We start from the raw sequence: 144,179 nt of genomic DNA, 5'->3' as shown, positions 1-144,179 counted from the left end.
CACCTAGGGTACCCTCTCGGGGTATGAAAAACTTAGTTTCGGAGCACAGAGTTTAAGAGTTCTAGGGAGTTTATGAAGCTGTGTCTAGTAGAGTCTTGCTTATGGGTGTGTTGTGTACTACATTTATAATCCGTAAGCTATAGGACATTAGGAATTATTTCACTTCTTGATATTCTGAGTTCGTATGAAAGAGTTTAACTCTAAAAGTTACTTCCTAATTTGTACGTCACATATTTGCAGATAATGCCTCCTAAATGTACCATCAATCAGAAAAACACTGCCAGCACTAAGGTTCCACAATCTGAGATGCCTCCACTATCTGGAGTGAGAACTAGGGGATGACCTGTAAGGTCTACTGAGGCACCCTAAGATCCTACTATTCAGCTAACTCCTACTTTAGAAGCTGAGTTTAGAGGTTCCATCACTATGCTCACCCAACTAATAGCTGGCCAGAGAGGTAACCAGAGTTCACCGGCTTCCAGTTCTAGCTCTCAAGAGTCATCAGCTTCGGTAGGATCCATGACTTCTTGAGGATGAACCCATATATAATCACGGGTTCTGAGGTTGAGGAGGACCCCCAGAATTTCATTGATGAGATGTGGAAAATAATGAAAGCCATGCATGCCATTAAGATTAAGAGGGTTGCATGGTGTCTTATCAGTTCAAGGATGTGGAGAATGTGTGGTCCAACCAGTGGGAGGAAAGTAACAGTGAGGATGCTGATCCTTCTGTTTGGGATAAGTTTGAGGGGGCATTCCTTGATCACTTCTGTCTTAGAGAGTTGAGGGAAGAAAAATTGGAAGAGTTCATGAATTTGAAGCATGAGGGCTTGACAGTGAAAGAGTACAACCTTAAGTTCATCCAGCTGTACGATATTCTCCAGAGATGATCCCGGATATGAGATCAAGATGAGGAAGTTTGTCTCTGGCCTGGGAAAACATGTGAAGAAAGAGTGTAAGGCATCAATACGGATTTTTGACATGGATATTTCTCGATAGATGGTGTATGCTTAGCAGGTAGAGGATGATAATGTTATAACCCGTATTTTGCATATTTGGACATTTTAGGATAATTGTAACAAGTTAAGGATAATGATATGTTTTGATCTTTTTTGATATATAAGTTGGTTATGAAAATTTTGGATGTGGAAATACTAGAAAAGGTTAAGGGCAAAATTGGAATTTTAAAAAAAGGAGTTGGAGGACAAGTAATGAGTCGTAGGACTCGACTTACTTACGTAAGCTACCAACTTGAAATCTTACATACTTAAGCTACTTGAGTACGTACCAAACTTATGTAGCAAGGATTACATATATTCGTAAAAGAAGATGAGATTACGAACCCACGAGGGGGAAAAAAGTGCCATATGGCAGCATGAGAGAGTGCCAAGTGGCAGCACTTGGGAGTGCCACGTGGCAGAAGATAGAGCAAAGAGGGTGGGACCCACATGCCACGTGGCAGCCCATGATTGGATGAAGGGATGTGTTGGCCCAATGAGGGCTTGACATGTGTCACCACTTAGGGGTTGACATATGTCACCAATTAGGGGTTGACATATGTCATCCCTAAGGTGGCATATATATATATATATATATATGTGTGTGTGTGTGTGTATTTTATGATCATTCTTATCCAAACAACCATTCTTTCTACAAAGTTCTAGAGAAAGAAAGAAGAGAAGAAACTAGAGAGGTCGAGAGAGAAGGCCACAGTTTTGGAGAGAAAAAAAGGATAAGTCTCCAATTTTGTTCCATGAATCAATTATCTAGGGTATACCAAGATATTATGAAGGTGTTATTAATATAAATTTATGTCTTGCATCAGCACCAAAATGTTAGCAAGCAGCCACAAAGTTGTAGGCGCGCTAAAGAAACTTTCGAGGCAAGTTTCGACGGGTTTGACGAGTTTCGATCAAGGTAAGGGTTTACCTTTTAAATTGGATTTTATGATGTTTATATGAGGTATATTACATGTATTTAATAAGGTTGGAAGTGGAAAAATTGCATAAGGATGATTGACGTTAGAAACAAACTAAATTGAAGTGGTTATAGCTAAATCGAAGTCGAGTAGTGGGTTGTCGTTGTGGTGCTGCGGGTGAAGCTGGTTGAGTTACGTGTTTCAGGGATTAAAAGTGTTTTAAAAAGGGTGTGGGTGCTTTTGGTTTCAACCACATGACCCTTCTTTTGGTATGGTTAAAGATTTTTCGAAATAAAGGTTAAAAACTCTATTTTGGTATCATAAATTTTGAGCTAGTTGTTTGGAGTTGTATTATGTAATGTTGAAGTGGTTCAATTGTATATATTCTACTGGTTTTTGTTGTTTGTATGGTTGTATTATGTAGATGCTGCTCGATTTTTGGTAACTTAGGAATTAGTAGTGAACTAGTCGAGGGAAATGGCTAAGGAAATGACCTCTATGGAGACTTGGTTGTAGAGTTTGAATTGGAAAGTGAAAGGTCATTAACCATAGTATTACTTTCATGTTAAATAGGTTCAGGAGATGACGAGGCGAACGTACTAGGAGTAATCCGTAAGAGATATGTAAAGCTAACCGTTCCTTCTTTTGGTATGTTTTTGGCATAAATATGTAAAGCTTATTCTTTCTCTTGGCATGTTTTGACATAAGTATGAAAAGCTAGTCTTTCTTTTGGCATGAAAACAAATATATGAATTTTATATGATTCCCAGGAAGTTCCTATTCCTAGAGCCTAGATGGCCAATTTCTTGATTTCTAAAAGATATTTTATTACGCTTTGATACGAGTATATGATTCCAGAAGTTCTATTTTGATATAATCCATAGTGACTTTCAAAAGGTACTTGATATGACTCTTATCTTGATTTTGAATGATAACTCATTTTGATTATTCCATCGAGTCTCAAATATGATTTGAATTACATATAGTTTCTCACTACTCCACTCATGGATGTTTCAATGCTTTCTTCACTGAGACCGGGCCAGGTTTGTTATCATGCGTACCTCTCTGCATTGTTCACCGTGTCCTGACGTGAGGGGGCAGGTACGCCCTATACATGGGTTTGTGGAGTTATGATGTGCCATGTATACGTATGATATGATATGATGTGATATTGACATATGATGTGATATGATTTGTTATAGAGATATTTCCTGCTCTATATATATGCTGTACTGTCGTTCCAGTGATGGGGTGGCAACCACGTTTTGTTCACCGAGTCCCATAAAGGGGACGAATATGGCATATATTTTTCTGTTTGCATTATCACGAGTTGTGAAAAGCATTTTGATATTTCTGGATATTTTGCCTTTGTTTTGCACGTTCTGTTCTGGTGATGACTTTATTTATTACAGTCCTTGCTTTACATATTCGATACATTTTCCGTATTGACCCTCTTTCTTCGAGGGCTACGTTACATGCCCGTAGGTAGAGATGCTCGGTTTGCTGATCCGCTCGCTTAGGAAATCCACCCTGTTGGTTGGTAGTGCTCCTTTGTTCGGAGTCCTATTTTGGTACTAACTTTTCTGTTGTATAATTATATATCATGGTTAAGGGTACGATGGGACCCTGTCCCATTATATGATTATGCTATCCTTCTATAAAGGTCTGTAGACTTGTGTTGTGGGTTCTGTGTATGTGTTTTGGGTTTGTGTTCAGTGAAGGCCTTAACGGCCTTCGTGTGCTACATCTATTTTCATGTGCTCTCTAGCAATCTCTTTTGATTTCTGTATTTATGCATTCTGCTAATACGCTAAGTGGGGCTAAGGGTACGTACGGGTGCCCAACTAAGGCACCAGTCATGGCCTATGGTGTTGGGTCATGACAGATAAGAGGAAATACATAGAAGAGAACTTGAGAAGAAGGAAAAATTATCTAGGCATAAGAACAAGCAGAAGCAGAATAAGTGTAATAGGTCCTTCTTCTAAAAGAGGTCTTACAACTATGCACCATCAGCTGCAAGTGCGCCAATGCCACATAAGAGGTATGGTCAGTAGGGAAAGAGTCACCTGACTTCCAGTGCCAAGGATTCTCAATTCTAAGCTATTATGGCTCAAGGTTCAAAGGAAAATCCACCTTATGGCAAGTTCGATAAGCTCTATCTGGGAGAGTGTAGAAAGGGAAGAAATAGATGTTACAAATGTGTCTAAGTAGGCCATTTTTAGAGGGAGTGTTTGACATGGGGAAATAGAGCCCGGTCCTCTACCACAGTACCACCTACTTGAGGTAATCAGAGAGGCACTATATCAAGTACGGATGGAGGTTCAAATTATCTATCTGCCATGGGTAGTCGCCAAGATCAGGAGAAATCCCAGACGTAGTGATGAGTATGATTCGAGTCTTTATTTTTGATTTTTATGTTTTGATAAATCTAGGTGCCACGTATCATTTGTATCTCATTATGTGGCTAGTAGATTTGATAGAACTCCTATGTCGTCTTGAGCCTTTCAATGTATCTACTCATATTGGTGAATCTATCCTAGCTGAGAGGGTCTACAAAGATTGTGATATGTCTATTTATTATAAGGATACCATGGCTGACTTAGTTGAGTTGGACATAGTTGATTTTAATTTGATTCTTAGCATGGACCGGCTATATGCATGTTATGCCACTATTAATTATAGAACTCAGATTGTTAAGTTCAGTTTTTTCAAATGAGCCTATCTTAGAATTAAAGGGTAGTCTTATTGCTCCTAAGGGTAACTTTATCTCTTACCTTAGGTCTAGAAAGATGATCTCTAAAGGGTGTATTTATCACATTATTAGAGTCAAAGATGTTAGTGTTGAGTCCCCTACACTTGAGTTAGTCCTGATTGTAAATACGTTTCCTAAAGTGTTTCTGGAGGATCTGCCCGGAGTCCCTCATAATGGAGAGATCAACTTTGAGATTGATATTCTTCTGATATGCAACCTATTTTTATTCTGTCATATTGAATGGATCCTAATGAGTTAAAAAGTTAAAAGAAGAACTGAAATATCTCCTAGATAAGAGATTTATTAGGCCGAGTATCTCACCTTTGGGCGCTTCTGCCCTATTCGTGCGAAAGAAGGATGGGTTATTGAGAATGTGCGTTGGTTATCACCAACTAAACAAGGCCACCATAAAGAACAAGTACCCCCTTCCCAGAATAGATGATTATTTGACCAATTTCAGGGTGCCACTTATTTCTCAAAGATAGACCTTAGATTAGGCTACCATCAGTTGAAAGTGAGAGAATGTGACATCCCAAAGGCTTCTTTCCAAACCCGATATAGTCACTATGAGTTCCTTGTTATGTCTTTCGGTCTAACTAACTCTCTTGCAACATTTATGGACTTCATGAAAAGAGTGTTCAAACAATATTTGGATATGCTTGTGATTGTATTTATAGATGATATACTGATCTATTCGAGGAGTGAGGAGGAACATGCTAATCATCTCAGAATTGTCCTTCAAACTCTTAAGTAGACGGAGTTATATGCTAAATTTTTCAAACGTGAGTTCTAACTTGCGTCTGTGGCATTCTTAGGCCATATTATTTCTAGAGACGATATATAAGTTGATTTGAAAAAGATTGAAGCAGTTAGCAACTGGCCAAGGCCCACATCCTAAATTGATATAAGGAGTTTCTTAGATTTGGCCGGCTACTATCGTAGATTTTTGAAGGGTTCTCATCCATATCTTCCCCATTGACTAAGATAACCCACAAGAAGGCTAAGTTCTAATGCCAGATGCTTGGGATAAAAGTTTTTAAGAATTGAAAATAAGTTTGACTACTGCTCCAGTGCTATCCTTACCGGAGGGAACAAATGGTTTTATTAGCTATGGCGATGCATCTAGAGTTGCATTGAGTTGTGTATTAATGCAGAGGAGCAAAGTTATTGCTTATGCTTTTAGAAAACTTAAGATTCATGAAAGGAACTACCCAACTCACAACCTTAAGTTGGCAGCCGTAGTATTTTCTCTCAAGATTTGGCCTCACTATCTCTATGGCGTGCATGTCAATGTGTTCACAGGCCACAAGAGCCTACAATATGTGTTTACTCAGAAAGAGCTAAACCTGAGGCAGAAGATATGGCTTGAGTTGTTCAATGATTATGGTATGCCATTCTCTATTACCTAGGTAAAGCTAATTTTATTGCTAATGCACTTAGCATGTTATCTATGGAGAGCACTGCCCATGTAGAAAAGGGAAGGAAAGAATTAGCTAGAGAGGTGCATAGGTTTGTACGTTTGGGTGTTTAACTTATTGACTAGTGATGATGGTACTATTGGTCGAAATGGGCCTAAGTCATCTCTAGAGGTAAAATAAATATAAGATCTAGATTCCATTCTCCTCCAGCTGAAAGACGATGTTCACAAGCAGAAGGTAATGCTTTTTGCAAAAGACGGAGATAGAGTGTTGAGGTATCAAGAAAGATTGTATGATCCAACATTGATAGCATTCGAGAGAAGATCATGGCAGAGACCAGGTATTCTATCAGTCCAAGTGCTACAAAGATGTACCATAACTTGAGAGGAGTGTATTGGTGGAGAAGAATGAAGAGGAATACAACAGAGTTTGTGTCCAAGTGCCTGAACTGCTAACAAGTTAAAGTTGAGCACCAAAGGTCTTGTAGAGTAGCTTAGAATATAGAAATTCCAGAATAGAAGTGGGAGATGATCAACATGGAATTAATTATAGTGTTACCTCAGTTCCACTGACAACATGACTATATATGAGTGATTATGGATAGGATGACCAAATCGGCCTATTTCTTGCCGATTAAGACTATGGACACCATAGAGGATTATGCCAAACTATATCTACGAGAGATTGTTAGATTGCATGGGGTTCCTTTTTCTATCATCTCAGATAGGGAGCTCAGTTCACTACCCAGTTTTGGAAGTTATTCCATAGAGGTTTAGGTTTAGGAGTGAACCTTAACATTGCTTTCCATTTGCAAACAGACAGTCTGGCAAAGTGCATGATACAGACTTTGGAGAATATGTTGAGGGCCTGCGTCATTGAGTTCAAAGTTAATTGGGATGATTATTTACCTATTATCAAGTTTGCATATAATAATAGCTTCCATTCGAATATTCAAATGGCTCCCTATGAAGCTTTGTATAAAAAGAGATATAGATCGTCGATTGGTTAGTGAAGCTGAGTTAATTAGGTCAGGCTTGGTTCACTAAGCCATGTAGAAGGTGAATATCATCCAAGAGAGGTTAAAAACTACTCAGAGTTGCTAGAAATCCTACACTATTATTAGAAGGATAGATTTGGAGTTCAAAGGGCACGATTGGGTATACTTGAAAGTTTCACCCATGAAGGGTGTTATGAGATTTGGAAAGAAAGGGAAGCTTATACCCTACTACATTAGTCCTTATCAAATTATGTAGAGGGTTGGTAATGTAGCCTATGAATTAGAGTTTCCCTAGAGTTAATAACTATTCATCATGTGTTTCACATTTCTATGCTTAAGAAGTATTTGGGAAATCCTTCACTTATTAACCCGACTAAGAGCATTGGGGTTAAAGAGAGTTTGAGTTATGGAGAGATATAGTTCAGATTCTTGATCATCAGGTTTGCTGATTAGAGGTTCATTCCAAGTTTGAGTATTTTATGTATAATCTTGAGTTTGAGTAGTTTATTGTTCGAATGTCTAATTATTGAGTTCTTAATTGTATGTGCTCCTTGAGTAAACCATTAGCTTGGTCTTCATTTGACGATAAATTATCCTAAGGGGGAGATATTATAACACCATGTTTTATCCTAACCTAAACTAGGCTCAATGACTATAAGAAGGTTGATGAAAAGAACTGACCGTGAGGACCACGAATGTCCTCTATGATTCATAAAGGGTTATAGGAGTCGTAGGGACTATTTGTAGACCCTTCCTAACACTTAGTAAAACATGGAATTCTGAGAAGCCTCTATGCGTCCATGATTGTGATAAGTGATGGTTGTCGGATAAGAGAAACTCCCATATAGGTCTTGATAACACTCTAATCAGATTGGATTGTATATGATTAGCCATGAACCTGGTACATCTCTCCTTCTCACATCAACGTCTGAGGCTTACATTTTTTAGTATATGAGGTAACTGCTAATTGCTTTGGTAGGCATCACATGGCCGTTACTTTATATCCTTAATCTTTTTTAGATATGGAGACATTTAGACTTGTATTTTTTTGGATCTAGATTATTAATTAGTGGTTTGTACATGTGACATCAAATTTTGGGGATGGTTAATTTATATATCTGTAAGACTACAAAAGTTGGAAAATAAAAAAAAATGAGGATAAAAAGATAAAATTTTAGAAAAAATTAGATTTTGGCACTAGGTGAGAACCACGAAGGACATCACAGGCCGTGGTCCACACCATGCCTCGTGGTGTGCCACCGTGGTGGTTATTCTGCAACTCAGTCCTGTAGGTCAGGGGCCACAGGCCTTGGTGATCTCCACGGACCTAGTACCCTCTATGGTGACCCCTCCCCTAAGGCCCTCAGAAAATTTCCAAAGGCCAGGACTATGCCTCACCACCATGGGCCGTATATCCTTTTATGGACTATGGTGGGTCCCGTGGTTAGCACCCCTACAGACCTCCTTCATGTCCTGCATCACGCCCATTTTTCACGAATCGTGGTAGCCTTCGTAAAATGTCATGGTCTCCATGGAGGAAGTACTGAAACTATCCCTACGAACCCCAAGCATGTTAGTCTAAGGAAACCATCACGGACCGTGGTGCCCTTCGCGAGCCATGGTGGAAAGACTTCCAAATATTTTCTTCAGGATTTCAAAGTCCAGGTTTATGAAGTAGAGCACAGAACGTAGTTCCCTTCACGGTCTGTGGTGATGGCTCATTATAGGTTCCGAATTCAATTTTAATGAGGGTTATTTTAGTCTTTTCCATATGCCTCATTAATGTATGTGGGCATTTTTGGGACTAAATTCATTATGTAATTATCCTAAATACTCCTAAGTCTATTATTTTCCTTCATTAACTCCCAACCAACTTTAAGTCTTCTCTCTCAAGGTTCCTTCAAGAGTTTATCTTCTTCATCAAGGTATTTAGCTAGGGTTTCTTAAAGATTGTAAGACCTCGGAAGTCGAAAAGTTAGATCCAAGGAGAAATTTTCAAGTTTGGACTGGACTCTTGTTTATGAGTCACTCTACGACTTGTAGAGCTTCCTACCACTCATAAGAGTGAGTCGTGTAGTGACCTCTTGAGTATTGTACAGTGTCACCCTCAAGAGAGGTTCTACGACTCAACAGGATGAGTCGTCATTCTGTTGACGAGTCATAAGAATGACTCATTCCAAAACTTCAAAGACCCATGCTTCAGAGTATCTCAGGTTTGAGTCTACGACTCGACAGGATGAATTATAGAAGTTTCAATGACTCATAAAAGTGATTCATAACCAAACTTCATACCTCTAAACTTGTAGTTTCTCAAACCTGTAGGAGGAGTCAATATGATGACCCATAGACACAATGACGAGTCGTAATCACAACTCGTAGGGGCAATCTTTAGAGGCTTGATTTTTCCGAGTTTTCCCAAACTTGGAGGATGAGTTATGTTGAAGACTTATCATTTTCCTTTGAATTGTACAGTCATCTTGTCATCTTATAGGGTTAAAATCTGTGTTTTAATGAGGGGTATTTGTGTCATTTACCAAGTTTTTTTCACTAAATTTAGACATAACTATGGCTAAGTTCATGCCTACATTACCCAATCCTTTGAAATTTTCCTTATTCTAAATCACTCTTCAAAATTCTCCTATGGCAAGAACTCAATTCTCTCAGGGTTCCTCTCCAAGTTTCAGGCTTGGGTTTCAGATTTCATCAAGGTTTCTTGTTTAATTCTAAGTTAATTCAATCAAGGTATGCGATAACTGATCCATGGGTTCCTTTTACCCATGCAGTCCTAAAGTTTTCTCAAAGTTTCCTTCAATTTCCAATTGGTTTATGAACCCTATTTTTGATGAATTGCATTAGGCCATTTCAATTTCGCTTTGCATTGTTAGCAATGATTATTCTAAGAATCTATTTACATGAATTTCATGATTTTAAGTTGAATTATGATTGCCCATGCATAAAGCTATTTCAAGTATGATTACGAAGTTCAAAGATGATTTTTATGAATTGATTATGAGTTTAATGATGTTTAAAGGGAAGTTTTATGATTTAAAGTTGAGATTTATGATTTAATGATGAAAGTTATTTTGATGATCAATTTTGATCTAAGAAAAATATTATGGTGTGATAAGTACAATTGTTAAACAATCATGTTTAAAGATGGTGACAAGGACAATTCTCACCTATGGTATGGATTCTTATGAATCACAAAGCTAATGAGCTACTCCTAATATATTATATAAAGATGGATTGATAGATAGTTAATGTCTTTCCCTATTATGTTATGAACATGTTTTTATGAGTTTTTATTGGGATATTAACTAAACACCTAGAGGACTTGTAGGTGGAGTTTGGTCTGGTAACATAGTTAGCTACCCAAGGGAATCCTAGTAGCAATCTAAAGTCCCAAACTACGTTGCGCACATAGGTTGCCTTCATGTCCTAGCTAGTGGATCGACATATACCATAGTTGAGTTGAGTTGAGTTCCATAAAAGAGTGTAACTGGCAAGGTAGCCTCCCCATTTTCGATGAGGGTTACATCGGATTCCATGTTATAGATTGCATGGTCTTAAGTTGTTTGTTAAAGTCTTATACCACACAAGTTGAAGGTTAATCTATGAGTTTTACAATGAATTTTTATGATATGGATTGACAATGAGTTTTCATATGTTTTCAAATGTTTTTAAGCCTTAATCATGTTCATTATGATTGGTCATGCATCTTATGGCATATTGTTCATGTTCCTTTACTTGTTCATACATATCTCACATACTTAGTACCTTTTATGTACTCATGAATAGTTTTCCTACATTATGTTATAATGTAGGAGCGGGCATCGATCATCCGATTCGTGGCTAGAATGCTTAGTTTCCTTTAAAAAGTTGGCGAGTCCTCATATCATCGAGCACATGAATTTCTTTTCATATTATTTCATTGACTTTCTTCTATTGTTTCGTGTGGGCTAAGAGCTTTTCCTAAGCCCCTATCAAAGACTTGACTAAAGGTATATTTAGACACTATGTGATGTAGTCCAATTGGACATATTGAGTTTTCTATTACTTACAACCATTCCCTTGAGTTGTTACTTCTGCTTACATGCTAATTTGTTTACCTTATAAATTCAACAAATGCTAAGATAGCTTGTTTGGGATCTCTCGTAATCTTGATCGCCGTGTCACGGCTTGGCACTAGCTTAGGTCTTGACAAACTTGGTATCATAGCATAAGGTTTAGAAGTATCCTAGGGAGTCTAACATGCCGCGTTAAGTAGAGTCTTGTTCATTAGTATGAATCACGCCACATCCATAAATAGGAGGCTATAAAATGTCTTAAGAAAATCTTACTTCTTTCATAATCTATGTCGTGCGGTAGAGTGGCATCTAAGTCTTTCCTCTGATACTTTTTCTTTGTGATTTTAAAAAAATGCCTCCATGAAGATACCCCGCTAGAAGAAATGTGGTTGAAGAGGAGCAACAAGCTGCAAATAATCCCTTGTATAACCAAGTCTCCAATGCCAAGTTTTGAGTGGCCTTTCAAGTACTTTCTCAAGCTGTTACGACTCAAGACAATTGTGAGGTTGTTGCTATCATGAACCAAAATATGGGCACGATGGCAATAAGAGTTCGTGATTTCATGAGGATAAATCCTTCAGAGTTTTGGGATTCTATGGTGGAAGAGGATCCATAAGAGTTCATTGATAGCATTTAAAAGATTGTGGATACTATGGGGGTTTTCCCAGTTGAGAGAGCAGAGTTGGCTACTTACCAATTGAATGGTGTTGCTCAAAGTTGGTTTGATCAATAGAAAAGTGAGAGGCCTAGAGAGGCGGATCCCATGACTTAGGACGAGTTCAACAGAGTGTTTCTTGATCGCTTCTTCCCATTAGAGTTGAGGAAGACCAAAGTACAAGAGTTCATCAACCTTAAGCAAGGTGATATGATTATGAGGAAGTATGCCCTCAAGTTTACTGAATTGTCAAAATATGCTCCATTCATGGTTGCCAACTCAAGAGCTCGTATAAGTAAGTTTGTGACAAATGTGTCTAATGAAGTTTCTAAGGAATGTAAGACAGCTATGTTGATGTGGGAGATAGGCATCGCTATACTTATGACCTATGTGGAGAAAATAAAGAGTGAGAAGCTAAAGGAGAAAACTAGAGAGTCCAAGAGGCCAAGGACAGATAGTGGCGATTTCTCTCATGGTAAGTCTGGAGGTGGTGGACGTCCTCATTTATGCCAACGGTACTTTAGGCAAGGATCTTCAAATGTCACTACACCAAGGTTTGACAAATATAAGGTGCCCAACCCTAAGCCTCAAGAAGCTGCTCCTATTGGCCAAGTTACTCCCACATACAAGAAGTGTGGCAAGAATGACAAGGGTGAGTGTTTAGCAGGTTTGAATGTATGTTATCGATATGGTAAGCTGGGTCATCATGCTAAAGAGTGTAAGGTTAAGGATGTTCATCCTCAAGGTGCTCAAGTGAAACCAAAATATGGTCAATGAAATGATTGGTTTTATGCTCTTCATGGTAGGCAAGAGGTGGAGGAGACTCCAAATGTTGTTACCGGTATATTACGTGTCTTTCACTATGATGTTTATGCCTTACTTGATCCAGGTGAAAATTTGTTTTTTGTTACTCATTATGTATCCATGAGATTCGAATTTAGCCCCAAAATATTTCTAGAACCTTTTTCTGTTTATACTCCCATAGGTGAGTCGGTAATGGCTAAAAGAGTCTATAGAAGTTGTCTGGTTTCAGTTTTCCATAAAATTGCCCTATGTGATCTAGTTGAGCTTGAGATGATCGACTTTGATGTTATCCTTGGTATGGATTGTCTCTATGCATGTTATGCTTCTATTGATTGTAGAACCCGAGTGGTTAAGTTGCAATTTCCTAATGAGCCAGTCCTAGAATGGAAGGGTATTAATTCCGTGTTCAAAGATCAATTCATTTCATTCCTTAAAGCTCAAAAAATGATTTCCAAGGTTTTTTTTATCTATCATCTTATGAGGGTTAGGGAAACTTCTGAAGTCCTTACTCTAGAGTCAGTCCCTATTGTTAATGATTTTCTGGATATGTTTCCCAATGATCTACCCAGTGTTTCTCCTGAAAGGGAAATTAATTTTGGTATAGACCTTCTTTTGGGAACTCAACCCATTTTTATCCCTACTTACCGAATGCCTCCGATAGAATTAAAAGAGTTAAATGATCAATACAATGACTTGCTAGACAAACGTTCTATTAGACCAAGTATATCTCCAAGTGGCGCTCTTATTTTGTTTGTTAGAAAATAGGATAAGTCGCTATGTATGTGCATTGACTACCGGAAATTGAATAAAGTAACCATTAAGAATAAATACCCAATTCCGAGAATAGATGATTTGTTTGACCAACTGTAAAGGGCAAGTTACTTTTCTAAGATGGATCTCCATTTCGGTGATCACCAACTAAGGGTGAGGAGTGTGATATTCCCAAAACAACATTTTGAACAAGGTATGACCATTATGAGTTGTAAGTTATGTCGTTTGGTTTGACCAATGCCCCCGCGACATTCATGGATTTGATGAATAGGGTGTTCAAATGATATTTGGACATATTTGTAATTATATTTATTGATGACATTTTGTTTTACTCTCGGAATGAGGAAGAGTATGCTAATAACTTGAGAATTATGTTGCAAATACTAAGATAATAAATTATTTGCCAAGTTCAATAAGTGTGAGTTTTGTCTAAGGGAGATGGCTTTTCTTGGTTAGATAGTGTCCGGTAAAGAGTTTATAGTTGATCCTAAGATGACCGGGGTGGTTAAGAATTGACCTAGGCCGTTATCCCCTAGGATAGTGGAAGTTTCTTGGGCCTAGCTGGATACTATAGATAGTTTGTAGAAGGGTTCTCATATATATCTTCATCTTTGACTAAGTGACTCAAAAAAAAGGTAAAGTTTCAATGGTCGGAATCTTGTGCGAAGAGTTTTCAAGAGTTGAAAGATCGCCTTACTACAACCCCTACTTTGACCTTACCAGAAGGGTCTGATGGCTTTGTTATTTATTGTGATACTTCAAGGGTTGGTCTTGGTTGTGTTTTGATGCAACATGGTAAGGTGATATCGTATGCTTCTAGGAAACTTAAGGTGCATGAACGGAACTATCCAACTCATGACTTGGAGCTAGCGGCAGTTGTGCTTGCTTTGAATATTTGGATACATTATATTTATGGTGTCCAGATGGATGTTCTTACCGACCATAATAGTTTAAAATACGTATTTAAGCAAAAGGACTTGAACATTCAGCAAAAGAGATAGATTGAATTGTTGAAAAACTATGACATAAGTGTGTTGTACTACATGGGCAAAGCTAATATGGTTGCCGATACACTAAGTACATTGTCTATGAGAAGCATTGGACATGTTGAACAAGGTAAGAAAGAATTGGTTAGGGATGTGCATATAATGGCATATTTAGGGGAAATTTTGTTTGATTCTAATGATAGAGTGTTCTTGTGCATAATAGTTCAGAATCATCTCTTGTGGCGAATATTAAGTCCAAACAAGACCACAATCTGGTGTTAGTTGATCTAAAGAAGTAGGTTGCTAAAAAACCATAGAGGCTTTCTCCCAAGGGGGAGATGGTCTACTTCATTATCAAGGACAGTTGTGTGTGCCTAATGTTGATGGTTTAAGATAGTTGATATTGAATAAGGCTCATAGATCTCGATATTCAATTCATCCAAGTTCCACCAAGATGTATCGTGATTTGAGGGAAGTGTATTGGTGGAATGAAATGAAGAAGGAAATAGTGGAGTTTATGGCGAAGTGCCCAAATTATTAACAAGTTAAAGTCTTGCATCAAAGACTAAGAATTCTATCCCAAGATATTAAAATTCATACTTGGAAGTGGAAAGATGTGAATATAGACTTTGTAACGGGTTTGCCTCGTACTAAGAAGAAATATGATTTTATTTGGGTTGTTGTATAAAGGATGACAAAATCCGCTTATTTTCTATTGATTAAGAATTCGAAGATTATACTAAATTGTATGTTCGTGAGTTGGTAAGGCTTCATGGTATTTCCTTGTCTATTATATAGGATCGGGATACTCAATTCACTTTATACTTTTGGAAGTCATTTCAAAAGGGTATTGTTAAGAAGGTTCAGTTAAGTATCGCTTTCCTTTCTCAAACCGATGGTCAAGCCGAAACAATGATCCAAACTTTAGAAGATATGTTGAGGGCATGTGTTACTAATTTTAAAAGGGGTTTGGATGAACATTTACCGTTAATTGAGTTTTCCTACAATAATAGTTATCACTCTAGCATCCAAATGACTCCTTTTGAAGCATTATATGGGAGAAAATGTAAGCCTTTGGTAGAATGGTTTCAAGTAGGTGAGATGACCTTGATTGGTCCAGATTTGGTAATAGATGCTATGCAAAAGGTGAGACTCATAAGGGAGAGGTTGAAAACGGCTCAAAGTGATCAAAAATCCTATTCAAATGATAGGAAAAGAGATATTGAATTTGAGGTGGATGATTGGGTCTATTTGAAGGTATCAAACATGAAAGGGGTAATTTATTTTGGCAAGAATGGGAAACTAATCCTAGACCTTGTAAGATATTTATACGTGTGGGTAAGGTGGCTTATGATTTAGATTTTTTACTTGAGTTAGCCATGGTTCACCCGGTGTTTCATGTATCTATGTTGAGGAAGTTCATGGGTAATCTGAATTCCATTGTACTATTTAAGATGTGAGTGTTAGAGAGAATTTGACGTATGAGAAGGTTCCGACTTAAATCTCAGACCGACAAGTTAAGAAGTTAATAAACAAAGAGGTTGTGTCCATCAAAGTATTACGGAGGAATCAACAAGTAGAAATTACTACTTGGGAAGCGAGGCGGATATGATAAAGTGATACCCATACTTCTTTCCCTCTACTCAAGTCTAATGTAGTAAGTTGTTTGTATTTAAGTCAGTTGAAATCATATGTATTCAGTTCCTCCTATGTCATTCACATGCATGCATGTTCATGAAAGTTGATTTTAAGCCATGTTTTATATTAAAGTTTGAATTTTTCGTGTTCTATACATTTTAAGGTGTCATTATATTCATGTTGGGTTACTAGTCCTCTTCCGTGTCTTTCCTATGATAAGTTAATCTCAATTGAGGATGAATGTGCCCAAAGAGAGATATTATAAGACCCTGAAAGTCGAAAAGTTGGAACCAAGGAGAAATTTTCAATGTTTGGACTGGACTAATGTTTACGAGTCACTCCATGACTCGTAGAGCTTCCTACAACTCATAAAAGTGAGTCGTAGAGTGACCTATTGAGTATTGTATAGTTCCACCCTCAGGAGAGGTTCTACGACTCAACAAGATAAGTCATCATCCTATTGATGAGTCGTAAGAATGATTCATTCCAAAACTTCAAAGGCCCATACTTTAGAGTATCTCAGGGTCAAGTCTATGACTCGACAATATGAATCATAGATGCTTCGACAACTCTTAGAAGTAAGTCGTAGCCAAACTTTAGAGACCTCTAAACTTTTAGGTTCTCAAAACTGCAAGACGAGTCAATATGATGACTCGTAGACACAATGACGAGTCGTAATCATAACTCGTAGAGGCAATCTTCAGAGGCTTGATTTTTAAGAGTTTTCCCAAGCCTGCAGGATGAGTTATCTTGAAGACTCATCATTTTTCCTATGACTCATAGAGTCATCTCATAGGGTTAAAATCTGTGTTATAATGATGGGGCATTTATATCATTTTCCAAGTTTGGTTCAATGAACCTAGACATAACCATAGCTAAGTTCAAGCCTATATTTACCCAATCCTTTGAAATTTCTCTCATTCTAAATCACTCTTCAAAATTCTCCTAAGAAAAGAACTCAATTCTCTCAAGGTTCCCCTCCAAGTTTCAAGCTAGGGTTTCATATTTCTTCTAAGTTTTTTCTTCAATTCTAAGTGAATTCAATCAAGGTATGTGGAGATTAATCCATAGGTTCCTTGAAAACATGAAGTCCCAAAGTTTTCTCAAAGTTTCCTTTCATTTTCAATTGATTTATGATTCCTAGTTTTGATGAATTGCATTAGGATGTTTCAATTTCGCTTTGAATTATTATTAACGATTATTCTAAGCATGTATTTACATGAATTGCATGATTTTAAGTTGAATTATGAATGCCCATGCATAAAGCTATTTCAAGTATGATTATGAAGTTCAAAGATGATTTTCATGAATTGATTATGATTTCAATGATGTTTAAAAGGAAATTTTATGATTTAAATTTGATATTATGATTTAATGATAAAAGTTTTGATGTTGATAAATTAGGATATAAGAAAGATATTATGATCTAATAAGTACAATTCTCACATAATCATATTTAAAGATGGTGGTAACGACAATTCTCACTAAAGTTATGGATTGTTATGAATCACTAAAGTTAATGAGCTACTCATAATATGTTTTATAACGATGGATTGATGGGTAGTTACTATATTTCCCTATTATGTTATGATCATATTTTATGAGTTTTTATTATGATATTGACTAAGCATCGAGAGGACTTGTAAGTGGGGTTCAGTTTGATAACACAATTATTTACCCAAGGGAATCCTAGTAGCAACCTAAGGTCCCAAACTATGTTGCTCACGTAGGTTGCCTTCATGGCCTAGCTAGTGGATCCACATATAGCATAGTTGAGTTGAGTTGAGTACCATGATGGAGTATACCCTGGCAAGGTAGCCGAGGATTATATCAGATTCCATGTTATAGCTCGCATGGTCTTAAGATGTTGGTTAAAGCTCTTATTCCACACAAATTGAAGGTTACGCTATGAGTTTTATAATGAAGTTTTATGATATGCATTGGCAATGAGTTTTCATATATTTTCAAATATTTTTAAGCCTTACTCATGCTCATTATGATTGGTCATGCATTTTATGACATATTATTGATGTTCCTTTACTTTTTCATACATATCTCACATACTTAGTACCGTTTATGTACTAACACATATTTTGCTTATATTATCTCATAATGTAGGGGTGAACGTCGATCATTTGATTTGTTGCCAGAGTGCTTAGTTTCCTCCAAGAAGTTTGTGAGTCCTCATATCATCAAGGACATGACTTTCTTTCCATATTATTTCATTGACTTTATTCTATTGTTTAGGGTGTGCTAGGAGCTTGTCCTAAGCCCTCATCAAAGACTAAACTAGAGGCATGTTTACTTCTGGTTACTCGCTATGTTATTTATCTTATGAATGCAATGAATGCTAAGATGGCTTAGTTGGGATCCTTCGTAATCCTAATCGATGTGTAACGGCTTCACCCTAGTTTAGATCATGAGAAAGATCAGGTCTCCTTTCTCAATTACAAGTTCAAATTCATTCACGATTGGTGGGACTTCATCCATGGGTACCTTTGACCCATGGAATCCCAAAGATCTTTTCTCAATTCTCTCATAAATTCTTCAATTAAAAGCCCTAGTTGCATTATTTTCATTGGGTCTTTTCGAGTATGATATATTCCAATGTTATTAGTCTACCTATGCATAATTCACACCATATTTCATGATTTCAAGGACCCATGATATATGTTAGTTCAATTATGATTTTTGAGATATGATCATGATTTTTAAACCTTATCCAAAGAAGTTTATGAATGATGATTCTATGATGTTTCAAAAAAAGTTAAAGGTAGGTCAAGTTATGTCCCTAAAGACGTTTATGATCAAAGCTATGTAATATTGGAGGGCCTACACCCATATTGCATGAGTTATATGAAAGATGATCTAATCCTATGTTTTATTGTGATGGTGTTAGATGAGTTATTCTTATTATGTTTATAAAAATGGATTGATAGTCCCTATGATTTCTATGATCATATTTTATGAGTTCCGTTGGGATATTTACTAAGCACTGAGAGGACTTTTAGGTAGGGTTCAGTCTGGTAATGCAGTTAGTTACCCAAGGAAATCCTAGTAGCAACCTTTAGTCCCAAACTACATTGCCTACGTAGGCTAACATATGCCAATATTGAGAAGCTAGTGGATCCGCATAGCCTATTTAAACAGTTACTTAATAGAGTATACCCTAACAAAGGTAGCCTCCTCAGTCTTGATGCATGTAAAGCCTGTGTTATCCTACTGTAAACTAGGCTCATGACTAGGAGAAAGTTGAGGAAAAGAAATGAACTTGAGGACCATGAGTGTCCTCTATGTTTCTTATTGTCCTGACATGACTTGATTGGTTTAGGATCCAAGATTGGTTAATTCGTTCTTACCCTGACAAGGTATTGAATAGATGTGGCAACAATGTTAGCTTGGAATACTATTACTGGCTCATAAGTAATGGTTGTCGAATAAGAGAAACTCTCATATAGGTCTTGATAGTACTCTGATTGGATTGGATTAGATTGTATATGATTGGTCTCTTTCTAAATCTTACTCTTGATTTAGACTTTTGTCATCCTGATTGAGTTTTGTACTCCTGATTGGGTTACTTGAGTTGAGTTTATTCTACCTTATGCATGTTTCATTCTTCCATTTACATACTTGTACATTCCATGTACTGATGTCCATTTGGGCCTGCATCATTTTATAATGCAAAGACAGGTACTGGATATCATCAATATTCGCATCATTGAGGATCTACATGTATTCAACTAATTGGTGAGTCCTCCTTGCTTTCGGAGGATACCACATTTATCTTTCTAGCTTTTGAGTTTACGTGTCTTCATTTTATTTGAGGTAGCCATGAACCGCTCATTGGCACCACTTAAACAGTTGATAGAGGCTTCATAAATTAGATTGTTGACGTTGTTGATTGGTTTTGTTTCTGGCTAGTTTCATTCATACTAGTCTTGTTAATTTGATTGATTGGTGTTGGCCTTTAGCCTCATTTATAAGTAGTATTCTTAGTGATTTGAGTCTTTTGATGATAGAATATGATTGAATAAATGTGTGAATGAGCTAAATAGTTAGCTTGTGGACTAACAATGGTCTTTGAGTGCCTTTCACGCCTAGGGTACCCTCTCGGGGCGTAACAAACTTAGTATCAGAGCACAGAGTTTAAGAGTCATAGGGAGTATATGAAGTCATTTCTAGTATAGTCTTGCTTATGGGTGTGTTGTGCCCACATTTATAATTAGGAAGCTATAGGACATTAGAATTTATTTCACTTCTTCATATTTTGAGTTCGTGCGAAATAGTTTAACTCTAAAAGTTCCTTCTGAATTAGAGAAATGCACCGTGAGTTCCTTCCTTACACATTTGCAGATAATGCCTCCTAAACATACCGTCAGTTAGAGAAATGCAACCAGCCTTGAGATACCATAATCTGAGATACCCCCACCATCCAGAGTGAGAACTAGGGGCCGACCTTCAAGGTCTACTGAGGCACCCCAAGGGCCTACTATTCAGCCAATTCTTACCTCAGAAGCTGAGTTCAGAGGTGCCATCACTATGCTTACCCAACTGATAGCTGGCTAGAGAGGTAACTAGATTTCAATGACTCATATCTCTAGGTCTCAAGAGCTGTCAGCTTTAGTAAGGATTCGGGACTTCTTGAGGATGAACCCACCAGTCTTCATGGGTTCTGAGGTTAAGGAGGACCCCAAAATTTTATTGATGAGATATGGAAAATACTAAAAGCCATGTATGCCACTGACATTGAGGGGGTTACGTTGGTGTCTTATAATTTCAAGCATGTGGCGAACATGTGGTACAACCCATGAGAGGAAAGTAATGGTAAGGATTCTAATCTTGCTATTTGGGATGAGTTCGAGGAAGTATTCCTTGATCACTTATTTCTCAGAGAGTTGAGGGAAGCAAAAGTGAAAGATTTCATAAATTCGAAGAAAGAGGGCTTGATAGTAAAGAAATACAACCTTATGTTCATCCAGCTGTCCAGATATTTTTGGAGATGATATCAGATATGAGATCGAAGATAAGTTATTTTTTCTCTGGCTTGGGCAAACATGTGAAGAAAGAGTGTAAGGCATCACTGTTGATTTTTGATATGGATATTTTCTGGTTGATGGTATATGCTGAGCAGGTAGAGGATGATAAGATGAAAGACAAGGAAGAGCACTTGACCAAGAAGGAAAAATTAGTTGGGCATGAGAAAAAGCAGAGGCAGAATAAGGGCAACAGGTCCTTCTTCCATAAGAGGTCTTACAACTATGAACCTTGAGTGGAAAGTGCGCCAGTGTCACATAACAGGTATGATAAGCAAGGACATATTCACAAGATTTCTAGAGCCTAAGGTTCTCATTCCCAGGCTAGCGTGGCTCAAGGATCAAAGGGAAAGACACTTTGTGGCAAATGCAGTAAGCTCCATCTAGGAGAGTACAAAAAGGTAAATAATGGATGTTACAAATGTGTCCAAGTGGGCTAGTGCCCGACATGAGGCAACAAAGCCCAGTCTTCTACCATGGCACCACCAATTGGAGGTAATCAAAGAGGCACTACATCAGGTATGGGCGGATGTTCAAACCATCTATATGTCATGGGTAATCGCCAAGATGAGGAAAACTCCCCAGATGTTGTGACGGGTATGATTCGAGTCTTTACTTTTGATTATTATATTTTGATAGATCTAGGTGCCACATTATCATTTGTATCTCCTTATGTGTCTAATAGATTTGATCGAACTCATGAATGTTTTCTTGAGTCTTTCAGTGTATCTACTCCTATTGGTGAGTCTATCCTAGATGAGAGGGTCTATAATGATTGTTATATGTCTATCAATCACAAGGATACCATGGATGACTTAATTGAGTTGTACATGATTGATTTTGATGTGATTCTTGGCATAGACTGGCTATATGCATCTTACATCTCTGTTGATTATAGAACTCAAATTGTTAAGTTCAGTTTCCCAAATAAGCATGTCTTAGAATGAAAGGGTAGTCTTATTGCTCCTAAAGGTAAATTTATCTCCTACCTTAGGGCCAAAAAGTTGATCTCTAAATGATGTATTTATCAAATGTTAGAGTCAAAGATGATAGTGTTGAGTCCCCTACTTTTGAGTCAGTCCTGATTGTAAATGAGTTTCCTAAAGTGTTTTATGAGGATCTGCTCGGAGTCCCTTCTAATAGACAGATCAAATTTTGGATTGATGTTTTTTCAATACATAGCCTATTTATATTCCACCATATAGAATGTCTCCTGTCAGGTTGAAAGAATTAAAAGAAAAACTGAAATATCTCCTAGATACGGGATTTATTAGGCTGAGTATCTTACCTTTGGGCACTCATGTCCTATTTGTGTGAAATAAAGATAGGTCATTGAGAATGTGCATTGTCTAATGCCAATTAAACAAGGTCACCATAAAGAATAAGCATCCTCCTCCCAGAATAGATTATTATTTGACCAACTTTAGGAAGCCAATTATTTCTCAAAGATAGACCTCAGATCACGCTCCCAACAATTGAAATTAAGAGAATGCGACATCCCAAAGACTATTTGCTGAACCTGATATGGTCATTTTAAGTTCCTTGTTTTGTCTTTCAGTTTGACTAACACTCTTGCAATATTTATGGACCTGATGAATAGAGCGTTCAAGCTATATTTTGACATATTTGTGATTGTATTTATAGATGATATACTGTTCTATTCGTGGTGTGAGAAGGAGTATGCTAATCATCTCAGAATTGTCCTTCAAACTCTTAAGGAGAAGGAGTTATATGCTAAATTTTCCAAATGTGAGTTCTGGTTTGAGTCTGTGGCGTTCTTAGGCCATATTATTTATGGAGATGGTATATGAGTTGATCTGTAAAAGATTGAAGCAGTTAAGAACTGTCCAAGGCCCATATCCTCAATTGACAAAATGAGTTTCTTGGGTTTGGCCAGCTACTACTGTAGATTTGTTGAAGTGTTCTCATCCATATCTTCACCATTGACTAAGATAACTCAAAAGAAGGCTATGTTCCATTGGTGAGATGCTTGTAAGAAGAGTTTTCAAGAATTGAAAACAAGGTTGACTACTGCTCTAGTTCTATCCTTACTTGAGGGAACATATGGTTTTGTTATCTATTGTGATGCGTCCAGAGTTGGATTGGGTTTTATGTTAATATAGAAGGGAAAAATTATTGCTTATGCTTCCAAATAGCTTAAGATTCATGAGAGGATCTACCCGACTCACGACCTTGAGTTGACAGCTATAGTATTTTCTCTCAAGATTTGGCATCACTATTTTTATGACGTGCATGTCATTTTGTTCACGGACCACAAGAGCATACAATATGTATTTACTTAGAAAGAGCTGAACTTGAGGCAGAGGAGATGTCTTGAGCTGCTGAAAGATTATGGTATGAGGATTCTCTATCACTCAAGTAAAGCTAATATTGTTGTTAATGCTCTTAGCAGGTTATCTATGGGGAGCACATGCCTTGTATAAGAGAGAAGGAAAGAATTGTCAAGAAAGGTGCATAGTCTTGCATGTATGGGTTGTGTGTTAATGTAGAAGAAAAATTATTGCTTATGCTTTCAAACAACTTGAATTCAAGAGAGGAGCTACCTAATTCATGACCTTGAGTTAGCAGCTTTAGTATTTTCTCTCAAGATTTGGTGTCACTCTCTTTATGATGTCCATGTCGATGTGTTCACAGACTATAAGAGCCTATAATATGTGTTTACTCAGAAAGAGCTGAACCTGAGGTAGAGAAGATGGATTGAGTTGGTCAAAGATTATGATATGACTATCTCTATCACTTAGGTAAAGCTAATTTGTTGCTGATTCCCTACCATGTTATCTATGTGAAGCATTTCCCTTGTAGAAGAGAGAAGGAAATAATTGGCCAGAAAGGTGCATAGGCTTAAACATTTGGGTGTTCAACTTATTGACTCTAGTGAGGGTGGTACTATTATTCAAAATGGGGCTGAATCATCTTTAGTTGCAGAGGTAATAGAAAAGTAAGATCTAGATCCTATTCTCATCCAGCTGAAAGACGATATTCATAAGCAGAAGATAATGGCTTTTGCAAAAGTGGGATGGAGTATTGAGGTATCAAAAAAGATTGTATGTTCCAAGCATTGATGGCATTTGAGAGAAGATCATGGCAAAAGCCTATATCTCTAGGTACTTCATCCATCCAGGTACTATAAAGATGTACCATGACTTGAGAGAAGTGTATTGGTGGAGAGGAATGAAGAGGAATACAACAGAGTTTGTGTCCTAGCCAACATATTAAAGTTGAGCACCAAAGGCCTTGTGGAGTATCTCAGAATATAGAAATTCCAAAATGAAAGTGGGAGATGATCAACATGGACTTCATTAAAGGATTACCACAGTCCCATAGACAGCATGACTCTATATTTGTGATTGTGGATAGGATAACCAGATTGGCCAATTTCTTGCAAGTTAAGACTACAAACACTGCAAAGGATTATGCTAGACTATACCTTCAAGAGATTGGTAGATTTCATGGTATTTCTTTGTTTATCTTCTCAGATAGGGAGCTCAGTTCACTGCCCAGTTTTGGAAGTCATTCAAGAAAGGTTTAGGTTCAAGAGTGAACCTTAGCACTGTTTTCTATCCACAAACAAAGGTTAGGCAGAGTGCACAATATAAACTTTGGAGGATATGTTGATAGCCTACATCATTGACTTCTAAGGTAATTGGTATGATTATTTACCTCTTATTAAGTTTACATACAATAATAGCTTCTATTCGAGCATTCAAATGGCTCCCTATGAAGCTCTAGATAGAAGGAGATATAGATCGCCGATTGGTTGGTTTGAGGTTAGTGAAGATGAGTTGATTGGACCAAACTTAGTTCACCAAGCCATGTAAAAGGTGAAGATTATCTAAGAGAGGTTGAAAACTGCTCAGAGTCACCAAAAATCCTATATAGATGTTAGGAAGAGAGATTTAGAGTTCAAAGTGCATGATTGGGATACTTGAAAGTTTTACCGATGAAGGATATGATGAGATTTGGAAAAAAGGAAAGCTTAGTCCCTGCTACATTGGTCCTTATCTGATTGTGAGGAGGGTTGGTAATGTAGCCTATGAATTGGAGTTTCCCCTAGAGTTAGTAGCTATTCATTCTGTGTTTCATATTTTTATACTTAAGAAGTGTTTGGGAGATCCTTCACTTGTTATCGCGACCGTGAGCATTTGGGTGAAAGAGAGTTTTAGTTATAAAGAGATCCAGTTCAGATTCTTGATTGTCAGGTTTGCAAATTAAGAACCAAGGAGGCAGCATCCATCAAAGTTCTATGACAAAATTAGTTTGTTGAAGAGGCTACTTGGGAAGCTGAAGAGGATATGAGAGCTAGATACCCACATCTATTCATGCCTCCTAATGACGATGTTGGTGGTAATTTCCCTTTTTCATTTTGAGTTTGAATATTTGATATGTATTCTTGAGTTTGAGTAGTTGATTGTTATTACTAGGAGAAAGTTGAGAAAAAGAACTGACCCTGAGAACCACAAGTGTCCTCTATGATTCATAAAAGGTTCTATAAGTTATAGGGATGACTCCAATACCCTTCCCAACACTTAGTAAAATATAAAATTCTAAGAAGCCACCTACAACTGCCATTATGAGTCGTAATGATTTCTATGAGTCATAGAAATGACTTGTAGGAACACCTGACACTTAGCCAAATTTCAGAACTAGAAGGGCACATCTACAAAGGATGTTGATGAGTCGTCAAAGTTCATATGAGTAGTAGAAATGACCCATAGAGAAACTTCAGAGACTCATTATCTCTTGGAATTTCAAAACCTGCAGGGCAAGTAGTGTTTATGACTCATGGAGAAGTTTGCGACTCGTAGATTAGAGTAATATACCACATCTCTTTTTAGTCCAAGACTAGGAATGGGTTTCTGCGACCCGTAGAAGTTTTTACAAGTCATGGAATTGACCCGTACATGACCAAATTTCATATTGAAAGGAGGGGTATTTGTGTCTTTTCCCATCCTTTCCAAACTAAAACCGTGATGTTTAGGGAGTAAATTATGTCCTTTATCATTACCCTGAATTCTTAATACTTACTTAGACTGATTCAGAGTGAGGATTGGAGAAGAGGAGAAAGTATAGGGTTCAAGTTCTTCAATCAAGGTCTTCGAGTTCTCAATGGTTCTTCGGGACTAGGTATGTAAGGCTTAACTAAAACATGGATTTTGTTCTTCCATATGTCCATGATTGTGATAGGTTAATTGTGAATGGATTGAGTCCCCATTTATATGTTCTTGAGAATTTCTTTTCTATAATTTACACGTTTTATTATTATTAATAAGTTCATGATTTTCTAGAAATGAATTTCCTCGAACATATGATTTGAACTACTTGTTTTATAAACCCTAAAACCATGTTGATTGATTTTGAATTGTACATATCTAAAGATTGAGTCTAGAGCCTTGAACTTGTGAATGTATGATTATGATTAGGAGGTGAGCATGATGACAGTGTTTATGAATTGATAGTCCTGTATATTTTCATAACTGAACCCAAGTAAATAGTTTAGACTGATTGTTGTCATAAATGATTGTTTAAAACTTCTCTAAAATAAATGATTGGGAATGATTGAGAAATAGATTGGTTGAGATGATTCATTTGATAGAACTTGTGAATTGAAAGAGTCTGATAGAGACTTATTGATTTAGTTTGATTGTCTTATGAGCTTTGAGTCTTGGGAGAAGTATCGACCATCGAATTAGGTAAGAGTATGAAATAACTTGAACCCAATAACTACGTCGCCAAATATAGGAGAGGATTGAACTGTTAAGTCAGATCTTTCCTAAGTTATTGTCCTGACATGATATGACTTGATTGGTTTTGGATCCATGATTGATTGATTCGTTCTTACCCTGGAAAGGTATTGAATAGATGTGGCAACAACGTAGTCTTGTTATACTATTACTAGCACATAAGTGATGGTTGTCGAATAAGAAAAACTCTCATATAGGTCATTATAGTACTCTAATTGGATTGAATTAGATTGTATATGATTGGTCTTTGTCTAAATCTTACACTTGCTTTAGATTTTTGACATCTTGATTAACTTTTGTACTCCTGATTGGGTTACTTAAGTTGAGTTTATTCTACCTTATGCATGTTTCATTCTGTCATTTTACATACTCGTACATTCCATGTACTGACTTCCATTTGGATCTGCATAATTTTATGATGCAGAGACCGGTACTAGAGATCATCAATAGGCGCATCATTGAGGATCTACATGTATTCATCTAATTGGTGAGTCCTCTTTGCTTTCGGAGAATAACATAATTATCTTTCTAGCTTTTGAGTTTAGTTGTCTTCATTTGATTTGAGGTATCCATGAACCTGTCATTGGCACCACTTAGATAGTTAATAGAGGCTTCATAGATTTGATTGTTGATGTTGTTGATTAATTTTGTTTCTGGCTAGTTTCATTTATACTAGTCTTATTGATTTGACTGATTAGAAAGATTGTTGGCCTTTTTTTTCATTTATGAGTAGTATTCTTAGTGAGCTGAGTTCTTCCGCTGATAGAATGTGATTGAATGAATGTGTGATTGGACTAAGTAGTTCACTTGAGTACCAGCAATAGTCTTTGAGTGTCGTCCATGCCTAGGGTACCCTCCCAAGGAGTGACAATGCAGGAGTCATCAGATTCCATGTATTAGCTCGCATGGTCTTATATGTCGGTTAAAGTCCTATCCCATACAGTTTCAATTTAGTTATGAGTTCTTATGGATGATTATGGGATTGTTTTGATGCCTTGACCAACGAGATAAATGTTTTAATATTTTTATGAATTTACACATGTTTTAAAGATATTGGTCTTGCATCCCATGATTCATATTGATTATGTCCTATGTTTATTATTCATGCATATTCTCATATACTTAGTGCATTTTATGTACTAACGCATACTTTTTGCCTACATTGTATCATAATGTAGGGGGCGACGATCATGTTCATCCTTCACCCGCTCATGGCTAGAGTTTACTATTAGCTTCTCATTGGTGAATCCTCACAGTTTGAGGACATGAAATTTATTTCACCTTTGAAAGTTATACTTCATTAATCTATGTTGTCTATTGGGTGTGCTGGGAGATTGGCTCATGCCCCCATCTGGTATTAGAGGCATGCCAGATAGTATGAGTCTATGTTGTTGCTTTTTCATTTTGAGACTTATGTTCTACATGAGATTTTGCTTACGTATTTTGATTTAATTTTATTGCTTAATTTTCTTATGTATGCTCATGAATGATATGTTAAGAGACTTGGTTGTAGTCCTTCAGGATTCTAATCTCCGTGTTATGACTAGGTCCTAGATTGGGCCGTGATAATATCATTTCGGATTCTATGTTGTGTTTCTTAATTCCTTGTTTCCTTTTAGTAAATTAAGCATTTACCTTTGTTGAGGGTTGTTTAGGCTTAGCTGTCTAGGTTGGATAAGATAGATGCTATGACACTCGATTTTGGATCATGACAAATTAATATTAGAGCCCCAAATTCATAGGTGCCAGGCGTGTACAAGCCAAGTCTAGAAGAGGCTATGAAGGTTGTTAGGTAATATCCTTTTTTTCATTCATTCTCATCATGTGTGGTTACTTTTTCTAGAATTGAGTTGTCGCTTATTCTTTTGTAAGATAACTAGGATGAGAGTTGATGCTGCTGGTAGAGGTGAGGAGGTAGTCCCTAAGCATGGTGTTGAGACCCCATCTAGTGGTAGAGGTAGAGTTCGTTTGAGGGAGAGAGGTCCAGGGTTATTTTAATTACTCAATATCTATAGCTATAAGATTATGTGTCATGTAAAAACACAAGATATTACATGTAAGATAGACAGAAAACCTCCTTTTTTATTTAAACATTTGGTCCATTATCAAGTGAAACCTTGATATACACACAGGTACTCTATGTCCTTCAAATATGTAATTCACAGGCATATCGTAAATGGACAATCAATCCTTAAATAATTTAACATTTGCACTAAAAGTCTTTGGTACATACAATATATAAACGCCATGTATCTCATGAAATTGACAATTGAGGACATACGTAGCATATAAAAAAATAATTTCTTAGGGACCGCAACATATAACCCCTAAACCACAAATACGATCAATATATGAGGATATGTTTAAACACATATACTTATGTCTTACAAACTATCAAACGTATATTATACAAGCATTTTAAAATTTTGAGTTTTGAAAAGTATATAATATGTAAATGTATGAATGATTTCATGTATCACATAAATAAATATTTTGTAAGGTGCGTAACATGTGAGCAATTAGCATATGATATATGGCATAGTGAAATGCAGTCACATATTTCGTGAAGTAGGTACCATTTAGGCAAGAAATCTTTTTGTCATGCATGGAGTGTGATATTATTCATCAAAGTACATAGCATGTAGCCCATAAACATATTAATTATGAAGAACATAACATTTTATTTAAGACTCACCTAGCATGATACTTTTAGCATGGAAAACTTAATTACTTATATGTAAAAATATGATATATAATCTAATATTTTATGAGATAGCGTATACGCGAATAAGCCTTGAACCATATAGTATGTGTGCTAACTTTTCTTGATAATATATTATATAAACATATTTTCGTTGAGATTTAGAGTATAAGCAATTGATCTGGATAAAAGAAATCTAGGAACATAGGATCTATGAAGAGCATGTAAGTAGATAATCCTGAAGGAACACCTGATATGTAACCATTAGGCTTTATGCAACAAGAGACATATTCATACATAGATTGTAGTTTTTGAAACAAATTATCTACAGAACTTTAAAAATATGTATAATACTCAAACAAATTATCTACGAAGTATACGGAATATATACAAGTGGTCTACAATGTCTATAACATACAAGCTATAAATCATTGACTTGTTGATGTACATCATTTAATGTGTACACATGTAATATGTAATCTAGTATTCCATAAGGCACATACTGCATAAGCAAGAAGTCTATGAGACATGTAATATATGAGGCCTTATCTTACAAAATATATTACATGTAAATATATTTTTTATAAAAAAAAATAACTTCTTGATAATGAGTCATTCCACGCATAGCCTATAAGCAAAGAATCTAAAATAAAAATTACATAAAAACAATTATCAAAAAAATAGTACTCACGTGTCGATATATTTATGAAATATATAACATGTAAGCACATTATTTATAAAATAAGTGACATGTAACCAATGATTCATATAATGTATAATCTATATATGTGTCCTATATATAAATATTTTAAGCAATTTACGACATGCAGACAAATAAACTATGACATGAGGTATATGATCTATAGGGCGTATGCACACAATATTGTGATCAAGTCTTCTTGAAAAAAAGTAATATATAAGCAAATGACTCTTAAATTACGTAATCATGTAAGTCTTTATCTTAGAAGCATATAACCTATAAATAACTAGTTCATGTAACACATAGCACATAGATAAGCCTCATTGAACAAGTAAGTAAGCCCCTTGTGGGTAAACAATCAACTTTTGATAAACTTACAAATAAATTTATACTACCATCTTATTGATCAACAAATAAAAATACTCCTCACTTATCTTATTAGCTTCGAAAGATTCATGGGGTAGCGTAATTACTCAAATAATACTACCATATTATGACAACAATTCTAAAGAGTTCAAAATATAATAAAATACTTCCTTATGAGATAGTTCACACATAACATTTACGATACAAGTTCTTAGGAGAATAAATCAAATGATCGTTAGAGGACATAAGATACCTCATATGGATCTAGGGAGTTTCGTTACCTCTATACACATTATAACACAAAATAATAGACAGACATCAAATACATAACATGAATCCTATAAAATCTTTATATGGTGAACTCTTATTATCTCTCTTCATGTATGGACTCAGACTGAAGACATACCATAAATTAAGTCATAACAACAATATGAGATAAATAATACTTAACAACTTAGAAGATAATTTATCAAATACTTTCTATTACTAAATTAGGAGCTACAAGTACTTATTGATTGGAATTACTAAGAATAAAATGACATGATGATTTATTTATTTATTTTTTCAATATTTTTCTAGAGAAATTTTGCAGATAATCAAGAATGTTGTTCATGATTAACAACTTAAATATAAAACGTGAAGAAATATAACAAGATATATAATCAACAATGTGAATAAATTAATTATTAAAAGTACCCCCTTTTATTTTAAGTTTTCATAAAGAACATTTATGCAAAAACATTCATGTTGAGGAGAGTGTATGTAATATGTAGTATGGTCACAGATTCTTTATAAAACTAGTAGCATATACTTAATGAGTCACATAATATGTAACTGCAGACAAGAGGTTGGTGGTACAAATGATGTGTAAATTATTAACTCTAAAAGGGAACTTACCATGTAAGCTAGTGAACCTATGAAAACAGTGTCATGTACACCCTTATATCATGAAACATGTAGTGCATATAAACTTACAAACAAATATACTTTAACAAATTAATATATAGATTTTTTTGTTAACTTACTCTTATAGGAATTCAATACTATGACCAACTCTAAGCATCCAATAAGGTCATATAATCTGAAACATGACTGGCATGTAAGTCGATATAGCATGTAGGTCGGTATATAAAATATAGACTTCTGTCTAGAAATGGCGACATATAAGAAATTGGTCTGATATAGTTCATTTTGATGGACAAATTACTTATAATACAAACATCATAAAATATATAATCTCCAAAATAGAAAGAAAAAAATAGCATATAACTAACAGCTTATAAACCAAGAGACAAGTAATAGTTAACTTTTAAGATGCGTATCACACCTAATTCTATCAAGTAAACTATAAAATATGCACATATAAACTAATAACTTAATTCACTAGATAACTACCACTTATGTATTACTCCTTTAGACTTGAGAAGAGTCATAGCCTATCTAAGAACTTCATTTTACACATATATAACACATAATTCAACTGATTCAGATAATATTTTTTTATGTCTCAAAAGTAACCATTTTTTCATGATAAATAAGTGACACTATATCCCCTAATACTCTAAGTATTTAACTTATGCCTACTCTCTCTATTTTTTGACTCTAACATTTGATCGAATAGCAATCTCCTTTTTTTAAAAACATGATAAAATAAATCCTTACATAGACATCCTTATAAAATAATGAATATACTTACTCATGAACTGAGTGCTTATAAAAGGACTATCATAAGTTACTATCTAATCGAGGTATATGAAGACATGCATTTTATAGAAATTATCCATATGACTAGGTATTATAAGGTAGAAATTGACTCCTTGGAAAAACTAGCTTTTGTCCTAATATAATATTGCCTTCAGTAGATATAATTTAAATGACACTAAGAAGAATGTGAATTAGAAGTAACTTTCTATGGCTTACCTCTATCGATGATCAAAATAATGAAACAATTGCAACTACCTCTAAAAGTATGGTAGCCTCCTGATTATAAGTATGGTGCACAATAATCCCATAAGTAAGACTACACTAAACACGACTTTTGGACTCCCTGGAAGACAACCTATTTTGATACCAAGTTTATCACGCCCCAAACTAGAGGAGAGCAACGGGCAATTGGTACCTTATTTAGCCAATCATAGATCATAATCATAAAATAGTCATAATAGAATCATTGAAGATGAGTAAAATCATAATTGAATAAACTCAATGCTAAATCATCAAAACCTTAGAATAATTGAATTAAAATTGATAGAAAAATATAGAAAATTTTGGGACTCCATGGATGAAATTCCCACATATCTCAATGATCCTTAGCTATTAAATTGAAAATGAGACTTGATCTCTTGAAACCCTAGCTTGATAGAGAAGAAAACCTTGAGAGAGAAATCATTGTGATACTTAGAGAATTTTAGGTGAAAGAGAGGGAATGGGGGAAAATTTGGAGGGTTTGAGTTTGAGGGGGAATGCCTAAAAAGGTCAAGCATTAATATAAAAGAGGTGGGGAAAACTACGAAATGACCTTTTGAAAATCACTATTGTGCAAGCTCCGCAGACACATTTTACAGTTCGTGAAACATTCTATAGGTCGTAATAATTCTCATGGAAGGTGACCCAAAGGATCCTAAAGTCCACCTTTTTTACGGGTTGGTCTATGGCTTGTAGAACACTTAACGGGTCGTATGACCTCCCATAAAGGTTTCTTATGGTAAAATGTCTCCCAAGACCTGGTGGTGTGGTCTACGAACCCTTCTAGAGCCCGTAGAACCTACCACATTCTTTAAAAATAGCCCTTGAAGTCCTTGGTGGTATGGTCTACAAGATAGTCTACGGCTTGTGTACTTCTTTACGGTTTGTAGAGTCACTTTTGGGTCTAACTCCCAAGATTTCCAAAAAAATTAACATCTCAGGATTTCCATGGGCACTTGTCATGGGCCATAGAAGTCTACACATTCCATCAATAGACTCGTGGAATCTCAACAATAGCACTAATTGAGTTTTTCTGAGTTTTCCTTTATTGTTTCGACTTTCCAAATTATGGGGTCTTACGTAAGTGTACTAACCTTCTTATGAATCTAGAAAACAAATAATAATCAAACAGTAACCTACCCGATATCACATAAGCATGACACATACAAACAAAAAGCTACAATCTACTCAAGTCTCCATAATCTTGGTAGGTACAATTCAATATATATACACTTATTGGTAACAATCTCGATCCCCATAGACAATTATTACATCTCATGTAATATCCCAATTCTTGAGAAATTACTTTTCAGTGAAGAAAGACCATTTTGCCCTTCCCCGTAGTATTTTCATACTTTGTTTGTCATATGGGGATGGTTGGCATAGTTTCTGATGTGATTTGGTGGGATTTTGGAGATTTGAGGCCTTGAGTGAGAAATTTCATTAATAGGGTTGACTTTAGTCAACATATTGAGATCCAAGTGTTGGATGGGATTTTTGTCAATTTTATTGCGTCTGAAATGTTAAGTTTTGTCTAGTTGAGTATTAACTTAGAGCCTCGGAATCTTAGTTTTTGTTTTGGGAAAATACGCTAAAATTGAGTTTTAGGCATAAAAGGGTTCAGGAAAGGTAATTTAGTCATAGAGACTTTTTTTTCATAAATTTGATGATTTCATTAAGTCTAAAATATCGAATTCAGTGTAGTAGCATATCCAGTTTATTTTAATTGAACCCCGAATGATTTTCGAGGGTCTAATCAAAAGCATTTTTGACTTGGCAAATCTATTGTGATCTGGTTTTTGGTGCAGGGAATTTTTGTCATCGCGCTCGCGACCTTAGGTCATGCGATCGTGATGTAGTGGGTCTATGTTCTTCGCGATCGTGAGGGTGGGTTTCGCGATCACAATAAGTCTTTCCTGACTGTGTTCTTCACGATCGTGATGGTTGGCTCCGTGATCGTGATAGTCTATCATCAGGTTCTTCACAATCGCGAGGTTTAATGACTCGCAATTGCAATGTGTTAAAATTGCATAAACAATGTCTAAATTTGAGAAATAACCCATCTTTCCCATTTTTACTCATTTGGAGCTTTGGGGGAGGCGAGTTTGAGCCACATTTTGAGGAATCTTGAGAGGGTAAGTTCCATTTTTCATTCCTAATTCATTTCCTAACAATTTTAAATTCCTAAATCATTGAAAAATCAAGATTGTTACACCCCGCACTCTTTAGCTCGGAACGTCTACTTAAGTTCCTTAGACACTATCATGTGAGCCGGATAAGCCACGACACTATCAAACAACTCTAAGAAAAGAAGAATGTGATACCTCGCGAGAAGGGAGGTTGGAGATAGAGTCATAAGAATCCGGAAAGAGTTGGAGGCTAAGAAATGAGTCATAGGACTCGATTTACCTACGTAAGCCACTAAGTTAAGAGTCTTATACACTTAAATTACTTAAGGATATATCAAGCTTACGTAGTGCGGATTGCATCGGCTCTTAAAGTGAGACGAGATTACGAACCCGTGAGGAAGGGAAAAAGACGATACGTGGCAGCCAATGGAGGAACGACACGTGATGCACCTACTTAGGGTCAAGTAGGTGATGCATCTGCTTGGGGGAGGTAGACCCCGCTGCCACATGGCAGCCCCTAATTGGCAGCATGACATGGTGGCCAATCATGGCTTGACACGCGTCACCCTAAGGGGATGACATGTGTCACCTCCAAGGAAGACCTTATATACATGTAAATGAATCATAACTTCATTCCATATCCAAAACAATTTGCAGCAAGCAAAGAAAAGAAAGCAAACCCTAGCTTAGAGAGAAAGTAGCGACGGCTTGGAGAAAAAATAGGTAAGTCCCGATTTTGCTCCGTAAATTAATTATTTAGCATATACCATGGTGATATTGAAGTATTATTAGTATAAAATTAGAGTTTGGTGCAGCCAACAAATGGACATCAAGGTGCCACGACGATTCAGTACGTTAAAAAAATTCTGAGGCGCGATTTCGGCGAGTTCTAGCCAATTTCGGGAAAGGTAAGTTATTCTCCTCTAATTTGAAGTTTATGATGTTAAATTAGGTTGTATTACACACCTTAGGGTCTGCTGGAATATTGGGAAAAGGTTTGAAAAGTTCGGCGTTCGAAATAAACGAATTTGGAATCGCTATAGTTAAATTGTTGTCGAAATAAGGTGTTGTACGCGTGGGGGCTGCTGCTGGTTGTGTTGTGGCATGTTTCAGGGTCTAAAAGTTCTCTAAATGAGGTTGGGGAGATGCTTGTTGCATCCACACGACCCTCCACTTTGCAATTAATGGATTCGCGAAAGAAAGATTAAAAACTCTAGTTTTGGTATCTTAGTTTCGAGTGAATTGTTGGGGGTTTATATTGTGTAATGTTGTCTTAATATGTATATGTATGGGCTTCTGGTTGTATTTTTGGTTGGCTGCAGGTTCTAAGGACATGATTGGAAATTCGGATAGGGTACATTATAGGGGAGGTGCTGTCCGATTTCCGTTAATGCCTTAACTAGTTAAGGAACTAGTGGAGAAGGTGAGTGAAGGGATGAATGTTATGAATACTCTTGGGTAGTATAAGTTGCTGAAAAGTCCAAGGTTGTTAATACTTGTATTACTTCCATGTTAAATAGGTTTCGCGGACAGCGACGTGGACATGATTAAGAGAAGTCCATACGAGGTATGTGAAGCTTTCTTTTTGTGTGTTTTTGGAATAAATATGTAGAGCTATTTTTCTTTTCTTTTGGCATGTCTTAGATATAAGTTATAAATGATATGTATATGATATTTGGGATTCAATCCATTCGTAAAGCCCTGAGTATGAGTCGAGACTCTTGTTTACTTCTTGATATTAGAACTTCTACAATAGCTGAGTCATTGCCTTTTAGTGTTCTATGTGATGAAAACTAGTACATGTAAAGCCTATTTCTTCTTTCCATTGGAATGGCTTAACTTTAAGTGAAATGGTATATGATATAGGTTTAGAGGTAATTCCATTTATGAGCTTTGATTATAACTCGTGACTTGTAGTCACTCCTGAACATTACGAGTCTGAAAGTAGTCAAACTATTATTCTCGAGCCTACTATACAATTAATAGTAAGTAGAGGTACCAGCTCCTCTTTTTAGAGGCTCTGAAATGATAAATGCCATTGATTGCATGAGTTGAGTCTTTGACTAGATAAATTGTGTTTCTGATTGCATAGACTATATTTCTGATTGCATAAATTGTGTGGCATTATTTTGATGCATGTTTGTGATCCCTGAAGCCCCAACTGATGTAAGCCCTAATGACATCTAAAGGGATACCTCGGATAATTACTCCCCAGTATTCAGGTGAAGGTTCACTTGACTGTTTCATCGAGTCTCAGATAATGACTTAGTTGCATATGGTTTCTCACTACTCTACTCGTTCCTACTGTAACCCATCCTACCTCGAGTCCCACGATAGAGGGTCGGTTACGTATGTATATTATGATGGTACGCTATAGACGTACACCACTCCATTCACCGAGTCCCTCACTAAAGGGCCGGATACTTTATGTAGGCATGAATATGAGATTAAAGTGATACATTATGACCCCAAGCCCTGCAGTGAACCGGGTGTAATACGATGACATGCGTGATAAGGTTACACCGTGTACGAGGATATGATACCGTATATGATGATATGATACCGTATATAATGATATGATAAAATGAAATGCATGATGATACGATGATATGAGAATATGATTGATACGATGATATGTGAATATGAGAATATGATTATAGCACCGAGTTCACTAGAGGGCCGGGCATAATATATGATGATGTATAGAATTACGTGTCCTAAAATGCAGGTACAGTAATTTATTAATTGTTATACTTGTCCCCTGCATCCCTATTTCAGTTATGGTCTCAGTTACGATGTGCTATGCTTTACATACTCAGTACATATATCGTACTGACCCCCTCTTTTCTCGGGGGGGCTGCATTTCATGCCCGCAGGTACCGATGTTCTATCTGGAGATCCATCAGCTTAGGAGTTCCTCTCAGCTGTCTCGGAAGTTCTTCACTGTTCTGAAGCCTAAATTTTGATGATGGTCGCTTAATGTATATATTTGTACATTTAGGGGTACAGCGGGGGTCCTATCCCGCCATATGTTGCTATTACTATTCCTAGAAGTCTGTAGACATATGGATGTGAAATGTTTGTGAGTTCGTTTCAATTGTGCCTATACGGCATTTTGTGATTATTTTTATGTTACAGTAGCCTTGTTGGCTTGCATACCTTTATGTGTTATGAGACGAGTGAAGGAGGTCATACGTACACGAAAAAGTTTTAAATCATTGGGGTTTTTTTATGAGTAGTATCACCTTGTTCATAGTTCAATATGACTATAACTGATAGGTAGGTATACGAGGGGTACAGGTCGGACTCTAGTCGTGACCTACGGGGTTGGGTCGTGACAGAAGTGGTATCAGAGCAGTTCGTCCTTGGAGTGTCTACAGACCGTGTCTAGTAGAGTCTTGTTTATCAGTGTGTTGTGCACCACATCTATAGACAGAAGGCTACAGGACATTTAGGATGTTACTTTCTTTCATATATAATATCGTACGATAGAGACGAGCCATAGGAAATGAAATTCCTTATACTAACCTACGATTTTAGCAGGAGGACAACGTCGATAGAAGAAAGTAACTGACGATATTGAAAGTTACAAAGGACACAGGTAAGCAAAGGCACAAAGGACTTATGTCAGGTAAGGTGTTGCAATACAATTGATATATAAAGTTGGAAAATAAAAGGAAAATTATACAGAAAAGTGTAACAGGTGCATCTCGAGTGGACATAACAGATAAGTCCATTTCCATACTGTTAATTGTGGGCGCCCTATGCGGCTGCGATATAAGATGATATGACTATATATGTGTGCCTTGTGTGACTGAGATGTTATACAATATGAATATATATATATATATATATGTGTGTGTGTGTGTGTGTGCGCCCTGTGAGGCATTGTTGGTATTTTCTGTGTGCAGGTGTTGAGAAGTAAGAAATACAGAGGAAACTCTACCCAAATTTTCCTAGAAATAAGAGGAGAATGAGGTACAGGGCTATAGTATGTCTTGAAAGGTGGTTCTCACAACAATGATCCTCGAGAAATGAGTTAATTACTCAATTAATGGCAATAGAAACTAGGAGATCGATATTGATATAGTAGAATGAAGTTGGAAAAGAGCTATAAGCCAAGGAACATGACTTAGAGAAGACTGATAGATCGGGATAAAACGATATGGCGAGGCATCTCCTGAATTGATATATAGGGTAAACTATGACAAGTTATGGTTGAAGGAAGTAACGGTATGACTAAGACAAGAGTACGAGGGATAAAAAATTGTGACGGATATGAAGTGTTAAGAAGACAGCTATGAATTGAAAGTATAGTATGATGAAAAAGTAATAAGATAAGGCCCCTACTACAATGAAGTTAATATGGTTTTAAGCAGGATTAGAAGAGAGCCTGAAGCACATGACAAATATGAAAGCTCAGAAGGCATAACGAGGTTAATATACGTGACTCCACCTTGATGATTAGTGAGATCCTGCAAGGAGAGGGTATGCCGATTTGCAGAACAACTGCTGCATTACGAGGTTATTAGAAGAATAAGTTATATTCACGGGAATAAAGTTAGTGTAATGACGAAGCTTGAAACACGAGTCATTGAAGTATAAGTACACTCGAGTGGGGAATTTGCACCAATTATGAGCCCTCGCTAATTACTAATTGGGATGAATGGAATATGGCTTTGAATGTACTACTACATTATGGATATTACTAGAGTATCAATTGTTAGATGAGATTTTATACGATATATTGTGAATACTAAAGAACCCTACGGTTATGCTAGGGTTTCCTATAAAGGCAACCTAATGTATGGAAGATTTAATAGAACATGTAGATATGGTGTAGCACGTTAAATATGTTGGAGTAGAATCACTCGCGTGTGAGTAGCTGAAAATAAATGGAGGATGACATAGGTACACCCTAAAAGGGGGGAAGTGGATAGGAGAAGTACAAGCATAAGAGAAAATCAACTGACGCTATCGTATGTAAGTGGGAACGCTTAAACTTCAAATGAGACCCCATAAGGGATGGACGCGATCATACCCGCACTAAAGCACCGGATTTCGTCAAAACTCCGAAGTTAAGCGTGCTTGGGTAAGAGTAGCACTGGGATGGGTGACCCCCTGGTAAGTGAAAAAGGGAACGAAACAAGTATGACAAAAAGAGATTATAAAGGCGTATTAGTACAATGACACATATAGAACAGAGTAAGCCAAGAGCATAAAAGATTATGACTGAAATACAACGCACCTCGTGAAAATGGCACAATAATAGTTATGCAGCTTATGAATATTGGCATACTAAGAGCGAGGTCAAAGGATTACTCGATAAAAGAAAGTCAATAATAGCAATGTGATTTCCATATTTAGAATCTATTCAGGAAAAGTGTAAGATGGTTCGAGGCAGAACTATTCAGATATAATTGGTATTAAGGACAAGAGCCATAGTGGAGCTCTGACCTCGACTAAAAGAGGTAAGCCACTAGTATAGCGACGCTAAGGAATTTTCTGGACTGCTCTAAGTCTGTACACACGTTTATGTAAGGATTACAATATGATGTATGGTAAGAAAACTGAAGAGAAGATCTGAGTAAAAGAGAAAGATAGCATACCTAAGGTATTACAAGTTGGATTAAGAGGAGTTGTACAATAGCTTAAGTTAAAAGAAGCATCATTTGTCTGATAGCCTATCTCAGGGAATGGAAACCCCAACTCGGAGGTGGAAAGCAGTTAATATGTATTATAGTACGAGTTGACCTCGCATTCTAAGGAACTAGGAGTTCATACGGGCTATGGTAGATGGGCTGACAGAATCAACATGTTCCCCTCCAGTTAGGAAGGCATATTCAGCTGAGGGTTATGCGAAATGACATAGTAGGGAAACAATAAGATTTCACGGAGTTCCCACATCTATTATCTCAGACAGAAAAGTTTAATTTACAGCTAACCGCTGGAAATCATTCCGGAAGGGATTGAAGAACCCAGATGAATCATAGTATGATATTTTGCCCTTCGATTAAGGGATAGGCCCAGATGCGATTCACTAAATTATTGATAAATTAAAGCATATTCCGGGATAAGATATCGATTAGCAGCCTAAAGTCGGTAAGAAAGGGATACATTGATCCTTCGCAGGGCATTTTTAGAATAGATAAAGCTGCCTATGAATGGGACCTACAGTCCGATTTGAAATAATACATTCCATTTTCACAGATCAATGCTCCGCAAGAATGTGAACGACGCTCCCAGAATATTTCCCGTAGAGGTGGTCCACGTAATAGGGAGTTATCCTATGAGGGGAAACCTATCTCCATCCGAGATCAGCAGATTAAACGGGTTGCGAACTAAGGACATAGCTTCCGTCAAGGTACTGTGGTGGAATAAGAATCGTGAAGACATAAACTGGGAGGTTGAAATGGACATGAAACACAAGTGTCCGTACCTATTCCCGATGTCTACAGATAGCCCCAGTCCTGGAACTCGTATATTAATTACTTGGATGAAAATGTATGTTATTCCAGTAGAAAGGAATCTCCCTATGATCCGTATAATGTTTTAAGGGAAGTTTTATTCAACATTCGGGGACGAATGTTCTAAAGGGGGGAAGGATGTTACACCCCTCACTCTTGAGCTCGGAACATCTTCTTAAGTTCCTTAGACACTATCATGTGACGAATAAGCCACGACACTATCAAACAACTCTAAGGAAAGAAGATTATAATACCTCGCGAAAAGGGAGGTTGGAGATAGAGTCATAAGAATCCGGAAAGAGTTGGAGGCTAAGAAATGAGTCGTAGGACTTGATTTACCTACGTAAGCCACTAAGTTAAGAGTCTTATACACTTAAGTTGCTTAAGGATATATCAAGCTTACGTAGTGCATATTACATGGGCTCTTAAAGTGAGACGAGATTACGAACCCGCGAGGAAGGGAAAAAGACGACGCGTGGCAGCCAATTGAGGAGTGACACGTGGCAGCACCTCAATACAGCAGGTGATGCACCTACTTAGGTTCAAGTAGGTGATGCAGCTGCTTGGGGGAGGTGGACCCCGCTGCCACGTGGCAGCCCCTAATTGGCAGCATGACACAGTGGCCAATCATGGCTTGACACGTGTCACCCTAAGGGGATGACATGTGTCACCTCCAAGGAAGCCCTTATATACATGTAAATAACTTATAACTTCATTCCCTATCCAAAAATATCTGCAGCAAGCAAAGAAAAGAAAGCAAACCCTAGCTTAGAGAGAAAGTAGCGACGGCTTGGAGAAAAAATAGGTAAATCCCGATTTTGCTCCATAAATTAATTATTTAGCGTATACCACGGTTATATGGAAGTATTATTAGTATAAAATTAGAGTTTGTTGCAGCCAAAAAATGTACAGCAAGCTGCCACGATGATTCAGCACGTTAAAAAAATTCCGAGGCGCGATTTCGGCGAGTTCTAGCCAATTTTGGGAAAGGTAAGTTCTTCCCCTCTAATTTGAAGTTTATGATGTTAAATTAGGTTGTATTACACACCTTAGGGGCTGATTGAAGTTGGTTAAAAGGTTTGAAAAGTTCGGCGTTCGAAATAAATGAATTTGGAATCGCTATAGTTAAATTGTTGTCGAAATAAGGTGTTGTGCGCGTGGGGGCTGCTGCTGGTTGTGTTGTGGCATTTTTCAGGGTCTAAAAGTTCTCTAAATGAGGTTGGGTAGATGCTTGTTGCATCCACACGACCCTCCACTTTGCAATTAAAGGATTCGCGAAAGAAAGATTAAAAACTCTAGTTTTGGTATCTTAGTTTCGAGTGAATTGTTGGGGGTTTATATTGTGTAATGTTGTCTTAATATGTATATGTATGGGCTGATGGTTTTATTGTTGGTTGGCTGCAGATTCTAAGGACATGGTTGGGAATTCGGATAGGGCACATTATAGGGGAGGTGCTGTCCGATTTCCGTTAATGCCTTAACTAGTTAAGGAACTAGTGAAGAAGGCGAGCGAAGGGATGAATGTTGTGAATACTCTTGGGTAGTCTAAGTTGCTGAAAAGTCCAAGGTTGTTAATACTTGCATTACTTCCATGTTAAATAGGTTTCGAGAACAGCGACGTGGACGTGATTAAGAGAAGTCCATACGAGGTATGTGAAGCTTTCTTTTGGTGTGTTTTTGGAATAAATATGTAGAGCTATTCTTCTTTTCTTTTGGCATGTCTTATATATAAGTTATAAATGATATGTATATGATATTTGGGATTCAATCCATTCGTAAAGCCCTGAGTATGAGTCGAGACTCTTGTTTATTTCTTGATATTAGAACTTCTACAATAGCTGAGTCATTGCCTTTTAGTGTTCTATGTGATGAAAACTAGTACATGTAAAGTCTATTTCTTCTTTCCATTGGAATGGCTTAACTTTAAGTGAAATGGTATATGATATAGGTTTAGAGGTAATTCCATTTATGAGCTCTGATTGTAACTCGTGACTTGTAGTCACTCCTGAACATTACGAGTCTGAAAGTAGTCAAACTATTATTCTCGAGCCTGCTATACAATGAATAGTAAGTAGAGGTACCATCTCCTCTTTTTAGAGGCTCTGAAATGATAAATGCCATTGATTGCATGAGTTGAGTCTTTGACTAAATAAATTGTGTTTCTGATTGCATAGACTATATTTTTGATTGCATAAATTGTGTGGCATTATTCTGATGCATGTTTGTGATCCCTGAAGCCCCAACTGATGTAAGCCCTAATGACATCTAAAGGGATACCTCGGATAATTACTCCTCCAGTCTTCAGGTGATGGTTCACTTAACTGTTTTATCGAGTCTCAGATAATGACTTAGTTGCATATGGTTTCTCACTACTCTACTCGTGCATACTATAACCCATCCTTCCTCGAGTCCCACGATGGGCCGGGAATGTTATTGTGCACAGTGTTACTACTTCATTCACCGTGTCCCAAGCCAGATGTGTATAGTTCCATGCACGAGGAGACGATGCCTTACGTGAGGTGTGATATATGTTATATGTTATGACGATATGATTATTCATCGAGTCCCGGGATGGCTGTAATATGATAGTATATATGGTGAAATAAGGAAAGAACATCGAGTCCCTCCTTAGAGGGCCGGGTACATATATATATTATGATGGTACGCTATAGACGTACACCACTCCATTCACCGAGTCCCTCACTAAAGGGACGGATACTTTATGTAGGCATACATATGAGATTAAAGTGATATATTGTGACCCTGAGCCCCGCAGTAAACCAGGTGTAATACAATGACATGCGTGATAAGGTTATACCGTGTACGAGGATATGATACCGTATATGATGATATGATACCATATACGATGATATGATAAAATGAAATGCATGATGATACGATGATATGTGAATATGAGAATATGATTGATACGATGATATGTGAATATGAGAATATGATTATAGCACCGAGTTCACTAGAGGGCCGGGCATAATATATGATGATGTATAGAATTACGTGTCCTAGATTACAGGTACAGTAATTTGTTAATTATTATACTTGTCCTCTGCATCCCTATTTCAGTTATGGTCTCAGTTACGATGTGTTATGCTTTATATACTCAGTACATATATCGTACTGACCCCCCCTTTTCTCGGGGGGGCTGCATTTCATGCCCACAGGTACTGATGTTCATTCTGGAGATTCGTCAACTTAGGAGTTCCTCTCAGCTGTATCAGAAGTGCTTCACTGTTCTGGAGCCTAAATTTTGATGATGGTCACTTAATGTATATATTTGTACATTTAATGGTACGGCGGGGGCCCTATCCCGGCATATGTTGCTGTTACTATTCCTAAAGGTCTGTACACATATGGATGTGGGATGTTTGTGAGTTCGCTTTGATTATGCCTATACGGCATTTTATGAGTATTTTTATGTTATAGCAGCCTTGTCGGCTTGCATGCCGTTATGTGTTATGAGACGAGTGAAGGAGGTCATACGTACACGAAAAAGTTTTAACTCATTGGGATTTTTTATGAGTAGTATCACCTTGTTCATAGTTCAATATGACTATAACTGATAGGTAGGTATACGGGGGGTCCAGGTCGGACCTCAGTTGTGGCCTATAGGGTTGGGTCGTGACAAAGATTTTAAATGGGATTTGGGGTTTTTTCTTCCAAATTTTAAAATGAATGATTTCATTGATTTGTAACTCATTTCTTAACCAATTGTTATGAGTTTTTCATCCAAAAGCTTCCCTTGATGGGTAGAACATATTTATAAAATAAAATTCCATATTCGCCGTTTTTTGATTTTGAAGCAGTTTTTGGATGATTTTGTCTTCGATTCTAAAACCTAGAAATATGGGTATCATTAAAATCCTTTTGATAAAATATTTTCATTCTTGATATTGGGTAATTATTTCAAAGTCAGTATTCATGGGTTGAGCTCCAGTTAGAGCATTTGTGCGAAGTTTTAGCATTCGAGGTAGGTTTGGTTATCCTTCTTTGAGACTATGATTGAACAATTAGTCTTTTGTATGTTATAGACTTTAAGACGGGGTTGTCGCATGATTTAGGACTATTCATTTCATTGTGATGTCAGGTGGTGGCTAATTTATATTATGATTCCCGTATAGGGGCTTATTTGCGTCGTGTTACCCATGTGGGGGCCTTATATGGTATCTTATTTTCTTTGAGAGCATGTGATTCATGATCTTTCTATGAGAGAGGCGTGAGGAGACTATTTGACTTGTAATGCCCTCCTTAGGGGTTGAATTGGGGGTTTTGAGCATACTTGAGCACTGAAACGTACTCAAAAAGGGTGAGTATCTATTTCTATGCATTTTCTTTCCATTACTATCTATTGAGGGTGAATATCATGTTTAGATTGAGTTTTGAGAACTTTAAACATTGTGTTACATGTTGAGTTGAATATTGTCTCCATGCCATATGTGCTGTGATGCATTCATCCTTATTCATCATGTCATTGATCTTGAGAAGTTGAGAACTGTGGAAATTCTTTTTGAGAAAGAAAATGTGGCATATTTTTATATATTCTTGACCACGAACTAGGTGGCAAGTGGATGAGATATTGAGATTGTGATTTGATATATGGACTATGAGTCCCCCATGTATCCTTGTCTGAAAGTCTTAGCTCAATAAGTATATACGATAGGTTGTGTGATAGCCTTGATTCCACCGTACCATCATATTATTGCATCATCATATTGTATTTCTATTTGTACAACTTAATTTATCTATTTATTTATGATATTTAACTATCTTTACATGTTTACTTTAATCGTGTTATTCTACATAAATTGATGTCACCGATGTAGAAATAGGTCTTTTTTGTATGCAGGTGGAAGCATTCCTTAATTTATTTTGTAGGTTGGATTAATTCCTTATACTCAGTCGGTCAAAACTACTAAGTACATGTGGATTGTACTCACTCCTAATTATATGTCCTTTTTTTATACAGATACTAGTTAGGGTACCTTACGTGCCATTGGTCATTCTAGCAGATTCTGCACACTCAGATTAGTGGTGAGATCCTAGAATCCGGATCGTCACTAGTTCTATCCTTTATTTTTCAGTCTTTTGTAGAATTCAAAGACTTATGATATATTTCATATTCAGATTTTATATTAGATACTCTTTATACTTATAACACTAGGTTTTGGGATATCTTTGTTGTTGTCTTTCTTTTCCTTTATTTTTATTGCTTGACTACCTCTTTGGGAGTCTCATATGAGTTTTACTTTTAGGTTTACACATCAGGTTGGGTTTTAGGATGTGTTCCATCATGACCTCAATTTTTGAATTATGACAAATTGGTTTCAGAGTACTAGGTCACCGAGCTCATATATTAAAAACAAAGTGTCTAGTAAAGTCTTGCGGATCAGTACGTAGATCTTCATACTTATCTTAGAGAGACTACAAGATACTTAATAGGATAAATTTTTTCTTTTTATTCCTTTCATGCGATTTATTCAAATCAAGTGTTAGATACTTCTAATCTATTATTTATGCTCATATGGTAAGAATTAGAGCTAGAGTCACTGAGGGTGAGGATGCACCTTCTGCTTGATCCCCAGTTCGTGGGAGAGGCTGAGGACGTGGTGGAGTTAAGGGTCGAGGTTGAGTGAGGGGAGAAACACCTACTCATGGATGAGTAGATATCCATCACCTGACCCCGTGTATCAGCATAAGGATGACTTCGAGCAACAGACTGATGAGCAGAGGCTAGACCAGCCTCTTTTGGCTCCCGATAGTGCTCCAATACTTCAAGAGCTACTGGTTCGATTATTGGCTAGGTTGAGTGGTGCTCCTACTCCTGGTTTTCTTCTAGGTATTTCAAGATTTCATGTTACAGATGGTGCTACACCACCACTGTAGTGGCCTAGTATGGGATTTCAGACTCCTATTTCTTCTTCAGTACCTTTTATTACACCTCCGAGATTTATAGCTCCGCTAGTTTCTACTAGTGCTGCCATGTTAGTGTTGAAGCACAAGAGTTTTGTGAGGTTTGTTCAATTGGCACATCCTAAATTATATGGGAGAACATGAGTAGCTTACACTTCATATTAGTTTGTGGGAGTGTCCAAAGAGTGGTGAAGGTCGGTATTTCTCGTAGACTTGCGGGTTCTCTTATGATGAGTTGGGAGCAGTTTACTAAGGTGTTCCTCAAGAGGTTTATGCCTTATAGCCTCTGTGATCGGCGTCGAAAGGAGTTTGATAGATTGGAGCAGGGCTTCCTATCAGTATCTGAGTACGAGGCCTATTTTCATAAGTTTTCTCATTACGCTATTTCAAGTATTCCTATAGATTTAAGTGGATCAGTAAGTTGGTAAAGGGATTCATCAGCTATCTTCAGGATGCTACAACCTCTCTTGTGTTATTTAGTGGTACCTTTCAAAGTATTATTGATCATGCTAGAACAATAAAGAGTATCTGATATTCTAGACAAGGCGAGGCCAAGAGATTCCATCAGTAGGGTCAGTTTATTGTTTATTCCTCCAGAGGCAGGGAGTATTTGGGTCCAGGCACCCAAAGTTACCAAGGAAGGCCAATTAAGGCAGTGATTCAGGGAACAGATAATACAGGTGGATCCAAATTGGGTCAGGCTAGTTATGGTGGTTCTTCGGGCTCTAGAGGACATATTGACACTTCTGGTTATCTTCCACGGGGTTCAAGTACTCGAAGATGCTATGTGTGTGATGAGTTTAGGCATAAGGAAAATGATTGCCCCAAATGTGTTCTTTCTACTGCTCAGCTTGGGACAATAGTTATTCATTCTACACTAACCCAAGTTGTTCAAGGTGCTTTACAGAGTGCTAGAGGTGGCACCAGGGGTCCGAAGGGTGGAACTCAAGGTGGTGCTCGCGGTTGTTCACAGTATGGTGGTGATCGTCGATTATCCTATGTTATACTAAGTAGATCTGAGGCAGAGGGCTCTGATGCAGTTAGTATAAGTATTGTTCCAATTTGCTATTATTCTGCTTCAATATTATTTTTTCTAGGGTCTACTATTCTTATATGTCGATCTATTTGATGTGGGTAGTGATTATGTGTGTGAGCCCCTTGTTGTGCCTATTACTATTTCTACCCCGGTAGGTAAGTCTTTATTGGTTGAACGAGTATACTAGGGGTGTGTGGTGATAATTTTGAGTAGAGACCCAAGTAGACTTGATTTTATTAGATATTCTTGACTTTGATGTGATATTGGGTATGGACGGTTTAACCTCCCTATCATGCTATTTTAGATTATTATGCCAAGACCATGACCTTAGCCTATCTTGATTTGCCTTGGTATGGAAGGGTAATCCGATTTCGTATTCTAAAAGGGTGATATCTTATATTCATGCTCGTCGTATGCTGGATAAAAAGGTTGCTTGTCTTATTTAGCTCATATATGTGATATCACTAAGGAGTCATCCCCTTTAGAGACCATGAAGATGGTGAGAGAGTTTATGGATGTATTTCCTACAGACTTGCCGAGTGTTCCTCCTGACCGTGATATTAAGTTTTTTATTGATTTGGAGTCGGGCACAAAGCCCATCTATATTTCTCCTTATCAGATGGCTCTAGAAGAATTCAAGGAGTTGAAAGAACAATTGGAAGAGTTGTTGAAGATGGGATTTATTAAATATAGTGTATCATCGTGGGGTGCACTGGTCTTATTTGTGAAGAAGAAGGATGGTACTATGAGGATGTGTATTGACTAGCAGCAATTGAACAAATTCACCATCAAGAATAAGTATCTCTTTATCGCATTGATAATTTATTTGATCAACTTCAGGATACATCAGTTTTCTCTAAGATCGACTTGAGGTCGATTTACCATCAGTTGAGAGTTCAGGAATCTAATATCCCTAAGACTTCTTTCAGGACTTACTAAGAGCATTATTAGTTTATGGTTATGTCCTTTGGGTTGACTAATGCCCCGGCTTTTTTTATAGTTGATAAACGATATTTCGACCTTACTGAGCATATATGGATTGTACTCACCCCTACTTTTGTGTCCATTTTTTATGCAGATACTAGTTAGGGTACCTCACGTGGCAACTAATCATTCTAGCGAATTCTGCACACTCAAATTAATGGTGAGATCCTGGGATCCAGATTGCCACTAGTTCTATCCTTTAGTTTTTAGTCTTTTGTAGTATTCAGAGACTTATGATGTATTTCAGATTCAAACTTTGTATTAGATGCTCTTTATACTTATGACACCAGATTTTGAGATATGTTCGTTGTTGTCTTTTTTTTTCTTTTTTTTTTGTGGCCTGACTTGCACTTTGGAAATCTCGTATAAGTTTTACTTTTAGTCTTACACATCAAGTTGGGTTTTGATATGTGTGTCATAATGACCTCGATTTGAGTCGTGACATCTCAGTAGCCCCTTAAGCAATCTGCATTTAGCCCCATAGGAATTATGTGTATCGCACTACCCCTTAGGCAATTTGTATATCACATAGACCTTAGGAAATCTGTATTGACCCCAAAGGCAATCACTATCTTCCAATAGCCCTTTAGGCAATTTATATTGAGCCACAAATGCAACCATTATCTTCCTATAGGCATCACTATAGCCTTGTAGGCATCAATATAGCCCTGTAAGTGATAGGTTTAATCGTAGAAACATACATGCCTCAATAACCCCAAATGCAATCTGTATATCACCCCGAAGGCACAAGTCAAAGTGTTGCAGGTAACCACAATTTCCCCAAGAGCAACAACAATTTATCAAATATCTTGAAAACAAGCAATGTCGCTACAAGCGACATATATGAATAATTTTTACTCCTTAGCTAAATATGGATTTGATAATAATAAAGTATAGATCCCAATGAGGGATGTCTATATCAACCACACAATTAACACAATCGAATATGGCTACGAGTAACTTGGCAACAACAATTAGTCATATTTTTCCTAAGCTTTAAGTAAATTTGCCAAAAGAAGGGAATAGCCTTGACATACTTTTTCTTGATGAATTCACACCACCAATTTAATTCTTCCCAAACTTCCATCATGTACGTCAAGCGGGTACTTAATCAATCAACAAGAATAAAAAATACTACGACGATCCAAGAACTATAAAGATATTTTTCTGTAAAAATACTATTTGTGTCTTAATAAAGATCGAATCGCTTGAAGGAGAGTCTCACCTTGATCCGTAAGCCGGTATACTTCTTGGAAAGTCTCCCAATTAATGTTGCCGCAACACTAATGAAGGTACATCGCATAATTCAGGGAGAAAATAATAATGAGCTTGAGACATAGAACAATTTTCGTTAAAGACTCAAGCTAAGATTATCAAACTATATGGATGATTTAGGATATGAAAATCTAATTTTTCTTGTTTTTCACGAAGGAAATGAGATAAAATTGGAAGAGGATGATATTTATAACTTTGCCACTAATATAGGGGCCCAGTTTCTACCTCCGTTGTCTAGTCTCGCAAAAACGCAAATATCTCTCATACTGAAGTCATATGGACAAATGGTTTTATGCATTGAAAACAGGACTCACAGATCTTCTATTTGATAATTTATGGGCCCTCTAACTCTGTATATATTGAGAGAAATTTTTGAGATATTTGACCCAAAATTTTGAAATTTTATAAGTAACTTGCAATAATTTTTGCCGACTTTTATTTTAACAACTTGCTTGACGTCAAATCTTAACAGTGATCATTATGATTTGATCACCTCATAACATAGCCTTATTATGATATTAATCACTTTTAGCCATATCTTGAAAGTACAAGTTTATTGCTTAAATTGTACAGAGTGTTACAACATGGTTCCTGAGGTGTTTGGGTGGGAGTTATGTGAGTTTTTCATTTTGGAAGTGGGAAGGGTTAACTAATGTCAACATTTGATGTAGATGAGCTCAAAAAGGAATTTTGTTAGTTTCATTAGCCCCAGAATATGATTTTTGGATTTGTTGGACCTTTGGTTTGGGTTCCGAGGCTTTCACATGAGATTTGAGTCATTGAATGGAAATATGGAAATTTCGTAATTAAGAGTTGACATCGGACAATATTTTGTCAAGATAATATTGAATAGGTGTTTTGATAATTCCTACATGTCCGAAATGTATTTTATGATTGATTTGCATTATTAATTTGATATATTTATTTTTTTATTTGGAGGGGGGATGAACTCCGAGTGTTGAAACCAAGTTTTAAACCTGGATAAGTTTGTTGTCATATGGTGTGGTTCACAATTGCGAGTGTGGGCCAAAATTATGATACCTAAGAAATTATATTGATGTTCCAATTGCCATACTTTGGAGTTGCGATAATAATGATATTTGAGTTTTGATGGTTGTGGGGTGAGGAAATATCACAATTGCCATATTTTGAGGTTGATATTCTGTTATCTAAATTCTGAAAGATGTAGGGATGAGGGAATGTCGTAATTGCATACTTTGAGCTTGCAATTGCGACAGGGTATTTTTTGGGTAAGATTGAAGTACGCAATTGTTACATTTTTGGGTTGCAACTGTGATGTCACCTGGTTGTTTTAATGAACTTTCTTGACGTAAATTTATTTGTTGGAACTCAATTAGGGCTTTTTGGAGCTCGGCTTTTGGCGATTTTTGAGTACTTTTCAACGATTCTTTGTGGATTTAAATTTCTAACCTTCCTTTTGATTTTTTTCCCATCATTTATTTCATCAATTTACAACATACAAGAAAGGTATTTTTGGAGTTTCCTCCTAAAGTTTAAGGAAGTGTAAATTGAGGATTTGAGGTCCGATCTGAGTCAATTTTTAATGAAATTTCATACTTGATCTCCTTTAGTTATGGGTAACATAATTTTCAAGTAAAATTTTAATTTTTCCCCTTCGGTCTTGGGTTGACTTTTGGATTGAGTTTTTGGATTCGAAAAAAGTACAGCAATATGAACATCTACAATTTTGTATACTTATGTAGATTTAATTTGATTAGATTGGAATCGTTCGGAGGTTTTAAGAAAGGCTACAACCTCTATTTAACTTGTCGGGCTTCGTTTAAAACAAGTCGAGTTTTTGTTTTACTTTTTGAAGAGTTAGTGTATAATTGATTATGTTGATGAGATAAATTAGGAGTAAAAATCCCGTATAAGTGAGATGACAAGCATTTATGCGGGAATTGGTATGTTGTGCGTAAAAATTGATTATATATTTGACTGATTCATGACATTAGTATTTGTTGGGAGCAAGTTAAATGAGCTAAATTGTTGATACATGACAACTTAATTGGCTTAGTAATTATAATCCATGATTCTCAATATACTTGAAATGTGAATTTCAGAAGAAGACATTTATATTGGTTCATGACTTATTTTCTCGCGTATCTCAGGCATTGACTTACTTTTCATATGAATTCACTTGAATATCAGATTAGTAAATCATATGATTCTATCTGAAGGTCTACGAGCATGATTCAGATTCATTGAGATACAATTATGAGATATAATGGCCTTCTATTGTGTACTCTCCAATGGCCTAAGGGCAAAATCCAAATTGAGTAATTATATTATAATCTTTGATGGCCTACAGAGAGAATACTTAACCTTGTGATCTCTCATGGGTCACGACCAACCAACAAAGGTGGCGTGTGTGTACTGATGCATTGTCCAGCATACCATATTCATTTCATATGTATTGCATTGCTTATTCATATCATAGTCATATGTTTTGGTGAATTTTTATCGATGAAATTGATCTTATTTGTGCAAGTAAACTATGGTAAACTCTGAGACTAGCAGAATACTTCAGTAATGTTGGTACTTCTGATTAATGAATATTGTATTGAATTTTGATTCCAGTTGATTGAGCATGGATGTAATGACCCTGAAAGTCATTTTTGGTAAATTTCATACAATGGTTATTTTATCCTTCTCGGCAGTTTCCCTGAGTCATATTTGATTGATATCCGATGTTGGATTCATGGTTTTTCTTGAAAAGTTGAGATTTTTGGTAACTTTGACTTTTAGAGGTTTAAAATGACTCAAAAATGGTATTTGAGGTCATTTAGAGTTTTGGGTCTCAGAATGGAATTCCATCAATTTTGAAATGTTGAAATTGGTTTAGAAGAGTTGACGGAATCATATTCGGGGTTGTATCGTGGATTTGAGGTGTTGAATTGGAAATATTTGAGTTTTTGGCCATAGGGTTGACTTTGGTCAATGTTTGAAAATCATATGCTCGAAATTGATTTTCGATGAGTCTGTTGGATTTGGAGGGTGATTTTAGAGCTAGAGAGAGTTCCTGTGTATTTTTTGAAAGCTTGAGGGCTTTTTGATCTTTTTGAGGTTTGGAAATAATTTGGTCACGACTTATCGAATTTCGAGTTAAGGAGACCTGAAAATTAAATTCTGAAGATTCTATTGAGTTTGAAACATCGAATTTAGTAGCGTTGCATATATGGTTTATCTATACAGGATTCCAATCGAATACCCAGGGTCTATTCGGGGGTTTGAGAAAGAAAGAAAATTTGAATAGGTGTGTTCTGGTGCAGGCCTCGCTTTACCGAGGGGGTGTAAGCGACATTCGCTTTAGCGACAAGCCGGTCGCTTTTGTGACAGGGGTCACTTAGGCGGAGTTCGCTTAAGCGAACCTAGTCACTTAAGCGATGAGGTGGAGGTTGCTAAAGCGACCAGGTGTTCGCGATAGCGAGCCTCGTTTAAGCGAACCCAAGTCTCTTAAGCAACATCTGAGAGGGGTTTTGGTTGGGGTTTAAATCGTTTTCACCATTTTTGATCTATGGAGCTCTGTAGGAGTGATTTGGAGAGGGATTTCTGGTGGGATTCCATTGGTTAAGTTATTTTAACTCTACTTCATCATTTTGCGATGATTAATTATTGATTTTAACATGAATTTGAGAATTTCAATAAGTGAAAATGGCCTTTTTTCAACAGCTTTGAGAAATATTTAAATGTTGATTGTCACTTGATTCAGGCAAGGTTTTTGAAGCAATTTTCGCTATTGAGTTCCAAAGACTAAGAGGAATGATTTTACCCAAAAATTCCCAGATTTAAACACACACACACACACACACCATTTTCAAAGTTGGATTTTGAGCCTTTGACCCCTTTCTTGCCTTATTTCGCATTCTTAGTATCGTTGAATTTAGTTTCTGATTGCAAAACACTATTTGAATAGGTAGTGGTGATTCGGAGTATATTTGAAAGGACAAGGAATACGTGGATTGATTGATCGCTTCTTGGTTAAGGCAAGGGGACTCTTCAAACTCCATGAATCTATTAGAATTTCAAATTTTCCTTTTATATGTGTTGGGGAGTGATGGGGATGAGATATATGGGTTGAATTGTGACATGAATTAATCCAACTTAACCGATGGGTTTAATAAAAGGTGATGTGTGTTAATGTATAGATTTGAATATTGCATTCTGTGATTTAGATATCTATGTGTATTTGATGAGATACTTGATAGTCTGAATTGATTATTCCTCATTACTTGTGTGAGCATGCTGATTGTATTGGTTCTAAAACATTGTGATGAGAGGTATATGATTGTGAGGCCGAGGTCATTCCCGGTTAGAGATACTATATTGCTGAGGTAATTTCCAGCGAGGGACTAATAGGTCGAGGTCATTTTCGGTGGGATTATATTGCCGAGGTCATTTTTGATGGGATTATATTGCCGAGGTTATTTTCGGTAGGAGATTGTGGGACTGAGGTTAATTTTGGTCAGAGATTATCATGCCGAGGTCTTTACCAGCGATTACACACATGCATGATCATTGAGTGTGCTTATACATTTTTGGCATATCTATGTGTGACAGACTTGATGCTTATATGTAACTTGTGATTACTTGTACGTTATATCTTGTGATATTGAGTTGTGATCTCAACCTTATTAAACTGTTTAGTATGAATTGTTAGGTTGGACTGATTTCTGTGTAAGTTGTAGTTATAGAGGTGAGTTGGGTTGGAAAGGAGTTCGTGTATCCTATTAGATTTACTTAGTTTTGCTAGTTAGCTTACTAGGTACCATGTTGTTTAATTTGGTACTCACCCTCTCTTCTATACTAGTGTAGGTTCTGAGCCTAGACTTTGATCAGTTGTTTCTCATAATTATCTGAGGCTTTCAGGGGATTATGAGAGGCAGCTATTGTCATCCAACGGACTCTCAGATTTTCTGTAATTTTATGCTTCACTATATTTGAGAATTGAAGATATATTGAGACTTGTATTTTATTTCAGTCTTGTTTTGTTTAGTGGCTTGTACATGTGGCAACCAATCTTTGGGGGTATTTGAATTGAAAGACTTCCGCTTTTGTTTATTACTTACTTATTTAGACTATTTTTTCTTTATTTTCCGTAAATATTGAATTTTAGTCTGACTTGTCTGGTGGGAAAGGACTGGTGTCATCACACCCGAATTCGGGTCGTGATAATAGATGTTGACATGATAACACCAACTCTCGCCTTCGCTTTATATAGGATCGAGCGATGATGTTGTTGAGTATACATATTTTCTGTATGCACCCTTGCTTTCTACACCTTTGTTGTGAAGGATCTGTCACTAGTATGAGTAATAGGTGATCTAGGTTCGAGTTTGGAGCTTATCGGAGTCTTTGGAGGTAGTTTTTCGGCTGTTTCGCAACATTTAGATAGTTTTGTAGTGTTTGAATCTCGTATAGTTATTGTAGAAGCTTTGTACTCGTGTCATTGGATTTTGGGATTGTAGTCCATACTTTTTGCATTTCTATTATATTTTATGAAAGCTTGACTTCAAAACTTTACTTTTGTTGTTTTCTTTTATTATTATTTTTGCGTTTTGATGAATGTTCGATTATGATGAATGATTGACTTACCTACCATTGGAATATGTAGGTGCCATTACGACCTTGAATTTTGGATCAAGACAGTTTTTTCTCTAGATCTTATTTATTAATTAGTAGAGGTTTGATATTTCATTAGGTATTATAAAGTAAATTCTAGCCCCACCTTCCTTATACTTGTCTTTGTTGAGGATTTTTGTTTATCATTAATAAAAGGCTGCTAGACAGTCCTGTCGCTAAAGCGACTGGTCTCTAAAGAGATGCCCTCTTTATAGATGGGTGTCGCTTAAGTGATCGGCGGGTGGTCTATAAAGAGACACCTGAGGGTTGTTCTTAAAACTAGTTTCCGAATTTCATTTCAAATTTCAAACCTTGTTTCCTTCTTCAACTCTTAGGCAATTTGGATGATTCAAAAGGCTAACTTGCGTAGATTTTGAGGAGAATCTTGTGGTGTGTTCAGAATTAGGCATTAATGCTTCCTTTGAGGTACATTCTCCTTTTTACTGCATTTCTAGTGTCTTGAGCTTAGTAGTTGATCACTTATGCATGTTAAGTTTGGGTCTAATTTTATGTGTGAATTGTATTCCCTCATGGAACATAATCTGAGGGTAGTAGTTAGAGACTAGACTTGGGGTCAATTCTATCTTTTTGAATGCAGGTCCCACATTTTCCATTTTAGACTTCAAAATTGGTCCATCTCTGAATTCGATAATTTTATGTCATAATGACCGTATTAACATTGTGATTCTATTGTTAATAGCATGGCAGCATTTGAAGGCCGCTTGAAATGGAAAAGCTCTGGTTTTGTACGTTGGAGTGCGAGTAGTCGGCTTAAAGGTAGGCTACGGTTTTCCCCTCATTATACTCAGCATGTTTAGGCAATTGTAAATTGTATTGCATAAGTTTGTAGGGGTTTGAGTGTCGAGCATGCTAAATTCCTAGATTTCATGCCCTAGGTATTATTTCGAGTAATTGTTGAACTATTTAAGCATGACTCCTATGGTTGTTGGTTGTTCATATCCTGTGATGAATACTGTGCCTGTGGTTATATCTTTGGAAGCATGTTTGGCCTTAGTGTAGGCTTAGACTAGTGTTTCCATAAACTTGCGTGATTTTTGTGTACTTGGGCCTAATAACTTCTCCGACGTCATTTTGGACGGTTAGTTTCCTGCAGACTTGAGTCTCATAGTCTGAGCCTTAGCTAGGCAGTAAATTAGCATGTGACCTTACCTACATAATGCCCTATTCTCCTACTGGTCCTGTATCGCTCGATTCTTGATTTTGGAGGTTTTCTCAATAATTTGAGTTATATTTGGTTCTGGCTGGAGCGGTGCATTGATGACACTCAGTTTAGGGTACCTCCAATGATGCATGTTTGGTCGCTGATTATAATTTGTCTGATTCCTTAGCTATGGATACTAGATCAAAGTCCATGGTCCAGCGTACTTGTGTTCAGGCTCCCTAGCTAAAGTTAATCAGTTAAAGTTTGCGGTCTTGCGTACCCGTGCTCGACCTTTGGCTACAGTTACCCAGTTAAAATCCGTGGTGTAGCCTCCTCATGTCGACTTATTGTTCATTAGATACACGATTAAAGTTCGTGAACTAGCTTGTAAGTGGTTAATTTCTTATTCCCTGATAAATCTTCAGTTTAAGTCTTCATGTACTCTCAGCTTTAGGTTGAGGTATTAAAGATTGGAAATGGTTCGGTTCAAGTCTGGGAGATGGTGGTATTATGGTAATCCTTTCTTCTCCATACATTTTCCTTCAACTATTCTTGCATCTATCGGGCTTATGGGAGTCCATACATGTGTTTACTCTTTACTTGTGCATGAGCATACCCATCGGGTTTATGGGAGGCCAGTGGATTTAGTTAGATTCCTTTTCTTTGTTTGATAGTCCACTCGTGTACATACCAATATTTTCTTCTTGTCCTGTCTTTGGTTATGATCTTTTACTCGCATTTCAATTTACTTTTGCTTATCTTGCTTAGTCGGCCTATGATGCCTACTGGGTACCTATTACTTTGGTACTCATACTACACTCTACATCTATTTTCATGATGCAGGTCTGAGTACTAGCTACTGGTGTTGATTTGAGCCAGTTGTGATCGTAATCGGAGGCGAGGGTGAGCACACTACGTTTTGGATTTACTCATCTCCTTCTGTACATATATTTTGGCTGTCTTTTTCTTTTTGAGATAGCTCTGTTTCTGTGGTCCATTTTTTGTACTTGTACTCTTTTATTTGTAGCTCTGTACATGTGACTTGCAGGTTCTAGGAGGGATCCTTTTTGTTTGTTTATATATATTTAGTTACTTCCGCCCGTTCATTGTATGCTCCTATTAACACTTTACTATTTTAGATTAGATTGCTGGTCTTCTACCCTGACATCCTATTACTTGCAATTCAGGGATATGGGTCAGCTTGCCTACTGGTGGGTCATAGTATGTGTCATCATGAACCGAGAAATCGGGTCGTGACTTTTATAACTACTCAATTTAGAAAACCTAGCCTACTTGGACGTCAAAAAGTTGTAGAAAGATTATAGAATGGTCCCTGACTTTCGAAATGAGAACATATGGACACGGGCCTAAAATTTTTGGATTGTAACCTTTCTTGCACTAGGAATCTCTTCTTCCCTGCTCTCCAATCCTAGAACAACCTCTTGGGGGTTAGTAGGGTAAACCTCATCTAATTTGGCACTTAGAAGAAAAATGATATAATAAAAATATGCCATTTTCACTTTTTTCCCATCAAATCTCGTTCGGGTGGCTAAATCCCGCTTCGGCGGCTCAGCATAAATAGTGCTCAGTAAAATAGGCATAATTTTTTACTCTGAACTTCGAATGAAGCAAATTCAGTGGTGTTGGGAAAAAGATTCACAGACCTTTAATTTGATAGTTAATGGGCAACCTAATTTATTATAGACTGAGAGATATGGTTGCTTGAAGTTTACCCTAGTTTGAACTCAAGTCCAAAACTAAATCGGAAAGACAATCTCAACTCAACTTTGAGATAGTAGCATAGTATGAACTTAATTCATAACTAATGCACTCGCATACCAACGAATTGATCCTAGTCTTATAATGAAAGAGATTCGTATACGTTTACCGCAAATATTTTTAGTAACCATGTGCTAGATCGTTATAATAGATACTAATTTCCCCTCGTTCGTCCCCGAATGACAACAAGAAGAAGAGGGCACAAGCCAATCTAAGAGTTTTTCAGAACTAATGATGAGACATCATTAAAACTTAGCGAAAAATCACATCCCAGACTAACCCCTTTTATGTCAAACGCTATATTCAAAGTTCTACTAACCCAAAATCTATTTTGAAAGTTTCTATGGGATACTGTGTCCTACACATATTATGATACCACTTAATTTTTTCTCAAACACTATACCTTGCGACACCAAATATCTCTAAAGGACACAATTCATAAAGTTCATTGGGATCTATTCTAACTGAAATCTTGTCAACTCTCATACTAGGGGGAACTTTACTCGGGCACTTACACCCTAAAAAATGCTATAACAAGAACATCATCCCCAATCAAAGAGCAGTAACCACAAAGTATCTCACAAATCAAACACAAGAATCAAAATACCCCAAATAAGTATGCAAGGATGCTCATTCAAAATCAACAATCGAGCATCAATCACCTTCGCCGGCAATGACCTCAATATCATACTCTCATCAGAAATGATCTCGAAAAAACACTTTTTATCTCATCACAATGTCCAGGAACAAAATACAATTCGGAATGTTCATACAATAAAGAGAAAATGACAAGTTCAAGCAATTCACAATCACAATTGGACTATCAAGGCATATCATAAGATTCACATCAATGTCAATATCAAGCATTTTCACACAAGGGTCCTCTCATGCGACCTACAAGCACTTAGTATGTGTCGAAATGCGACACTCAATCCAATATATGCGTCAAAAAGTGACATTCGATCTAATATATGTGTTGGAACATGATACCCATCCAATATCACAATCACAATGCACAATCAGAGTCCACAACAAATAGTTCACATACTTTCCCAATCAAGTAATCAGGCTCATTACATTTAATTATTCACAAGTAGTCATTTCATTAGCTTCATTCTATTTTATCCTTCAATAACAATATTTCATCAAGCCTTATTTATTTAAGCCATCACTTTTGGGTAAAGCAAGTTCAACATTATGAATTTCACAGTCATGGGATTTTAGACCCATCACAACAGTATATCAATCATCTAACCACAATAATTAAATGCATGGTAAACATCACAACATGACTCAGTCATGATTAAGGGTCTCTCTATGATATATATTAGACCATAACCTACAACCATAGTCAATCAAAGGAGTTCATGGCATGAGATCTATCAATACTAAGTCATTCACATTCACCCTTTTATTTCATGATTCGCATTACTCGAGTAATTCACAAGGAATAATTAGAATAAATACACACAATTTTTGGTATAATAACATCTATTTATATACATCAATAACTCATAACCCACAGGTCTCAATATCTCCTAACAACCCAACAATAGTCTACATTTAATCCCGCAAGGGGCATTGGTCTTCTAAATAGTTTTCACCATGGTTAACATTCATATTGCACCTTTATCACTAGTCACATAATAATCATGATCCACAACATATATTTCCACTCCAAACATGAATTGACAATCATTTAACCATTCAAACTCTGTGCCCGAAGGCCTAGGCATGAAATCTCCTATTAATCTATATTATATTAAGCAGTGGGAATAAATTTATTTAAATGATTGTCAATTCATGTTTGGAGTGGGAATGAATTTATAACTACTCAATTGAGAAAACTTAGCCTACTTGGACACCAAGAAGTTATACAAGTATTATAGCATAATCCCTAACTTTCGAAAGGAAAATCTATGGAGATGGGCCTGAAATCTATAACAGCCTCTTGGGGGTTTCTATCATGACCCAAGCCTAGGGTTTAGATGTGACATAGCGAATGACAAATCCGGAGTACCTTACCCAAGCCTCTTTGCATTCATTAAGCATTTCATTAGTAATGATAAATAAATCAAGTGGAAAACAAAAAGGATGTAGGGGCTAAGGGGCTTCACATTTAATAAAAGTCAAAGACAACATAACATCTTTTTCTATGTCCAACCATACTTTCTACATTAAAGTCTTCGCGGGGTCTAAGACATGTCCCTAGCTCACCCTCAAAATAAGTGTCACAAAATTTCTTAATAAAAGTTTTAATGTTTTACATAACATAAGCTTAGAATAAAGGGGATGTTGTCCCTAAACCATGGGAACTCACTACAAGCAATCTTCAAAACTAATCCGAGCTAGCCACGTGGAGGAGGTCGAGGAGCGCGCCGATTCCTACATGGTGATATCATGTGGGCAAAAGTATGTGTTAGTACTTTGAATGTACTAAGTATGTGAGCATGCAATGCCATAGATCATTATACAATAAGGTGATATAATGGACCATGCTAGAACCTTGTATTCATTTGAAATACCATTTGGAGTTATGAATCTTAGTCAATGAAATATTGAAACCATCATGAATCATAAAAGAAATTTAAACATTATAGAGGTAATCATGAGTCATTATAAGAAACCATATACTTGCAAAATACCATGAATCATAAATAAATATATCATAAATCTTTTAAAAGAAATCTTTAGCTTGTGAGAGCATATACTTTACTTTGTGATAGACATAATAGACATCATATGATATATCTTAAACATTGGAAGAGGTACCTTGTACCATTGAGAGAGAGACCATTAACCTACATAAATCATGTAAGCTATAACATGGAGTTCTGATGTTACCCCTACATCAAAGAAAAGGGGGAGACTACTTTCCAAGGTAGACTCCGTCATGCCTAAGTGAATCCACTAAGCTATTGTGTGAACTGGATACTCACCCCTAATTCTCAGACTTGGGTACTCACCTCCAATCCTTGAAATTTCGGGTACTCACCTCTTAGAGATTTGAGTATTTGCCTCTATCTCCTTTATACCTATGGTGGCACATAGTTTTGGGAAATAGGTATTCACCCCTAGTCCAGCTCGGTGCTAGGTAAGCTCTCAGCAGAATAATATTTAAATATCATAATAACATAAGCATTTATATAACTTTAGACATCAAATCATCATCGGTGCAATAGTTCATTAAAACCTTGGTTTCTAATATCATCATGGCTGTCATATCATATTTACCGTTCTACTAATGAACCTTGATTTATAAGAAAATTAGGTCTATAATCAGTGATGGTATTCTGGGTACCATGCTAATCGGACCTTCCTTTTTGGAAAAATATTCAAAAGCATTGACGTCCTATAGGGATGTCATACATGTCATATGATAATCTTAAATATTTGATTTGATTCAATGTTAGAATTGTCCTTTCACATTAAAATTTTACTTTGACTAAAAAACCCTTTCATCAATCAATCATTTCATAAAGACTCCCCTTCATAAGCATTTACTTCATAACATTCATTGGAGTCAAACTTCATTTCAACTTTACTTTATCATAGGAAACTAGATGGGTTCATATCAATCAACTTTCAAGTCATTTAAATCAATGCTAGCATGCATGAGAGTGAAGGAATTTATCATTTAAACATCTTAAAGCAATCCACCATATATGTCTTAAAACTCTTTTCAAGCCTTCATATAGGCAGTTCAATAACATCATAACTTCATGAAACCAAGACTCAATATCCATCAATATATATAAAGAAACTTCAAATATATCATAATCTATGCATTTAAAGTCATCATGTAAAAGGCCATAAGATTTCATAATTTTGAATGGAAATACTAGATTGAGAAAACTTTTGGGCTCCATGGGTGGAAGGACCCATGGATGAAAACCCACATAACTTAGAGAAGAACTTGAAGAAAGCTTGATTCTTGGTCATCAATGAGGAACCTTGAATACTTTGAGTTTGAGAGAAAAATTGGAGGGGATGATTTGAGAGAGAGGAAGATAAAGTTTAGTGTTTGGGGAAGGTCAAAGACTAAAAAATGACCCTTAAACACGTCTAAATTCGTATATATTTATTTAGGTAATTGTCCAAAATTTCCTTCATAAGAAAATTCTGGAAAGCGGGCTCAAAACCCTGCAAGCGCGATAGTGGCGCGCCGCGCCACAGGCCAAACTACTGCAGCTAGTTTTGTGCGCTCTGTTAGCATGCCGCACCAAGCCCAATACTGTTGCAGCAGTAGTCTTTGGTAAAATGATCATAACTTTTTACTCCAAACTCGGAATGAGTCACACTCGGTAGAGTTGAAAAGAGGACTCAAAGACCTTTAATTTATAGTTTATACAAACCTAAATCCCTATAGAATAGATGATATATGTGTTTGAAGTTGACCCTATTTCGGACTCATACGAAAAGTTAGCCGATGGAAATTCTTTGGACTTGGCTTGGTGTTAGAGATGATCTCTTGTGACCCTAAGACACATCTAATGCACTTAAAATACTCAGAAATTGATCCTAACTCCTATATATAACTAGAAGTCATCAAGTTCGAGTCTATACACATATGAAGAATGGTTAAGGTCTTGGTGTAGAAATATTTGGGGTGTTAAAGTTTTTAGGGTAACTCTTATCTATTTTGGCACTTAGGATAAGAATGAGATAATAAAAATATGCCATTTTAATTTTTCCCCATCGAATCTCGCACTGACAGCCAAATCCCGCTCCGGCAGCTCAACACTGACTATTCTCAGTAAAATGGGCATAACTCTTTATTCGAAACTCTGGATGAAAAATATTAAGTGGAGTTAAAAAGAAGACTCATAGACCTTTAATTTGATAAATCATGAGCCACCTGATTCATTACAGGCTGAGAGAAATGGTCATTTGAAGTTGACCCTAGTTTAACTCAAGTCCAAAACTAAATTGGAAAGACACTTTCAACTCAACTTCGAGATAGGAGCATAATACAACCTTAATTCACAACTATGCACTCGCATACCAAGGAATTGATCCTAGTCTTATGATGAAAGAGATTCGTATATGTTTAGCACGAATATTTTAGTAAAGATGGGCTAGGTCATTACAACACTCCGATTAAATGTTTAAGATCAAAAAATATGGCAACAAGGTTTTACATTCTTGACTTCTTGGTTATGAATTGAAGTTCTTCGAACATACTTCTTAAAGAACTATTTTAATAATAGTATATTTTGATGTGATAATTTAAAATCAAAAATTAACTGAACCATATCGATAACGAAGAAAAATTGATATGATTAAAATGGTTTTAAAAGATCTAATTTTGATTATACATTATAAGATACCTGAAAAAATGAGACAATATAATTTTATAAAAATAACTATCCGAGCATTACCATTAACACCCCAGTCCCAAGTTAAAATTTGAATCATTAAAATATCTCTTAAAATTGAATGACTATTTTATCTTTGATCAAAAAGAAACAATTATGTTAATATCACTACAAAAAATACCGATGGACAAAATTCCTAGCTAAATAGAGAGATTCCATGCTAATCTCATTTATCTACGGAATATCGATGAATTATATGAAAATTCAATTAGTTAGCTAAGAGTTATTTAGCAATGAATCAGCTAGAAATTATCAATAAATTTCATAGTTAATTTTATTATTTTTATTAATGTTCTTATCAGATGAATAATTTTAACTACACTCAATAAAAAGAGTGTTTCATCTACTTATTGAATTGTATAGGTTTTCCAAAATTTAATTGCAACATTAATCTCACATCTCATCTTTACTTCTAGATCTTTAAGATTTCACCCGTTTGATTTTTTATTCTTTTCATAGTAGTTTGCACCTTCTATAAAATAAAGAGAAAAGTGTAAGTGTATCTTTCTTAGAGTCCAGAACATAACGGACAAACTATTTTACGAAGAAGGGCCTAAAAATACCTTTAAACTATTAAAATTGATACAAAAACTCCTAAATTAACATATTGTCCACGACATGCCCTTGGGGTTAACCTTTGTGGTCCTTATCACAAACGACCCTTTTAGATAAATTAATTAGCCTTTTCATTTAATATGTGGCATGATTTGATTCATTAGAAAAATTAATTAACTAAAACAAATTTAATCCAATCGAAACCCGAATCCATACAAAAAAAATCCAATCCAACTAAAAACTCAATTATTCTAAAGGGGGAAGAACCAATTAACCTAAAACAATTCCTCTCTTCCTTATTGTTGTGGATTTCTTCCTCTATTCTTATTAGGGTTTTTCAAAAATCCTCATTATCTTCAACTATTTTTCTAGTCTTTATCCCTCAATTAGGTTAACTATTATTTTTGTTTAAATATCACATTATCTTCTATTTTTTCTCCTCAACAAGTTGAGTCTCGTACATGTAAGTGGAAATTGATAGCAAAATATATACTGCTACGATCAATGAGAATGGTGGACATTGATTCTTTAAATGTCGTCATCCTGACTCATTATCTTTTATTATTGGAATTGGATCGATAGAAAACTTTCAAATCATTTTTCATTGATGATTCACAATCAAAAACTGAATTGAATTCAATTCAAAATTAAAAACAAATTGAAAAATATCTTGAAGAATATGGGTAGCTTTGAAATTGACAAATCAATAATGGTGCAAAATTGAATGATAAGATTATTTTTCAAAGTTCAAATTTGGAGGATAAAGTGTTGAACTTGGAGTTAAAGCATCATATTGAAAGGTTTATTTGAAGAACTTGGATGATAATGTACCAAAGTGGGAATTGAAAATACATCAATTGATAAGCTTGCTTCTAATCTCTTGGAATGGTATTGTTGATTTTGTAGCTGCCAAGTTGATGTAGTTGGAATGGTATTGTTGATTTTGTAGCTGCCAAGTTGATGTAGTGTGGTGTAACTTGCTTCTAATTTCTTAGGTTGTTAGTATTATTAGTTGGATAGGTTATTTATATGAGTATTTTGTAATGTAATGGTTGTAATGTTAGCAATCTGTAGGTTAATTGTAATGTAATGTTGGTAGTATTCTCCTTGTTGGTGTTTTGCTTACTAATGTAATGTTATCAAGAGTTCTGCACGTTGCTCTTCTTTTTACAATTTTCTTTTTTTGGCTCTTACTTTACTTAAAATTGTATTCTACGTTGTAAAAGTTTTGCAACTCACAAGAAATATAAAGCAACATACAAGACATCTTCATAAATAACTGGTAATTACATTGTCATATATTTTGCAACCGATAAAATATTACAGTCACTTGTTCCCTAATATAGACACTTTCAAGACAGATTAACATCCAAAAAAGTAAAATACTAAGTTTCATTATAACATTACATAACATTGAAAAATAAAAACAACAACTGCATAACAACATGGAATCTCATTTAGTGATGTAGTCTCCATCTCCATGGTACTTTTTCAGCATTGACACATGGAACACCGGACGTACCCCAGACAAGATAGTTGGTAAGGACAACTTGTACGCCACTGGCCCTACACAGTCAAGAATTTCAAAATGACCAATATAGCGAGGACTGAGCTTGCCCTTTTTACCAAATCTCATTACCCCTTTAATGGGTGACACATTTAGAAGAACTTTCTCATCATCCTCGAATGTCATATCCCTTACCTTGCAGTCAGTATATTCTTTCTAATGACTTTGAGCTACTAAAAGCTTTGCTTGGATTCTCTTTACCTTATCCTGAGCACCCCTCACTAAGTCTACCCTCAATGGCTCCACTTCTCCTTCTTCAAACCACCCTATGGGAGACCTGCATCCCTTCCCGTCAAGGGCTTTGAATAGTGCCATCTCAATGCTGGAGTGGTATCTATTGTTGTAGGAGAATTCACACAAAGGCAAAAACTTGTCCCAATGTCCCCCAAAATCGATCATACATGCCCTCAACATATCTTCCAGCACTTGGATAGTCCTCTCTTATTGTCCATCTATCTATGGATGGAATGTTGTGCTGAAAGTGAGTTAAGTGTCAAAATCTTCATGTAATTTACCCAAAATTTAGAGGTAAGTTGCGTACTGCGGTCAAAACAAATGGAGAGGGGCACCCCGTGCAGCCTTACTATCTCTTTCACATAAATCCTTGACAACTGTTGTGCATTATACTCCACTCTAACCAGAATGAAGTGTGCTGGCTTTGTCAACCTCTTAACCACCACCCAAATAGAGTCATACTTTTCCAAAGTCTTGGGAAGTCCCACCACGAAGTCCATGGCTATTCTCTCACACTTTCATTCTGGAATAGGCATTCTTTAAAATAAACCAGCAGGCCTTTGATGTTCATATTTCACCTATTGGCAGTTCTGGCACTTGACTACATATTCATCTCTATTTTTCTTCATACCCGACCACCAATATAAACGTTTGAAGTCTTGATACATCATAGTTACTACAGGATGAATAGAGTATCGCGACCATGATATTCAGATAGAATTTTCTGGATTATGTCATCCACCCGAAGAACACAAATCCTTTGCCTAAATTGGAGCACTCCACCTGCATCAAGTATTGAATCTTGGGCCTTGCCCATCAACACATTTTCTCTAATTTTATTCAAAGTTATATCTTCAAACTATTTTCTCATAATCTCCTCTATAAAAGTGGGTCTTAGATCAACACTGACCATCACCCTACCCTTCTTTGAGATGCTTAGCCTCATAAACCTGGCCTCTAAGGCCTGAATTTCTATCACGATCCAGATTCAAGTGTAATGGCACATATCTAACCCATTAAGATAAGTCAGCCTAAGAGTTTGAACGATTCAAAATAAACAAAAATGAAAGAGAAAATGTAAAGTCTAATATGATATAGATAAAGATAAGTGAAAAACAGATTCTAAAGTACCCAAGACTTGGTGTCACATTTACAAGCCACTATTCCAACAAAAATAAAAAAGATACAAGTATATATGCCACAATTCTCAAGTAGTACAAAACATAAAGTAAACGGATGATGATAGTCTGTCGAAGGGGACATGTTGCTACTCTTGAAGCATCCAGAAGCTCAAACCGATCAAGGGGTACTAAGAGCAGGAGCTGTCGGGCTCAAATCCTATATAAATATAGAAACAAGGGGTGAGTACCAATGACACGGTACTCAGTAAAATAGAAACCAAACCCTATGTAAATCAATGCAAAACAAAGGTACTCCTGACATCCCAACTACAATCCGATACAACTACACACCTACACTCAGATAGCCCAATCCATACAGTTTACGTCATGATTATACCAGAATACTAAATATTTCTCAAATAGAAACTATAATTGCATTCTCACCACTACACTCAGGCAAACACATGTAATCTCATATCATAATCAATCACAGGAAGAAATAGATGCAAATGCAATATCAAATATCGTGATGCATATTTGTCTTACGATACACATCTGCTAATCACCTCAAACCAAAATCCATGGGGGACTCGCATATACCATATATCCGCCGAAAAAAACCTTAACTTATATCTGACGGAAGAGACCTCGGCCATAATATTCATCAGATGAGACCTCAGCCATCGGAAGAAACCTCGACTGGTAGAAACATCGGTCCTAATATCCAGTACCTCACTCATATCATTTTTCAGCTATCACATATATAACATATGCACAATTAATGAGTGAAACCAGATATATATTTAGATAAGATGTCATATATTCCATAATCACACAATAGATTAATGCCTCATAATTCACAATACTTTGATATTTGCCCCTATTCAGATTCCACTATCACACTTCAACTCATATAATTCAATTTACTTTAATGATCCAACACACCCTAATCCCCTCATATACGAAAATACAAGGTTCAACATACTTAACAAAGGTTAGAATTCCACTTACCTTAGCCAAACATCACGAACAATCCGAACTCAAAGTTTTTCCCCTTTGAAGATCTCCAAATCACCACAATCTATTAAAATATAGACTCGCAATCAAATTTTAAAACTATTGACACTAAAATTAAGTAATTTGGGTAAAAATGGTAAAATGGTCAAAAATTTTATATCAGAAATCAAACTCAAAATCTGATTATTTTTTTATGAGAATGTTCCTCAAGTAATCAGGAATCTACTGGTGAAATTTTTTTTAAAAACGAATCTAAAATGAGTTCAAAATCCTCATTTCTCTTTTAAAATTATGAAATTATTCAATGGAAATTAAGGGAAAGTGTTAGAAATACATTACCCAATAGTTTGGTCCTGAAAAAACTTAAAGAAATCGCCTAAAACGAGCTTGGAAATGTTTAAAATGGTGAAACTACCTTAAACCTCGTCTAAACATCTTTTTGATGTCGCTAAAGCGGACCATCTTTTTAGCGATCCGAGGCTCACTTAAGAGAACCCTGCGTAAATGGCCTACCTCGCTAAAGGGACGAGGCTGTCGCTAAAGCATGTGTTGCTAATGCGATGAGATCTCGCTTAACTGATTTCCGCTAAAGCAATCGCACCAGAGATCAGCAACTCAAATCCTCTAAGTCTCAAAATTTTCGAGACAACCCTCAGGATTCGTTCGAAATCATATATGCACAAATCATATATGAAACCCTACTAAATTCGATATTCCGAACTCAATAGAATCATTGAATTTAAATTCGAGGCCTCTTTCACTCAAAATCCGATAAGTCGCAACTAAGCTAATATCGGCACTTTAAATACACAACATATCCCCAGGACCGCTAAAAATTATAACGAATCCATTTCTAGCATTAAAATCATCTCTCGAAACCATTGGAACCCTCAGAAATCCAACTTGAGCACCCAAACTTCAAATGTTGACTAAAGTCAAATTTGGATCAAACGTTAACTCAATTTCCAACTTCGAAACTTAATTCCATGTTTTAACTCCAAAAATGATTCCAAAAACTATCCTTGACCAATTTCCATATTTCACAACTGATGAAAATGACGGAATTCCATTTTGAAACTCAAAATTCCAAGTGACTTCGAAACTCAAAATTTGACAACTTAAGCCTTTAAAACTCATTTCTCAAGCAAAACCTCAAATTTTTAAAAGATTTCCAAAAATTAACTTTTAGACTCAATCAAAAGTGACTCGGAGAAACTAACAGGAAGGTAAAGTGGTGATTTTATCAAAAATGAACTACATATCATCCACTACTAAAAACAATGTTCATCCTTGGGACATACCTGGAGTCTCAAAAAGGTGGGGGTAACGGGCTCGCATGTTTGACTCTAGCTCCCAGGTAGCCTCCCCTATGGACTGATGCCGCCACTGGACCTTCACCGAAGCTATCTCCTTAGTCCTCAATTTCCTGACCAACCTGCCTAAAATAGCCACAGGCTCCTCCTCATATGCCAAATTTGGGCTCAACTCCACTGAATCATGGGAAATGACATGAGACTCATCTGGAATGTAGCGTTATAACATCGAAACATAAAATACTGGATGTATAAAGGATAGACTAGGTGGCAAGGCAAGTCTGTAGGGCACCTCTCCCACTCGATCTAAGATCTCAAAAGGGCCAATAAACATATGTCTAAGCCTTTCCTTCTTCCCGGACCTCATGACACTATTCAAGGGCGAGACCCTTAACCATACCTGAATCCCGATCATGAATACCGAAGGTCGAACCCACCTATCAATATAGCTTTTCTGGCGACTCTGAGTTGTCAACAACCTACACTAAATCAGCCAAACCTGTTCCATGGAATCTCGAAGAAAATCGGTGTCTAGGCTATCACCTGCCACAGAATCAAACCATCCAATGGGCGATCTACATCTCCGTCCATACAAGGCCTCAAAAGGAGGCAATTGGATGTTGGAATGATAACTGTTGTTGTAAGCGAACTCCGCCAAGGGCAAATGCTGATCCCACCAAGCACCAAAATCAATCACACATGCCCGTAGCATATATTTAAGCACCTGAATAGTCATCTCAGACTGTCCATCCATCTGAGAGTGGAATGTGGTACTCAAATCTAATTGGGTACCCAATCCACGCTGCACGGCCTCCCACAAGTGAGATGTGAATAATGATCCCCGATCTAATCTGATGGAAATGGGAACCCCATGAATCTTGACAATATGACTAATATAGAGTTAATCCAACCTATCCACCATGAAATTAACCTTAATCGAAATGAAATAAGTCGATTTGGTCAATTGGTCAACCACAACCCAAATGGAATCAAAACCTCCTATGGTAGTAGGAAAACCTACCACAAAATCCATTGTGATCCTCTCCCACTTCCAAGTGGGAATGGACATCCTCTAAAACTCACCCCCGGACCTCTGGTTCTCGCAATTAACCTACTAGAATGTCAAACACTTGGACATAAACTCGGTGATGTCCTTCTTCATACCACACCACTAATAATGTTGACTCAAGTCATGGTACATCTATAATATCCCCGAATGAATAGAATATCGAGTGCACTGAGCCTCCTCAAGTATCAATCTGACCAACTCATCTACCTTGGGCACACAAATGCGACTCTTGATCCTCAAAACACCCTCTGAATCAAGCATTTCTTCCTTAGCCTCGCCTCTCGCCACCTTGTTGAGAATGAGGCACAACTTCTCATCCTTAAACTGCCTCTCTCGGATCTGATCCATCAAAGAAAAGCGGGCCTCTATAAAAGTAAGCACTCAGCCCTCATCAAAAAGCTGAAATCTCACCAACCCATTGGCCAATCTCTGAACATCTCTAGCCAAGGGTCGTTCTTTATCTCGATTAGCTGTAAGACTTCCCAAACTAGAAGTTTTCCTACTCAATGCATCGGCCACCACATTGGCCTTCCCGAGGTGATATAGGAGAGTCAAATCATAATCCTTCAGAAGCTCAACCCACCTCCTTTGCCTCAAATTCAAGTTCCGCTGGCTGAAGATGCATTGTAGACTTCAGTAATCGATGAATATCTCACAATGAACTCTATATAAATAATGTCGCCATAACTTTAAAACAAAGATAACCACCGCCAACTCTAAATCATGGGTGGGATAGTGTTTATCATGAGTCTTTAATTGCCTTGAAGCATAGGCAACCACCTTCCCCTTTTGCATCAACACTCCACCTAAGACTACTCCTGATGCATCACCATACACGGTGAAGTCAACACCCTCCTCAGGAAAGGTCAACACATGCGCAGTAGTCAATAATACCTTCAACTTTTTGAATCTCTCATCACACTTATCTGACCAATGAAATACCATATTATTTTGAGTGAGCCTACTTAGTGGAGCTACTATCACAGAGAAGCCTTGAACAAAACGGCGATAATACCCTGCCAAACCCACAAAACTGTGAATCTCTATACCTGAAGTGGGCCTAGTCCATCCTCGGACCACCTCGATCTTAGCTGGATCGACTTTAATGCCCTCCTTGGATACCACATACCTTAAGAACACCACTGAACTCAACCAAAACTCGCACTTGGAGAACTTGGCACAAAGCTTCTTATCTCTAAGCCTCTAGATCACAATCCTCAAGTGTTGCACATGATCGGCCTTAATCTTGGAGTAAACCAAGATATAATTAATGAAGACAATCACAAATGAATCCAGATATGGATGAAACCCCTATTCATCAACTCCATAAATGTTGTTGGGGCGTTAGTCAGCCCGAAAGACATAACAAGAAACTTATAGTATCCATATCTAGTACGGAGGGCTATTTTGGAAATATAATAAGGCTGAATCCTCAACTAATGATAACCAGATCTCGAATCGATCTTAGAGAATAAGGCCGCTCCTTGGAGCTGATCAAATAAATCATCGATATGTGGAAGAGAATATTTGTTCTTGACAGTCACATTGTTCAACTGTTTATAGTCGATACACATCTCATAGACCCGTTCTTATACTTCATAAATAACACCGGGACACCCCAAGGTGAAACACTAGAGAGAATAAACCCCTTACTCAATAGATCTTGAAGTTTCTCCTTTATTTCCTTCAACTCGGCTAGAGCCATATAATAAGGAGACATAGAAATGGCCTTGGTGCTCAGCTCGAGGGTAATAGCAAAGTCAATATCCCTGTGAAGTGGAACCCCTAGAAGATCGGTAGGAAATAAATCCATAAACGCTCAAACCACACGAATAGACTCCATAGAAAGTAGCTCAACATCAGTATCATGAATAAATACCAAATACACCAAACAAGCCCTATTGATCAATCGTTGACCCCAAATACAAGAAATAACCTTGCTAGGATAGGAACCACTCTAACTCTTCCACTTTATCTGCGGCCTACCAGGCATAGCTAATGTCACCATCTTGGCATAACAATCAAGAATGGAACGATATGGAGATAACCAATCCACACCTAAAATGACGTCAAAGTCTACCATATCAAGGATAATTATGTCCACCCATGTCTCATAACCCACCAAAGAAACAAGATAGGATCGGTACACCCGATCCACTACTAAGGGCTCTCCTACTGGGTAGAAATATGCATGGGCACGGGCATACAATTACATAGCAAGTCAAATCCAAAAAAGAAGTATGCTGAAACATACAAATAAATGGAGTCAGGATCAAATAACACAGATACAGGGTGATAAAGAATCGAAACAATACTTGTGATGACTACATCGGAGGCCTCAGCCTCGGGTCTACCTAAAAAAATAAAACAATGAGCTCCCAGTCCACCATCTGTCTTGGCAATCCTCTACCACCCTGATGTGATAAGGCATCACCCATTCCCTTACATCCAATACGACCACTTCTATCGAGCTGACCCCTACCATGACCCTAGGTCTGTGGGGTTGAACCTCTGGTTGGTGTCATCGGATCCCTTACTGGCACTGTTGTGTAAGTACGGTGTGGACCAACATGAATCTTCATGGGGAACTATCAAACCATGTGGTCCATGGATCCACACCGAAAACACGATCTTGGAACAGATGGCTGATGCAAAGAAATAGCTGCTCATCAATCTTCCGACCCTGGAACTAATGGTCAAGAACTCATATGCATCATCGATCTTCGGACCCTGGAACTAAGGTGGGTCAATCTTCCTAAACTTTTCATAACTAGCTTCTCACCGTCAGTTAATGCAGCTATTGGTGTGTCCTGAAACTCGACTACTAGGGTTGGAGAAACCTCATCTATAGGGACTATTAGCGGCTGTCCCGCCTATCCTTATGCCTCAAGAGCTTGCTGCTCGTTTGGAACCTCAACCCTCACTTGGGTCTATGATGTACCGGGTGTGCCCGCTGCACTTCCAGTCTATGCCATAGTCTCGAGCACGCCCAACACCCTTAATAAAATGTCCTGTAGTAATGGTGTTGTCGCATACTCAGGAGGAACCTGCTCTCCTCTAGCCTCTGTCGCCGACTCAGGGGAAATGCTCCTCTCTTAATCCTTGGCTGGTACCGCTCCTCGGCCTCTGGCTTTGCCTCTACCTCTACCCCAAGCTGGGGTCTCAAAAGCAAAGTCGCGGGATGGCTCCCCTCGTCCAATAAAAGATGATGCTCGAGTCCTAGCCATCTATCGAAAGAACATGTGATAACTTATCACTTATACAAAATCCCACGCACAAAAGAATTGAAAGAAGTAAAAAGACAATTTCCTAACAGTATTCATAGCCCCTCGAAGATAAGTAACGGACGTCTCCACACCAATCCTCAAGGTTATACTTGACTGGGCTTGTACACATGTGAGTATGAACCTAGAGCTCTGATATCAATTTATCGCGACCCGGATTCGGGTATGATGGCACTCGCCTAATCTATCAAGATGAGTCAGCCTAAGAGTCTAAACGATTAAAAATAAGCGAAAATGAAAGGAAAAATGTAAATTTTACTATGATATAGATAAGGATAAGTGGAAACAGAATCTAAACTACAAGAGACATGGTGTCGGAACGTGACACCCAATCTAAATATGTGTCGGAACGTGACACCCGATTCAAATGTGTGTCGGAACGTGACACCCGATCTAAATGTGTGTCGGAATGTGCCACCCGATCCAATTATGTGTCAGATCGTGACACTCGATCCAAACATACAAGTAATCACAATTCACCACCATAGTCAACATTAAATCACCAAGAACAGGTTCATCACAAAACAAACCAGTAAGTGACTATTCCGCACAATTTCTAGCATGCTTCCCTATTCATATACACATATGCATATTATGAAGTAATTTAGCAAGTATATGAAACTCATACAGGAAACAAAGTCATCACCTACCTCGAATTTGAGCTTCAACCACTCTAAGATGCAAGAATTTTCCCTTTTCAGATTCGTTTCGCTTGTTCTTGGTTTAAAAATAATAAATGCATACAAATGATCAATACAATTGTCTACCTTAGTCAAATTATAGTATAATTTCCCTCTTAGACCAACTCATGACCTTAAACTCCATCTAGGTCTAATTCTCACAATTAGTCAAAGGCCAAAAACCTCCTACAATGACCACCCATCCTAGTTTATAGGTCTTAGGAATCAAATAATGAGTTTAGGGAGTAGAAATCTTACCTTAAGCATGGAAATCCGTAAAAAATGATAAAAATTGCCCTGGGTCGCCTCCTAACGTCTTAAGAATAGTTTTTTGCAGAATAATATCGTTCAGGGGTTTTTCTCCGGTCTTTAAGTCGCGGCTGTCTCTCCATAGAGGGACCATCCTGTTCTGGCGGCCTCGCTTTGGTGAAAATAATCTCACTCTGACGGGATAGGCAAAAACATTGAGCTCGGGACTTAAGCTCTAAATCTCCATTTTACAACACACTCCCATCCCATGGCATCTTAAATCGTATCTTTCACGCTAAGTCCAATTCTGTGAGTTTTACTCACCCGAATGCGATTCTGCAAAATTGCAAATACTCTATATCGTCTTGGTTATCAGCTAACTAAATCAGATTACCGATTTGATCCTCCACCTATCACAAGGTTACCCCAGACCTCGTCTGACTCAAATCTCATCCAAGTCTGGCTTAGGCTCAAATTTTCCAAAGTTACTATCTGAAATTTTCTGATCCAAATTCCTTCTTCATTGACCTATTCATAACGACGGAGACAGGTTGTTACAATAACAGGTGGCCTATATACCTGATAGGGAATGTACTCATAGAAAATCATGCATGTCCTATCTAACAGAATTTTCTTAGTAGCACATCATCCACACCAGCTATGAATAAGTTGGATTTATCAATATTAGTCATCAAGCCAGTGGCATGGCAAAAAATGGTCCAGGGCTTCCTTTTGGAATTTTTAATTAAAAAAAAAAGTTATCCCTAAGACTTTGGACTCTTTCTTTTTTTAAAAAAAAGTTATCCCTTAGACTTTGGACTCTTTCTTTTTTATGTACAGTTGAAGTTTTCAATCTTCTTCTTACCACTCTCATTTGTGATCCTTTTTATTATTGTTATAGGAGATTATATTAAAACATAAGGAAAAGGGTTAAAAATATCCTTAAATTATTTGAAATAAATAAAATGTCCTTCGTTTATAATTTGGTTCCAAAATGTCTGTTCCGTCAATATTTTGGTTCAGTAGTGTCCTTATTGTTATTTAATGGGTCAAAAATGTCCTTTTTCAAATAAACTAGCAAATGTTTATCCAACTTCAAATAGAAAAAAATTAAAAATTAAAAATATTTCTTATTTTATTATAATTATTTTTTATCTTTTTTTGAATAAAAATTAATGATGGATTTATTATAATCTTATATATGTGACATATATTATCCGTTAAAACTTACAATACATGAAATTATTCTTTTTTTAATAGATAAAATGAGATTATGAAGAATACAATAATTTCCTACATGTTTATTAGTTAAAGTGATTTAAAAAGAAAGAAAACAAGAATAGAGTTCCTTAAAAGTAATATTTTTATAAGGAACAAGACTTGTTTTTTTAAATATATATTTATTTAGAAAAAGATATTTTTGGACCAAACTATAAACAAATGACATTTTTATTCATTTCAAATAATTTAGGGACATTTTTGAACCTTTTCCCTAAAATATATAGATACTGATGCTCATTATTTCTAATATTTTACGTCCATGCTGATCATCTTCTTCTTTTTTTGTTTTGACTTTTTATTCTATAACTCCATAGCGAAGTTAGCTCGATTTCTTATCCATGTTTTTCTTACTTTTGTTGGCAATCTAATGGGTCAGGTATAACTTTATGAATCATTTAAAATTCTGAGAATCTTTTGCTTATGATGTGGTACTCTAATCAAGTTAGATAATGTCCAGAAATCGTCCATTACGAGATTTGGTTATATTTATCATATAGGCAAACTTTTCAGAAGTATGAAATTTGTATTTACCAGAAAATATATTGATAAGTAGTGGTATAATTGCACAAGGACCTTGATCTATGTTTTTAGGCTTAATAATTCACTTGGGTGTTTTTTTAGCTTTGTTATGTTATGGTAGTTTATTTTACCAGATTTGAACAGTTTTTTTTAATCTTTCTATTACTGTAGGTGATATGAAGGTATGCCAACGTAGTTTGAAAATTCAACAGGCAGAAGAATTGAGGCATAAAGTTAGTTAGCACTGATTTATCGATTGCAATGTTACTGTGCAAATACCAAAGGAAAAGAAAGTTCTCTTTCCAATGAATTTTGTTTCAGTACTTTCTTCTCTTTATTATTATTATTATTATTGTCTTTTTAAATTTAATTAAAGTCTTAACCGTTTTTAGCAGAAATGAAGATACGGCTGCGTACAATACATCCATGTGATCGGACTCTTTCTTGAATCCTGCACATAGCAGAAGCTTTAGTGCACCGCATTTTATTGTTGTTTTGTATAAGGTATTATTTTATTCAGTATCTTATCTCCTCGTGATCTAATTTACTTAAATCTAGATCCATCCGATTGTGCGAAAATGTAATGCATTCTTCAGCTTCCAGATATTCTATTTTCGGTACTATAAAATCCGTTGACCTCTTTGCTTAATAATGTCTAAAATGTAAGGAAAACAGAGAGGATAAAAATAAAAAAAAAAGAAAAAAGAAAACTAATTCCTACCCTTTTTTATTTGGAATTGAAAAATAATGAAAGCTGAAAATGTGAAATGATATTAAAATCCATCAAATAACTAAGTTACATAGGTAATTAAGATTACTAATGTGCAAAGCTTGAACTTGAGACCTCTTATTAAAGACGAAACAGTTTCATTATTGTATCACAAGCCATGTTGATCACTAATAATAGATATTACTTTCTATATTTTTGATTTATTTGATGTAGTTTAAATTGACACAGTTTAAATTTAAAAAAATAATTTTAAAATATGAACTTTTAATCACTATTTGAATAACTCCAATTGATGTCATTATTTATTTTCTAAGGTGGAAGGAGAACGAGATGGGTATTCGAACCCTGTTCTAGAAAAGTGTAGAACACGGACAATGTCTAAACAGAAGCTCCCTAAAACATGCCCCCTTCTTCTTCTATTTCCCTCCAGAAGTTTCCGTATTTCCACTATATAATCAACCCATCTTCAATGAACATCTGCAATCAATCAAAAGCTAAAAATCGCAAACACAAACCACATATATCCAAATATATTTCTTTAATAAATCGAAACCAAGTGATCAATTAAGAAGAGGAAAATGGATTCAGGTTGTTGGGTATCGATAACACACCACTCTCCAGCATATGATGGAAGCTACCGGTGACGATTCCGACAAGTCCTTCAATGCCCCCCCATCAAGGAACTATGTTCAGAACGCTAAGGCCATGGCTGCGACGCCAGCGGATGTGAAGGAATTTGATGTAATGTTTCTCCAATATGACAAAATGACAAAATGCTGGCATTTTGGACAAGTCAAAAGAATTGTATAAGTTTTTACTATGGAAAACGATGGGAATGGAAAACGAATTTTAATTTTTATTTGAAAAATCAAAAAAGTCAAAATCGATGGAAATAGAAGATAATTTTGACAAAAAAAGTAAAAAACGAGGTGAATGAAAGACAACTTTGATTTTTCATTTGAAAAAATTAAAGTTCGCCTAACTCATTTTATTTAGTTATAAATAAGTTATTTTTTCTTCGGCTTTAATACATAACAACACAATAACAAGAGTAAGTGAAATGTTCTTCGCTTAGAAAGATCGATGACATTTTTTGATAAAAGAGAGTTATTTTCTAAATTTTTTTAGAGGTTCTTAAAAGAGTGATTAGTAATTAAAGAAGTTCTTTGATTAGAGTAAATTGTTGTGGGGCTCTTTTTGTACGCCTACTATTTGTAATAGTGAAAAATTATTTGGAATTGATTTGTAGACATAATTCAAAAAATTTGTGTGAACCACAATCACGCTAAATTTTTGGTGTATACTTTGCTCTATTTATTTCTCTTAATTTTTTATCACTTATTTTGCTGCGTGCCCCAATAAGTGGTATCAGAGCCTGATTTAGATTCATGGCAATGGAGATAAAGACGAGCAAAATGATCATCCTGAACAGTATAAGCTACCGTATCTGGAGAAGCAAGATGAAAGATCTTTTTATGATTACAAAGATGCATTTGTCAGTGTTTTCTATTATCAAATTCGAAATGTGGGATTTATTTATGATTACAGTCATATTTGTAATGAAACTCATGCTAGAACTCCATGGAATAAGTTGGAGCAGTTGTATGCTTCAAAGACCGGCAATAACAAAATATTTTACTTGATCCAGTTGATAAAAGTAAAATATCAAAAAAAACACTTCTGTAGTCGATCATCTAAACAACGTAGAAGGAATCATGGATCAGTTGTCGACGATGGACATAAAGTTTGATGATGAGATAATTACTCTTACGATTTTAGCTTCTTTACCGGAGTCATGGGAGACTCTGAAGGTGTCTCTGACAAATACTACACCAAATGGTGTAGTAAGCATGAAAGTTGTTAAGAGCAGAATATTAAATGAGGAGATGAAACATAGATCTCAAGGTTCAACTCTTCCTCACAGTCAGAAATTCTGATTATTGAAAAGAGGGGGAGAAGCCAATTTAAGGGTTCAAGCTCCAAAGACAAAAGTAGTGGAAAATCAAACAAATATGCAAACGTTAAGTGCCATTACTAAAAGAAGAAAGGACACCTCAAGCGATTTTGTCAAAAACTCAAGAATAACGGGTAAAATAACAAAGACAAAAAGGGAGAGGTAAGCAGCGATGATGAATGAGAAAATCCTATCGAAGATTTCAACATCAATTGTGGCAGTGAGATTGTTAGTCAATTAACCCAAGAGACAAATTAGGTAATTGATAGAGGTGCAACAATCCATGCCACGCCATACAAACAAATCTTCTCATCTTACACACACGAAGACTATGGTATTGTAAAGATGGAAAATGGAAACTTGTCAAAAATTATTGGTAAAGGAGATGTATGTTTGAAAATGGAGAAAGGTACGAAGTTTCTTCTGAAAGATGTTAGGTACATTCCTGACATGTGCCTAAATTTAATTTCTACGGGCAAGCTAGACGATGAAGGTTTCCAAAATAGTTTTGGAAATGGAAAATGGAAGTGCATCAAAGTCTCCCTTATCATTTCGAGAGGACACAAACTCTCAAAATTGTATGGGATGCAAGCAAAGGTCCCCGATGTATCTATAAACGTGATAAAAAATAAAAATATCGAACATTTATGGCATAAGAAACTTTGCCACGCTGGTGAAAAAGGGATGTCTAAGTTGGTGAAAGATAATGTTCTGCCTAATTTAGATCAGTTACTCTTGAAGAAATGCAAAGATTGTCTAGCTGGAAAACAAAACAGAGTTTTCTTTCATAATTCTCCACCTTCCAGAATGGAGAATGTTTTGGATCTGATTCACTCTGACGTGTGTGGTCCACTATCAAAGTCACTTGGTAGAGACAGATACTTTGTAACCTTCATCGATGAAAATCTTAGGAAGACGTGTGCTTATACCATTAAGTCCAAAGATCAAGTGTTAGAAATCTTCAAGCAATTTCATGCCTCAATTGAGAGAGAATCTGGGAAAAAGATCAAATGTATCAGCACAGATAACGGTAGAGAGTATACTGGACCATTTCATGCTTATTGCTAAAAGCATGGTATTCGACATCAAAGGACGCCTCCAAAAATGCCACAGTTGAATGATTTGGCAGAGAGGATGAATCGAACTTTGATAGAAAGAAAAGATATTTACTCTTTCATTCAAAGTTGGATAAATCTTTTTAGGGTGAAGCTTTACTTACAGTAGTGTCTATGTTAGATCTCTCACTGTATCCCTCTTCAGTATGAATTTCAAAAGAAGGTTTGGTCATTATAACCATTTGCGAGTATTTTGGTGCAAAGTTTTTGTTCATGTTTCGAATGAGGAAAGGCAAAAGCTTGATATCAAAACACGACAGTGCGTGTTTATTAGCTATGATCAAGATAAATTTGGCTATAGGTTCTATGATTTAGTACACAAGAAGCTGATTAGGAGTTAAAATGCTATCTTTGTTGAACATCAAATCATCAAACATGAAGAACACGGAGTCCATCCACGTTTTAAAGCGATACTGGTCGACAAATATTTCAGTCAAAAGAAGGGCATCGACTTTGATGAGATATTTTCACCTGTCATGAAAATGACATTCATTCGTACTGTGCTAGGGCTAACGGCAAGGCTCAACAGGAGATTGAGAAAATGAATGTGAAGACTGCCTTTTTACATGGAGATCTAGAAGAAGGAATTTATACGGAACAATCAGAGGGTTTCAAAGTAAAGGGAAAAGAGAATTATGTCTGCAAATTGAAGAAAAGCTTATATGGCTTAAAACAGGCACCGAGATAAGGGTATAAGAAGTTTGAGTCTATTGTACGAGAGAAAGGCTTCAAGAAAACTATTGCAGATTGATGTATGTTTATCAAGAAATTCTCTGAAGATGATTTTGTTATCCTTCTACTCTATGTAGATGATATGATGATCATTGAAACAAATCTTTAAAAAATCAACAGCCTTAAGGAGCAATTGAGTAAGTCTTTTGCGATAAAAGACTTGGGATCAGCAAAGTAGATTATTGGCATGAGAATTACAAGAGATAGAGGCACGAAGAAGTTATGGGTATCTCAAGAGAAGTATATTGAAAAAATACTTCAGAGATTCAATATGGACAAGGCTAAAGCAGTTAGTTGTCCTCTTACTAATCACTTTAGATCAAGTTTCGGTATGTGCCCTTCTACTGACAAAGAGAAGGAAAGAAATTCTTAGAATACCATATGCCTCAGCAGTTAGATGTTTGATGTATGTACACAGCCAGATATTGCTCACTCGATCGGAGTAGTAAGTCAATTTCTTTCAAATCCTGGAAAGGAATATTAGACAGCTGTCAAATGGATTCTTAGGTATCTTCGAGGTACATCCAAAATATATTTATGTTTTGGAGAGGCAGAACCTGTGTTAGTTGAATACGCAGATGTAGATTTATCTGGCGATGTTGACTCGAGGAAGTTTACATCGGGATACTTGATCACTTTTGCAAGGGTAGATGTGTCATGGCAATCAAGATTACAGAAATGCTTGATACTTTCTACAATAGAGGCAGAATTTACAGCAGCAACAGAAGCTTGCAAGGAGTTGCTATGGATGAAGAAGTTCTTGAATGAACTTGGCTTCCAACTGGCAAAGTATGTGTTGTACTGTGACAGTCAAAGTGTAATTCACCTCAAAAAGAATTCTTCTTTTCAGTCGAGATCGAAACACATTGATGTGCGCTATCACTGAATTCAAGATGTATTGGAGATGAAGCTGTTGCAGCTGAAGAAGATCCATACCGATGAGAATGAATCAGATATGCTGACAAAGTCTCTTACGAGAAAGAAGTTTGAATACTGTCAACAAGCAGCGGGAATGACTGAGCTTTCATGTAGTCAAAAAGGAGAGGATTGATGTAATGTTTCTCCTACATGAAAAAATGCAAGTTGACGTTGTGGACAAGTTAAAAAGATTGCATAATTTTTTACTATGGAAAATCAAATAAGTCAAAAACGGCGTGAAGGGAAGGCAAATTTTATTTTTCATTTGAAAAATCAAAGCTCACATAACTCGTTTCATCTGCCTATAAATAAGTCATTCTCTCTTCGGCTTTAATACATCACAATACAACAACAAGAGTAAGTGAAGCATTCTTCGCTTAGAGAGATCGAAGACGTTCTTGGATAAAAGAGAATTATGTTGTATTTCTTTTGAGAGGTTCTTAAAAGAGTGGGTTAGTAATCAAAGGAGTTCTTTGATTAGAGTAAGTTGTCGTGAGACTTTCTTTGTACGCCTACTATTTATAATAGTGAAAGATTGTTCGGAGTTGGTTTGTGGACATAGCCCAAAAGTTTTGGGTGAACCACAACCATGTTAAATTTCTGGTGTCTACTTTGTTTTATTTATTCCTCCTAATTTTTTTATCGCTTATTCCGCTGCGTGCCCCAACACGAGTACCCTAATTCTTATGTTTTCGTTGTGGATATGCCAGGGTTGAAATCTGGAGATATCAAAGTGCAGGTGGAAGAAGACAATGTGTTGCTGATTATTGGAGAAAGGAAGAGGGAAGAAGAGAAAGAAGGTGCAAAGTATATTAGAATGGAGAGAAGGGTTGGGAAATTCATGAGGAAGTTTACCCTGCCGGAGAATGCGAATACTGATGCAATTTCTGCTGTTCGTCAAGATGGGGTTCTGACTGTTACTTTTCAGAAGTTGCCTCCTCCTGAGACAAAGAAATCCAAAACTATTGAGGTCAAAGTTGCTTGAAATATTGGACAAGTTATGACTATATTTTCTGGACATTATGGTAGTAATGGAGGTTCTCTGTTTTGATGATGTAATAAAGTGATATAGATCAAGGATTTCTGCTCTATTTTCTTCTAAATTAACTATACTTTATCAATTTTGGTGGATCGAAAGTGAGAACAATTAACAAATTTGTTAGTGCATGTGTTATCTCTTGTTTAAAGCAAATGAGGTACAATATTCTGTTTTATTATATAGAGTGCACCTCCTTCTTTTTTTAAATTTGACAAATACAAAAAAAAAAATTATTTATGTTTAACCGTGTTGGAGAATTTTAATTATGGTTTTGGTACTATATTGGATTTAGAGACATTAATATCTAGAAAATTTTAGAAAAGTGAAGTCATCGCGATTAAGGGTATTTTAGTAATTTAATTATTTATTTAAGGGTAAATTTGTCATATAAGTAGGGGTAAGCTTTTTTCGTTTTTTGTATTTCTATTCAGAGTAGTTAGTAGTTGATGTTTATATTTTCTTTAAGTTTAAAACACAACGGTCTCAAATTAATGAAACAATTGTTTAGTATTTAATATATTTTAAAAAAATGATGAACTATTTAAATACTATATAAATATAAGCACTATTATTACGATGGCATCCAATGAGCTGTTATATTTTGAAACCAATCAATTAGTTATTTTCTATAATTTTCAATATTATTTTAAGTGAAACTAAAAATTTACAATAAATATTTTTTTGGGCCAAAACCAAATATTTTACTATATTTACCTTTGCACTATTCTTGCCTGTACAAAGTTGAAATTTGGAGAAGCAAACAATAATGTAATCAATTATCAAAATATGGGATATGCCTAAAAATAAATATTAAAAAATAATTTTTGAACAAATTTTTACACAATATAAAGGAAATAAATAATAGTAAAAAAGGGCAGTATATAACGGAGGGCAGGAGTCCTGACTCCTACAATAACAGGCGGTATCAATATATAAGACCCCGAAAATTGAAAAGAAGGAACAAAAAAATATTGTAAAAAATGGTCTGATGTCAATTTTCACAAGCTGACCTACGGGTCATAGGAAGGGAACTGAGGGTTTGAAAATTGACTAAGTGTCGAGTCACTCTATGAGGAGGTCCTACGGACCGTGAAAAATTCTATGATTTGTAGGGTTGATTCGTAGAAAAGGATCAGAGATTTGATGTTTGGGTTTTGAAAAAGTTGACAGGACAAACAAGGTTGACGATCCGTAAAAAATTCTACGATCCATGAACCCAAGTCATAGGGGCACAGTGCAATTTTAGTAACTACTGTTTCGATGTACATTTCCTACGGACGGGTCCTACAATCCGTAGGATTTTCGACGACTCGTAGAACATGGTCCGTAGAAGTTGGGCCAACTATTGAGCATGGGTTCTATGAATGAAGGTTGATGGGTCGTACAAGGATCTATGACCCGTAGTCCCAATTGTATGTCCCTTCGACAGTTTTTAAGAAAGGATTATTTGAACTTTCCTCCTTCGTTTAACTCCTAAACTATGTAATTTCAAAAAAAAAATGGACGAACTGTAACTATTTAAATCCTTCAAACACTCCTCATTCCCTCAAAATCATCTAAGACATCAAGGTTTGCTCTCAAAAGAGTCTTCTTCTCCAATCAAACAAGGGTTTCAAGCTTCAAGTCTCATATTCAAGTTTCAAAGGTAGAATTTATTGAGATATGTGAGAATTTACCAATAGATTCCTTTTATCCATTAAGTCCCAAAAGAACTCAATTCTCCAAGTTCAAGTTCACCCAATTCAATGAGCGTTTGATGTCAATACTTTATGGGTCTTTCTTAATTGATTTCTATTAATGTTATTCTACTATATTATGTATGAATTTATTATGATACATGACTTCAAATTGATTTCACATTATGTTAATGATTTTTATTATGCACTATGGAATTATTATCATGATTTTATGAAGGATTTATGAATGTTTTATGAAAGTTATGAATGATGTTTCTAGTGTGTTTTCAAGTACGAATGAATGAATTGTGAGAGTGTTTCTCACAATATGAATCAAATCATGGTTTAGATGCTTAGAAAGATAAGTATTTATATGAACAATGTTATGGAATCATGATTTAAGGAGCTACTCTCAGATATTTTATGGATGTGGATTGGTATATGATTATTGTCTTTCCTTATGATTATTTTATTTATTCCGTTGAAATTTTGACTAAGCACCGAGAGTACTTTAATTTGTTGTGAAGTCTTGGTAAGGGAGTCTTTAGTAGCAATCTCTAGTCCCGAACTACATTACCCCCGTAGGTTGTCTTAAATGAATTAGCTAGTGGATCCACATAGAGCACATGATATGAATGATATGGAGTCTACTTTGGCACGTAGCCTCTCCTTTTTTGGTGTAGGAGTTACACCAGACTCCATATTATAACTCACATAATTTTAGTGTCGGTTACGATCCATATCCCACAAAATGACTATGTTTTTCTTATAAGCTCTTAAATGATGTTTTATGATGCATTGACCTTATTATATGTTTTCATGATTTACTGAATGTTTCTCAAGATACCTTGGCCATGCATGTCGTGTTTATGCTTATTATGTCTGTTATTCATCACATGCATATTTTTTACATACTAAGTACATTTTATGTACTAACACATATTTTTGCCTATATATATGAATGATATAGAGTTTATTTTGGCATGTAGCCTCTTCTTTTTTGGTGTAGGAGTTACACTAGATTCCATGTTATAACTCACATGATTTTAGTGTCGGTTACATATAACACCCCCCAAAATTTTTTCCTAAGATTCGAACCCTTCTTGTTTTCGGGTAGGGTCGAACTCGAGTATTGTGGAGCATTTGCATGAGTTAAGATGAGTCCTTGAGAAATTGAGAAGTGTTAGAGGTGATGTGGGGTCACAAAGGACCCCTAGGACCAAGCCAAGTCCAAAAGATTCGTCGTGACTAAGTTTGAGGAGGAGTTCGCATGAGGGGTTGACTTCTAACGACCCTATCTTTTGATATATGACGATCTGGGTGGCCCATGACCTATTAAATTAATGGTCGTCGAGTCTTTTTTCCAACGCCATCAAAAATGCACATTTTGGAGTTTGGAGTCAAAAGATATGACGATCCTAAGTTGAGCTAGCACAGCAGAGATTTCCAGGCCTAGGTTGCAATTGCTGGAAAACTGGGCTTGGCACCGCAGTGGCGCGATGCGCCACTATCGCGCCAGAAACAGGCCTCAGTAGTTTGGTCTCTGGCGCGGCGCGCCACTAAAAGGTGTACAGGGTTTTTCAAGCCAATTTCCAGAACCCAGGAAATATTGGCCTTGGCGCTGTAAGGGAGCGACGCGCCACTATCGCGCCAAGAATGTACCCCAGTAGTTTGGTCCTTGGCGCGGCGCGCCACTACGAGGTGTGTAGGTTTTAGGCGTAATCAGCCTGGCGCTGCAATGGCGCGATGCGCCACTATCGCGCCAGGTGCATTTTTGCCTATTTTTTAGAACTTTTAAGAAGGGGAAATTTGGGAATTCACCCAAATTATATATGTATCATCTTTGGGCATTTTGGGATCACAAATTGCAGCCTCACTCTCTCTCTAGAAAAGCCCTAGGAAACTCTCTCCTCTTCATCTTCTTCTTCTTCTCCATTTCCAACAAGAGATTGTTCCAAGAGCTTCAAGACTTCAAGCTTTCCATTGAAGACCTAACCACAAGGTTTTCTTCAAGTCTTCACTAAGGTATGTAAGGCTATCCAAAACATGGGTTGAGTCCATCCATGTGCCCTACTCTTGTATGGTTATGTTTATATGAGCTTTGTCCCCTATTTATTTGACTCTATATGTGTTGATGTTGTTGAGCTAAAAAGTTCTTAAAATGGGCCTTTATGTGAGTATGAGTTGATGAAGACGAGTTGTTAATATATTTTATTGATCTTCTTGATTATGTAGATTATGATAAAAGATGCTATCTTCTTAAGAATGTTGCCTATTATAAAGTGTCGATTTAAAGTCTTGAAGTTGTGATGAGTCTCAAAGATTTCTCAATGGATGGAGGAAATGATTGGTTATGTCTATATGTTGCTATAAACGTGCATTTAAATTTCTTTAAAGGATATGATTGAGATTGATTGGATAGTATGATTGAGAGAGATTTGATCATGATAGAGTTGATGAGTTGACAAGATTGAAATGAGACTTGTCGATGTGATTCGATTGAGTTGATTGGATGGAGTTTTATGAGCATTGAGTCTTGGGAGGAGTATCGAGCACCGAATTGGGCAAGAGTATAGTCCATACTCGAACCCAATAACTATGTCGCCAAACGTAGGGGGATTGAACCGTTAAAGTCGGATGTTTCCCCGAGATGTTTGTCCAAATATTATAGGACTTGGTTGGATTGGATCCATGATTAGTTGATTCGTTCATACCCTGGCAAAGTATGAACGGATACGGCAACAACGTCGGTTTGTTGTACTTTCACTAGCCCATAAGTGATGGTTATCGGGTAAGAGAAACTCCCAAATAGGTCTTGATAGTACTCTAAGTCAGATTGAGTTGAATTGTATGTGATTGGTCTCGTCTAAATCATATCCTTGTTTAGACTTAGGGACATTTGATTAAGTTATTATCCCTTTTGAGTTGAGATTCCGAGTTGATTGATTCTTCCTTGATGTTCGTTGCATTCGGCCATTTTACATACTCGTACATTCCATATACTGACGCCATTTGGCCTGTATCATTTCATGATGCAGATACAGGTACTAGAGATCATCAACCAGCGTTCCGTTGAAGATCCACATACACTCCCAACTAGTTGGTGAGTCCTCCTAGTTTCCGGAGGATGTTGAGCTTTCTTGTATAGTGTGTTGTCGTTTCCTTTATTTTGATTATTGATAGCCATGGACTTGTCATTGGCACCTCTTAGACTTTGATAGAGGCTTCATAGACTAGAGTGTGGGGAGGTTGAACTGTTATTTTGAGGAATCTTATTATATTGTTTTGTTGGGTTGAAAATGCTTGGCCCTCGCCCCCCACATATATATGAACAGTATTTCATTATTTGAGTTTCCGCTAAGAGAATATGATTGAATGAATGTGTGACGGGATCAGGTGGTTCGCTCGGAGGTCAGAAATGGCCTTCGAGTGACGGTCACGCCTAGGGTACTCTCTCGGGGCGTGACATTACAATTCATATCCCAAAAAATGACTATGTTTTTCTTATAAGCTCTTAAATGATGTTTTATGATGCATTGGCCTTATTATATGTTTTCATGATTTACTTCACGTTTCTCAAGATATCTTGGCCATGCATCTCATGTTCATGCTTATTATGTTTGTTATTCATGCCATGCATATTTTTCACATACTTAGTACATTCCATGTACTAACACATATATTTGCCTATATATTGTCTCATAATATAGATCATGACGCTCACGTCCATCAACATGGCTAGTTGGACATCTACTCATAGTTAGCTTTGGTGAGTCCTTATGATTCTAGGGCAAATTCGTCTTTTTTTTTTTTACAGTTCAGACTTATGCAATCCTTATGGTTTAGGTGATATAGGACTTGTCCTATGTCCTCGTCTAATTTAGTAGAAGCTTGTCAGACTATAGAAGTATGTTCATTTCATGTTGATGTTGATGTGTATGTTTGAATTCTCTCTAATTTGAGATTTCTATATTGAGACTATTTTTGAATTTAAAGTTTGTTTTTGAATTCATGCTTCACATGTCATGTTGTATATGCTAAGAAACTTGGTTGAAGTCCTTTGGAATTTTAATCATCGTGTCACACCTAGATATTAGCTTGGATCGTGACATACTTAGTATGAGAGTACAAGGTTTCTAGTGTCCTAGAGTGTCTGATATGCCGCGTCAAGGAGAGTCTTATTCATGGGTGTGAAGTGTGCCACAATTATGAATAGGAGGCTATAAGACGTTTACCAAACTTCACTTCTTTCATCATTCTTAGATGAGGGAAGCCGCGCTCTGCATGGACCAACATGTTCAATTAAAGTTTATTTTAATAATAATTTATTTATTTATTGCAAAAGCAATGTTTGTATTTTAGCGCAAGATTTTGTTGATTTTTTTACTTATATAGAGGTCATATAGATACAAATAATTCAAATATTACCTTTAAAGTAATCAATTAAATTATTTTGAACTCAGTATTTCTTAGATAAGGAATTTTCATAAATTGGCAACTCCTATGATAAAAATGATCCAAGATATACAACATTATTCTTATAACTAAATAATTCAATTTGATAAATTTAAAAAATAGGCAAGAGACAATACTTAAGAAGCAATGATGACTTGCACCTATGCTATCAATACATGTATTTGATTGAACATGTGCATTTGGGCACACACCAACAATTTCACCTCTTGAATTAAATAATAGAAAAGATGTGTCTCCAGTACAAATAAAAAAATCGTTAAGTTCCGCCAGACTCTTCGAAAGATGAAGCCATAGGAAGCAAAAAATTGTATTATATTTATGGAAGCATGAGTTTCATACCAAAGGGCATCTCTTGAGGCCTATACATTTATAGTTGCTAGTGGCTTTAAAATTATGTAAAATGGAATAGGCTAGCATTATCTTAATGCAACTCAAATGACCCCCACAACATAATTTGTCACTACAAAGTTGAATGTAGTTGGTTGTTATACTTGCTATGTTATTGTAAAGATGAGGCCATGTTAGTTGAGGATCAAATTCAAACAATTGTATCATCTAACAAAGGTAAGAAAATAATGAGCGCTGAATAACTAATAATATCAATTTTTGGATTCACTTGAAAAAAATGTCTCACTAAAGCAAAAGGTGTTTTGGAGGGAGTAAATTGTTAAGTATTTTGAAAGAGCAAAATAACAACAATCATTTTTTAATGCAGTACTTGACAAAATACAGCTGGATTTAAGAACTTCAAGTACTTGTTCACATTCAAATAAGGACCCAAAGAATTACCTTAATCTAGGAAACAACAATAACACGTTCTTAGCTTATTGTTTAGTTTTTGACAAAATGTATAACATTTAGAAAAAAATAACAAAACTTGTATTTTAGTCTATTAAGTATATAGAACAGGAAGTAATAACAAGATTAACCATGCATGAGATGTTGAAGTTATTTGTTTTTGTAAGAAGACGATTATTGCCTCTCAATTTTGGAGATGTCGTTGCTACAAAAATGCTTTATTTTCTTGCTCATTGTCACATGATAATAGATTTTATTGTATTTGGCATTTTTATCATAAAATTTTTTTTGTTTGAGAAAATTTATTTTATTTTTTTGAAACTATAGATGGACAAGGTAGAAAAAGAAACTTACCTTATAAGAATGAGAAAGGAGAAAACTGAGAACTGATGAATGAGAAGTGAGATAACGTCTTTTTATATTGATAGAATATCTAATTTTAGAAAATTGTAGAAAAGTCTATAGTGGTATATGGAGAAGAGATAGTCACATGTTAGATTCTCTCTCCGTCTCATATTAATTGTTATGTATATTAAAAATAGTTGTTAATTTAAATAATCAAGAGAGAATTAATTATATTTTTTCAACTTTACCCTTAACATTAATTATTCTAGAATTAAGAGACACATAAATAGATAATGATCAAATAATTAATAAAGGGTATATTAGTTAAATAACGCTCCTAATTAATGTTTTCTTAAGAATTGTGTCAAAATCTTATCATGACAACTAAAATAGGACAGATGAAGTATTATTTAGATGTAAAAGACATTTTTATCCTTGATCATTCATTCTTCATGCTTTCATATAATAGAAAAATATAATTTTTAAATTTTTTTTATTAGGACATAACTGCAAGGATTGTGGTAATAATGGATGAAAATAAAAGATGAAAAAGAAAACAAAGGTCGGGGAGCAGACAAGGGCCGGAGAGATTTCTTTGAAATCCTCACTCTTGTGCACATAGCTTGTTAAATTCAAATTAATTTTGAAAAATTCTAGTAAAATTTAATAAAAATTGAGACAAGAATAAAATAATCAACGAAGAACTTATCCTAATTTTTTTTAAAAAATCATGTAGGTGAACATTGAAGTAAAAATTTAATATGCAATCATTTTGGAAGGACTATGAAGATGGAGGGGTTTGGGAGAAGAAATTAGGAGAACTTTTTTTTTTTTTTTTTTTTTATGGGAACAGACCCTACACGAGGCTCTCACCTCTCGTGCACAGTCAGGGGTTGAGCATCACCCCCAAGCCTTAACATAAAATAAAACAGAAAAATACAAGGAGGGGGACATAAACCTTACCTCCGATCCTATGTTGGTTCATAAATCGGCTAACCTATTAAGGTCGGCTAACTCATCCCCGTAGCAAAAGGAGCTATCTATAACTAGAAAGCAGTAAACCTATGAGAGGACTCCTCCCGATACAAGTCGACTAAGAAAGCATAAATGAGGGAGACTCTCCCCTTCCATGAGAAGACAAGAAAGTAACCTACACTAGTCCTATTCAACTATGCTACGTACCATACATAGCTAAATTGAGGAAGAACAAGTATATGAACCTTCTATCTCGCATGGGGTGAAGAAGCTCTTTTCATCTTTGCCCTTTTTCGTCTTGTCGTACCAAGTAAGTCCAAGGAAAGTATGCAACAGCATCGCAATCATGATTATCCGCTAAGGAGGATGAAACGAGAGGAAGTATATAGAGTTATAATAACCAGCAACGTTGGAGTTGTATTAGGAGAACTTTCTAGAAAAAGCTTGTAGGGTGTAGTGTTTTGATATTTAGCCATGTGGAGATAAATTAATGGGCAAATTCAATAACATAATATATAAAAACTAAATTAACTATAATGTAGAATGACAATTATACCCTTGGTCGTTCTCCTTTATAATAGAAATTTATAGTCATACGGTAGAGTTGAACTTTCTAACTGTTCCTTCTAACTCTTGTTCTTTTCGATTACAAAATCATGCCTCCACGAAGAGCTCCTGTAAGAAGGAATGTTGAAGGCGAGCAACAAACTCCAAATGATCCTCTAGCTGAAGAAGCTTCACATGTCGAATTTCGAGCGACTTTCTAAGTGTTTGCCCAAGATATGATGGCACAAACTAATCGAGAAGTGGTTGCTTTCGTGAACCCAAATATGATCATGTTGGCTAGTAGAATTCGTGAGTTCAACCTTGACGTAAATTCAACCTTGATTAGAGTCCTCGGCTTATTCTTCGCCTTGGTTAAAGTCCTTGGCCCCTATTATGGTTAAAGTCCATGGTGTCCGATTAGCTTTATAACGGGGAATATATCAGCTCTAAATGACAAAATTTAGAGACATATCAGACCCTTTTTCCCAATAAAAAATCTAAACAACAATATTTATCTTTTTTTTTAAAAAAAAACATTGAATAAATATGTAAAATCTTTTTATGTTTTTTCTATTTTTTATTTTAATTTATCATTTAATAATTATATTTATTAAACTTAGTTATTATAGAGTTAGACATGTAGCGGAGAGATAAAAACTAGCATCTGTGTATATAATTCTCGCTGATCTTTCTCCCCTCTTGATGGACAAATCAACTTTAGGTCTGGATTCGTTCTTATACTTTATAAGACGTCTAAATATAGAATATATATAATATAAGTAGAACAAGTATGTTTAATTTTAAAATGTAAATAATGTATTCGCAACTATATTATTATATTATAAAGGGAAAAGGATTAAAAATGTTATTAAATTATTTGAAATAAATAAAAATGTCATTTGTTTATAGTTTGATCTAAAAATGTCTTTACTAATAAAATAAACATTTATTAATAAAAAAAATATTATTAAGAAAAAAATGTGCTCAAAAAGAAAATAAATAATATATTTAATTTAAAAAATATATATTTTTGACCCATTAAATAACAATAGGGGTATTTTTGGATTAAAATATTAATGACAAGAATATTTTTTAATCAAACTATAAACGAATGATATTTTTATGTTTAAGAATATTTTGACCCTTTTCCCTATTATAAATATATTTAGTGTATTTAATTAGATATCAAAAATCAAAATAGTGACTTTTCAAACTAGCACTAAGTAATTTTTGTTAATAAATAAATATATCGACCCCTCAAAAATAGTAAAACGATGTACCCGGAAAATAAAAGAAAGAGTAACAATCGTAAAGTTTCTAGACAAGTGTAGAAACAACGTGATGAAGAGTAGAAGCTCCTAGAAACTTTCCTCATTCTTCTTCTATTTTGCTCCAGAACTTTCCAAAATTTCCACTATATAACCCTAATCCCTTCATCCAAAAACTCACTCAAAATTAGAAATTAAACCAGTTCGAACAAATCCAAGCACAAAATCACCCTATCCAAAAATTTCTCAAAATTGAAAATGGATTTCAGGTTGGTGGATATCGATAACATACCACTCTTCCACACTCTTCAGCATATGATGGAAGTTGCCGGTGACGATTCCGAAAAGTCTGTCAATGCCCCATCAAGGATCTATGTTCGTGACGCCAAGGCCATGGCTGCGACGCCAGCGGATGTGAAGGAGTATCCTAATTCGTATGTTTTCGTTGTGGATATGCCAGGGTTGAAATCTGGAGATATCAAAGTGCAGGTGGAAGAAGACAATGTGCTGTTGATTAGTGGAGAAAGGAAGAGGGAAGAAGAGAAAGAAGGTGCAAAGTATATCAGAATGGAGAGAAGGATTGGGAAATTCATGAGGAAGTTTACCCTGCCGGAGAATGCGAATACTGATGCAATTTCTGCTGTTTGTCAAGATGGGGTTTTGACCGTCACTGTTCAAAAGTTGCCTCCTCCTGAGCCAAAGAAACCCATAACAATAGAGGTTAAAGTTGCCTGAAATGTTGGAGATGCTTATTTTGGACATGGTAGTAACTAGTAATGGAGGTCCTCTGTTTTGATGATTTGAATAAAGTGATATTAGATCTAGGACTGCTGCTCTGTTTTCCTTTAGATTTACCATATTTTATCAAGTTTGTATAAAGGAAATAAGGTTGGTGAGGATAGTAAGTATATATATATATATATATATATATATATATATATATATATATATATATATATTAAACAAATAGATATAAGCTTTTTACATGATATTCGTATTTCTCAAAATTCGATCCACTCTTCGATACTTCTCTCGCTCTCATATGCTATGTATTGCTCTACCAATTAGCTTTGGTGTGTTTATGCGTAAAATGTAAATATTACTAATTTTGATTACATATGTCTCTTAACTTTTACTTTGTTGCTGTCGAGTTCTTCCCTTGTTGAGATTTAAAGAAGGTAGTTAAAGGAGTTAGGAAATTAGTTAGAAGTAAGGGAAGTATAGTCATTTTGCCTAATACACAGTTAGAACTAACTAACCAATTAGTTAGTTAGTTAAGATAGGATAATGCTCTATATATGTATAGAGCAACTATGTACAGATACACACAATTAGGGCATTTCATAGTTGAGCCCTAAAATAAAATCTTCTCTCTTCTCTTCTTCATTTCTTCTTCATCTCTGTTGTTTCTCCATTTCTGGTTTGTGAGAAGAGCTCAAATAAGCTCATGGTATCAGAGCATGGTCTCTGTAACGAGTGCACATAGCTGATTCAAAGACTCGAAGGTCAGAGTCAAAGAATCGATCAAAGCTGTTAGCTCGTAGGTTGTAGATCTAAGCTCCGTCGAAGCTAAATCTGCAACAAACACTGACTTCCGCAACAAAGAGCTCAAAAAGGTTGAAGAAATGACAGGTGAAGCTGTAGATTCAGCGCAACGAATGGGTATACCAAGTTCAGCAAACTCAGCAGGTAACAATGGACAAGGTATCGACTATAATCATCCTCTATTCCTTAGTCCCACAGATGTGAGTGGTATAAGCATCATCTCGTTTCAGTTACAAGGTGTTGAAAACTACACCCTGTGGAATCGATCGATCAAATTAGCACTGTTAGGTAGAAACAAATTAGGGCTTGTAGATGGAACGTGTAGAAAAGAAATGTATGTTGAAGAACTGTGGGGCCAATGAGAAATAGCAAATGCAATTGTGTTGTCATGGCTTATGAATTCAGTCTCGAAGAGTTTGTTGAGTGGAATCGCATTTGCGTCAAATGCTTTGAATGTGTGGACTGATCTGCAAGAGAGGTTCGACAGAGTTGATGGATCAAGAACTTATAGCCTACACAAAGAAATAGCTACATTGCAACAAGGAACAACTTCTGTATCAGCATATTATACAAGGCTGAAAGCATTGTGGGATGAGTTTGAAGTGTTAGTGCCCTCGCCTTGCTGCAATTGTGAGAAATCCAGAGGCTTTGTAGCTCATATAAATAGATAAAAGTTGTATCAGTTTTTAATGGGGCTGAATGACACATATTATCAAGCTAGGAGTCAGATTCTTATGATAGATCCCTTACCTACTGTCAATCAAGCGTATGCTATGATAGTAGGAGATGAGAGTCAAAAGGCTGTAGTTACAGGAATCAACAATTTGGGGCTGTATGCATCATCTTCTGATTCAGTAGCTATGTACTCCAGAGTTAGCAACAGTTCAGGTATTAACAATAGGTTCAAGAAAAATACATCATTAATCTGTGATTTTTGTAAGTGTAGGGGCCACACCAAAGAGACCTGCTACAAGGTGGTGGGGTACCCCCCAGATTTCAAGTCCAAAAGGAAGGTTCAGAGTGCAAACATGGTTCATGTAGATATCAATTGCCATACGAATCACCAGTCAAGTCAGGCTAACTTCTCTTATGTGGCTTGAACACAAATGTGACTGATGAAGCATTGTGGGGCAGAAATAGCACAGTGCAGAAAACTGCAGACAAATCACCAATTTCTACTTCAAACAAGGCAGCTGAGAGAGAGGTCAAACAACTACTCCAAGGCTGTACATTCACAAAAGATCAATATGAACAAATTCTTATGATGATGAATCAACAGTCTGGTTCAAGGGCCAATGCACCTGATTGCAATAAGGCAAATAATGCAGGTAAGGCCCTATTTGTAACTGAAAAAAGTGAAGTGTGGATTGTGGATACAGGTGCAACAAACCATATGGTGTCTAAACTGGAGATGCTACTAAAGGAGTCTGTACTTCAACTTAACACTCCTAAGGATGTGTGTCTACCAAATGGTGGTACCACTAAAGTAACTCATATTGGTTCTTGTAGTCTACCATCTAGAAGTATGATTACTAATGTGTTTCATATTCCAGAGTTAAAGTATAACTTGATGTCTGTGAGCAAAATAACCAAGGAATTAGGCTGCTCTGTCTCCTTCTTCCCTGATTTCTGTGTTTTCCAGGAACTCTACACTAGAAAGGTGAAGGAAGTTGGTAAAGAAGAAGGGGGCCTATATCTGCTATGGAGCCAATTAACTCAAGGTGATGCAAGTAATCCCAAGGAGTCTGCATACTCTGTTGATGCTGCATATCCAACAGACAAGGAAACAGATATGGAACTATGGCATAAAAGGCTAGGACATGTGTCTTCAGCTGTTCTAGCTAAGATGTTCACTATGAATAAAGTTAGTATGTGTAAGGTGTCTGAATGCTTAGTGTGTCCATTTGCAAAACAAACTAGACCTGTATTTTCTTCTAGTATCATCAAAAGCAGTAGTTGCTTTGATTTGGTACATGTTGATGTTTGGGGACCTTATAATACTGCTACATTTGATGGCAACAAGTATTTCCTTACAATAGTTGAAGATTTTTCAAGAATGACTTGGATATTCTTACTTAAACACAAATCAGATGTGTGTGTGTCTCTTAAACTTTTCCTGCAGTATACTCAAAATCAGTTTGGCAGGGTGATCAAGGTATTAAGTTCTGATAATGGTACTGAGTTTGTGAACTCAGTATGTGATAATATGTTCAAATCCCTGGGCATCATAAATCAAAGTTCCTGTCCATACACTCCTCAACAAAATGGGGTGGCTGAGAGGAAACATGGACACCTACTAGAAGTGACCAGAGCCATCAGATTTCAAGCAAAAATACCTATCAAGTTTTGGGGTCATTGTGTACTAGCTGTTGTTTACCTGATCAATAGACTTCCTAGTAGTGTTCTTGAGTTCCAATCTCCATATGAAAGAGTATATGGCAGAAAACCTGGTTTGACTCATTTGAGAACCATTGGCTGTCTAGCCCTAGCCAAGAATCTCATTGAACATGATAAACTTATGCCAAGATCAAAGTCAGCTGTGCACATGGGCTATTCTGAAGTACAGAAAGGCTATATTTTATTTGACTTGCAAAATAACACATTCTTTGTCAGCAGGGATGTTCACTTTAGAGAAGCCATATTTCCTTTTGCCAAGGATGATCACTCTACAACACAACAGTTGTTTGTAGATAATCTACAAGGTCTAGCTGAGACAGCTCCACAGCTTCAACTATCCCCATCCATAAGCTCAGGTCCTGCTCCATCTATAATATCAGATGAGGCTGCATATGGCCATCCAGAGGCTGGTGAGCAAGACTGTGTGTCAACTCAACCTCACACTGATGCAAGTGGTCCTAGTATGTCTGGGCAACCTCTTACCAGAAGATCTGCCAGGTCTAAACATCCTCTCATATGGCTGAAGGATTTTGTCTCTCTGAATGCTAACCAGGATGTTCCATATCCACTATCCAACTATGTAAGCTACTCTCATCTATCTCCTTCTCATCAGTGTTTTATTGCTGCCACATCCACTGTGATAGAACCTACCAGCTATGCTGAAGCAGTCAAAGACCCAAGATGGGTTGATGCTATGCAGACAGAGATCCAAGCCTTAGAAAGCAACAACACATGGGAGGTCACTTCTTTACCTGCAGGGAAGAAACCTATTGGTTGCAGATGGATCTACAAGGTAAAATACAAATCCACAGGTGAAATAGAAAGGTTCAAAGCCAGGCTAGTAGCTAAAGGATACAGCCAACAAGAAGGGATTGATTACACAGAAACCTTCTCTCCTATTGTGAAGATGGTGACTGTCAGGGCTGTCCTTGCCATTGCAGCTTCAAAGCAGTGGCACATACATCAAATGGATGTCTTCAATGCATTTCTACATGGAGACCTAGAGGATGAAATATATATGCAGCTACCTCAGGGCTTTGTAAGTCAAGGGGAGAAGGTATGTAGACTAACAAAGTCCCTTTATGGACTCAAACAAGCTCCAAGGCAGTGGAATCACAAACTTACTGAGGCCCTGACTTCTCTCAAGTTCAAACAAAGCCAACATGATTACTCCCTATTCATCAACAAGTCAGCAGAAGGTATTGTCATTGTGCTTGTATATGTTGATGACATGTTAGTCACTGGCAGCAGCTTAAAGTTGATAGAAGAGACAAAGAAAGCTCTACAAAGTGCATTCAAGATGAAGGACTTAGGGGAGCTCAAATACTTCCTGGGGATTGAATTTTCAAGGTCCACAACAGGAATACTCATGCATCAGAGGAAGTACACCCTTGATCTGATAGCAGAAGTAGGGATGACTGCAGTTAAGCCAGTAGCAACACAAATAGATGCCAACATCAAGCTCACATCAAAACTCTATGATGACCATGTGAACCAAAAACAAGAAGAGCCACATGATCCTCTAATAGATCAGGCAGCTTATCAAAAACTCATAGGTAAACTGCTGTACCTCAATATGACAAGGCCAGATATAGCCTTCAGTACTCAAACATTAAGCCAGTTCTTGAACCAGCCAAAGAAGTCCCACATGGAGGCAGCCCTAAGAGTAGTCAAGTATTTGAAGAGACAACCTGGACAAGGCATTCTGCTATCCAGTAAATCAGACAACCAAATTACAGCCTTTTGTGATGCAGATTGGGCAGCATGTGCACTCACCAGAAAATCAGTCACAGGCTACTTAATCAAAATGGGAAAATCACTAATATCTTGGAAAGCCAAGAAACAAACCACAGTGTCTAGAAGTTCAGCTGAGGCTGAATATAGAAGCATGGCTTCTACTGTTGCAGAACTTGTGTGGCTGCTGGGAATGTTGAAGAAAGTTGAGGCTGATATGAAAGTTCCAGCCCAGATTTATAGTGATAGCAAAGCTGCCATTCAAATTGCAGCCAATCCAGTTTATCACGAAAGAACAAAACACATAGAGATAGATTGTCATTTCATTAGAGAAAGATTACAACAAGGCATGATCAAAGTTGACTACTTATCAACCCAAGAACAACCAGCTGATATACTGACAAAGGGACTGCCTAGAGCTCAACATGAGCACCTTCTATCCAAGCTAGGAGTCTTGAATATTTTTACACCTCCTAGCTTGAAGGGGAGTGTTGAGATGTAAAGAAGGTAGTTAAAGGAGTTAGGAAATTAGTTAGAAGTAAGGGCAGTATAGTCATTTTGCCTAATACACAGTTAGAACTAACTAACCAATTAGTTAGTTAGTTAAGATAGGATAATGCTCTATATATGTATAGAGCAACTATGTACAGATACACACAATTAGGGCCTTTCACAGTTGAGCCCTAAAATAAAATCTTCTCTCTTCTCTTCTTCATCTCTTCTTCATCTCCGTTGTTTCTCCATTTCTGGTTTGTGAGAAGAGCTCAAATAAGCTCATCCCTTGATCCGTATTTCTTTTGTCAATCAAAATTAATATTGAATTAGATTTTCATTATATTTTGTCTCATTTCCTTACTTGGAAGTTACAACTGTTTCACAAAAGTTATTAGCTTTTCACATTATTAATAAAAAAAATTACTATATTATATTTCTTTAGAGTATTGTGTTATCTGTATTCTCAGAAAAATTATTTTACTAAAAGTTAATATTTCGTGGCAGAAAATGAAGGAGAAAAATTAACTCAAAATTAATCGCAAGAATAAAAAATAATTCCCTGTAGATCTTTGCTCAGAAGCGAATCAATATTTTTTTTTGTCCTCTTCATGTATGCACTCATGAATACTGACCTTAATATAAATGACATTTTTATATATACTTTGTGATAAAGGCTGCTAATTTTGATGATGAATTCTTCTACATGAGACATAATAATGTACTATTTACAATTGTTGCTATTTGATAGGGGTGTATATCGGTTGGTTCGATTTGATTTTAAGTATTATTGATTTGATTTATTGATTTTTTATTTTCAAATATGCTAAATCGATAATCAAATTAATAAGATATTTATTATCGATTTTTTGGTTTATCGATTTTTGGTCTTTAACTAATAAGAAAATGCTTTTAAAATTAATATACGACTTCTTCAACAATTTAATGCAATAAAGGCATACAACAAAACAAGCAAATTAGACGTTTTTTGTTGTGAATACTCACAATTTACGATCCTATACATCGCCTAACTCTTGTTATTGTCATTGCAAATAGTAGCCATCACCATTCTTATTTATTTAGATTTTGGCATTGTGAATCTAAAGTAATACTAATGCCTAAAGATAAATACAGTGATAATTCAATATTGTGATTATATTAATATCTTTTGTTTGATACTTTGATATTTATGTATGAGTAAAAATTAAAATAAGAAATTATTATAGTCTTAATGGGCTATCGGTTTATCCAATAATTTAATATTAAAAAATCAATATCGAATCGATAAGCAAAGAGAAAAGAAAGATAAAAAATAGAAAAAAGATAGAATTGAACAATCGTACAGACATTTTTTGTGCATACGGCTCTACAAGAAAATTGACCCCCCCTCCTTTCTATTGTAGAAAGAGAAAAATAGAATCTATCAGATTCAGATGGGTAAATAATTAAATTGCCATGAGCACCGATAAAATCGGAAGCACCCCTTCGTTCAAAGAGAGGAGGACGGGTTATTCACATTTCATTTGATGGTAAGAGAAGAATTGAAAGTTAAGCAGTGAAAATTCTAAAGATTCACCAGGGAAAAATAGAGATGTCTCCTACGTTACCCATAATATATGGAAGTATCGATGTAATTTCATAGAGTCATTCGGTGTGAATGCTACATGGTGCACCCCCTGAGAACGATAAACCTGTTGGATTTTATTAACCAAAGAGATTCGGCTTTGCGCTATAGTTAGCTCAGCACCAATCAAGAATTCCCAAGGAATTTCAAGAATTCTTGGTATACATTTGTTTCGACCCTCAACCCTCAACCCTCTTTTCTAGATTCATGGATGTTGAATCAATCGAACGCACTTCTTAACTAATAATCCTGTTATACAGAAAAAAGTAATTAATTATGCCCTTTTCTGACGAATCGTATGATTTTACAATTTGATCAACTAAAAATGATAATCAAATGAATTGTAATTAGAAATTGATAGAAAAGCAAGGATATGGGATCGTATAAGTAGGAAACAAAAAATATCTATTCTAGTTCTATCATCATCTATGGGTTTGAATCTAAGAGAAATTCTAGAGAATGTTTGTTATCCTGATTTTTTTTTGTCTTTTCTGAATGACAAGGAGAGAGAAAAAATTGTCTCAAAAGAAAATTCGAAGGGCTTCTGCTTCCTCGGTAAATGTCTCGGTAGAAGATATGATTTCTTGGAACTGAGGTCCGTCGTAAAAATAAATTAGTCTTTTTTGGAAATTCTTGCTTTTACTGTTATATCAGGAGTTACTCCACGTATTTCTTGACGTAAAATAGATAGTGGATTTATTTTTGTCTTTTGTTGAATGTTTTTCACAGCTCGATAGATAATTTGATAAGCCAATGATTTTTTTTTCGTGTTTCAAAATACGGTTAACCAATATGTTAACTAATCGATTACGATAAATTGGATTAGATTTTGTTGTTTTTTTTCTGCAGTAACTCGACGTGAAATGAGCGTGAAAGGAATTCAAGAATTAGTTTTCTTTTTATAAGGGCTAAAATCATTTATTTTGGCTTTTTTACCCCATATTGTAGGGTGGATCGCGAAAGATATGAAAGATTTCCCTCCAAGCCGTACATATGACTTTCATCGAATACGACTTTCCTGCTAGGCCGACACTGACATTGAGAGACGAAAGCTAGGGGAGCGAATGAGATTAGATACCCCAGTAGTCCTAGACGTAAACGATGAATACTAGGCGTTGTGTGTATCGACCCGTTTAGTGCTATAGCTAACGAGTTAAGTATCCCACCTGGGGAGTACATTCGTAAGAATGAAACTCAAAGAAATTGATGGGGGCCCACACAAGCGGTGGATCATTTGATTTAATTCGATGCAAAGCAAAGAACCTTACCAGGGCTTGACATGCTGCAAATCCTCTTGAAAGAGAGGGGTGCCTTCGGGAATGCGGACATAGGTAGTGCATGGCTGTCGTCAGATCGTGTCGTAAGATGTTGGGTTAAGTCCCACAATGAGTGCAACCCCCGTGTTTAGTTGTCATCGTTGAGTTTGGAATCCTGAATAGACTGTCGGTGATAAGGCGGAGAAAGGTGAGGCTGACGTCAAGTCATCATGCTCCTTATGTCCTGGGCAACACATGTGCTACAATGGTCGAGAAAAAGGGTCGCGATACCGCGAGGGTGAGCTAACCCCCAAAACCCAGTCCTTAGTTTGGATTGCAGGCTGTAACTCGCCTGCATAAAGCCAAAATTGCTAGTAATCATCGGTCAGCCATACGACGGTGAATTCATTTCCGGGGCTTGTACACACCGCTTGTCACACTATGGGAGCTGGTCATGCCCGAAGTCGTTACCTTAACCGTAAGAAGGGGGATGCCGAAGGCAGGGCTAATGACTGGAGTGAAGTCGTAACAAGGTAGTCATACTGGAAGGTGCGATTGGATCACCTCCTTTTTAGGGAGAGCTAATGCTTGTTGGGTATTTTGGTTTGACACTGCTCTACACCCCCTCAAAAAAGAAGGGAGTTATGTCTGAGTTAAACTTGGAGATGGAAGTCTTCTTTCCTTTCTTGATGGTGAAGTAAGACCAAGCTCATGAGCTTATTATCCTAGGTCGGAACAAGTTGATAGGACCACTTTTTTTACGTCCCTATGTTCCCCCCGTGTGGTGACATGGGAGCTAAAAAAAGGAAAGAGAGGGATGGAGTTTCTCTTGCTTTTGGCATAGCGGGCCCAGTGGGAGGCTCTCACAATGGGCTATTAGCTCAGTGGTATAGCATTCCCCTAATAATTACATCATTGTGCCTGGGTTGTGAGGGCTCTCAGCCACTTGGATAGTTCAATGTGCTCATCGGTGCCTGACCCTGGATTCGAATCCCAATATTATTATTAAATAATAATAAAAGGAATATACCAACACAAGATTAAATAAAAGAATTTGCAAATAAAAGTGTTAATGCTACAACCAGTCCATAGATTGCTAAAGCTTCCATAAAAGTTAGACTAAGCATTTCCAATACTCAGCGGCTTTATCGAACCAAGCCTCTGCAATTTCAGAATCTCCTTGTTGAATGGCCTGTTCTCTCTGGCCGAAATAGGTAGTTCAATTCCTTTCTCCAAAAATATAATTTCAATTTTCTATTCAATTCAAAATTCATATTGAAGTATGATACTTTTCTGATATCTGATAATTCTATATCGAGAACATATATAAATAATATATATCCGTCTAACAATTTATCTTGGGTGGGGGGGTTTACATATACTCATTTTTTCTCTTAGTGATTTAGAATAGAACAAGTAATCAAATAGAAGAGAATGTATAGGAATAAGATTTAGAAGATCTTAGCTTAGAAATATGAAAAATAAATACATTTTTCATATTTTGTTGCCTTCGACTTGTCGTTTGCTTTTTCAAATTCTATCAAGATTTTTCTACTCCCATTCTTTATTCTTTGAGAAAAGAACCTATGGCAAGGGCTGATTTGCGGATGAGGAATTAGCATACTGACTCGCTTTCATCCTTCCCGTTCATAGACCAAGGAAAACTCTTTTTAGTAAGTGGTAGTGTTCTAATAACCAATATAAAGAAGCAAAAACTGAACTTAATTTGGACTTGTTTGGCTTTGTGCCTAGACAACTCGCATTTCGTAAAAATAAAAATGACTAGGACACCCCCTTCTTTTGATTTATGTTGCATCAGTCCAATAAAATGGGGTAAATAGGAGTTAATCAATAATGATAAAGCGTTCATTTCAATATCTATAAACGGTGATAATTGCTCAGTCTATTTGATCGAATTGATAGATACGAAACCCTCCCCATTCTTTGAATTTTATCAATCATATGAAAATAAAAGACTTATCATTTTTACTAAAATGATCAAAATTATTTTTAACTATCAAAATTTGTTGGAATAATGATGTCGAAAGGGGAACTTTCTAAATTTATTCAAACTTTCGAAAGAGAAATAGTTTTAATCATTCCTTAGAAGCTAAATCTTTCTCTTCTATTAAGTCACGTGAATGAAAAATTATTTCACCCCTATAGTTGTTTTTAGTTGGAACTTTAGGCGTTTCTCGAAAAAATATAGTGAAAAAAATTATCCCTAGAGTCAAGACTAAGAGGAATGTATAAACCAATGCTTCCATAGATTCGATCGTGGTTTACAATTATAGCTTTTATACCTGTTTTTTTATTTCTTTTTTTTATCATCTTCCAGATAAAAAATGAACAAGAGTAAAAACGAAGTTGATTCAAATAAAGATTTCTCTAGTACCCTATGCCAATAAAAGTAAAAGACAGAAAATAGGGGCGAAAGAAAGATACCACGAATGCTTGTATTTTTGAGTTACCTCGAGATCATTAGAACTTTGTCTTATAGTTAAATCACTGGATTTTGTGTGAGTTCGTCTATCGGAACTCTTGTTTTCACTACTATTTCGACTTTCATCACTACAAATGGCCCTATAAATGTATCTGTCACCATAATTCGCACTACCACTTATAATGGAAGTATCTATACAGATTTGAGATTGAAGATAATTCTCAATGTAACTATTAATGTGATTATTCCAACTATATTGAGTATCATATATTTAAGAATTATAGTAGGGATCTGCGCCCCTAAATCCATTATTCAGATAACTTGAGTTTCGATAACTATAAAAAGAATTTTCTAGTTCATTCTGAAAAGAATGATCGTTGTCAATCTCAAAAATCTGATTTTCAATATCAAAATAGATGGAATAACTGTCTCCATTCCTCTCACTAACTAAAGAGGTTTCATCAGAGATGAAATTCCGAATGTCTTTAACGCCGAATAAATAATCAACATTACTGCAACTATGAATGTTTTTCTCTTTTAGGTTTGGATGTTTATTGATATTTTCAATGGGACCAAGACTGCCCATTTATTTATTTAGCCCACACCTACGTTCGAACTCCTTCTTAAACAACATCGAATTAAACTACCATCTTTCCATAGAGTTTTCTAGCCCCCTATTTGCATGAAAATACAATAAATGAATAGTCATTCGCTATAAAATTATTTATTTGAATATCTTATTTCCTATCAGACTAAGCATAGAAATCCAATCACTAGGATTATTAACTAATACAGATTGTGAGTATTGAAAAAAAGTTCTGAATCTGGTGGAACACTTCACTATATATTAATATCTTGGAACTCCTTTTTATTATTAAAAATAATAAATTTTTTGATAAAGGACAGCTTCTCCTATGTCGTGTCAAATTTGCATCGAAAATAGAGATTTGTCCTCTCCTATAAAGAAATAAAAAAAAATCATAAAATCTTGTCTAATACTAATATCTAATCACTAACTAATCTAACAATCTAAAATATAATAATAAATAATAAATTAAGGTTCTATTTCAACATGGAACAAAGGGGACCATATACAGGATGGGTAGAAAGAGTTGTAATACTTGGCTTGATTCAGGGAAACTACAAACTACAGGATAGAAAAGTATATACCAATCCTAAGGATCCGTAGGATTAATTGTGGTGCTTACATAGATGATTTTTATACAAGATTCTTAGTTGGTGGGATAAGAAGATTAGCTAAATTTACTCATTTTTTTGATCGACGAGTAATAGCTATCTGGCTATAAATATCTATGGATTTCTTCCATTTGAAATTAGCTTCGATACAATTAAAACAAAGTATTGTAGTAAGAATAGATAACTTGGATACAGGTAAACTTCTCAACGGATTCTCTATCATCTCTTTTTTTTGTTTCATTTAATTGGTCAATCTTATAGTGTTATAGGATAATAAGATGGTTAGAAATTCTTTATTTTTTCAACCTAGTCTCTCTTTTAACTTTAGAAAAAACTTTATTTCTCAATATGCTTGGATTACATCTCGACAAATAGAAGTAGGCTGATGGGCGATGACACGAAATGCACGTTGTGATGTGGCTCATGTAGCCCATGCTGGATTAATTATATTTTGGGCCGGAGCAATGAACCTATTTAAAGTGGCCCATTTCATATCCGAGAAGCCTATGTATGATCAAGGATTGATTTTACTTCCTCACCTAGCTACTCTAGGTTGGGGGTAGGCCCTAGGGAGAGGTTATAGACACCTTTCCATACTTTGTATCTGGAGTACTTCATTTAATTTCTTCTGCAGTATTGGACTTTGACAACATTTATCATGCACTTTTGGGACCTGAGACACTTGAAGAATCTTTTCTCTTCTTTGGTTATGTCCGGCAAGATCGAAATATAATGACCACAATTTTAGGTATTCACTTAATCTTGTTAGGTATAGGAGCTTTTCTGCTAGTATTCAAGACTCTTTATTTTGGGGGCGTATATGATACCTGGGCTCTAGGAGGGGAGATGTAAGAAAAATTACCAACTTGACCCTTAGGCCGAGTATCATATTTGATTATTTACTAAAATCCCCTATTCAAACAAGATATACAAATTACTAATAGATTTAATGAAATCTTAAAGAAGCTCACGTTCAAGGTATTACTCAGTAAATACACACACACATACATATACATATACATATATATATATATATATATCTTAACTTAAGATTGACTATTCTAGCTTAACTCAAATTGATTTTTTTGAATTCTTTTATTTGCGAGGAGCTGGATGAGAAGAAACTCTCATGTACGGGAAAAAATCATCACATAGTCCTTCGATTCCTTATTAAATAAAGAGTCTTGAAACTTTAGAAAAAACTTTATTTCTCAATATGCTTGGATTACATCTCGACAAATAGAAGTAGGCTGATGGGCGATGACACGAAATGCACGTTGTGATGTGGCTCATGTAGCCCATGCTGGATTAATTATATTTTGGGCCGGAGCAATGAACCTATTTAAAGTGGCCCATTTCATATCCGAGAAGCCTATGTATGAACAAGGATTGATTTTACTTCCTCACCTAGCTACTCTAGGTTGGGGGTAGGCCCTAGGGAGAGGTTATAGACACCTTTCCATACTTTGTATCTGGAGTACTTCATTTAATTTCTTCTGCAGTATTGGACTTTGACAACATTTATCATGCACTTTTGGGACCTGAGACACTTGAAGAATCTTTTCTCTTCTTTGGTTATGTCCGGCAAGATCGAAATATAATGACCACAATTTTAGGTATTCACTTAATCTTGTTAGGTATAAGAGCTTTTCTGCTAGTATTCAAGACTCTTTATTTTGGGGGCGTATATGATACCTGGGCTCTAGGAGGGGAGATGTAAGAAAAATTACCAACTTGACCCTTAGGCCGAGTATCATATTTGATTATTTACTAAAATCCCCTATTCAAACAAGATATACAAATTACTAATAGATTTAATGAAATCTTAAAGAAGCTCACGTTCAAGGTATTACTCAGTAAATACACACACACACATACATATATATATATATATATATATATATATATCTTAACTTAAGATTGACTATTCTAGCTTAACTCAAATTGATTTTTTTGAATTCTTTTATTTGCGAGGAGCTGGATGAGAAGAAACTCTCATGTACGGGAAAAAATCATCACATAGTCCTTCGATTCCTTATTAAATATATTCAATATGTTAGAATAGAAGTTAAAGAGGGTATTTATGCTCGTCGTGTTCTTTATATGGACATCCGAGGCCAAGGGTCGAATCCCTTGACCCGTACTGATGAGAATTTGACTCTACGAGAAATTGAACAAAAGGTTGCTGAATTAACCTATTTCTTGCGTGTACCAATTGAAGAATTTTGAGACATTGAGAATCAGAATGTTCATTCAATTAAAGAAAACGTATATGAAAGAACCATAAAATAAAACTCTTTTTATGGTCTTTATGCGTTTTATGGTCTTTATGCGCACGCAATTCAATAACAAATAATAAATTGAATGTTATATTCCGTATTTTTATACGTTGAGTTATTCGTAAGAGAATCGACTCAAGTTAAAGACAGGATTATTTTCGGACACGAAGTAGAAATCTTTAATTTCCAATTCTAATTAGAACATAAATTGTTTATAAATTTTAATTAGTGTAAAAAATATATATCTATTATTGGAGATTAGAAATTAATTAATTGTGATTAGATTATTAAGTAAGAATTAGTGATTAATTAAATTAATTAGCCTAATTACTTGTGTGGGCCCCACTCAAATTAAAAATAAATAAATTAATGAATAGATGCCACTTAGGAGGGGACGTGGGAGGGCTATAGGGCTGCATATAAAGCTATGCTTTGATGAATAATGCATTAAACACAATTCTATTTCTTCTTAAGCAAATCAATTTAGAGAGAGAAGTGAGAGGTGTAGTGAGAGAGGCTCTCGGCCAAGCTTGGAGTTGAGGAAGAAATTAAGGGATCAAGTGTGGTAGTTATACAAGATGATGGCAACAAGAATTGAGTCATTGGGAAAGCAAAAATATTGTTGAATCAAGTCCTCAAGTTTCCAAGCAAATTGTGTCATTATAGCTTAAGGTGAGATTCAATCCTTTTTTACACATTTTGGAAGTAATTTAAACTTGTATAAGTTCGTAAATGTGTGATGAATGCAAGAAGTTGTATATGTTGATGTTGAAATATAAATTGAGCCATGTAGGGGGATGTTTTAATTAAGCATGGTAATTGATTTTAAGTGACAATACGATTAATATTATCATGAATTATATGGTAAAGAAATAAAGGGATTAAATATAAGGTTAAAGTTGTGTTGATATGAACATGTTGATATTCTTATTGAATGGAAAGAGTTGATCATTTTCTATATATTTTAGGATAAAATTGAACGTGTTGTGAATGTGTAAATGTGAATTGGATGTATGAAATTATGTATGTTGGTGTTGGAATATTGTTAAAACTATAGGGGTTGTTTTATTTGAAGTTGGTGGACTAATGTAAATTAATATTTTGGTTGTTGTTGTCATAGATTATGTGATGAGAATGAAGGAATTAAATGGTTAAAGTTGAAGTAGTAATTGTTTTGTGGGCTGTTGTAGGAGTTAATATGATGTTAATGTAATTTTCTTGCACATAAGAAGGTGATGTTGTTAACGTGTGGTTGCTGGTACAGTTCATGAACTTGGATGGAAAGAATGTATTAAGTAATATATAATGAACGTATATAGTTCGTTTGGCATGTTCATAGGTGTTCGTGAGATTATCGGGTATCTCTTTACATTGTTAGTTGGGATCTGTTTAGATATGTTGTTGTTTTTCTTGTTGAGCTTGGAAGATTAATGATAGTTAAGATTATACATTGTGCTGTGTGTTGGTTGAGCTGTTGTAGGGTTATTTTGATGAAAACGTTAAGACTATGGATCATTAAAGATAACTTGAATAAGTAGTAGTCGTATGTGGATGGTTATCGAATGTTGTGAATGCGGGTTGTTCGGAGTGTTCTAGAGTCTTGTCTTGAATAACTTTAGATTATAATGATTTTTGAATCTTCCCGTAGTTTAACCATAGTTTTTGACGTCTTAATATAGGTTGAGACACTATTGGATAGCATATACGTGTTGTGTTGCGAATAAACGCTAAAGGTATGTAAAACTATCTCTTCTTTCTTTTGGCATGTCTTATATACAAGTGATATATGATATGAGCTTTGGGGCAATTCCACTCATAGGTTCCGAGTATGATTCATGGTTCTTATTCACTTCTTGACGTTAAAACTCTTAAAGTAGTTGAGCTACTGCCCTTGAGTCTTCTATACGTTGGACAATTTGATTCCTATCAAGTATGTCCCTCAAGAGAATAAAGAAAGAACCTTCCTCTACTGGAGAAAAATAAAAAGAGAGAAGGTTGCGGATTTCTGACCTCCGAGCCAGAACTCTCTGGGGGGGAAGCCATCCCGTATGTGAAAGTCCCTATTCTTAAAGACTAATGATTAATATCCTTAACTTTCATAAGCTGTCTCATATTATCTTGATACATGTCTATGATCCCTGAAGCTTTATTTAACGTAGTTCATAATGACATTCAAAGAGTACTGAACATGACTATCGCCCTGATATTTCAGTATTAATTAGCCTACTTATCTATTGAGTCTCAAATGATGATCTAATTGCATATGGTTACTCACTACTCTACTCGTCTATATTGTTATTACATCTTTCACTGAGTCCTGGGCCGGATATGTTATCATGCACAGTTTTACTACATCATTCACTGAGTCCCATGATGGGCCGGATACGGTATATATGTACACGACTTTATTTATCGAGTCCCTTACCAGAGGGCCGAGTATGGTATATGTATATGATGATACGATAATATGGTGATGCGATTATGGCACCGAGTCCTATAATGAGCCGGGTACGGTATATGATAATGATATGCATGATTTGTTTCGTAAGGCATAGGTACAGTGAGTTCTTGATTATCATACTCATCTCCTGGACTCTCTACTTCAGTTGTGATCTTTCTTACTGTATTTTATGTTTTATATACTCAGTATATTTCTTGTACTGACCCCCTTCCTTTGGAGGGGAGGGACTGCATTTTATGCCCGCAGGTACAAATACTCATTTTGGGGATCTGCCAACTTAGAATTTCCATTCAGTTGTTTTGGAGTACTCCATTGTCCCGGAGCTTAGACTCTTGGTACAGATCTTTTTGATGTATATATTTATTTATACAGGGGTATGACGGGGCCCTGCTTCATCATATGCTACTGTTAATACTCTTAGAGGTCTGTAGACATATGTGCGGGTTGTATATAGATGTTGTCCAGCTGTGCTAGTATGACTTATGTTATGAGACGTTCCCATTCGTAGTGGCAGCCTTGTCGGCTTGTGTATATGCATATATATTTTGGGATGTGGTGTGTAGTGGCAACCTTGTCGGCTTGCGTATATATATATGTAGTGGGATGTTCCCACATGCTATGACAGCCTCGCCGGCATATGTATTGTGTTATCTGTTGATAGTTGTGACTCCTCAGGAGACATATTGCCTGTAATATATATATATATATATATGCGACAGTTCTGAGACTAGGTTTTGGGTCTTTATAGGTTCCATATTATGTTTAGTTGTGGATTGATCATATAGCTAATAGGTATATATACGAGTGTCCAGTTCGGGCACTGGTCAAGGTCTACGGGGTTGAATTGTGACATCGAAATAATAGATTCATCTCAGATGGCAAACTATTTCGAAAGCAAGAATTCTTTTAGTTCAATATTTGTTGGAATTGACACTTTAGATCCAGATAGATCGTATGTTGTAAATTTAAAATTCTTTCTTTTGTAGTCTTTAATGACCAACAATTGGTTTATAATATATGTACATATTAATTTTATCCACATAGTGAATAATTTCAGAATTAAATAAAAAGGCCCTTTTAACTCAGTGATAGAGTAACGCCATGGTAAGGCGTACGTCATCGGTTCAAATACGATAAGGGGCTTTGTAAAATCCCAATCTAGTATTCATATTTGATGGGAGAATTGTATTTTTATTTATAATAACAAAAGTAACTAACTTGATAATACATTATCATTATACTTAGTTATAAAGTTTAACATTTTCATTAGTATGAATTTAGGAATAATGAAAAGTCACTTCTTGAATCACTGTATATTCCTATTTTTCATTATACCAACCAAATCGATTCGAAAGCTTAGAAATCAACAAAAGAAAAAGTAAGTGGACCTGAGCTATTGAATTATGACTATGAGCCCGTTTGGATTGGCTTTAAGTTGGTCAAAACCAACTTAAAGCCCCTTTTTAACTTTTGGACGTGTTTGCCTAATGCTGACTTTAAGCCATAAAGTTCTTAAAGTCAGTCAAAAATGAAAAGTTAGGATTCCTAACTTTTTTTTTCCAAAGTGCTTAAAGTCATTTTCTTTGACCATGAAAATTACTTTTATATCCCTTATATTTTAACTAAATTTTCAAACTACCATTTTTTATTCTTTTAATCCTAAAATTCACATCATAAGCATTTTTATCCAAACACTCAACTGCTTATTTATAAAAATAACTTTAAGCACTTCAAAGTTCTAAAAGCACTTCATACATAAAAGTTACTTTTTTTAAGTCAATCCAAACGGGCTCTATATCCGCTATTTTGATATTAAAATTCGATAGAGATGAAATTGGAGCAGTTGATTTTTTTTGGACTCCGCAAGAATTTGTCGATATTTTCGATTAAATCTTCTTGTTACTAGATTTTCTATAGGAAAAATTATCGGAATAATTTGTTATACCTTTCCTCCATAGAGAAATCTTTCTTCCAAGGCACATCATAAGAGCCATTTATTATTTTTCTTTGGTTCTACATCAAAGGTTAATTTCATCTATATTATATATTAATTATATTAAGTATATTGTAGATTTTGATGTATATCTATCAGATCGTAGCTTCATGTATCAAATATTTCAATATCATTGCATTCAGTGTTTTTATTTTGTTCCACCAGTGTGATGAAGAATAGATCCGAGAAAGAGACTTTCATTTTCAGTCTCCTATTTATTTATTTTATTGAATTTTTGAGTTTCTAAGAGTAAAAAAGGAAAAATAGTAGATTATCTCTTTTTCTAACAGATAAAAGAATTTAAAAATAAATATTCGATCGAACTGTCTTTTTTCCTTCGATACGTGGAAAGATATACTCTGGGGTTTTAGATATATTTATATGAAGTATGAAGGAAAGAGACTGTTTGGTCCTTGACGAGTTCTTTCAAAATAAGGGATTGATTGAATTATCTTATTAAGACAATTCATGGTTCATATGCTTAGTCAGAAGGAATAATACAATGGAGTTCATGGATTTACCTAGGTCAGTTTATGGGATAATCAATAAATAATTTTTATCTTCGAAACCCATTGAAAAGGGCAATAGGAAAGCCTTATATCTTGAAATTAATTCATCAAGTTGATGATAAAATCCATGAGCATTCCAATGGACATTATACGTGTAGCGACCCTCCAGGGAGGATGCTACTACAAAAAAAACGTATATTAAATTCGTGACACACAAAATATATATATATATATATATATATATAACTTTCTGTAAGGCCCATTTATATGATCAAAAAATGAAAGGTGTAAGTTGTTAGCCAACTTATTTTTTTTTCCATCTCAATTAAATCAAATAAAAATTTTAATTTAGGACGGGCGACTTCTCAAAATAGTTTTATTTTAAAAAAATATCTTCCGAGACAATCATGTATTACGATAATCTATGTTTCATTCAAATGTTCTAACTCCAAAGGGTAATTTAGTACTTCATAAAATTTAGAAATGTACATACCCCAAAATTTACAAAACAAGCAACAATCTTTAAGTTACAACTCTCAAAAATACGTACATAAATACAAATACACAAGCAAACCATAAATCGTATACACGTCCCAAAATACTACAAAATATAGGTGCCTATATGCAAATGTGATCTTCCTTAAAGCTCCCAAAACTTCAACTCCAATGGCCAACCTCAAGCATCTTCTCGGACATTTCCTACGATAGAAACAACTATCGCTAAGCATAAAGCTTAGTGATGCAAAACTACAAGTTTAAAGCCTTTGGGTTCTTCAACTTATTTCTCAAGTCATGGCAGCACAAATGTACACATAACAAATAAATCAAGACAAAAAATATATCATGACTATCAAGTTCGATATGAAAAAGGCTAAGTGCCAATAATTCATGAAAACACGTTAATAAGCTTTAACATTAAGTTTTGCCCAATGTGTACGTCATGCCTTCACACCAAATATGATCAAGTCTCAAGAAGGACCGGATCCCTGTATCAAGAAGAGTAAACACCCAATAATCAAGAGAACCAAGAACCATATTAAAAATGGCTTCCTAATTCGTACTTAAAATGGACAACTTCCATACTTAAGACGAACTAAAATTCCATAATCAAGATGGCAAAGGGTCCGAAACAAGAGGCATGCCAATGGTGACAAAGTCACAGCCACAAGAAGGACAAAGTCCACAAGAATGTCAAGTGATCAAACAATCCGTACAAGTGGGCGAGTTAAACAAGTGTCTTGCAATTTCCAAAGATACCAACATGACAAGAAATATTTCAAGAAAATAACAAATATACCAAGATAGGCTTTTAATATATTAGTAGGTAACAAGAGTTTATACACAAACCTCAGCCCTTTTAGCATACAACAATTCAACAGTCCCACACGACTTCAAAAGTTCAAACCGTAGGCCATCAAATGTCTCAAGTTCTTCAACTTGCACACGATATAAACAACCTTAAAAATACCATTAAATATCTTATTTAAATTTCCAGAATATCCATAATATTTATATAAAACAAGATTTATTATTGAAATTAAGCCTAGAATGTTTCAACCCGAATTATGTTACCAACACAGAAAATTTGGAAAGTCAAGTATCGCAGCTTGAATCTAAATTTCGAAACTCAAAAATGCAAAATTGGATTTTATACCCTTCATGAAACATTTATATATATGTCTTAAGTTTGCAACCCAAAAAGAATCAACTCAAAATTCATTTTGTACGAAAAGATATCCTCAAAACACTAACAGGTACACATGACAGATTTTGTAAATCAAGAATCTGGAAAGACATACTTGTCCAGTTGAATCTAAGTTTGGAATCTGAAAACGGCAAAACTGGACTTTCTACCTTTCACCAAACTTGTAGATATGTGTCGCTAGTTTCCAACCCAACAGAAATCAACTCAAAAAGAATTTTATACAAAAAGATATCCCCAAAATACTAACAGGTACACATGATAAATTTTGAAAATCAAAAATCTGGACAGACATACTTGTCCAGTTGTATCTAAGTTTGGGAACTGAAAACGGCAAAAATGGACTTTATACCCTTCACCAAACTTGTAGATCTATTTCTTTAGTTTCCAACCCAATAGAAATCAACTCAAAAAGAATTTTATATAAAACGATATCCCCAAAATACTAACAGGTACACATGATAAATTTTGAAAATCAAAAATCTGGACAGACATACTTGTCAAGTTGTATCTAAGTTTGGGAACTGAAAACGGCAACAATGGACTTTATACCCTTCACCAAACTTGTAGATCTATGTCTTTAGTTTCCAACGCAACAGAAATTAACTCAAAATTCATTTTGTACAAAACGATATCGTCAAAACACTAACAGCAGTACAAGTAGAGTTTGCACAAACAGAATTCTGGGCAGCACCTGCCATGTACTTCCTCGCCCAGTTTCAAGTAAATACATGAAGATTTGAGTTTTGAGAGCTGAACGAAAGTTGTAAACAGATGAAATATCTTTCAAGAACATCTTGAATCACTTAAAACAAAGCTTTATATAAGAGATTATGCTAAAAACACTAACAACAGTCAATTCCAAAAACGGGTTTATAGCTTACCTCAATCGTGTGAAGTTTGTTTGGGGATCAACCAAGGAAAGTCTTGATGATCGATTTGGTGGATGAATATGTGAGAGAAGGGAGGTTTTGGTTTCTGTATTTCTTGAAGGAAAACGAAATTGGAGGGTTGGTGGAGAGGATAAGGGGAAAGGATAGGAACTTAAAGAAATGAGAAAATAAATGATAACAAAAAGGAAGTTTCCCCACTTTTGTAAATATCTAGTCCATTTAATAAATTGAAAAGATAATCATAGTAGGAGTAGTTTATATAACTACACCATAACAACTTTTGGGGTGTTACAATTCTCTCCCCCGTAAGAAATTTCGTCTCGAAATTTACCTTGTTTTAGTCATGAAACAAGTATAGATATTGAGTCCTCATGTCTTCCTCTCTCTCCCAGGTGGCTTCTTTTCCAGAATGGTTCCTCCAAAGTACCTTTACTAAGGGAATTCTCTTGTTTCTAAGCTGCTTCATTTCACGAGCTTGAATTAGGATAGGTTCTTAGTTATATGTCAAATCTGGATTAACCTCAATAGATTCTACTGGAAGAACATGAGATGGATCAGAACGATATCTTCTGAGCATCGAAACGTGGAATACATTGTGGATTTTCTCCAACTCAGGCGGCAAAGCTAATTTATATGCAACTGGTCCTACTCTTTCTAGTATCTCGTAAGGCCCGATAAATCGAGGACTAAGTTTTCCTTTTTGGCCAAATCTCATAATCTTTTTCCATGGAGAAACCTTTAAAAATACTTTATCGCCAACTTGATGCTCAATTTCACGCCTTTTCAGATCAGCATATGACTTTTGTCTATCCGAAGCTATTTTTAGACGATCCTTGATGACTTTTACCTTATCTTCAGTTTGTTGGACAATCTCAGGACCAACGATATTTCGTTCACCAACTTCACTCCAGCAAAGAGGAGTTCTACACTTCCTCCCATATAAGGCTTCGTAGGGTGGCATGTCAATGCTTGATTGGTAGCTATTGTTATAAGCGAATTCTATCAAGGCTAGGTGTCTATCCCAACTACCTTCAAATTCCATAATGCAAGCTCGAAGCATATCTTCCAAAATTTGAATCACCCTCTCGGATTGGCCATCTGTCTGAGGATGGAAAGATGTACTAAAGTTCACCCTAGTGCCCAAAGCTTCTTGCAAGCTAGTCCAGAATCTAGATGTAAACCTTGGGTCTCGATCAGATACAATAGAAACAGGAACTCCATGTAGTCTCACAATCTCATTAACATACAATTCTGCTAGACGTTCAAGTGGGTAGTCCATTCTGACGGCCAAGAAGTGAGCACTTTTAGTGAGCCTATCAACTATAACCCAAATTGCATCATGATTTCTTTGGGTACGTGGAAGCCCAGAAACAAAGTCCATGGTTATTCTTTCCCATTTCCACTCAGGTATTGATAAGGGTTGTAATAATCCCGTTGGGACTTGATGCTCGGCCTTTATCTGTTGACAAGCTAAGCATTTAGAAACATATACCGCAATATCCTTCTTCATACCATTCCACCAGTAGTGTTCTTTGATGGTTTGGTACATTTTTGTGCCTCCAGGATGCATTGCATATGGTGACGTATGTGCTTCATTCAAAATTTCTTTCCTCAAGTTTTCATCCTTTGGAACACATAACCTATTATGATAAAATAGAGCACCATCCTCCCCAAAAGTAAAATTAAGCTTTCCTCCAGTTTGAACTTCTTTGATCAATTTCACAAGCTTCTCATCTAACTGTTGTACTTTTTTCACCTGTTCAAGTAGAACTGGCTTGACTTGCAACCTAGCAACAATAGACCCATCAGAATTAATTGCAAGACAAGCATTCATGGCTCGTAAGTCAAGGAATGAAGTCAAAGGATTAATAGATAAGCTAGCAAAGGCTTTGTGACTTAGAGCATCCGCAACTACATTGGCTTTACCAGGATGATAGTCAATGGTACAATCATAATCTTTAATGAGTTCAAGCCATCTACGCTGCCTCAAATTCAATTCTTTCTGTGTGCCCAAGTACTTCAAACTCTTGTGATCGGTAAATATGTGACACTTTTCTCCATATAAGTAATGCCTCCAAATTTTCAATGCAAACACTATGGCAGCGAGCTCAAGGTCATGAGTAGGATAGTTCAATTCATGTGGTTTCAATTTTCGGGAAGCATACGCAACAACTTTCCCTTCTTGCATCAGGACACAACCCAAACCATGATGAGAAGCATCACTATATATCACATATTCTTTACCTTCAGTTGGTAGAGTAAGTATAGGAGCTTGTGTCAATAAGGATTTGAGCTTTTTAAAACTTTCCTTGCATTTGTCATCCCATGCAAACTTGACATTCTTCCTCAAGAGTTTAGTCAAAGGGGAGGCGATAATGGAGAAGCCTTTAACAAACCTTCTATAGTATCCCGCTAAACCCAAGAAACTCCTTACTTCAGTTGGACTTTTAGGTGGTTTCCATTCAACAATTGCTTCAATTTTATTAGGATCCACCTTCACCCCTTCGGCTAACACAACATGTCCCAGAAAGGCCACTTCACCGAGCCAGAATTCACATTTAGAAAGCTTAGCATAAAGCTTCTTCTCTTGCAGAATTTGCAAAACAATTCAATGATGTTTATCATGCTCTTCTTCATTCTTGGAATATATCAAAATATCATCTATAAAGACCACTACAAATTGATCAAGATAAGGCCTAAATACTCGATTCATCAAATCCATGAATATTGCAGGAGCATTAGTTAATCCGAATGGCATCACTAAGAATTCATAGTGACCGTATCGAGTTCTAAAAGTAGTTTTAGGAACATCTTCCTTTCTAACACGCAGTTGGTGATATCCAGACCTTAAATCAATCTTTGAGAATAAATTTGCACCCTTCAACTGGTCAAACAAATCATCAATCCTTGGTAGTGGATATCTGTTCTTGATTGTTATTTTGTTCAATTGTCTATAGTCAATACAAAGTCTAAGAGTACCATCTTTCTTCTTCACAAATAGCACAGGGGCTCCCCAAGGAGAAACACTTGGACGAATAAAACCTTTCTCAAGAAGTTCTTGCAACTGAGTTTTCAATTCCCTTAATTCTGCTGGTGCCATTCTATAAGGAGTGATAGAAATAGGAGTAGATCCAGGATTGAGCTCAATTGGAAATTCAACTTCTCTTTCTGGTGGTAACCCAGGAAGATTTTCTGGAAACACTTCAGGAAAGTCACACACAGTAGGTATATCTTTAAGGCTAGGACTCTCCACACGTGTATCAATTATGTGAGCAAGATATGCACTACAACCTTGATGAATCATTTTTCTTGCTAAGGCCGCAGAAATAATATTAGATGACAATGATCTTTCACCGTGTACAATAATGTGTGAAAATGTAGGGTCCTTAAAAGTCACCTGCTTAGACCTACAATCCACTACTGCATGATATTTATAAAGCCAATCCATACCGATAATAATATTAAAATTGTGGAAAGGCATTTCAATCAAATCAACAGGAAAGATCAAGTTTTGAATCATGCAAGGACAAGCTTGGTAAATTCGATTACAGACAACTTGGTAACCTAAAGGACTTTCAACCAGAACATCAAAGTTAAGCCTCATAGATTTCACATTTTCAGGAAGAACCAGTGATGAACAAATATAGGAATGTGTAGAGCCAGGATCAAATAGTGTAAACACAGATAAGCCATATAAGTCAAATTTACCGACAACCACGTCCTGTCCCTCTTGATCATCTCTCTGCCTCATAGCATAAGCTCGTGCAGTAGCTCTGGACCCGCTAGCTTGATTTGCTCCACTTGCCCCTGCTGCTTGGTTGGTTTTAGGCCTTGCACCTCTATTGGTTTGTGGAGGATTATTAGAAGACTTCTGCATTGAGCCCTCAGTGTACACGGGAGGAACGTTTTTAGGATTTGGACAGTCCTTCACTTTATGATCAAAGATGCCACAATTAAAACAAGCACCAGAAGCTCTCCTACAAGCACCATAATGATTCTTTCCACATTCTGCACAAGTGGGAACGCGAGTCTTGCCTTGGCTATAACTCGGGGTACTAGCTGTAGAAAAATCTAGTCTGCTTTATTTCGGTTGATTTGACTTGTTGACACTACCAGCCTTAGAATCATCAAACCTTCCCTTCTTGGATGGACCTCCAAAATCTGACCTAGGCTTCCGGAATCTATTTTCATGTCTACTAGCTTCTTCCTTATCAAGTCTTTCCAAAGTAAAAACAGAAGAAACTAATTTATAAAAGTTCTCATATTGCAGGATTGCCACATTCTTTCTGATGGAATCGTTTAGGCCATCTTCAAACCTCCTGCATTTATCTTTTTCATCGGTAATAATGCCTCCAGCATAACGAGAGAGTCTAAGAAACTTTTATTGATACTCAGCAATAGACATGCCTCGTTGCCTTAGATTCAAAAACTCTTTTTTCTTAGCATCACAATAAGCAGGCGGGACATATTTCATACGAAACTCTTTAACAAAATCATCCCAAGTAAGAACTGGAGGTTTTGCTTTTGCATTTGGCACACCTACCCACCAGTCATAAGCATCCTTCTGCAATAATGAGATGGCATACTTGAATTTGGCAACATCAGAACACTCCAGCTGCTCAAACACTCTCTCCATGCGCTCAAGCCATTGTTCAGCATCTGTGGGATCAACAGTACCTTCAAATTCAACTCCACCCATTTTCCTCATTTTTTCAAAGTTTAACCCACGGGGGTCATGGGTCGTTTCAGCCATACGGTGAAAGAATTCAGCCATTTGTTGAAAAGGAGGGTTCATAACGTGAGTACCAGGACTCATGTGAGGATGTGGACCAACTCTTACTCCTTGTTGATTTCCCACACCAGACCCACTAGTATGAGGAATAGATTGACCCGAGGACTGTTCGCCAATTCCTTCTTGTGTATGAGGTTGGGAAAGAGAGTCACCTGTATCTTCACGAGCAGCTTCCATAGGTCTACGAGAAAAAGAGGTCATAACTTAACTCCTTCAAAAGTGAAGATCAAATTGCATTAGGGACATTAATATGATACATTTGCAACTTACACGCATTAAATATACTATTTACCCTATAGTGATTAACTAATATAACCCAAACCTTCCAAAAACAAAAAAAAACAAGTGTGCACAATAAAATTCCTAGAACCACAAACCTAGGCTCTGATACCAACACTTGTAGCGACTCTCCAGGGAGGATGCTACTACAAAAAAAACGTATATTAAATTCGTGACACACAAAATATATATATATATAACTTTCTGTAAGGCCCATTTATATGATCAAAAAATGAAAGGTGTAAGTTGTTAGCCAACTTATTTTTTTTCCATCTCAATTAAATCAAATAAAAATTTCAATTTAGGACGGGCGACTTCTCAAAATAGTTTTATTTTAAAAAAATATCTTCCGAGACAATCATGTATTACGATAATCTATGCTTCATTCAAATGTTCTAACTCCAAAGGGTAATTTAGTACTTCATAAAATTTAGAAATGTACATACCCCAAAATTTACAAAACAAGCAACAATCTTTAAGTTACAACTCTCAGAAATACGTACATAAATACAAATACACAAGCAAACCATAAATCGTATACACGTCCCAAAATACTACAAAATATAGGTGCCTATATGCAAATGTGATCTTCCTTAAAGCTCCCAAAACTTCAACTCCAATGGCCAACCTCAAGCATCTTCTCGGACATTTCCTATGATAGAAACAACTATCGCTAAGCATAAAGCTTAGTGATGCAAAACTACAAGTTTAAAGCCTTTGGGTTCTTCAACTTATTTCTCAAGTCATGGCAGCACAAATGTACACATAACAAATAAATCAAGACAAAAAATATATCATGACTATCAAGTTCGATATGAAAAAGGCTAAGTGCCAATAATTCATGAAAACACGTTAATAAGCTTTAACATTAAGTTTTTCCCAATGTGTACGTCATGCCTTCACACCAAACATGATCAAGTCTCAAGAAGGACCGGATCCCTGTATCAAGAAGAGTAAACACCCAATAATCAAGAGAACCAAGAACCATATTAAAAATGGCTTCCTAATTCGTACTTAAAATGGACAACTTCCATACTTAAGACGAACTAAAATTCCATAATCAAGATGGCAAAGGGTCCGAAACAAGAGGCATGCCAATGGTGACAAAGTCACAGCCACAAGAAGGACAAAGTCCACAAGAATGTCAAGTGATCAAACAATCCGTACAAGTGGGCGAGTTAAACAAGTGTCTTGCAATTTCCAAAGATACCAACATGACAAGACATATTTCAAGAAAATAACAAATATACCAAGATAGGCTTTTAATATATTAGTAGGTAACAAGAGTTTATACACAAACCTCAGCCCTTTTAGCATACAACAATTCAACAGTCCCACACGACTTCAAAAGTTCAAACCGTAGGCCATCAAATGTCTCAAGTTCTTCAACTTGCACACGATATAAACAACCTTAAAAATACCATTAAATATCTTATTTAAATTTCCAGAATATCCATAATATTTACATAAAACAAGATTTATTATTGAAATTAAGCCTAGAATATTTCAACCCGAATTATGTTACCAACACAGAAAATTTGGAAAGTCAAGTATCGCAGCTTGAATCTAAATTTCGAAACTCAAAAATGCAAAATTGGATTTTATACCCTTCATAAAACTTTTAGATATATGTCTTAAGTTTGCAACCCAAAAAGAATCAACTCAAAATTCATTTTGTACGAAAAGATATCCTCAAAACACTAACAGGTACACATGACAGATTTTGTAAATCAAGAATCTGGACAGACATACTTGTCCAGTTGAATCTAAGTTTGGAATCTGAAAACGGCAAAACTGGACTTTCTACCTTTCACCAAACTTGTAGATATGTGTCGCTAGTTTCCAACCCAACAGAAATCAACTCAAAAGAATTTTATACAAAAAGATATCCCCAAAATACTAACAGGTACACATGATAAATTTTGAAAATCAAAAATCTGGACAGACATACTTGTCTAGTTGTATCTAAGTTTGGGAACTGAAAACGGCAAAAATGGACTTTATACCCTTCACCAAACTTGTAGATCTATTTCTTTAGTTTCCAACCCAATAGAAATCAACTCAAAAAGAATTTTATATAAAACGATATCCCCAAAATACTAACAGGTACACATGATAAATTTTGAAAATCAAAAATCTGGACAGACATACTTGTCAAGTTGTATCTAAGTTTGGGAACTGAAAACGGCAAAAATGGACTTTATACCCTTCACCAAACTTGTAGATCTATGTCTTTAGTTTCCAACTCAACAGAAATTAACTCAAAATTCATTTTGTACAAAACGATATCGTCAAAACACTAACAGCAGTACAAGTAGAGTTTGCACAAACAGAATTCTGGGCAGCACCTGCCATGTACTTCCTCGCCCAGTTTCAAGTAAATACATGAAGATTTGAGTTTTGAGGGCTGAACGAAAGTTGTAAACAGATGAAATATCTTTCTAGAACATCTTGAATCACTTAAAACAAAGCTTTATATAAGAGATTATGCTAAAAACACTAACAACAGTCAATTCCAAAAACGGATTTATAGCTTACCTCAATCGTGTGGAGTTTGTTTGGGGATCAACCAAGGAAAGTCTTGATGATCGATTTGGTGGATGAATATGTGAGAGAAGGGAGGTTTTGGTTTCTGTATTTCTTGAAGAAAAACGAATTTGGAGGGTTGGTGGAGAGGATAAGGGGAAAGGATAGGAACTTAAAGAAATGAGAAAATAAATGATAACAAAAAGGAAGTTTCCCCACTTTTGTAAATATCTAGTCCATTTAATAAATTGAAAAGATAATCATAGTAGGAGTAGTTTATATAACTACACCATAACACTTCCAACAAGTTTAAATGTCATCAAGTTCACATTCAAGAAGTGCAAACATATAATATATCTTTACTATCAAAATACTCTAAATCAAAAATTTAGGTATTTGCTAAAAAAAACTTTTGGGGTGTTACAATGCGCTTGTTACACAACAACCCCTTAGAGGAAGAGCCAAGCAGGTGGGGGGGGGGGGCAACGGGTAGGAGAAATGGAGGTTTGGGCTCTAGAGTTTTTAGAAAACCATTAAATAATCGTTAACTCAATAACTCAATAGCAATAAATCAGTAACACTTTTTTCAATTTGATTTATCGGTCGATTCGATTTTTGCACACCCCTACTATTTGTGTTCAACCCAGTAAATATGAAATCTAGAAAAAATAGAAAAACAATGTTTTGAGCCCACAAGTTAATTTTGTGGCTTTTAGGAATTATAATTCATTTATTGTTGTCAAGAATTTGAATTATTTTTTTATTTTAAGATATAACAAAAAAATGTTTTTCTAAGAAGAGCAATGCAAGTTACAGAACTCTAACGAGTTTAATAGATAAAAGTAGATAACACGATACTTAATTTATTTCTAAAACTATTGAAGAAATGAGGGGGGGGGGGGGGGGGGAAGAAGAGTATTTTCTATATCTCAGTCTACAAAATCTAATGCAAGGCTTTTGAATTTATAGACAATAGAAGAGTGAGAAGCAAAGATGTAATCGGAAAGGTACCTTTTTGGTTCAAAAATGTTTTTATTTTTTAATTTTTCATTCGCACTTAAAATTTTCAATAACCCCCCATATATATGGAGAATGACTATATGATGAAAATATGCATAAAAATATTGAGTGATTCACAAGTAAGAATTAATTGTATATGTATAAGTAAGGACTAATTGTATATGTATAAGTACATTTTTCTTATCTTTTTATAGTAAACATATGTTGAATATAGTCGGTCAATCGATAAATTTGATATGTTTTGAACCATCAAAATTTGACGTACACTTGGACAATCGTCACACACAATCTCAATCTGATACTCTCTAAAAATTACGTTGAAATTAACATAGAAGTTGAATTTAAATAGAATTGGTAATAACCAAAAATTGAAAAGACGGACTCTTTCATATTTAGAAGACACATCTTCATTTAAAATATTTATTATTAATTTAATTTAAACAATATTCCAACCATATATGCTCAAAACTGATTCAAGTTATTTGAAGCTTAAACGTGTTTGAACTTTAGAACTTTACAATTTTAATGGAGATTAAGAAAATCAGATGTTTTACTTTGAAATACTATAATTAAATCTTTTTCAATTTGAAGATAATTGTCAGAATAAAGAATCATTGTTCATTATTTTACTATGTTATATTAGCTGTCCAAAAGAGTTTCTTGCTCACAAAATCACCCATGGATCGACTATAAAACTTCTCCATCTCAAAAATCTAGGAAAAAAAACTTAAAAGGTATAAAGAGTTTCCACATGTGATATAACTTTGGATTACTTCAGTGGTGTACATATATCAGTTCTTCATTTCTTTAATGATGTTGATGAAATACAATATGCATAACTGAGGAATGAAAAGTCAAAGAAAACGGAAATTCTTTGTATTTTTGGCACACAAACTCATATTTTGGGTAGAATGACAAATGTAGATTGTAGAGTCCAACTTATCTTCTTCTCCTATTACTACTACTTATTTATAACTCAAATGTTGAAAAAGTAAAAATATATTTGGTGAGTTACATGTACCAGACAAAGTAAAAATATATTTGGAGAGTTACATGTAACAAATTTTAAATTATCCTATCGTATATATTGCTTGTGGATATTAGTTAAACTCGACCCCGATGAGGCTCCCCTCTATTGTCCATTCTCTCCATTTTTTCTAGTTCTTATTTGAATGGAAGCCACATGTCATAATTAAAAATTAAAGATTAAGAGTTAATTACCTAAATTAAGATACTAATCGAAATTAGAATAATAAATAATTTCCATATTTATTTTTAAAAAATTGTCAAATCCTCAATTCTAGCTAAAAATTATCTCATACTTATTTAAAAAATTCAGTATTTTCCAGTTAATTACGAGCTCTTCTTTTTTGAAAAAATATTTTCTTTTTATCTTTTTTTTTGTCACGTAGGAGTTATTTATTTTTCCTAGTTCTTCTTTACATTCCCATCAAACATTAGAGAAATAGCTAGCTAATGTTTAGTGGAAATTAGAACAAACTAATCAAAAAATATTTTGCAAATTTTAAATTAAAAAAATTCTGCATGATGTTAGTTTTTTGGCTATAATTCAGAATTTTAAAAACAGGTTTTTCATGATAAAAAAGAAAAAACCTGTTTTAAAAAAGAGCTCGTAGTAAATAGGAATAGAGAGAAATTTTTTATATATATATATATTTATGGATAGGCTAATATTTAGCTAGAATTATGGGATTGGCAATTTTTAAAGTAAAGAAAAACATTATCTATTATTCTAATCATGATTAGGACCTTGATTTAGATAATTAAATTTTAATTATGACATGTGACTTTTATCCAAATTTGAGAAAATAAAGAGAATGGGTAATGGAGAGGAGCAAAGGTATATAGGAATCTATGCCTAAGTATAATTTGAATTTTGAATGACAAAGACAACCCATTATTGAATCACTAGTTCAACAGGCATTTAAACCCATTATTGCAAATACATAGGCTAGCTAGTTAAAATTCCTTTATCATAGTTTAACTGCATTTTGTCAAACACTAAGATGAACCAAATTTATAGATTTTCTTGTCTCGAATTTTCGTGATTGTTTCTTCTTTCTCATCACCCATTTATAGGCCAAACGAATTGTGTTTCCGAGCAAAAGTAATGCCATTACAGAGCACCACACAGTAACACCAACTTCAATAACCTGACCAAGTTGTTCTCTATCCTTCTTAGGCGTGACGATGTATATTGATATGCCATAAGTCAGTGCTACTGACGTGACTGTCAACCACATGATAACCATCAAACCCCACATGAAGAACTTTTTCCTGAAGGGCAATCCACTTATCAGCAGCAGTATTGTGCTAAGAGAAGCCACAAACGCTGTCGTGTTGACACGGATAAAGTATCTATAGGATTTTGGATGACTATATGCCATTATTGCTTCCCCTGCTTTGTGTGCTATTTGTAGGGAGTTTCCTTGAGAATTCCCTTCCTTATTGTCTTGCCAGACACCTCCTGGAGGGTTCATTCCTGCTTGAAATGCCATAGTTGCAATAAGCGATGCCACCACCATTATTGCATCACGTTTCCTTGAAAGCCAATCACCTGACATGTCATGCTTTTGGGCTAAAGCAACTTGAGAATTAGGAAATTTGGCAACACTTTGAGTGTTGGATGATGAAATCATCTCCTTGGCTCTTAAACCTCCAGCTTCGCGGAGACTCTCTCCAATTTGAAGATCATTCACGTCTCTCCAGCTATGTGTTAAAATGTCTAGTGCTGTGTTCCCATTGTCATTCTTTAGGTTCACCTCAATTTTATTATTCCTTAGCAGATATTTAACAGTCTGCAAGTGTTAACATGAAACATTAACTCTTTTGATATATCAAGTAAATGTTTTAAAAATTCCTATGCTAGCCATCAAGATGTCTGATCTTTAAACAGATAAATTATGTGCAAACACTTAAATAGTCTTTTCTTTAGAAAAATCAACACATCTTCAAGTAACACGTCAATTTTAGACGGGTTAGATTATGACTTGTTTGTTGACTTCATTCAACAAGTTTAACCCGTTATGACACATCAAATTATTGGGTTAAAATAGTGTAATCCGACAAGTTAACTTGTAATCCAGGAAAAAACAAACCAAAATTTGAGATTGAGATGTAAATTAGATGAACTCAAGCTAATAATTCAAGAAAATACATTATGTAACGATCCGAACTGTCATTAATTTCTATTAAAAAGAAATCTAAAAGAATCTGGCTTGACTGGGTCACCCTATCCCGCTAGAGCGGGATGGTCCCACCCCGGCGGCGCCGTCAGAGAGGGAATATGGCCGCCAGAGAGGGAGGTCGTGGGACAGAACTTAAGTCGCGAATTTTTTATTTTTCCCACTTCTCCTAGGTGTGAGTTAGAGTCGAAGGTTTCTGCAAAACCCTCCAAAAAGGCTGCTCTTGAAGGAAGAAGAGGAGGGGAGGGAATCTCAGCTTTTAGAAGGCTTCAACCTGTGGAATTCAATCTGGTCTTGCCCGTGAAACATCTGGAACCAAAGCTTTCAGCAGTGTTATCTCTCCGTGAATGCTTAACGCCTAGGTAGGCTAGATTTTTCTAATTGATTAGTTGTAAATTTGTTCTCATGCATTCTATATTGTAGTTGACAAGAGATTTCATGCCTAGCCCTTCGGACGCATAGTTTGGATGGCTAAATGTATTGTTACTGTTGTTTATGATAGAAATGTACCATGTGGGTATGATTATCCTGACTAGTGATGATAGTCTAGTTCTTCATTGATAACTGTAATACTGCTTATTGATAGGATTGATGGTTCTATGTGAATTATCTGAGTAATGTGAATCATGAAGTAAGGGAAAGAAGTAATTGATCTAGTATTGATAAATCTCTTGAATGAACCTATTAATTATCTGTGGTTATAGGTTATGGTTGGTCTATATCATAAAGAGACTCTCAATAGTAATTGAGTAAGGTTATGACATTTTCTATGTATGTAATTGTTGTGGTGGAATGGTTGATATGTTGTTCTAATGGATCTACAATCCCAGGACTGTGAAATCCATAATCTTGAACTTGCTCTACCAAAAGTAATGCCTTAAATAAAGAAGACTTGATGAAATATTGTTAATGAAGGAAAATATAGAATGTAACGAATGAAATGACTATTGTGAACAATTACATGCAATGAACCTATTACTTGATTGTGCAAGTATGTGAACTATTTATTTTGGACTGTGATTGTGGTTGTGATTGTGATGTTGGATCGGGTGTCACGTACCCACACATATATTGGATCGGGTGTCACATACCCACACATATATTAGATCGGGTGTCACGCTTTGATACATATATGATTTGGGTATGGGTTCCATGAGAGAACTAACGTGTGACTATCATTTGTGAATTGATCTTGACTATATGTGTGATGATAAAGAAAGTGATCAGATTATGACTGAGCATGCCCATCCTGTGTAATAACTGATATGAAAGGACCGAAGGTCTTAGTGTTATCATGTTGATTGTTATAATTAAGATTTACCTTGTGAAACTGTACATTTCTCCTGAAATGATAAATTGATAATCTGTTCATGTATATGCCTGATTTGATTATGTTATGGGTGCTAGATACATCTATATAGTAGGTATGAGGTTGTGGGTACAGTGGAAATTAGTCAGCATGTTGTTAAGGAAGATTAATGACTTAAAGTCAGTTATTGTTGATATCATATAGGCACATGGGTTAAAAAGAGGATTGGAAGGTTTTTGGAGATTTTGTCTCCGGGCAGGCCACCCTGGCGAGAGGAATTCCGCGGTGGCGAGGCCGCTAGAGAGGGATAGGTCCTTCCATGGCGGGACAATAGCAGTTAGGAGGTGAGCTTTAGTCCCCCTAATATTGTCCTCTTACAAGCGAGATGTTAATTATCCTAAGGCCATGTGATGGTATGAAACTAAATATAGTAGACGGATTAGATGGAGTTAGTACTGGCCCGTAGGTTGAAAACTTCTCTATATGATAAAAGGGCTAGGTCTTGATATGTATTAGAATTGGCAGCGGACAACCTAGAAAGGATGAAAGTTAGGCTTGAACGACTCTAATGAGGTTAATGAGAATGATAAGAGTTTTGCATAAGGTTTGGCAGTGAATCTCTTAAGAGCATGTTTTCTTCTTGTCGATTTTTTTATATTATGTAGTGGGTATCGGGTTGACCGATGATACCTACGAGTATGTGTTGTTTGTACTGATACTACTCTTGCTATGCCAATTGACATAGTCTGATTATAGGGTCAGTGATGTTTCATAGGTGAAGACGAAGATGAGTTTTCAACAGCTTCTACTCTTCATTTCTTATGGTGGGAGCTGTGTCTTACTTTCATTTATACTCTGTATTTTTAGAAGCTCTTATACCTGTTTAAACTAGTATCATGGGGGGTATTAAGTATTTCTTCTAATAAACCTTAGAGTTTTAAAAATTCAATTTTGTATGCATTCCTAACTCTTTTAGGACCTATAATGGTATTTTGTTAAACTTCCGCATGATATTTTGTAAGAGTTCTCCTATCTAGGTGTTAGAATAGGTGTCCACACAACCCGATGGGATGGATCATGACACATTACCATTCATATTCATTTTTTCTCAAAAAGAAAATAACAAAGGAGGGGTAAGTTTAGTCATTTTTTTACGAGTTTGAGTTATGACCCAACCTTTCCAGCCATCTTGAGTCTAAGAGCCTGTATATATTAACTTATTTTAAATATTTTTTAAATTAAAATAAATTTTAAATATTTTTATGATGTTTAGGTGAAATGACAAAAATAAGTTAAAATATAAGACTTTTGACTTATATTTGAATTTATTAGGAAGTGGATATTCCACTAACTTCCTTTTTTCTTTCTTTCTGTCCCTTTCCCACTTTCTTTTCCCCTTATTTTCCTCGTATATGTCCCCTCAACTTGCTATATTCTCTTCCTGCAGTGGATATAAAAGGCCATTGCTATTATGCATATGAAAACATAGAAACAAAAACAAGAAAATCAATTGTACTCTCTCTAAATTCTCTTACTCTCCTTTTCTTTATTAATTATCGAGTTAGTTAATTTATAACACGTTATCAGCACGAAGCTCTGCTATTTATTCAAGGTAACAAAAGTGATAAGAGTTTTATTTAAATTTATTTTCATAAAATGACAAATATTTAAAAAATTGAATTTACTGCTCTTGATATCTCTGGAAAAGGCTACTCATCATCGTCACTTGATGCCGAAATTCATTTAGAATCAATGGGTCTGGCAGACACCATTAAAGATGACAATATGGCATCCAATCAAGACCGTGCTAAAGCCATGATATTTCTCCGTCACCATCTTGACGAAGGGCTAAAATTATAATATCTCACATTAAAAGACCCCCTTAAATTGTGGAAAATTTTTAAAAAAAGATATGACCACCTGAAGTTGGTCATGCTTCCACAAGCTCGTTATGATTGGCTAAATATGAGATTAATGGATTTTAAAAATATAACTGAATATAATTCTACTCTATTTAGAATTATAGCTCAGTTAAATTTATACGGAGAAGAAATCACTAAGCAAGATAAACTTGAAAAAACATACTTTACATTTCCACCCGCGAATATGCTCTTGCAGCAGCAATATCGCGAAAAAGAATTTAAAACATATTCTGAATTACTTTCTCACCTTCTTATTGCTGAAAGACATAATGAACTATTAATGAAAAATCATGATAGTCGTCCAGTTGGTTCTTTGCCACTCCCTGAAGTGAATCAGACAAATTCTAACTAACGAGAAAGAGGCCATGGCCCCATTCGTGGTCGTGGTCGTGGTCAAAAAAGGAATTTTAATCATGATACTCGGCTGGCACTGAGAAATGATCAGCAATATAAAAGGCAGGGTAAAAAGCCAGAAGCTTTACCAAAGAATAATTCAAAAAGTGTATGTCATAGATGTGGAGGTGTGGGACACTGGTCGTGGACTTGTTGATCTTCAAAACTCTGGTTCAGCTATATCAGGCATCATTAAAGAGGACAGAAAATAATTCAGAGACAAATTTTATCTCTGAAGATAATATTGAGCTCATGCATTTGGATGTAGTTGATTTCTTTAATTTTTCAGATGAAAATATGAATATTGATAGGACAAATAATATGTAAATATTTTTCTTTTTATCTGTATTAAATATGATGTTTGTATTTTTCTAGTCAATATAAATAAATAAAATCTATGTAATGTACCATGAGTTAATACTTATTTTATTTTTTATTGAAGAAAATATGGAAATGCCTTAAATTTTTATTTGGATCAATGACCAATCACGAGGATATTTATGTAATTGATAGTGGAACAACTCATGCTATATTTAAAGACGGAAAATATTTTTCTAACTTGATAAGAAGAAAAGCAAATGTTACTACAATTTCTGGTAATTCAAAAATGATAGAAGGCTCCGGAAGAGCTACTATAATTCTGCCTAAGGGGACAAAAAATATTATAGAAGATGCATTATTTTTTTCTAAATCCCCAAGAAACTTGTTAAGTTTTAAAGATATCCGCAGAAATAGATATCATGTTGAGACACTAAATGAAATGAATATTGAATATCTTGGTATAACCAAGAGTGTTTCAAGCCAGAAATATATTTTGGAAAAATTACCAACTTTGTCATCTGGCCTATATTATGTAAAAATTAGTGCAATTGAAGCACATATTATCGTAAACCAGAAGTTTACTGATCTAAATACATTTGTGCTATGGCATGATCAAATAGGTCATCCTGGATCAATAATGATGAGACGAATTCTTGAAAATTCAACTAGACATCCGTTAAAGAACCAAAAGATTCTTATAAATGATGAATTTTCATGTGCTGCTTGTTATCAAGGCAAATTAATTGCCAGACCATCGACCTTGAAGGTTGGCATCGAATCTCCTGGGTTTTTAGAGCGTATAAAGGGAGATATAGGTGGACCTATTCATCCACCTAGTGGATTGTTTAGATATTTTATAGTCCTAATAGATGCATCATTTAGATGGTCTCATGTGTGCCTGTTATCATCTCGCAACCTGGCATTTGCGAAATTGTTAGCACAAATAATAAGATTGAGAGTGCAATTCTCAGATTATCCAATTAAGGTCATTCGCCTTGATAATGCTGGAGAATTTACATTCCAAGCATTTAATGATTATTGTTTATCAATTGGGATAAAAATTAAACATCCTGTTGCTCATGTTCATACTCAAAATGGCCTTCCAGAGTCATTTACAAAGCACCTACAATTGATAGCAAGACCTCTACTAATGAAAACAAAATTGCCAATTACTGTTTGGGGTCATGCTATCTTACATGCAGCAGCACTTGTACGTCTCAGACCGACACATTATAATAAAGACTCTCCGTCGCAATTAGTATTTGGTCATGAACCAAATATAGCCCATTTAAGAATTTTTTGTTTTGCGGTATACGTGCCTGTAGCACCACCACAACGTACAAAAATGAGCTCTCAACGAAGGTTGGATATATATGTTGGGTTTGACTCACCCTCCATAATTCGATACATTGAACCGTTGACTAGAGACTTATTCACTGCTCGATTTGCAGATTATCGTTTTGATGAAATAATTTTCCCGCCATTAGGGAGAGAGAAAAAGGAACTCGAAAAAGAAAAAGAAATTGCGTGGAAAGTTTCATCACTATCACATTTTAATCCACGTACCCGCACATGTGAACAGGAGGTCCAGAAGATCATCCACTTGCAGAAAATAGCAAATCAAATGCCAGATGCATTTACTGATTTGAAACGGATAACTAAGTCACATATCCCTACAGTGAATGTACCTATCCGGATTGATGTCCCAAAAGGACCATCTACAAGTATCATAGCTTCTGAATCCTAAACACGCCAGAAGCGGGATAGACCGTTGGGTTCAAAGGATAAAAATCCTAGAAAGAAAAGCGTGAGAAATAATAAAGATGATACTACAATAGAACCTTCTGAAGAAGGTCAAGATTTGAGTAATCCTGATATTCCTGAAGAAATCAGTGAATTCGAGACTCAAGTGAATGAAGAACTTTCAATAAATTCTTTCGGTGATGAGATAAATTTAGATCGATCTAAAATTACGATTGATAATATTTTTGCATATAATGTTACACTTAACTTCATGCAAGATAGTGAAAGTGTTGAGCCTAAATCCGTTGAAGAATGTCGACGTAGATGTGATTGGCTAGAATGGCAAAAGGATTTTCAATCAGAATTAGACTCATTTGCTAAACGGGAGGTTTTTGGACCTGTAGTCCAAACCCCTGAAGGTGTAAAACCAGTTGGCTATAAATGGATTTTTGTTAGAAAATGAAATGAGAGAAATGAAATTGTAAGATATAAGGCACGCCTTGTTGCACAAGGATTCTCTCAAAGATCGGGAGTCAACTATGAAGAAATATATTCACCTGTTATGGATGGAATACCATTTCGATATCTCATCAGTTTAGCTGTACATAAAAATCTTGAAATATACCTAATGGATGTAGTTACAGCTTACCTTTATGATTCACTTGATAATGAAATTTACATGAAAATCTCAGAAGGATTAAAATTGCCTGAAGCATGTAATAAATCTCGAGAGATGTACTCAATAAAACTGCAAAGATCATTATATGGTCTGAAATAATTAGGGCGCATGTGGTATAATCGTCTAAGTGAGTACTTAATAAATGAAGGCTATATTAATGGTGTTATTTGTCCATGTGTTTTTATTAAGAAAATGAAATCAGAGTTTATCATACTCGTCGTTTATGTTGATTACATAAATCTCATTGGAATCCCTTTGGAATCCCTGAAGAGGTCCAAAAGGCAATTGAATATCTAAAGAAAGAATTTGAAATGAAAGACCTTGAAAAGACAAAACTTTGTCTAGGTTTGCAAATTGAACATTTAGCAGACGAGGTTTTTGTTCATCAATCTGCCTACACTGAGAAAATCTTAAAAAGATTTTACATGGACAAAGCACATCCATTAAGTACTCCAATGGTTGTTTGATCACTTGAAGTGGAAAAGAATCCATTTTGACCTTCAGAAGAGGGTGAAGAAATTCTTTGTCGTGAAGTACCATATCTCAGTGCTATTGGTGCACTTATGTACCTTGATAACGCAACTAGGCTTGATATAACATTCTTTGTCAATTTGCTGGCAAGTTATAGTTCATCCCCAACGCGAATGCATTGGAATGGTATCAAACATATTTTGCGATACCTAAAGGGTACTATTGATATGGGTTTGTTTTATACTAACAAAGGTTGCACAGACCTTATTGGTTATGCAGATGCAAGTTATTTATCAGATTCACATAAAGCTCGATCTCAGACAGGCTATCTGTTTACACACGGAGGGACTGCTATATCATGGCGATCTACAAAGCAGTCCATTGTTGCTACTTCTTCAAATCATGCTGAAATAATAGCAATTCATGAAGCAAGTAGAGAATGTGTGTGGTTGAGATCGATGATACAGTTCATCAAAGAAAGATGCGGTCTGGAAAATGATGTTAAAGAATCCACAATTATATTTGAAGACAATGTCGCGTGCATAGCTCAATTGAAAGGTGACTTCATAAAAGGAGACAGAACGAAACATATTTCACCAAAATTATTCTTCACACATGATCTTCAGAAGAATGGCAATATTGATGTACAACAAATTCGTTCAAGTGATAATCTTGCAGATTTATTCACAAAGGCATTATCAACATCAACTTTTGAGAAATTAAAATATAAAGTTGAATTGCATCGTCTCCAAAATATCAAATGAAGTTTTCATCAGGGGGAGTAAAATACGCGCTGCACTCTTTTTCCCTTAACCATGGTTTTGTCCCACTGAGTTTTCCTGGTAAGGTTTTTAATGAGACAGCAATCAAGGCGTATTACCAGATGTGTGTACTCTTTTCCTTCATTAGGCATTTTTCCCACTGTTTTTTAGTAAGGTCTTAACGAGGCACACAACATCTATGATGTTCAGAATAACTATGTAAATTATTTCTTGTAATTTTTTTTAGGCACATTACATGTGGACATCCAAGGGGGAGTATTAGGAAGTGAATATTCCACTAACTTCCTTTTTCCTTTCTTTCTGTCCCTTTCCCACTTTCTTTTCCCCTTATTTTCCTCGTATATGTCCCCTCAACTTGCTATATTCTCTTTCTGCAGTGGCTATAAAAGGCCACTGCTATTATGCATATGAAAACATAGAAACGAAAACAAGAAAATCAATTCTACTCTCTCTAAATTCTCTTACTCTCCTTTTCTTTATTAATTGTCGAGTTAGTTAATTTATAACAGAATTGACTTTTTAAAAATAGATACAAGCTAAAAACTATAAGTCACACTTAACTTTTAGCTTTTTAGTATTTTTTTAAACCTTTTTAGCATAAAAGTAATTATTTAAAAATTATTTTTTATATTTTCGAGATACAATAAAAATAAAAAAAGAACTTAAAAATCAAAAAACACAATCTAAACACTTTCTAAGTCAAGCAATTTTAACCAAAAGTAAACTCGGGTGGTTTTGGATCATGAGCGTATCAAATTTGACCCATGTGCCTGTATCAGTTTCTTCTTCTCAAGTGAATCGAAACACTGTCTAGATTAACTAGTAAATTTGTTTAGGCAAGGTCAAGAACTTACGTCAATTTGCTTATGAGCAACAGCCAAATGTAGAATGGTATATCCATCTCCATCTTTCGCATTCAAGAGTTTATCATCTGATATCATGATTTCCATCAGCAGATTCAGAGCCTCCAACTGATTATAATGTTTCACACACAAATGCAGAACGTTTTCACCGCGATCAGTCGTCTGCAGAGCTGCAAGATGAGTCGCTCGAACCAGTTCTTTAATAACCTCAACTCGACCTTTGATTACTGCAAGATGAAGAGGATTTCTACCTTGGCGATCACGAACCAGACACATTTCAGGATTCACTACCAACAACTCCCTAACAATTTCAAGGTACCCTTTTATTGAAGCAACATGAAGGGCAGAGGATTTTCGGAAATCCAGTTCAGCAGCAAGCAGGGGATTTCGAGACAGAATGAATTTCACAAACTCAATGTGTCCCCGCATAGCTGCTATGTGTAAAGGAGTTTCATTAAAGCAAGTTAAGGTAAGTCTATCAAGAATCAGACCATCCTGTTGAAGTAATTCATGTAAAGTTATTACATCTCCTTCAGCTGCAGCTTCATAGAGTCTCTTCTCAATTTCCATCTTAATTTCTTTATTCCAATCTTTGGCTTTATCGCCTACAACCTTGCAAATGAGATTTATTTAATTAATAGTAGAGCTATATCTGTAGTTTAAATTAGTTGGAGGTTCTTATGGAGCTTAGTCAACGTTCAGAGATAACAAGACAAATGACTTATTGAGAGAAAAAGAAGTGAAGACTTTGAACAAGTCTTCTCTACTTCGGAGAGAGAGAGAGAGAGAGAGAGGAAGTTTAAAGCAAACAACTAAGGGATGGGCCATTAGCGGAAACATTCAGACAGAGTGACATCTGCTCATTTTAATTTTGGGAATAGAGGGTGATGTAACTCATCATTCAATTTTATTATTTAGAACACATGTACAACTCGTTAAAAAATAAATAGCATATATTTCTATTGTATAATACAAAATACCCAAATAATTTTTTAAAGTTGACATAAGTAGAAAATTAATTTTTGTTTTTTTGCATTAAAATAAAATTCAAGTTTAGAGGTATATTTGATTTTTTTTAAAAAATAATTCAACGACTATTTTGAATTTATTTTTTTTGATCATCAAGTTTATTTTTTCACTTATTTTATTGTAAAAACTACCAAAGATGGCCAAATTTTTTTTCACAAATACAAAAATAAATTACAATATGATCACATAAATACTACTTTTAAATTTTTATTATTTTTTCTTTTTCATTTCATTCACACTTAATTTTTATTTCTTATATTTTTACCCAATAGAATGACAGCAAAAATTAAAATAAGAACGAAAAACTCACATAATAATAAGCAATTAAATCTATAAAAGAGATATTTAAGACTCAAATTAGCCATCAAACTTTATGTCACCGAAGAAGGAACCTCAATTTTCACCTTGAATTTGCGTAATATTAGGAGTATATGTGAGATATTTTTTTAATGGAAGTATATCAAATCCTTTTCTCTTTATTTTTTTTACCATAATTATGGGATCGAGTTTGTAAATTTACTTTTCAATTTTGGTAATGAAATGATTAGCTTTTACCATAGTTAAGGGATAGATTTTTATAAATTTAGATTTTAATATTGGTAATGAAATGATTAACTTTAACCATAGTTGAGGAACAAAAGTTTGTAAATTGGGTTTTCAATTCTGGTAAGTAAATGATTAACTTTAACCATAGTTAAGGGACAGATTTTGTAAATTTGGTTTTCAATTCTGGTAAGTAAATGATTAACTTTAACCATAGTTAAGTGACATATTTTGTAATTTTAGTCTCCAATTTTGGTAAGAGAGTGATTGACTTTAACCATAATTAAGAGAGAGATTTTGTAAATTTAGTCTCCAATTTTGATAACGAAATGATTGACATCCAACCAAAATAATTTTAAACCTTGTTTGAAGTTCTAAATATCCAACAACATGTAAGAAAATAATTGGGATTAATTCTCGGAAAATTTATTAAAAAGTTGTTTGAAATTCTAATTTTATTAATAATTAATTTAGGTCAATCATACAAGACTTTAATCTTCTTAGGTTAAAACTTGATGCTTCCTTTTTGCGTTGTCATCCGCATTATTGTTCACCAAACAAAGAGAAAGGAACCTTGACTTGTGTGTTTCTTGAGGAGGAGTTACTGGTGAAGGACAATAATATTGATACTTCCAAAGCACAATATGTTTGGATAGACTTTTAAAAAATTGTTTATCTATCTATATTATTATAAAAATATGAATATAAATATTGATTGATCAAAATATCTACTAAAAGTTTATTTACTTATTTGTTCTTTTAAGTTAAAGTTTTTTCTATCTAAAAAATTATTAATGAGTATAAATGTAATTTTGTATTAGAACTAAACAAAATATATTTCTATTAGGACTAATTTTATTATAGGATACATATTACCCTATTAATACTAGAAGCTTAACATTAAATCTATTTCAAGTAAATTATAAGTAGGAGATTTCTACGCGCTTAATAATATTTGTCGATCAAAATATCCATTAAATATTGAATGATTTTTATATCCTTAAGGAGTAAATATTTAATAGTTATTACTTTAATTAATTTGAAAGTCCTACATATATGCATAATAATTAAATAATAATTATTTAAAGAAAATAGTAAATGATAATTTTATCTATTGTAGAAAAATAGTAAATGATAATTTTATCCATCATGGAGTATTTCAATAAAGGCAATGTTCAATCAACAATTTAATGAGATGTAACCTTCCGTATTAACCTTTTTTTCAAAATTCAAGATGATTCAAGACCCAACTCCTGAATTCTGGATCGGATCTGGGTGGAGTCTCAATTTGAGTGTTGGATCCCAAGTCAGAATCGAGGTAAGTTTTTGGGGTGTCAGGGTTGGATCCTGACTAAGGTGTCAAAATGGGGTTTTCGTGTCGGGTGTCGGAGTTGAATTTTAGATCGAGAGTCAAGAGTCGAGGTTAGGTCCTAGATCAAGTATCAGAGTGCGTCCTTAATCAATCGTCGGGGTCGAGTGTCGGGATTAGATCCCAATTTAAAATTTGAATCTCGTGATCGAATCCTGATTCGAAAGTCGAGTTCCAAATTAAAAATTGGAGTTCGGTCCTATGTCGGAAGTTGGGATCAGGTCCTATGTCATATCCGGGGTCAGATCCCAATTCGCAAGTCAGATCCAAGGTTTAATGTCTGGGTTTTGGAGACCCACGTTCTACCGAACGCTGATCGTTCGCGAGTCGAACTCGCTCTCTTTTTTTTCCCCAGTTCCTGTACGTGGAATGATTTTTTCAGTGAGTAAAGTAGTCTGGGGGAAAGATAAGCCCTACCCGGATCTTGAGTCAAAAGTTGGGCCGGGTTAGGAGTCTGAAGTTAGGGTCGGCCTCGTGTCGAATGTTAGAGTCGAGTGGGGTCAGATCCGGGTTCAAAAGTTAGTTGCAGAGTAGAATCTCAAGTCAAAAGTCAAATCTGGATTCAGAATTCGGTTTGGATCCTACATCGGGAGTTGGTGTTGGAAGTGTGATTCTGAATCAGTGTCTGATGTCAGCTGTCGAGGTCGAATTTTGAATCGGGTCCAGAGTCAAATATCGAGATCGGATCTCAAGTTAGAAGTCAAATCTCAGGTTGAGTCCTGGAATAAGTGTTGGATTAGAAAATGGATCGGGAGTCAGGGTCAAATATTGATTAGGACGTAGATTCCCAATTCAGGTGTTGGGTCTCAAGGTCGGATGTCGAGGTCGAGTTCCTCGTCGATGTCGGGATGAGACTCCGAATTAGTCATCAAACTTCTTTTTTGTATGATAATTGGTAGGACGTTCGTAGACACTAGTTATTATAAAATCATGAAAATAAATGTTGATTGACCAAAATATCCATTAAAAGTTGATTTACTTATTTGCCCTTTTAAGTTACCTCCATTTTAAAAATTAGTAATGGATATAAATATAATTTTGTACTAGGACTAAACAAACCATATTTTTATTTGGACTAAGTTTATTATAAGATAAATATTATCCTATTAATATGAGGATCTTAATATTAAATCTATTTCAAATAAACTATGATCAAGGAATTTCTACATGTTTAATAATACTGGCCGACCAAAATATCCATTAAATATTGAATGACTTTTATATCCTTAAGGAGTAAATATTTAATAGTTATAACTTAAATTAATTTCAAAGTCCTACATGTTTACATAATAATTAAATAAAAATTATTTAAAGAAAATAATAAATGATAATTTTATCTATTGTACAAAGATAGTAAATGATAATTTTATCTATTATAGAGTCTTTCAATATAGACAATGTTCAATCAACAATTCAATGAGACACAACCTTCCATCATTAACCTTTTTTTCTAAATTTAAGATGATTCGAGACCTAACCCTTGGATCCCGAGTAGGATCGGGGTTAGATCTCAATTTGAGTGTCGGATCCCGAGTCAGAAATCAAGGTAAGATTTTGGTGTGTCAGGATTGAGTCATGAGTTAGGTGTCAAGGTAGAATTTCATGTCGGGTGTCAGAATTGCATTTTAGATTGAGAGTCGAGGTTGGGTCCCACATCAAGTATCAGAGTGGGTCCTTGATCTATCGTCGGGGTCGAGTATTAGGATTAAATTCAGGTTCAAAAGTTGAATCTTGTGATTGGATCCAGATTTAGAAGTCGAGTCCTAAATCAAAAGTTGGAGTCGGGTCCTATTTCGAAAGTCGGGATCAAGTCCTAAGTCAGATTTAGGGTCAAATTAGTTTGCAAGTCAGATCCAGAGTCTGATATCGGGGTTGGATCTCGAGTCATAATTTGGGGTCGGTCTCGTGTCGAATGTTAGAGTAGGGTGTGTTCAAATTATGATTCAAAAGTTGGGTGCAGGGTTGAATCTCAGGTCAAAATTCGAGTCCTGATCAAGTTGGGAGTTGGTGTCGAAAGTGCAGTCCGGAATCAATGTCGGGTATCATGTGTTTAGGTCGAATGTCGGGGTCAAATTTTGAGTTAAATCTAGAGTCGAATATCGAGATTGGATCTTAATTCAGAAGTCAAGTCTCGGGTCGAGTCCTGAGATAAGTATTGTATCGGGAAATGGGTCGAGAGTGTAACATCCCTGAAATCCTTAGCCCAAACTAACTCTTAACCGATCTGAAAATCGCACTAGGCAAGGACCACAAGACTAACCATGGCCCGTATTCTGCTTCACAGTCTGTGGAGAGGTCCTGTAAAATGGACAGAAGTCAGGAGAGAAGTTCACGAGAGGGACCACGACTCGTGGTGAGCACCACAGACCATAGGCCCTTCCGTGGAGTTGGCCCCCCCATGACTCCCAAGTCTGGGTCCAATCATGATCGAGTATCATGAGCCGTAATGGGGTTCACGGACCGTAAAGGGGTTCATGAAGATGAACCCTTGAACCTTTGGGATGGCTTGACTTTATGAGAACCTTCACGACTGTAGTAACCACCACAGACCGTGGTGGCCTTCGTGAAGGTCAACAACCCCATTAGAGCCCAAGTCAAGGACCACGACCACTCACCACGGTGTCAAAGACCAAGGCCACTTACCACGGACTGTGGTGAGCTTCACGGACTGTGGTGGCCTTTCGTTTAGGTGCCCCAAATGGGTTTTAATTAAGGACATTTTGGTCTTTTTATACCTTTTTCCAATTAAACCCTACACGTTTAAGGACTAAAAATTAGTCCCTTATCATACCCAATTGGGTTTTTCCTCTCATTCTCACTTTGAACATTTGAGAGAAATGATTGGAGAAAAGAAAGAAAGATAGGGTTCAAGGTCTTTGAGTAATTTCTTCGAGTTTCAATCACATCCATGATCTTTCCAGGTATGTAAGACAGAACTAAAATATGGACTTTGTTCCTTCATGTACCCATGATCGTGATAGATTGATTGTGATTGGATTGGGTCCCCATAGTTATGTTTCTTGAGAATTTCTTTCCTAAACTTTATATGTTTGCTAATTATTGAGAAATTAATGCTTTTCTTCGAACTAGTTTCTTGAACAAATGATTTGAACTACCTGTTTCATAACTCTTAATAGCATGATTATGGATATTGGATGTATATGCTAAGAATTGAGTCTAGAGCCTCAAATTTGTGAATGTTTGATTGTGATTGAGATCTGAGCATATGATGATATTGTTGATGAACTTGATAGTTCTTTATATTTTCATAATTGTACCCAATTGAATGGTCTCAACTGAATGTTTTCATAAATGATTGTCTAAAACTTCTATTAAAATAAATGATTGGGAATGATTGGGAAATTGATTAGTTGAGAGGATTGATTGATAGAACAGATAAGTTGAAAAGAGTCCAAAAGAGACTTATTGATTTAGTATCCTACGAAAGTAAGGAGAACTCACCAATCAACTGAATACAAATAGATCCTCAATGATGCGCCTGTTGATGATCTCTAGTACCTTTTTCTGCATCATAAAATGATGCAGAACCAAATGAATGTCAGTACAATGCAATGTACGAGTATGTATATGTAACATTCCTCAAAATGCTCACAAGTTCCTTGAGAATGCCTTGGAAATAGGCCACTCACGTAATACATTATCCTTAATCTTTTTGGCAAATCTGAGTCCAGATTATCAATCAGGGGGTCAAAATCTGTAATAAAATAGTTTCGGTGGATTTTTAGGATCCGTATATCAAAAGAAAGTCTTTTAAAGAAATTGCGCAAAATATTGAGGTGTGCGGCATCTCTGTGTCGCGTACTTTCTCTCGTTTAGTGGAGTTTTTTCCTGAGTTAAAATCTAGCCAAAAATCCCATTCGCTCAAAATTGGCCTATCAGAAAACACCTCCGCGTCGCAGACCTGGTCAATTTTTTGTCCGAATTCAGTTTTTAAGTAAGGGCACTTTAGACTTTTCCCTAATTGTTAGTTAATGAACCTAGACGTGTTTAGGGCCTAATTCTACTCTATAAACTACCCTAAACCTCAAATTCTATTCATTCTTCTATAATTCACCTACTCAAATATTTCTCTTTCTACAAAAGACTCTCAAGAACTCCATTGAAGACTTTAAAGAAATTTACTCAAACTCTCCATCAAAACTCTCAAATTCTTTCAAATTCTTGGATCTTCTCACTTAAGGTATGTGGGTATTGATTCATGGATTCTTTCATCCATGAAGCCCAATCAATTTCTCAAATTTTCTATCAAATTAAAGTATGGTATTTTATGATCTCTATTCCAATTTCATGAATTATGATTCCAGTTATGATTATGAGTCCATTTTGATAGAATTGATGGTTATTGCATTGAATTGAAGAGATTTTCCATGTATTCTCCTATATTGATCTCTAGGGTTCATAATATAAATTATGAGTATTTTCAATTATACTTCCAAATGATATTAACTTTATGAATTATGTATGGGATGATAGAAACTATATGATCATGCATGTTTTTAAGTCAATTTCATGATTTTCAAGTCAATTGATTATTCATGTGAGTTTTACTCTAAATTCAAGTATGAATTGTGATCCAGAATCACAAGTATGTTCAAGCTATGAATTTCATGCAAGT

At 35.7% G+C, this 144,179-nt stretch overlaps 3 protein-coding genes, 2 long non-coding RNA genes and 2 pseudogenes across 5 annotated transcripts; 2 read left to right on the top strand and 5 right to left on the bottom strand.

The window, feature by feature from the left end:
* Nucleotides 1-66,318: 66,318 nt before the first annotated feature.
* LOC129890587 (uncharacterized) lies at nt 66,319-74,413 on the bottom strand. Its single transcript, XM_055966113.1, has 9 exons — nt 74,329-74,413; nt 73,400-73,540; nt 72,840-72,971; nt 71,967-72,202; nt 71,598-71,795; nt 71,394-71,525; nt 70,751-70,871; nt 70,106-70,324; nt 66,319-66,431 (listed from the first exon to the last, which is right to left on the bottom strand). The coding sequence occupies exons 1-9, from the start codon at nt 74,411-74,413 to the stop codon at nt 66,319-66,321; spliced, it is 1,377 nt and encodes a 458-aa protein (XP_055822088.1).
* Nucleotides 74,414-75,727: 1,314 nt separating this feature from the next.
* LOC129890586 (17.3 kDa class II heat shock protein-like) lies at nt 75,728-83,633 on the top strand (annotated as a pseudogene).
* A 10,216-nt stretch (nt 83,634-93,849) lies between these two features.
* LOC129888313 (17.3 kDa class II heat shock protein-like) lies at nt 93,850-94,598 on the top strand. The gene has a single exon (XM_055963315.1). It carries the CDS (start codon nt 94,030-94,032, stop codon nt 94,504-94,506), a length of 477 nt encoding a protein of 158 aa, XP_055819290.1. The 5' UTR covers nt 93,850-94,029; the 3' UTR covers nt 94,507-94,598.
* Nucleotides 94,599-103,757: 9,159 nt separating this feature from the next.
* Nucleotides 103,758-106,033, bottom strand: LOC129890585 (acetyl-coenzyme A carboxylase carboxyl transferase subunit beta, chloroplastic-like; annotated as a pseudogene).
* Nucleotides 106,034-114,145: 8,112 nt separating this feature from the next.
* On the bottom strand, nt 114,146-116,401 carry LOC129888312 (uncharacterized). Its single transcript, XR_008766621.1, has 3 exons — nt 116,288-116,401; nt 115,049-115,158; nt 114,146-114,400 (listed from the first exon to the last, which is right to left on the bottom strand). It is a non-coding gene; the product is annotated as an uncharacterized LOC129888312 (long non-coding RNA).
* Nucleotides 116,402-121,757: 5,356 nt separating this feature from the next.
* On the bottom strand, nt 121,758-124,029 carry LOC129888311 (uncharacterized). The gene is made up of 3 exons (XR_008766620.1): nt 123,906-124,029; nt 122,668-122,777; nt 121,758-122,019 (listed from the first exon to the last, which is right to left on the bottom strand). It is a non-coding gene; the product is annotated as an uncharacterized LOC129888311 (long non-coding RNA).
* Nucleotides 124,030-126,777: 2,748 nt separating this feature from the next.
* LOC129889201 (ankyrin repeat-containing protein BDA1-like) lies at nt 126,778-137,365 on the bottom strand. The gene is made up of 2 exons (XM_055964398.1): nt 136,594-137,365; nt 126,778-127,732 (listed from the first exon to the last, which is right to left on the bottom strand). The coding sequence occupies exons 1-2, from the start codon at nt 137,170-137,172 to the stop codon at nt 126,929-126,931; spliced, it is 1,383 nt and encodes a 460-aa protein (XP_055820373.1). The 5' UTR covers nt 137,173-137,365; the 3' UTR covers nt 126,778-126,928.
* Between the last annotated feature and the right edge of the window lie 6,814 nt (nt 137,366-144,179).

The sequence above is a fragment of the Solanum dulcamara genome, chromosome 5, assembly GCF_947179165.1.
Source record: "Solanum dulcamara chromosome 5, daSolDulc1.2, whole genome shotgun sequence".
Lineage (NCBI taxonomy): Eukaryota > Viridiplantae > Streptophyta > Magnoliopsida > Solanales > Solanaceae > Solanum > Solanum dulcamara.
Note: the sequence above shows the minus strand (reverse complement) of the source record. Positions and strands in the feature narration are given on the sequence as shown.

Excerpts from the sequence above, each read along its gene's own strand:
- LOC129888313 (XM_055963315.1), top strand. The coding sequence starts at position 94,030 with ATGGATTTCAGGTTGGTGGATATCGATAACATACCACTCTTCCACACT.
- LOC129890587 (XM_055966113.1), bottom strand. The coding sequence starts at position 74,413 with ATGGCTAGGACTCGAGCATCATCTTTTATTGGACGAGGGGAGCCATCC. Across the intron at positions 72,972-73,399 it reads TTTTGGATTTGACTTGCTAT|GGGTTCCACTTCACAGGGAT; the intron begins GTAATTGTATGC and ends CCGATCTTCTAG. Across the intron at positions 66,432-70,105 it reads CCACCTTTTTGAGACTCCAG|GGCCAGTGGCGTACAAGTTG; the intron begins GTATGTCCCAAG and ends TTGACTGTGTAG.
- LOC129889201 (XM_055964398.1), bottom strand. The coding sequence starts at position 137,172 with ATGGAAATTGAGAAGAGACTCTATGAAGCTGCAGCTGAAGGAGATGTA. Across the intron at positions 127,733-136,593 it reads TTGCTCATAAGCAAATTGAC|ACTGTTAAATATCTGCTAAG; the intron begins GTAAGTTCTTGA and ends TAACACTTGCAG.